This window comes from Chelonia mydas, chromosome 19 (genome assembly GCF_015237465.2).
Source record: "Chelonia mydas isolate rCheMyd1 chromosome 19, rCheMyd1.pri.v2, whole genome shotgun sequence".
Classification (NCBI taxonomy): Eukaryota; Metazoa; Chordata; order Testudines; family Cheloniidae; genus Chelonia; species Chelonia mydas.
In genome coordinates this window covers 5,712,544-5,834,439 of record NC_051259.2, presented here as the reverse complement: position 1 = coordinate 5,834,439, position 121,896 = coordinate 5,712,544, and the positions used below count along the sequence as shown (strand labels likewise).

The 121,896-nt window shown below is 58.2% G+C and overlaps 2 protein-coding genes across 7 annotated transcripts; both read left to right on the top strand.

Annotated features, from left to right (window-relative positions):
* Positions 1-1,650: 1,650 nt before the first annotated feature.
* COL16A1 (collagen type XVI alpha 1 chain) lies at positions 1,651-92,700 on the top strand. 6 transcript variants are annotated; one of them, XM_037881611.2, is made up of 73 exons: positions 1,651-1,850; positions 2,852-3,250; positions 5,944-6,066; positions 16,860-16,934; positions 17,084-17,201; positions 25,512-25,635; positions 26,359-26,634; positions 27,484-27,564; positions 28,277-28,402; positions 35,305-35,355; positions 36,767-36,811; positions 38,797-38,832; positions 40,779-40,805; positions 41,052-41,114; positions 41,745-41,786; positions 41,942-41,986; positions 42,884-42,919; positions 43,326-43,388; positions 44,301-44,345; positions 44,444-44,539; positions 44,890-44,928; positions 48,335-48,379; positions 49,204-49,239; positions 49,862-49,978; positions 50,892-50,927; positions 52,096-52,131; positions 52,331-52,459; positions 53,506-53,550; positions 54,030-54,065; positions 54,625-54,678; positions 55,674-55,805; positions 56,283-56,318; positions 56,724-56,831; positions 57,525-57,647; positions 57,758-57,811; positions 57,899-57,940; positions 58,810-58,845; positions 60,200-60,253; positions 61,621-61,689; positions 62,535-62,588; positions 64,816-64,842; positions 66,654-66,719; positions 66,929-66,982; positions 67,099-67,152; positions 68,620-68,673; positions 68,928-68,972; positions 69,439-69,555; positions 70,332-70,367; positions 70,789-70,875; positions 71,500-71,544; positions 72,241-72,285; positions 74,690-74,743; positions 75,216-75,269; positions 77,079-77,132; positions 77,823-77,867; positions 78,124-78,177; positions 78,854-78,889; positions 79,851-79,913; positions 81,439-81,510; positions 82,898-82,951; positions 83,276-83,320; positions 83,953-83,997; positions 85,118-85,171; positions 85,722-85,775; positions 86,370-86,420; positions 87,017-87,106; positions 87,639-87,674; positions 88,907-88,951; positions 89,234-89,422; positions 89,653-89,719; positions 90,172-90,348; positions 90,696-90,773; positions 91,459-92,700. In XM_037881611.2, the coding sequence occupies exons 3-73, from the start codon at positions 5,982-5,984 to the stop codon at positions 91,659-91,661; spliced, it is 4,965 nt and encodes a 1,654-aa protein (XP_037737539.1). In that variant the 5' UTR covers positions 1,651-1,850; positions 2,852-3,250; positions 5,944-5,981; the 3' UTR covers positions 91,662-92,700. The 6 variants fall into 6 exon arrangements, 5 of the variants coding, with proteins under 5 accessions (XP_037737539.1, XP_037737537.1, XP_037737542.1 ...); XM_037881609.2 differs by lacking the exon at positions 1,651-1,850 and adding an exon at positions 2,241-2,405; XM_037881614.2 differs by lacking the exons at positions 1,651-1,850; positions 35,305-35,355 and having other exon boundaries at positions 2,619-3,250.
* Positions 92,701-95,765: 3,065 nt separating this feature from the next.
* Positions 95,766-105,271, top strand: PEF1 (penta-EF-hand domain containing 1). Its single transcript, XM_037881929.2, has 5 exons — positions 95,766-95,948; positions 99,877-100,177; positions 101,424-101,579; positions 102,838-102,981; positions 103,873-105,271. Exons 1-5 carry the CDS (start codon positions 95,925-95,927, stop codon positions 104,100-104,102), a joined length of 855 nt encoding a protein of 284 aa, XP_037737857.1. The 5' UTR covers positions 95,766-95,924; the 3' UTR covers positions 104,103-105,271.
* Positions 105,272-121,896: the final 16,625 nt, after the last annotated feature.

The window sequence follows — 121,896 nt, the reverse complement described above, 5'->3', positions numbered from 1 at the left end:
ATTCCCACTTCCCAACCCCCATGCAGCACTGCACGGTTGGCAATGATAGGGTTTTCTGTCACCTTCTGAGGGTTCAGCTGTAGCTGGAGGCAGGATGCAGGACTGGCTCGTCAATGGTCTGATCTGATATGGCACCTGTGGGCTGGATTCCCAGTGGCGCGAGGCCAGTTGACACTAGTTGAGCATCGGGAGGTTGAAAAGTGCTGCAGGTGAACAGACGCAGGTGATGCGAGCTGCTTTGTGGATTCCCCAGCCCCGCGTTTCAAAGGAGCAGCCTGATGTATCCGTCGGGTCAGTGTCCCATCTCCCAGCCTTGGGAAATTCCCTTTGAAGTTTTAATCCCCAATCCGGTATTTCTTTCAACCGGTTTCTGCTGCCCAGGTGCGACGGCTCGGTACCCGCCTGCGGAAGCCGCACGCGGCACCCCTCTGCGGAGCAGCTACGAGCACCAGCGGGGCGACCTGGGAGCGGAATCCTGCCCTCGCTGCTTCGGCGCGTGGAACCGGTATCGTGTGTGAACGCACTCCTGTGCGACGGCGGCGTCAGTGACAGGGCCGCTGACACAGCTGCCTCTACCACGCTGACGGCTCCCTTCCCTGCCTTGGCTAAGTGATTTCCCACTCAGCCCCGCCAGGGATAATAGCTGCTGCTGGTGGTGGAAAATCAATTCCTGCAAGTTCTAAGTGGCGGCCTTGGTTTCAACTGGGAATCCTTGTGATTGGAACGAGGCTGCGATTTTTGCCTGACTCAGCGGGCCTTGCAGAACGTGGCAGGGGCTCGCTAAGCGCTTGCTGTCTGTGGTTTTGTGTCATTAATGTGGGGCTGGAGGCCTCTCCCCGCACCTCGCACTTCTTTTCCATCCTCGACGGGAAGCCGTGGAGGGGGCGAGCGGCGGAGAGAGCTGGCTCCATCAGCGATGGGTGCTCAGCAGGGGAGGCAGCCCTTGGCAATGGGCAGCGAGAGGCGATCCAGAGGAGGACCTAGTGCCCGGGTCAGTGGTTGGGGAAGGACAGATGGAGGCTGAGCTCTGCTGACCTTGGTGCCAGCTCCCTGCAGCTGTTTGCATTTCGCCATATTTACCCCCATACCCCCACAACCGCTTTCTGCTTGTTGCCAGCTTCTTGTGTCCTTCCGGGGCCCGACGCTGCCCCGGATCCTGCAGGGGAAAGGCTGGCTCATTCCATGTGTGTATTGTAGAGCTTTGCAGGGGCCTGCTTGGAACCTGGTGTCAGGTAGAGCAGCCACAAGGCTGTTCTAACTCACACGCTAACCTCCACGGACCCGTCTGGGTCATGGGGGGCAGAGAAGAGCTGTCATCCAGGGTGCTCCAGCCAAGCCCCGAATCTGCCCCCTGCACCAGGGACTGGGTGCAGGGCAGGTGTAGATCCTGCACCAGCATCTACCTGAGCTGGGGTGATGCTCAAGGGTCTGTTTCCTACAGGGGACTTAGTGTAACTGAGAATCAGGCCCCGTGGATGCAGCTGTCCTGATTATAACTGCATTGCCAAGCGTTGTTTTACTCCGGCAATTGGAGTGTGAGGTTCTGTGTTTGTTCCCTTCCCAGTGCAGATGTCGGAGCTGCGAGATCCTATTGGTGCCGGCACCACAAACCCCGCCTAGGCATTGGGAACCGAGCCCCGATCTTCCTGGCTCATGCCTGCCGCCCCCTAGGAGTTGAGGCTGCATCTGGAAGCCATGCTGCTGATGTGTGAGCCAGAATCAAACCAAGCTCCCACTTCGGAGCCCTGTTGGCTTGGCGGGGCTGGCCGCACCAAGGAGTTTTAGAAAAGCTATTTTAGTCCGGAAAGCCGGCAGCTCGGCCTCGCGGCACATGGAGAAACGAACGCCAGGTTTGGACATGATCGCTTTCCAGCCCCATCAGTGAGGCTGAGCCCCATACAGAGAGGAGGAAATGCAGCATTATGGTGCTGAAAGGAAGGCAGCCGTGTTCTAAATGTCAGACCCCGCACTGCAGCCGTTCTGGCAGGGTGGTCATGGGGCCGGGGGCAAAAGCCCAAGGAAACGGCCCCTCTGGCGTTGTAGAAGAGACAGCGTGCTTCTGTGGCTAAGGTCTAGGTGGCTAGTACTTATCTGCCCCCCCATTAGTGTAATATCTGAGAGGACCTCCCGGTTTGTAATGTATCTGTCCTCACCACACCCCTGGGAGGCAGGGCAGAGCCCTTATCACCATTGTACAGATGGGAAAGTGAGGCACAGGGGGGAGGTGACTTGCCCAAGTCACAGCGAGTTTGCGGCAGAGCAGGAACTTCACTAGCCTTGGATTCAGACTTGAATTCCCTGCCCATTGGGCCATCCTTCCTCTGAGCTGTGGCCCTCACTCTGCCTCAGTTTCCCTCTCTGTAAAATGGGGATTCACATGTGCAAAGCACTGTGAGACATGCCAGGTATTATTACAGTGCCCAGCATTTCAGATGCCCTGGGCTGACTCCTGTGTCCAAGGGGGCGGGGGGGGGGAACAGGGTGGAGCAAGGGGGCTAGGTAGGGAGAAGGCTAGAGCATAACTGTCCCACCCAAGATTCTTAAAAGGGCCAGCAAGGAGCCTCCAGGTGTCCCATTAAACACCCCAAGGCAGGATTGTTCTTATCCTCAGTGGCCGGGAGGTGTGTGTGTGGGGGGGGGATAGCTGTTCTAGGGGATAACGGGCCCAAGTAGTGTGTTCGAATTCCGCCAGCCGCGAGATGGGCCCAGCGAGCCTCGGGGCCATGTGTCAAACGGGGCGTCCGCGGAGCTGGAAGCGGCTTTCCCTGCCTCGCGGCGCTGTGCCTGTCCCAGCTGGGCTTGATTAAGCTGCTCCGGCATTCCAACACGTTGAAGGGCTTGTCGTTTCCAGCTCGGGGGCCTGGCAACGCAGCAAGTTCTCTGCACACAGTCAGTGCTCGCTCTCGGGAGGGAAAGGCAGAGCAGGAGAGAGGGCTGAGAGGAGGCCAGGGCGCAGCCAGCAGGGCCAGAAGATGTCAGTGGCGCTCTGAGGAGATCTGCTTCACTCCCTCCGCCGCAAGGATTCGAAATCCTCCCCCTGCTCCGGAATAAATCTTCCCCGACGATCGAGAAGTTGGAGCGAACGCCAGCCAGGAACAGCTCCGTGGGACTGCTGGCGTGTCCTGCTGACGCGTGCGTCCTCTCGCGGCATCCCCCGCCCGGGGCCTCCCGCTCCCCAACTTGCAGACATGGTCCCGAAGCCGGTGCCCCGTCTGAACTGCAACTAACGAGCACCTCAGTTCTTTGGCAGGTAAGCTGGCAACTAGCCCCTCGCTCGGGCCGGGGCCTGACGTAGCTGCTTGGAATCCCCAGGACTTTTCGTCCCGCGTGAGTCCTTCTCCGGCAGGGAGGTTTGCTTGGGGGCGGGGGGGGGGGGGGCAGGTACGGGAACGTATCTCCGTTCCCGACAGGCAGGGGCAGTGAGCCACCACGGCCAGAGGGCAGTGTGTAGCTGGGGTACGCTCTAAAGCTCCGGACGGGTTGCGTTTCCCCACTGTGGAGGCTTCTGTTTTCTTGATTACCTACTCCAGCATCCAGCAATGCCTGTGATTTCCAGCCTGCACAGGGGGGCCTGGAAGCTGATCAGTCCAAGCCCTTGGACTGCGTCGACCCAGCGTGCCACAGTGGAAACTATCCGGAGATGGGAAACATTCAAGGGAACAAAGATCTCACTGTGCAGCGAGCCGCGCTGTGTGCATGTGTCTCGCCTTGCGTGCCTCTTTACTCTCAATTCCCAACCTGCACCTACATGTTTTACAGACAGTGAAACCTGGCTGAGCGGCTACCGAAGGGACCATGGAGAATCAGCTGCTTAGTAGATGTTAGTTTTTAACCTAAGGGTCAAACAAAATTGCTCGGGAAACAGGGAGATCTTTCAAAGTTCGTTGCGGGTGCTGGGTGGGGGTTGGTGGCTGTGTTACACAGGAGGTCAGTTTGGTGATCTGGTGCTTCCCCCACCCCACCCCTGCATGGAGTGAATAAAGGACGTTATGGCATGTGGTTTATGGGGCAAGCTCTGATTTATTCCGGGTTCGCAGGCTGGAGAAGACTTCTTTACCTGCCCCTTTACCTTCCGCGTCAACCACGGTTTAATGCCACGATGTGAACACATCACCCGGCTTAGGGTTAATGGCTGGTTTTCTTTTTATCTGTGCTCTGCCGCCTGGTGGAACCCTCTCGAAGTGCGTGGGGTTAAGACAGGCGGTTTTCACACCACGAAGGTCAAGGTGGGGGGGTGGGGGAGGGAAATTCCACCTGGGATGAAGTTTAAAGCGTGGGCTGCCAGATTTTCATCTTTGAAGTGCGGCAGCACCAGGGCTCTTGCATGACTTCAGAGGCAAGAATCAGGCATGAGGTGCCGGGGAGAAAGCTAGGAGGTTAACCCCAAACTTGGCAGTAACGTTTCTCTCCCCTCCTTTTTTTATTTTGCAAATTGTTGGTAAGTTTCCACCGCGCTCTTTTACAGCATTCGCTGCAGGAAAATTGTCATCAAAATAGCATTTCCCTTTCTTCTTGGAAAGGTTGAGCAACAAAAAAATCCTTTCCCACACATCGGTTTCTTATTAGGGGCAAGATTTTTGCCTTGTTAGGGCCCTGTGGCCAAAGCAAGCAATAGAGTAAGTTCAGTGCAACTGTCTGAGGAGTTAAAAACAGCCCCAGAAAACCCCAGCAAAAAGCCACCCAGATGGTCGGTCTTTTCAGAGGGCAGTTTTAGTGCCATTGTTGCTCGGTTTCACTGGGGGAACGTAAAGAATCTAGATGGGGGTTATTTAGTGCATGTTAAAAAAATTAACCTAAACCATGTCTTGCTGGGATCAGCTGGTCAAATCCTGGTGGATTTAGCGAAGTCTGAGGAGGCTTCCGGATAAAGGGGCTCCGATGAACATCTCCTCTCTGAAGGTTTCTCCAAGCTCGGGACCTTTGAGTTTTCTCCATCCCGTATCTTGTTCCTGGAGTGGTTTCGTGGGTGTGGGGGCAGCGGCGGTGCTTGTGAAGGGATTTGCTTTAACACCCTGTGTTCAGAGCACACGTGGACTAGTCTAGTCAGGCTGCGTCAGGGTTGCTTTGGGGCAGCAGCTGCAGCAGAAGGGGACTGAATTCTCCTTTCCTGTGCACTGGCTTTGCTCGCGGTTCTGCTACAAGACAGAGTCATCCGTGCCACCCTCATCGTCCCTTTTCACCTTCCCTTCTCCCCGCCCTGTCCCTGTCAGCCCTGCTGCCCTTTCCAGTTAGCTGATCTGCCCCCCACCCCAACTAAATTAACCCCCTCCAAATTGTGGAATCAGAGTGATATTTGCTGCCTTCACACTGATCGCTCAGCTGATGTGTTCTACCCTTTGCCCCACCTGGTGTCTGTCTTGTCTCGGTGTTTCCTTGAAGCCCCTGCTGACTCCCCCGTCTCTCTCTAGCCAGTGCTTGTCTCTTGGGCTGCTCTTTGGGGCAGCCATTCGTAGACCCATGTGCAAACGGCGACAGGCATGCTTGATACCCTGGATATGATACACACCCAGGTGTTTACAGCTGGGGTGGGTGAAAGAGCGGGTTCTGATGCTGAGCTTGGGCACAGACATCTCTGCCATTCCCCCCTTCACTACGGGGCTGGCTGGGTCAGAGCAGCAAATCCTGGATCTGGATATCCCAGAGATCTGGGGTTTTGGTTTGGGCCCATCCCTACTGAGCTGGGGTCTTTATGAATGGCCCTGTTAGCAAGGGATCATTCCCGTGCGTTATGCCTTGGGCCTGAACGTACCCATAGCACCCGCTCTGTAGACCATGCGTGGGCCACCTACTGTGCCCGTTAAGTCCCCTGACACCCCTGCCCACTGCTCTGGACCTGAATGGATCCTTGCTGGGACAGTAAGGCCAGGCTCACGGGCGCTAAGGAGAGGATTGTGCCCATCTTCATTGGGCATATTACTTATGACTGGTTTCTTCCACTTCCAGAGGCAGCAGCGTTGGTCCCTGACCCGCCTGGGGGCACCATGTTGGGAGCCTGGCTCTCTGCTCTCTGCCTAGCTGGCCTCCTTGGCACCTGTACAGGAGGGAAGCTCCTTGCATCCAAAGCAGGTAAGAGAGTGGCACTCAGAACGGACTAGCTGGGGGCTGGGTCTGCAGGGCACTGGCTGAGCTGTGTCTGGGGGACTCACCACTGGGATGGGGAGGGGAGATTGGCAGGGAGTCCAGGGCGGGACTAGCAATGGGGGCTGGGATTGAGGGGCATTGAGGGGCATTGGGTTTGGGGAGCCCAGGGCTGGGATAACATGGGGGGCTGCAGGGCAGGAATGAGATGCACTGGCAGAGCCATGTGTAGGAAGGGAGGGGTCAGGTCTCTCTGTGCCTGTGCCAGGGGGTGATGGGTTCAAATCCCAGTGCCAGCGTGTTGCAGTAGGGCAGCTGTCAGAGACTTGGGGTGTTTCATACTCGGAGCTGGCACCCAACCCTGCAGAGTGCGGGAGCCAAGCACAGCCCGACGGCTCGTTCCTGCAGGGCGTGCTGTCCTTGGCACATCAGCGCTGGCCTGGGTATCACGCAGCATTTCTCAAATGGGGCCACGTGCGGCCACTGGTGGATTTTTTTGTGGCCACGACAGCCTCCAAAGCATGGGCGAGGATTGGGACGGGGCAAAGCAGCGGCCCCTCCCTGCAGTGCCCAGCTGTTGTTCCTGACTACCTGTTACCAGGGGCAGTGAGATGCGCCGCCTTGGGGTTTGCACTGGCAGGGATAGCAGGGATTGGGGCCCTGCACCGCGCAGCCTCCTCGGGGGCTCCGGGCAGCGCCTCTGGACGCACGGGGGCCGGTGTGCGTGGCGTTGGAGGCGGCTCTTGTCAGCGGAGGTGGCTGCCTTGTTTGGTCAGCGGGGCATTCCCCTGGGCAGCTCCTGCCCGGCTGGTGAGCTCCCGCCCCACCTTCCCCGGGGCGGGCTCTGGCTGGAGGGCCGCGGGAAGCAGGGACAGATACGGCTGTGTCAGAGTGGCCATTTGTTGCGAGAACCCCTGGAAGGCACATGCTCTACACCTCCCAGCTCTCCCGCCGGCAGAGTATCCGAGCACCTCCCAGTCCTGCCCACGTTTACCCTCGCAATGCCCCGAGAGCCAGGGCAGGGCTATATCCCCATTGCACAGATGGGGAACTGGGGCCCAGAGAGACTCAAACTGATCTCAATGGGCGCTCGGTGCCCAAATAGCCCCGAGGATCTGGGGCTAAGTGAGATGGCAAGACCAGTGCTCTAACCCCTGGGCCACCCTGCCTCCTGGGGGGAATTCCCTGAGATGTGTAGGGCTCCAGTGATGGGGACAGTCTGTATGTACACCTAGGGAGAGTGGTCCCGGGGGCTGCTGGTTAAGGTAGGACAGTGCTTTCCGCGTTGGCTCGGGAATAAAGCCGGGTCTGGCCGGCTCAGCCTGGTGCAACATGGTGAGTAAAGCGCAAAGCTGTTCATCGATTGTTTCTGCCTCTGACCCAAGTCTGTCTAACCTGTTGGAGAGCAGAAGGCTCCTTCCGAGCCCCACGTGGCCTGTGAAGCAGTAACAAAATGCCACTCACCCGTGAAACCCGTCTGCGCTGGTGTCACAGAGTCCCCGGGCGATGCTCTGGAACTGCTCCCTACAAAGCCAGGCAGGACCCTGGTGAGGTCTCCTCCTCTCTGGGAGCAGCCTGTCTGCAGGGCAAACAGCTCACACGGCTGCCACCTTCCTGGGTCTGACCTGGGAGCATTTAGCATCCTCTTCCCCTCCGTGCGCTTCCCCCAGCGAGTCCGCCCAGGCGGGGTCCTGGGGAAGCCAGAGGGTCCAGAGGTTTATTAGACGACAGGAACATGGTCTAAAACAGCTTGTAGGTGCAGAGAACAGGACCCCTCAGCCGGGTCCATTTTGAGGGGGCAGTGAGCCAGACAACCACATCTGCCCTTCACTCCATGTCCCCAGTGTCACGGAGTGTGGGGGAGTCCAGGCCCTGCACCCCTCTTCCTGGGATTCACTGAGACTCTCAGCCAGCCAGTAAAACAGAAGGTTTATTGGACATCAGGGACACAGTCTAAAACAGAGCTTGTGGGTACAACCAGGACCCCTCAGTCAAGTCCTTCTGGGGGAGCAGGGAGCTTAGACCCCAGCCCTGGGGTTCCCTGCGTTCCTCCACCCAGCCCCAAACTGAAACTAAACCCACCCAGCCGGTTCCCTGCTGCAGCCTCCGTCCACGTTCCCGGGCAGAGGTGTTACCTCCCCCTCCCCCTCCTGGCTCAGGTAACAGGCTCTCAGGTCTCCCATCCCCAGGGCACATTCCCAGGTCAACACTCCCCCCGCCCTGCTGCGTCACATCGTCACACCCAGCCAGCCCCAAACTGACTCACCCTCCAGCCCCTCCTCCTCTGGGCTTTGTCCCTTTCCCGGGCCAGGAGGTCACCAGATTCCTTTGTTCTCCAACCCTTTAGCTCTCACCTTGCAGGGGGAAAGGCCCAGGCCAACAGTTGCCAGGAGACAGAGTGTTGGCCATTTATGTACACTGGCCCTTTGCTCTGCAACAATTACACCCCCTTATCCCACCACCTAGAGACTTAAGAACTGCATAGGGGAAACTGAGGCACCCCCACACTATTCAGAGGAAACATTAAGAACAATCCCACTTCGTCACAGCTGGGATTTGCCGTTGGTGCTTCGCTGCCCACGCCGGCCACCCCTTCTCCTTCCCCGCACACAGGCAATCTCTGTGCAGAGCTGGGATGCTTTCCTGCTTCGGGAGCGGGCCAGCACTGGGGGCTGGCTGGGCCATCCCATGGGGCTTAAGCCTGTGTGCCAGGCCCTGGCAAGTTCACAAAGCGTCGGTGGGTCCCCGTGTCTCACAAGTGCTCCGGAGGGGGGATGGAGGCAGGCTGTAGCAGGATACTGAGGAAGGGCTGCTGGGGGTCACGCGTGCTGCTATTCAGTGGTGGAGTTTGTCTTTAAGGTCTGGCTCCCGGGCTGGCTGTCCAGCCCACGCCTTGGCCATATGATCCCGGTGGGCCTGGTTTCCTCCTCCGTAGATGGTCAAAGGCTCATCGGGGCCTGGGCAGTTGGAAAATTCTTCTCCCTGCCTGGAGCCGTCGCTGAGTGCCAGTCTGGCACTTCCCTTTCCTGCCTCTCTGTCCATGAGGAGAGGGGGCTGGGGCTGATGGATAATACAACCCGTGAGCAATACTGTGAAACCTGTGCACACTTTGGCATCAACACAGTTTGACCCTCCATGGGCTCTAATGCACTTTGCCAGTGTTAATTAATATAGCCTCCGGGCTGGGCGGCATCATCCCTGAGTTGTGGACGGGGAAACTGAGGCACAGAGGGGGGGAAGCAGTTTGATCAGGTTCACACTGAGAGCCAGCGTCCGAACTGCAAATGGCACCCAGGAGTCCTGGCTCCGAGTTTCCTCGCTTCCCCACAACCTTCATGCCCTCCCGAAGCCTGACTCTCCATGGCCTGCCCCAGCGCTGCTGCTCGCCCACGTGCAGAGTGAGTGCGGAGCACTGCCCATCAGAAGGGTGACGGAGAGAGGCCGGGCAATGGAGATTCAGGCCCTCGGTCTCCACAGGGCAGATGCCAGGCAGGAGTAGTGGCAAGGTTCCTGCCTGCGAATCAGCAGAGCCAGGAGATTCGCATTCAGGATACAGGGGAGGGTAGGGAGGGGGCCAAGCCAGGCTATGTGGGAACCTTGGAATCAGCCATTTGGAGAGAGACTTGGGGGTTCTGGAGACTGGGATGAGCCGTGGAGGTGAACTAGCTGAGGAGGCCTGCAGGTTAAAGTGCTGTAGCCCCTCTGCGTGGATTCCCTTCTCCTCTGGCCCCTGGGGGTCGGGGCGGCTCAGTTGAGCATCCCATAAACTGCTGACCTGGCCCCAAGTCCTTGCTAGCATGGACAGGCCGAGGATGCAGCCCCCCACCCCAGTAGGGCTCCCACACTGTCCTCCCTGCTCCTTCTCCTTTCCCACCCCGGACCCCGGCTTGCTTCGGAGCTGGCTCTGCTGACGGATGCCAGGAGAAGTCGGAGCCCAGCAGGCTGCTGAGCCGAGTGAGGCTCAGGAGCCTGGCTCTGCAGCCGGGGCCCTGCTTTCCCAAAGCCCCCTTGGGGTGGGGACTCCTTGAATCGTCACAGGCAGCGAGGGCCGGGGAGTTTGCTGCCCTGCTGGGCGGGGCCGCAGCCTGCACTGAGGTCACTAACAGGGCCTCCTGCTTGGCACAGATCCCTCTTGCTATTAGCGGGGCTCTTGCTGCCAGCTGGACACCAGCAGCCTCCTTCACCCATGAGCACGTGCCAGAGCTCGGATCTTAGGCTCATTAGATCATCGCGCGCCTGCCCCTGGCCAAGTCAGGCTGCTCCCCATGGGTGTGTGTGAGGACTTGGCACCAGCTGCGTTCAGTTGTGTTCTCTGTTACTGCAGGTCTCGGGCCTGGGATCAAAGGGAGACACGGGGAAATACAGTGGGGAGACCCCAGGGAATAGCCCAGCATTTATCGCCTATTAAGCACTCGGCAGATATCAACTGATTTAGCCTTGGCACACACCTGAGGGCTGGAGGAATCGATGCCTTCACCTTGCAGATGGGGAGGCTAATGTGGAGAGGTGACTCAGCCCACGCCACAGAGAGAGCTGCTGTCCCAGTGGGGATCTGACCCCTGGACTTGCTGGGCTCCTTCGGCCGGGTCACACCTCTCCGTCAGCCCCCGGCTTGCAGCGTGCATGTGCCAAGCTGGGCACGTGGACAAGCACGCAACCCCATGCACGCAAAAGCCATTGAAACGTTTGCAGCAGTGGTGGGCTCTGCGCCTGGCCAGCCGAACGAGGCTTGCAGGAGTAAACTCGGTAGCTAGCTGGGAAGGCCAAGTGGCGTCACTTGGTCGGCCAGCTGGGATCTGGGAGCTGCTCAGGGAGCTGGGATCTGAAAACAGGAGCCCTGGTGCTCTGACCAGGCAGGCTCGCACGCTATTAAACTGGCCGCTTTGTAGACGAGCTGGCTCAGCCAGAGGCAGCCAGCTGGGAGGAGGCGCGTGCAGTGGCAAGTCACTTCGAATATTCCCCGACTCCCCGGGGAAGCCAGCCGGCACAGCCCCGCCACCTGCGGCTGCTCAGTAGAGGGGCTCCAGGAATAATAATACACCTGCAACCCCAGAGCAAACAGCTCTCGCTCTGAAATAGAAGGAACCGGGAAAGCATCCCCCATGGGGCCCCGCTGCTCACTGTCACACACAATGATCACGAGACTCCTTTCCGTTTACAGCCCGTCTTGCATGCCCCTTTTCCCGCCCCGGGTTCTCCCCTTTTCTCCTCCCGTCGGTACCAGCACCCCAGGGGAATGTGGAAACAGGAGAAGCTGTTTCAGGTCGTCCCATTCGAAGTGTTTGTTCTCTCCGTTGTTAGTCAGCAATCCGCACCGTACCTGGGAGGGGAACGGCATTTAGCAGATCAAAGGGTTTTGCCCATGAACTTTCCCTTCCTCTCTTTGCCAACTGCCTGGGAGCTGGTGTGATCGTTGCCAGTTCGTTTGTAGAACAGCTTTTCTCCTGCTGGCGAGAATTCGTTCCCTGATATCTGAGCTGCGTTGATTGGACCCGTGCAGCCGGTTTGCAGGACCGCTCAGAGGCATCGAAGGGCCCCAGATTGGTACGGAGGCGCTTCTTAAAATCCAGCCCAAGGGCCATGTGTTACTGTTTCTGTTCCCTGGCTGGATAATTATTTGAACTATGGTAACACCTTGAGGTCCCCTGCCAACAAGCCCCCATCACACCACATGGTGAGAGACAGGCCCTGCCTGAAAGAGCTCACACTCTTAACAGGACGGGTGAGGAAACAGAGGCATGGAGAAAGGTCACCCAGCTGCTTACCGTCTGAGCTGGAATAGAATCCAGGTGTCCTGGCACAAGGTAAGTGGCCTAGGCCCTGGGCCATCCTGCCTCAAGTGCGCCTGTGGTTACAAATTCCCAATCAGCCTCTGGGGGACAGTCTCACTTAACACTCCCTGTTACCACAAACAATCCTGCCAAGTCAAATTGCTGGAGCTCCGAAGAGAGACAGACGTGGGCAAAGCGGACTGAACTTTGCCAGACTGCTTTCCATGGCTCTGCCTGTTCGTATAAAGGAGGATTCTTCTTTGGACAGACTCTCCATTCTGGACTAAGACAGGCCTGGCATATCCTCTCCCCCCACGCATGCTTTCTCCGGGCTCAGGCCGGAAGGATATTTTGAGATTCAACTCTGCTCTTGCGTCTGAGAGCAGGCAGAGGAAAGCAGCCAGGAAGATGGCACCATGGCAGAAACTTCTCCCTCAACTCACACAAGCAATTTCTCTGCAGCCTTCGCTCATGTGCCCTGCCCAAATCTGTTTTTTGTGATACCATCCCCCACACAGCAGATTCAGCTGGATGCAGTATTCTCCTCTTCCTCTCCTCAGCGGATGGGCGGTATTGCTGTGAGCTGTTAAACAGCTGCCACCCCAGAAGAAGCTGCATATCTAATGATCCCCTGTTTGCATAGCTGGTAAAGGATCAGAGTAGCGTTCACGCTGGCCAAGTGTAGCTTTGCCTCCCTCTGTAGCTGCCTGCTACTGATCCTAGCTGAGGAGCTTAGTCCTTTAGCTCAAGGGGGAGAGGGCTGTGCTTTGCAGCAGGAGGCAAAGGGCCTGGTTTTTAGAGACGCCGGGCGCTCCCTGCGTCCAGGGACTTTGGCTGGAATTGTGAGCGCTCCACGCTTCTGAAACTCGGGCCCTGGAGTCCTGACCCAAAGGCCGCTGAAGTCAGTCAGACTCTTTCCTTTGGCCTCAATGGACTCTGGATCAGAACGGCCGCGTCTGACTCTTCTTCACACTACGGCCGCTCCGCCCCGCTCTGGCACGGGGCCTTACAGGGACTGCAAACGGCCCATGTGCCCGGAGCAGCATGAGATGAGAATCAGGCTCCCTGCACACCTTGCCCCAGGCTGCCCGGGAGTCAGTGGCAGAACCCAGGAGCCCTGTGCTGTCACGTGCCCCTCACGGGGGAGTCCTGAGCTACCCGTTACCCCTCTGTCCTGGCTGGGGGGCGCCGTGCTAACCCAGCCTTGGGGACAGATCCGTTCGCTCCCAGCCAGCGCTCCTGTTACTTCTGCTTTTTGCCCTGGGGCTTGTGTGAATTTCTTCCCGCAGCGCTGGGGGATCTGCAGGAGGCAGCGGAGAAGCCGATGTTCTGGGTTGTGGCTTCGGGCAAAGCGCTGTTTGGCTCCAGCTAGCGCAGAGTCTTTCCTCCCGGCCAGCAAGTTCCCCCTTGTCTTCTTCTGCTCAGCTCCCCTGCTGCCTTCTCCGCGCAGCCCTGCCCCGGGGGCCGCGACAGCGAGCTCTGTGCAGGGATGTTCAGATGCGGGCTGCGGCCTGGTATCCCCGGGGCTGGTCCGCTCAACGCACCGGGGTGCTGCCGGAGCTTCGGGAAATGCTTCCAGCAGAACCGGGCATTGGAAAGCAACGAGCCTCACGGTGTCTGGGCTGGCTAGGGAGGGGAGCGGAGATGCTTGTCCCATCCCTCTTCGGGGACCTGGAGCTCTGGATCCTCCCAGGCCTGTCTGAGGACTCCCTGCTGCAGGTGTCTCTTCCCCTCAGTCTCCTCTTCCGCAGAATCATAGAACCGTAGGGTTAGAAGGGACAGTGAGGGTCGGGTCATCTAGCCTAACCCCTGCCAAGATGCAGGATGTGTTGTGTCTAAACCCTCCAAGACAGATGCTCCAGCCTCCTTTTGAAAATCTCCAGCGAAGGAGTTTCCACCACCTCCCCAGGTGTCTGTTCCACTGTCCTACTGTTCTTACCATGAGGAAGTTTTCCTGAGATTTAATCTAAATCTGCTCTGCTGTAGTTTGAACCCACTGCCTCTTGTCCTGCCCTCTGTGTCAAGAGAGGACAACTTTCCTCCATCTTTCTTACAGCAGCCTTTCAAGTATTTGAAGCCCGCTATCAAGTCCCCCTTAATCTCCTCTTTTCCCAACTAAACATACCCATTTCCTTCCACCTTTGCTCTTACGGCTTGTATTCCGTCCCTCTGATCATCTTTGTCACTCGCCTCTGGATCCTTTCCAGTTTCTCTGCGTCCTTACTACACATCGGTGACCAAAACTGGACACGGTCCTCCAGCTGAGGCTGAACCAGCACTGAGCAGAGCCTGTGACTTGCATGCCACGGCTTTGTTAATGCAACCTAAAATTGCATCTGCCTTTTTTGCAACAGCAGACTCATGTTGAGGTTGTGATCCACCACAACGCCCAGCTCCTTCTCAGCAGTGCTGCTGCCAAGCCACTTCCCCCCCACCCTGTATTTGTGCATTTGGTTTTTCTTCCCTAAGTGAAGCACCTCACATTTGTCGTCGTTGAATTTCATTTGGTCCCATCCTCTCCAATTCCCTTTCTCTGTCTCTCTCTGGCCCCGTTTGGCAGTTACTCTGTCCCCGCACTCGACTCTGGAAGGGAGCAGGGCAGAAAGGTGCCTCTGAGCTACCTTTCTGCTCCTGGTACTCCCTGGGTCTGCCTGGCCCCCAGTGAGCATTAGAGCAGCCCCTGGGTGGCTCTGATGTACACACTGCTTCCCCCAGGTCCCCTGTGGGCCCTGAGAAGCAAAGAATCCTAATGCACGGCTGGTACCACATGCATCCAACTGCTAACGCTGACTGCGGGGGTAGATCCCCGATGCCAGCTCTGCCCGTCCAAGGAGGCCCCTTGCCCAGTGGGTTTCCAGGGGGCTGTTTCCCCCCCATTAAGGTCAGAGCAGCACCAAGGGGCTAGTTTGTAGCACCGTGGCTCTGCCCACCTCTCATGGTCCCTGCAATGCTCCCCAGTTTGTGCCCTGGGCAGTAGGCTGGTATCTCTCCCTTTTGCTGGGAGAGCTCCTGGGACGCCCGCCCTGCCTCGGTCGGTCGGTCACCGTGAGACACCCCCCTTGCCCTGCTCTGCCCCAGCAACTCTCTCTTTGGTTATGGTGCCGGTGCAGCCACTGGGATGGGGAGCAGTTCTGAATCCACCAAGGAAGACGGTCAACTCCCCATCAGAGCGGATCCCCCAGAGGCTCAGGCACTGGCTCAGGGGCTGAAGGGCCGGAGCCCCTCAACAACCCCTGGGGAATGGCAGAAAGACCCCCCCCCCCCCCGCCATGCAGCGTGTGCTGCCCTGTCTCTGGCTATCTGCGATCCTGCCTGCCGCCAAGCAGGGATCACATTCCAGCGCCTTGACTTGGAGATGGTTTGTTTTTCCCAGGAGTTGGCCCAGGATGCCGTAAACAGCGGGCGACTCGCATTTCCCAGCTGACTTAATCCCCATCCTCCCACTTGCCTCTCAGCTTCCTGGCAGCAGCCATGGCCAGGTCGCAGAAAGGGGGGCGTTTGGGGGTAGACGCATGCTAGGAAGTGACATCAGGCAACAGGGGAAGGTGGGTTGGGGGTAAGGAATGTAATTAACCCATGAGCCCTAAAGGAATCTGACTTTTGGGGGGTGTTCGAAATTCAGAATCGCAGCTCAGACCCATCTCTGGGTTCCTGACATCAAGAGGCTTAAAGGGGCAGAAAGGGTGTGGTGTGGGAGAGAGTTAGCCCCCAGGAGCAGGGAAAACCTCTTTGCAAAGGCTTGCGACTTCGGCTGCCCTTAGCCAGCAGCTCTGTGGTTCTCCAGGCTGGGGACACCACAAGCCCTGCTGGTTAGCAGAGGTCCCCACACGAGTGACCAGCGGCACCAGAAGTGTGCGTTCTGCCCCTTGCAGCCCCACAGCTCGTGGCTTTCTTCAGCCACTCGAGTGCGCACGGTGCGTGCGCGGTGGGGCGAGATAGAACATCGACTCCGAGAGCAGGAACGGGGCCGGGGGGACCCTGGGACAAAGGGATTTCTAGGGGAGCTGGGATCTGCCCTTTGCTGGATGTTTTTTTTTTGCATTAAATCCGCTCTGGCCTGGCAGGATGAGCATGTGAAACCGAACAAGACCCTTTGGCGTGGGTTCGTTCCAATAGTTTGAGGGGGGAAATGATCTCAGACCTGTCAGCCACCAGCGTGATTGATGAGGGGGAATACGATCAGTCCCCAGACCCCAGTGGCCCTGCTGGATCCGAAGCGGAGAGGCTGAGGGAAGATGCGGTGGGGGCCTGCAATGCTGTTGCATAATTCGGTGGAGTGGGGAGAATCTCACCCTACTCTACTGAGGCTGGAGCAAATTAATCACCTTCCCAGCATGGCAGAGTAGGGGGAAAATATGAGTCAGTAAACTGGTGCAAAGAGCCTGTTCAAAACACGCCAGCAAAAAGTGCCAGTGGAGGAGCCCTGGAGATTTGAGGTTCCTGGTTATCACCAGAACAGAGACAGCACAGACAGTTGGGGCGCAGTGTCCCCCGCACTGCCCTGCCAATGCACCTCCACCCTACGCAGAAGGGGCCCCTGCTAGGACAGGGGCTGCATTAGTGTCCCGTGGGTTGCTCGATCCTTAATGTCTATGCTGCAGGACTCTCTCCGCTCTGAGCTGTGTGTGGACCCTCCAGACTGGTTTTACCCAGGCTGCCCGGCAGCTGCCAGGTGGGGACAATATCGGGCCCTTTGGTACAAATCTGATCTAACAACCTAGCAGCGGATGGGGCTTCATAACCTGTCACCCCGACGCCCAGACCAAGCCACCTTCACGCGGCTCAGTGAGAAGCTGGGGGCTTGTTTTTATTAGTCAGTCCTGGCACCCACACCTTGGGGACACTCGCATTCAGGGGCCTGCTGACTGGGGTCTGCGTGCGAGCATGGTGCCAGTGTGGGGGAAGCCCTGGGGCCACGCCCGACCCCTGGGTTTCCATTCCGCCTCTTACGGCTCGCTGGCAGTCTGAGCGCTGCGGGCCTGTTGTCGCTGACAGCGGTCTCTCTTCCAGGCGAGCGATGTCCACGTCTGCAGCGGGAGGGGCTGAAGCTAGACCAGGCCAGTGACAAGCATGTCAATATAACCGGTGAGTGTGCGGGCCAAAAGGCCTGGCTGGGCTGGCCGCTCTCCTGGCTCGGCAGGACCATCCATCCTGCAGCAGGCCGGGAGGTTTGCGGCCTGAGTCTCACCTGTGTTCCGCTCCCCCCCCCCCCGGCCCCCGCCCCTCTCCTGCAGGTTTTAATCTTATTAAGCGGTTTGCTCTTCTGAAGACCTCATCTGTAAAGAAAATCCGCAATCCCAAAGGGCCCCTGATCCTCCGGCTGGGCAGCACGCCCCTGGTCCAACCCACGCAGTAAGTACCCAGCTGATCCGCCTGTTACCGTTGGGTGGTGAAGGGTTAACTGAGAAAGGCACAGGGGGGAGTTCCTTTCCAACAGGGGGCTGCCAGACCCCCAGACTTGAAGCCACTGATTGCAGGAAGTGGCTGGACGTCCCAATTGAGAACGTGGCCTTTAAGTGCTAGGGGCTGTACAGACACACGGTGCAAAACAGCCCTGCCCTGAAGAGACCAGGCAGAAGCTCCCACCCTGTGCGTCTGAGCCTGCTCCCGGGCTGCGCAGTGCAGACTAAAGGAGGGCTTCTGTGGGCCGGGGCTGCTTCTGTGGGCCATGTGCTGTCACCGGGGCCCAGGTGAGCCAGGGCTGCACTGCGGATTCCACTTGTTTGGTTAGCAGAACGCTCCGGCCCGGTGCCCTGCTCTTCCTGCTGCATGCTGATGTGTTGTGACTTGCCTCCTCTCACAACCAAGCTCTTGGCTGGCAGGCAGCCAGGCCTGGAAATCCCAGGGCAGCAGCTGCTGACTGTCCCTCTCAGGAGCTGAAAGGCACTCTGCGCCTCTCCGGGATAGCTGGGCCACTACCTCGTGTGCAGGGAGAGAAGCCCTGATTCAGTGGGCCGTGATGCTGCGGGATGGATTAGGGGTAGGGGCAGAGCCTGGGGAAGTCACCTGACTTCACTCCTCTCTCCCCAGTTGCTGAGGTGGGTGGCTTTCCCTGGAGGTGGATTTGGCTTGCCTCTGCCATCCGCCTGTGTTTCTGGTCTCCTTTGTCTCAGCCCTGCTGGGAAAACAGCTCTGGCAGGCCAACACCCTAGCCCCTGCTACAGCCCTCTCCTGCAGTCGCGGTCCAAACCACGGCAGCCACCCGGCTGCTGCCGTGGTATTTTAGTGCATGACTATACAGTGCTGTGTACTGGTAAGAGATGCCTTCCTCTGCTGTCTTGAACCCTTACTCTGGAATGTTGCTGTGTGTGTTTTGGGGTTACCAGGTGTCACTCCAGTGTATCTGAACCATTAATGCAGAGCACCGCAGTCTTATTACGGGCCCAGAGTGTTGTCCAGTGGGATGGCTCCATTCCTGGAGAATACTGTACCATTCGTGAGAACTCTGCACCAGCCTTAGCTATGGCCTGACGACCCACTCCACTGTCATTGATCCTTGGGCAGGGTGTTGCTCCGGTCTGTCTGAGGGTGTGCGGCTCTGGAATACGGCTGTAGTATTTTAGCTGTAGGTTTCCCAGCTCACTGCCCCCCTTGCTCTAAGCCCCAAGCGTTAGGGAGGAGAAAGCAACGTCTGGGTCTCCGAGGCTGGCAAGACACAGCAGTCGGAATTTCTTCCCCACTCGCTTTGTTTAAAGGGGCAAGGTCAGACTCATTAGACCCCGCAAATCACTTCTCTCAGCAGCAGCTCCTCCGTGCAGGTACGAAGGGTCAGGCTCTTCGCTGCGCTCTGCTTTCAGCAACTGCTTGGCAAATGATGCTGGGCTGGGAGCTTTGCTGCCCTCCTCGCCCCCCGGTGTTGAGCAGGGAGCTGCTTATTCAGGAATAATAACACCACCCATGTCTGGAGCATGCATCTTCTGCCCAGAGCATTGCCTGGCACCTTGCAGATTACAGCTCTCGCAGCTGCCTCTGGGGTGGAGGGTAGCAGCTGGCGGGTTCATAGCGCAGGTGGCGAGGGGACATCCTCACCAACAGCACCCGGGCAAACCCCTGCTCTTATGAAAAGCGTCCTGGGGTCTTTTAGGTCACACAAGGCAGGGAAGGGACCCTGCCCGGCATTGAGCCTTTGCGTCTATGGTGATTTCAGACCTGAATTATGTGGCTGCTGCAGAGCCTGGGGGAGCCTGGAAGGGAGTGTTTGTGAGAGGAGGGGAAATCTCGTCCTTGGGGCCTCCAGCTGCTGCATGGGGAGCCCTGCGCAGCCAGTGAGGAGAAGACTCTGGGAGGACCCCTCGGACCTCAGCACCTTGGGAGGCTGCTGCTCAGTCTGGAACCCAAATCGACTCCCCTCTTTCCTTCCCATCTAATGGGCTTGTCACCATCTCCGGCTGCCCTGCCCAATGGTCAGACATGGAGCCCACCCTGCACCATGGCTCCCACAGCTCCTTCTCCTGCCTGCCGCCCGGGGCAGGAGCCCTGATCTGAATCCAGAGAGGCTGGCTCTGTGCTATGGAAAGCAGAGTTGGCAGAGAGCCGGGGCAAGGTTATGGTCACAGGGCCAAGCCCAGCACCCTCCTGGGGCTGGGTGGGATGTTGAGGATCGGGCTGTGGAGGGCCCCCTCTCCAGTGTGGGAGCTGGCAGCTGGGTCAGTTGTGCGCGCCGTGCTGGGGTGGCAGAGCAGGTCTGGCTGCTGACCCAGCACAGGTAGGTGGGTCGGAGGCTCCCAGGGCAGGGGGTGCGCGGGTGTCCCAGCTGCAGGCTGTGTGCAGCGAGGACCGTCTTAATCCTCGAAAGTAAATCATGTAGTGAAGCAATTCAGCCGGGACGCTGGCCAGGGCCTTATGCAATAGCCACTCTGTGCGTGTGTTTTCTATCCCCGTCTTGGCAAGCAGCGGGATGGGTCTAGACTGGCGGGTTGAAATGCTTAGCAGTGACTAGCCAGGCTGTTCCTTTCAGCAGGGGCTGGCCGCTTGGAGACTGCCCCGCTGGGCCCTCTCCCGTCATCCTGTGCAACCCGGGCTTCTTTCCCACGCACGCTCCTTTGCGCAGTGGCTCCCCCACGGCCCGTGTAAACGTGCATGGCGCCGGGGAAGGACTGAGTGTGAGCGTGAGGATCAGGGCTGCAGCATCAGTTGCCCAGTGGGTAGCTGTGGATGGGACGGGCATAGCTCTTTTCTCAGTGACTGGAAGCTCCCACCGGCTTGGCTAGTCCAGGTGCAGGTGTGCGTGGGGGGAGCCAGGAGCGAGTCCGTCTCCTTCCAGCTACCTGTCGCCTTGGGAAGCCGGTTGCTAGGCCCCGCACCCCAAAGGGCATGTGGTATAAACAGCTCCCACGTCCAGCTGGCTCACCCTGTCCCTGACCCAGCTCTAGCAAGCTCCAGCTCACAGTGCAGGTTAGAGGGTACCCGGCCCTGAGGAAAGATGACCCGGTCGTTAGGGCCCCTGCTGGGGACTCAGGAGACCTGGGCTGAATTCCTGGCTTTGCCACTGACTCCCTGTGTGACCTTGGATGAGTTACTTAATCACTTCAAGCCTTTCCTGCTGATTTCTCTCGCACCCCTCTATAAAGAACCCCACACGAAAAAACAGTGGGGAATAGAGGAGGGTCCTGGACAGCCACCAGTAATCACCTGCTCCTGCCCGGGGGAGAGCTTTGGGGTCCTGTCTGCACTCAGCAGGGCTTCCTCACAGCTTCAGCCCTGGCAGAGACTCTGCCCGTCCAAAGCATTAATCCCACTCTCAAGCAGAAGCTGGGTAAAGAGTTGGCACAGCAGAGAGGAAGCCAAGAGCTGCCTAGATCCTGTTGGCAAGGTTGGCATCCAAAACAAATATTTCAGAATGTTTAATGAAGCCCTGCTCGCTTGCTCGCTCGCTCTCGAGTGCACTGGAGCTCAGCATTCGGGAGGGGACTTTCTGCTGGGGACGAGCAAACTGGGTCAGGTGAAATAGGAGTTTTCTGCCCTTGAATTTTCCACCCTCCGCCCCATTCAGCTGCTGGAACATCAGGACTGTGGTGTTGTCCATGGCTTGTGTTTGCCTGGTTTCCAGCTAGAAGTGGAGGTGCTGGAATGAGAGACAGAGAGAGAGGCTAGCTTGTGGAAATGTCTCAGAGTGGAAACCTCTGCTCCCAGGTGATCCCAGCCTGGACCCAGGGGGTTCAGAGAGCAGCAGGAGACTTGTGGCTGCTTCTCCAAGCTGAGCGTGGAGCTGCTTGGCTTGTCCCTCATCGTCTTGCTTGGTTAAGGCACTGGACTGGGGCTCAGGAGACCAGGATTCAGTTCCCAGCTGTGCCACACCCTGCCTGCGTGACCGTGGGCCAGTCACTTAACCTCTCTGTGCCTCCATTCTGTAAAGTGAGGTCACACTTCGGCCTTGTCTGTCTTGTGAGCTCTTCAGAGCTGGGGCCATCTCTTACCATGTGTATGAGCAGCGCCTAGCACTGCTACTGTCATACAAACAACACGGATCCCTGTCCCCCTCAATCCCAAATGGTCACAAGACACGGAATGGCTCCCACGAAATCCTGGGCTCCCCGGGCCACAGCCAAGCGGAGAGGCAATGCTCTGTTGTGCAAGGAGGAATTGGATTCTGCCAGGCTGTGGTGGGTCAGTCGAGTTGTAATTGCTTTTAACTGGCCCTCGCTCAGGTCTCCTGCTGCAGCTGAGTTCCCTCATGCCTTTGAAAAAGTGCCTTCCCCAAGGCTGTGGAATGGGCCCCAGCAAGGGCCAGTGGCTGGGTACAAAGGGATCCACATGGCGATGGGCAAAACCTGTCTTCTAGGGATAGACTCAGGGAGCTCTCAGTTTATTTAGCTTCACAAAGGGGAGGTTCAGGGGTGACCCGGTTATAGGCTGTAAGTACTGACAGGGGGCACAAATATTTGATGATACGCTCTAGCTAATAATCTAACACGATCTAGTGGCCGGAAGCTGAAGCTGGACAAATTCAGAGTGGCAATAAGGTGTACGTGTTAACAGCGAGAGTACCGAACCATTGGAGCAGCTGACGAGGGTGATGGTGGATTCTCTGTCACTGGCGATGTTTGTCTCAGGATTGGGTGTTCGGAAAGCTCTGCTCTAGGGATTCTGGGGGGGATGTTCTCTGACCTGGGCTGTACAGGAGGTTTGACTGGAGGATCACAATGGTCCTTTGGAATTGTTCTGAAATTGTCAAAACGTCCTAGCTGCCTGGTCTGTCTCCAGAGCCATCTGGGGCTGGATGGGACCTTGACTAAGCCACTCATTAGGTTGGTGGGGTTTGCCTGGAACTCCCCAGCCTGTTAATAGGTGTCAGTCCTGCTGCAAAAGGGTTAAGTAGGTTGTTACTTTGCTTGGATGTAATGGACGTGGGAGAGGTGTTCTGGAGAGAAAGGACCTAGGGGGTGGGCTGAACTGTCCCGAGGGAGGAGCTGTAGAGGCAGCCCAGCCTGGGGAGAAGGGTAGAGTGGATGTTTCTCTCTGTTAATGAAGCTGAGCCCTGGGAAGGGGGGTAGGTGACTTTCCTGGTTTGGCTGTGGGTTTCCTATCTGTGGTGCTACACGCGAGCAGCCATGGCCTGGCGGTCGGTGCTGTGTGGAAGGCAGGAGGTGTTGAGGCCACGGCCTCTGGCTGAGCTGCTGGAGGGTGATTGGCTCACAAAGCACTCCCGCCATCTCCTCTTTCAGTGGCTGCTTTCAGTCCCCTTGGTTTCCCCTCCTCTCTCTTTTTCCAGTCACGCCTTGAGCTGGCTGCTAAAGTGATCACAGCTGGGGGGGTGGGTCCGGGCCTGCAGTGGCTGTTTGGGGTGGGGGGTGTTGAGTTCATCTGTATCTCGGGGTGCACCGTCGCCAGCCCCTCCTCTTGGTGCTCGCTTGCTGGGCTGGGTCACGCACCAGACATGCAGTGGGAAAGCAAATGAGGAGCCCGGACAGGCAGGCAACCTGGAGCTTGTCTCTGTGGCGAGGACGGGAGCAGGCCAGATAGTTGATGCCTAAGGAGCGATTGCACCATGCCGGAAATGTTCGCGTCTCTCACTCCTTGGGCGGGAAGTGTCTCCCTTCACCTCCGGCTTTTGTACCCAGCCGCACAGGGATTGGCAAGAGAACCATCTGAACAGGGTTAGCACCTGCCCGGGCTCCTCCCCACAACCCCTTGCGTATCTGCTGCACCCTCTGTCATGTGCAGATAGGAATCGTGTCACCCACTGTCAAAAGGCAGCCCCCTCTAGGGTGGAACGTGGCAGCAGCTTAGGACAGCCAGTGAAGAATTCTGTGACCTAATGTGAAACTGCAGGGGAACTTCAGAAGGCAGAAAGCCATCCCTCCCCACGCCCACCCCCCAGTGCTGGGATGGCTTGGAGGCGTCCTGATGGTTATAAATGAACACTAGAGTCTGCCAGGACAAGTACGCTGAGGCTCATCTCTCTGCCTCCCGTGACTGGGTTCAGTCCATGCCGCCGTGCCAGGGCTGTAAGTGGCGTCATGCCCTCTGTTCTCAGCAGGCTGGTTTCACTCCCCGGCCCCATTAACAGCAGCCAGAGCCCGCTGCTCTCACCCCTCCCACGGGAGTGGGGCAGGGATCCATGGCTCGTCCTGCTGCCCTTCACCCAGCTCCTGCAGCGCACTGGATGGTGGAAGGGGGGTTATTCTCACCAGGCAGCATTTGAGGCAGGCAGCTCAGCCTTGTACCTTTCAATAACATGCCCCCCTAAGCGAGCTGAATGGGGCTGGCTCCTCCCCAGCATGAGCCGACTTTGGTCTTTCTAGTGCCCACTCCAAACTGGCACCCCCGGGGAGTGCTTTCTGGGCTCTGGGGGGCTTGCTCTGCTCTGGATGTTGTTCTCCTGATTGAAGTGACACAAAGAGAGACCAGAGGCAATGGTGATGGGCGCTTTTATAAACGTGGGTGACGACCATCTGCCTTTCCCAGCTGCCCAGCAGAGGTGGCTGCATCTTTGTGGTTGGTAACGGGTAGGGGAAAATGTTGGGCTGAGGTCAGGCACCAGTTGCCGAAAAGAGGGGTCGTAGGGAGAGCTGAGAGAGGACACTGTGGTGAAGGTGCTGGACTGGGATTCTGGAGATCTGGGGCCGAGCCTCAGCACTGCCACTGACTCCCTCTGTGACCCTGGGCAAGTCCCTCCACCTTTCTGTGGCTCAGCTCCCAATCTGTCAAGTGGGGTTGAGAATCCTTCCTTTGTCGGCCTTGCCTGTTTAGGCAGGGATGGTATGTGCGGCGCCCAGCGCGATGGGACCTTATCCCCAGGCCTTCCCCCGTGGATAGATAACAGGGACCGTCCCATCCACACCTCTGAGAGAGCTACTGGCAGGATCCGGACAGCATGGAAACCAAGAATAACCTGGGCGATATCCTTTGTAAAGACGTGACTCACTGCCGGGCAATGTTCTTGTGACAGTGGGAACAATTCGGCAGCTGGAACTGGCCAGCGCTCGAGTTAGTCCGTCCGGTGGAAGCTCCACACATACGTGCACTGTCTGCTCTGACTCTGACAGATGTTGGCAGCTGCTGCAGTGAAAGAGGAAGAGGTTTCAGATTTGGGGCCTCTGCACTCTTCGCTTTCATTTTTCTTTGCTTAGGAAAAAGAGGGAACTTTTGGGCCATTTTTCTGTTGTTTTGGTTGGAGCTGGGTCAAGGGGAGCAGAAAATGGCAAGTGCCTGGCCTTTTGGCCAGGGAAGGAATCCACGGGAAGGAGTGGGAATTCATTTATCATCCACCCTGGGTCAGGGCTGGCCTGGGTACAAAGAGCTTCCTCCGCTTTGGGCATTGCTTTAGAATTTGGCTTGAGGCCCGTGTGTGTGTGTGTGTGCGCGTGTGTGTGGGGGAGGGGGTTGTGCTACTGGGTTGGGGGGTTCATGGTGGTGTGGGTGTTTCGGTGTCTAGGAGTGTGTGTGTTGGGAGATGTTTGGGGGGGTTGGATGCAGCTGTTTGGGAGTGTGTGTGTGGGGGGGGGTTGTTGGGGTGTCTAGGGGGTGTCAGGGTATTTGGCTGCCTGTCTAGGAGGAGTGTATGTGTGTTGGGGGATGTTTGGGGGTGAGTGTGGGATGCATGTGCTGGGGGTGTTTGTGCATCTGTTTGGTGGGGTCTGGGGGGGGGTGCGTGTCGGGATGTCTGGGGGGGGCGTGTTGGGTGTCTGTTCTCCTGTGTGTTTTGGTGCACTGGGAATCGTTGTGTGGTTTTGGCATGCATTAGCCAACGCTGGCCCAGGCTTTGAGGACAGACAGACCCTTCCACACTCCGTGAGCCTGGCTGCCCCTCGCTGAGCTCCTGTTTCATAAGCGCTGGCACCTCCAGAGCAGCACAGAGCCCTGACACTTCCCTGCTGGAGACACAAACAGCTCCCGCTCCCCCAGCACGCGGGCACTTCCTGTTTTGCTCTGAACTCTTCTGTTTGCGCTTCGTCCGGCTCTGCGGCCCCCGACGCCCCGGGCTGCCGTGTACGGACTGAAGAAGGCGTCTGCACAGACGTAAACAGCAGCCACCAGGCTGCCTTCTCGGGGAGAGCTGAGCTTCCCCCTCGTCTTCACCCTCTCGTAAGGGTCCGGGCTGGGCTGCAGTGACCTTTTCAATGCTAAAGGAGCAGCCAGCTCCCCGGCCATTCCCTGGGGCCCCCAGCGCTGCCTCTCTGCCTCCTCTTATGTCTCTTTCCCTCCTCTCCACCCCCCCAGACAGGTGTTCCCCCACGGCTTGCCTGATGAGTTCACCCTGGTGATCACTTTGCTCCTGAAGAAACAGAGCAGCAAGGAGAACTGGTACCTTTTCCAGGTCACCGACCGGCAGGGCTACCCCCAGGTACCTCTGCTTCCCTTCTCTCCTTCTTTCTCTCTCCTGCTGCCGTGTTTTCCCCAGCACGGTTGCTACACCCCAGGAACAGGAGCTCCCTGGAGCAGCCGGACACACAGGGAAGTAAAGCGCCATGTGGTACAGGAGATACCCCAGCCCGGGTGTCCCCTAGGCGGTGCTAACGCGTGTGGCTGCGATCTTTGCACTGCTGGCTCCTAGAGGCGCCGGGGTCCCACCAGGCCACTTCAGTCAGATCAAAGAGGCTCGCGTCGCCCCGTCCACCCTGCTGCCTCTGGTGCTTCGCAGCTGGCGGATGAAGCCAATTGCGCCCATGCTCTGGCATTGCCGGGGGTGGGACGCACGCCCCCTCTGCCACCCGCATCGGCCTCCAATGCAGCCTGGGAGGCTTCCGACACCCTGCTGGTGCCAGAAGACGTGGGCGGGCCTGGGCCCCCGAGGAGGAGGGATGGCTCTACCCGCATTGCCCCAGGCAGGGGTGGGGTTAGCCGAGCGGATAGCCAGTGGGTGTGAGGGCAGCCCTGTACCCTTATTGCCAGGATGGGTCTCTCCAAACCCAACGGGCAAGGAGCCCCCGGGATCCAGCTCTGCCTGGAGGCCACAGCGGCTGGCATTAGCTCGGCCCAGTCCCTGCGCCCGCCTGTACGTCTGTCTGTCTCCTCCCTCGCTCTCCGCTGAAAGCGTCCTAAGCCAGAGCGTCTCCTTTGTGCCTAGCTCTCCCTGGGGGTCAACGGCCAAGAGAGGAGCCTGGAGTTCAAGGCCCGGGCCCAGGAGAAGGAGTTTGTGAGCAACGTCTTCACCGGGAAGGGGGTTTCCTCCCTCTTTGACCAGAAGTGGCACAAGATGGCCCTGAGCGTGCAGAGCCGGCTGGTCTCCGTCCACGTGGACTGCAACTACATCTCCTCCAAGCCCCTGGAGCCCCGGCGGGGCGTGGCGAGCGAGGGCAATACCTTCATCGGCCTGGACGCCGTGCGTGGCACGCCTGTCCCGGTGAGCCGCCCCGGGCCTCTCCGCGCACGCACCGGCAACGTGGAGCGCGCGGGCCCGGGCCCGTTTGCAGCGGGGGCGGGGGGCACCGCTTGCTTCCTTCAGCACGGGGAGGGAGGGAGGTGCTGAGAGCTGAGCCCGCGGCTGAAGGGCCCTGCCCTGCCTGGCCCGGGGAGGAATTCTGGGTCCCGGGCGCCTGGCAGGTGGGTGCAGCTGCCACCTGGCATTGCTCAGCAGCGACCTCTCCTGGTCAGTTGAGGAGTAGCATCGAGGACTGAATGGGACAGGAGGCCCAGGTGTGGGAGTGTTATAAATGCTCCCGCCTTGAGGAGCCGGTGGGAGAAGTGAGGCTCTAGGAGGGGGCTGGATGAGGAGAGGGCAGGTGGGATCTCTGAGAACTGGCTCGGGCAGGACAGTATTAAGGGTGGGTCAGCATGGCAAGGGAAGGGCGGAATGGCAGAGGGAGAGGGATAGCCTGGGTGCGCTGGTGTGGGTGCGCGGGTGTGGGCGGGCGAGGCCACCCCTGCCCCTTCCTTGCTCCTCCCTGAGCCAGCACTCAGGAAAAACCCAGACTCCTCCCTCGCTGGTGACAGGAGCCCCTGCCTGGGCTGGGGGCTGTGCCGTCCTGGCCGAGAAAAGGGACTCCAGAGCCTGTCCTACCCCCACTCCCCCTCTGATTTCTGTACAGGCCCGGGGGCTAGGTTCACTGCACCTGCAAGGTGATTCTTTCCCAAGCCCCCAGGGGTCCTGGTGCCGTGCTAACTGGCTGCCCCCCTGACCCCAGGAGGCCCAGGGTGACCCTTTGTGATCTGATTGTGTCTGCCTGTCTGCCTTCCCCCCCACCCCCTGCAGTTTGACATCCAGCAGGCCCACATCTACTGCGACCCGGAGATGGTGATGCAGGAAGGCTGCTGTGAGATCTCGGCTGGTGGGGTGAGTTAGGCACGTGCTCTCCATAGTACGGCGGGGAGCACCTGCCCCAGGAGGCATACACAGGATCTTGGGGATTTGCTCTGCTCCTCTGCAGCCTGACTCTGTCCACACACAGCGGGGCAGGCCCCTGGCTAATATCCCTCTTGCCCCAGGAACCAGGCCGTGTTCTCCAGAGCTGCCTTCCTGGGGCTGTGCAGGGTGGGGAGAGCAGATTGAGGAGCTCTGCTGGCCACAGTGCCAGTGACATTCACAAACGCAGCAAACAGCCTGGTTAATGTCGGGGGTCAGACGTCACCTCCTCAGTGACCCAGGAAGGGTGAAACCCAGCAGGGCTGCAAACCCCTCTGTGGTGGGGAAAGGGCCACAGCTGGCTGAGTCAGGGAAACCCCGCAGTGCCTAGGGGGCAAATTGCCACAAAAGCTGCAGCAGAGGAGGGGGGTTACTCTCTCCTTTGAAGCATCCATTGGCCGGACATCGGCTGTCACACTAGGTGGCCCATGGGTTTGATCGGCCACTGGCACCAAGATCTGGAGGGGGGCAGAGCCGGCAGGTGCCCTGAATCGGCCGCACTGCCGGAAATGCCCTGAGCACTTTGTCTGGCGCTAGCCAGGAGCTGGGGCTGTGCCTGTGACTGTCTTCAGCTCCCCGCCTCGGAGGGATGGTGTCTGCCCAGGCCCCGGGGTGAAACCAGCCCCCGCTTTCCTTTGAGCAGTGCCTTTCCGAAGCCTCCAAAACCCGGCGGCAGGCAGAGGGCACGCAGAGCAACAACCTGATTGAGATCAACCCGCGGACGGAGGGCAAGGTCTACACCCGTTGCTTCTGCCTGGAGGAGACTCAGGTGAGACCAGGGCATCGCCCAGGGGGGCACATCCTGGACAGGGCCGGTCAGTGCCCCAGAATGCCTGATCCTCTCTGCAGAGGGGGAGCTAGGAATCAGAGGCGCTGACAGCCAGCTAGACAAGAGTGTGCTGTGCCCCATGGCAGCAGGGAAAGCCAGTGCCGCTTGGGGCAGCCGGCGCAGAGCAGGGAGGCAGCTGGGAGGTGATGGTCCCTCTCTCTGGGGTGCCCTACCTGGAATATTGCATTAATTTCTGGGCACCATAGGGTGACCATATTTCCCAAAGGGAAAATGGGACACCACGTGGGGCTAGCTTGAGCCCCCCTCCCTGCATGTGGCTGGCCCAAGCTGCTCGCCTGAGCCCTACCCCCCCTTCTCCCCCCCGCGTAGGGCTGGTGTTGCACTTGCTACTTGCTCAAGCCCTGCCTGCCCCCCACCTGAGTCCTGCCTTCCCCTCTGCAGGAGGCTGGTATCGCTGCTCTCCCCTGCCCCGCACATTCCTCCGCACTGCACTTTCTTTTGACACAAATGGGCATTTGTCCCGTTTGCTTCTGCCAACTCAAGTTGAAAGAACAAACAGGACAAACGCCCACTTTTGCCAAAAAAAAGTCGGGACGGCCAGGACAGGGCTTAAAAAGGGGACTGCCCCTGCCAAAACAGGATGTATGGTCACCGGCTCCTGGCCAACTGGACGGAGTCTGGAGAAGAGCCGGGAAAAGGATCAGGGTGCAGGAAGGGATGATGAGGGTGGGTTGAAATAGCTGTAAGAAGAGTGTGAAGCCAGGCTAAGCGGTGACAACAGATGGTGTGTGTGTAGATGAGATTAGGGAACCGGAGCGGGTGTCTTTGGCTTCTCTTACTGGGGAACACGAGCAGGTCAAACCTGCTTCTGCCTGCAGGAGACATGGGGACGTGAGCTGAGCATCCCAAGTAGGGATGTGCTGGGGTGGGGGGGCAGATACAGACGTTTTAGGTGAGCAAGCAGGGTTGGCCGAGTGGGGATGCACTGGGTACGGAGGGGCATGGTCAGTTACCCCCTGCAATGGAGCCTAGAGGTCTTTCTTTCTTTCTGTGAATCTCTTTGATTTTCTGTCCTTCCTTTCTTCACCCCCCTCCCTCCGCCAAGTGCAATAATGCTCTTACCAGCTTGATTCTGGCACATAACGCTGTCTGATCCCTTATCCCACCATTTTCCATCCTCCCTCTAATCCCCCGGAGCGGAGCAGAGCAGCCAGCGCACTCTCTGATGGCTAACGCAGCAGGTGCAGCCGGAGAGACCCAGCAGGGTGTGAGTTAAAAGGCTCAGTGAAACAATGCAGCTCTGCTGGTTGCTTTCGCTAATGTTGCCCTGATAGACAGTGCGGTGTGCGGGGGCACACGCTCACCGGCCCTGCTACATCCCCGGCAGAGCGCGAGGGCTGCGCTCCAAACATCTCAATGGCAACTGGACAGGATCCAAGAAAGGGCCAGTTTCCTTTTTCCTTTGTCACTTTTTGCCCCATCTCTTTCCTGGTCTCCCTTCTGTCTCACCCTCTTGCCTCCTCGACCCTGAAAACCACCGCCCCCTACGCCCTGCTGTGTGTATCTCTCCACTTTGCTCCTGGAAAGCTCTGCACTCTGGATCCTCAGAGGTTGTGGCCAGCCATTTATTTTTCATCTTCCCTAGGCCAGCGTGGGGCTGTGAGACCAGGGAGCCCGTGCCTCCCACCCTCCTTTGCAGACAGGCCAGCCTGGGTCTCTGTGCCTTTAACCATGACCAGCTGGGACCGGGCGTGTGGCAAAGCAGCTCTGCCTCCCCACGCCAGAGGGGCCTCCCCTGACGTGCAGGGTGGAGGCCCGTCCCTCCTGCCCTGTAGCGTTCACTGTGTCATTAGGTGACATGAGTCTGCCCAGCCCCAGCTGGCCCCGAGTCTCTCTGCACTTGTAGAGGTGGAGACGGAAGTGGTATTAAGAAATGGGCCCATTTGGGGGCCAATGCAGCCCCTCAGTGTCAATTAGAGCCACCCCAGGGCTGCTGTAACTCGTTCTCTGGGCCTGGGAAGTGGAAACTAGCTGTAGAGCAGTCTGCCGCAGATGCTGGCACTCCCTAGCCCCACCCCACCTGCTCCCTTCCATCCACACCCCCCAATACACTCCCTCTGCCAGCCAGCTCTAGACAGGCTTGAGGGACCCTCCTGTGCTGCAGGGAGTGTTCTGAGGGTCTCGCTCAGGGCTACATCCCAGAGCAGCACAAAACTGAAGAATCAGGTCCAGGATCTTGGTTTGCCAAGAGCTCCCAAGCTCCTGCTGCTCCGAGCCTTGCCAGCAGTGTGGCAGAGAGAAACGAGGGATGGTTTTGGTGTTGAAATCAAGGGGCGCGTCACCAGATTGGGGCTGATGTAAACCACAGCACGGGATAAAGTTTCTCCTGGCCCAGCAGTGGAAGGGGGGAGATGGGACAGGCCCAGCGGCGCGTGCGGGATGGGCTCCTCCAGTGTTCTCGCGTCTACGAAAGGGGTCTGGCTTGGATGAGGGGCCTTGTGGTGTACGTCCTGTCTCAGGAAGAGCTGTTGGCGGAAACAATCCCTAAATTGGTAGCAAATGTGTTGGGAACATTGGCAGGCACGGGACATGGCCTTGGCGCTCACCGTGCCGGCCTCCTGACCCACTTACGGAGCTGCAGCCCCGGCGCCAATAGAAAACCTGCCCTTGTCAGTGGAGCTGTAATCATCTCAGCCTCTCCCAGCAGGGGGCGCTGTAGGGAGCAGGGCAGGAGTCCTGGCTGTGGGGTAGCTCACACCTATTCCAGTGAGGGGGTGCTGCAGGGAGCGGGGCAGGAGCGCTGGCTGTGTGAGGAGCTCAGAGCTACTCCATTCCCAGCGGGGGTGAGTGGAGGAAACAGGGTAAGAGTACTGGGGTGGGGAGGGGGGGCATCCTTAGCTGCTCCAGTCACTTCTTATTTCTTTGCATTGCCGTAGCACTAGGAGCCCTCCCCACGGCCCAGGCGCCCACGGCGCCAGGCGCTGTGCAAAGAGAACAAAGAGACAGTTCCTGCCCCAAACAGCTGCCAAGGGCAATAGGAAACTGCACTGCAGCCACCATGTAAGATGGGCGTGGAGCCCAGCTCACGCAGCCGGGAGCATGAGCTCTGTCCCCAGGGGCGATGTGGCCAGCTGCGGGGTTCGTATCCTTCCCTGGCGCCAGCGCTGTATGGCGTGGGCCGGGGGAGCAGGTGCTCGGGGGGCTTGAAGCTCTCAGAAACCCTGCAGGAGCCTTTTGTGTAGGTCACCGGCTAACGCCGACAGACCCCCCCGCAGTCGTTGGCGACTGGGATCGAACCAGGGACTTCAGGAGCTTAGTGCATGAGCCTCTACCGCATGAGCTAAAAGCCGACTGGCTGATTGCTAAGGCTGTAGAGCATTGAACTCTCTTGAAGTGGTCTCGGTGCCACTAGATGGGACAGAACACAACACCCAGAAGGTGTGTGGGTTACAACTGCTCGCTGGGCAGGCAGCTGTGCTGGAGCGGTTGGGACGGCTGGAGTTCGCTCTGGTTGCCTGGTCTCTAACGAGGTGCATTTTTCCAGCATTTGGCTTTTCTGGTCAAATCTTGCCAAGCTGCTTTCCAGCCCAGCTCTGCTGCTGGTTTGCCTGGATCTGAGTGCAACACACCTGCCCTGCCCCCCAGCCTTGCCTTGGCAAGGGAGAAGCAGGCCTGGTTCCTCCTTTTTTCACCCAGAATCCAGATTGGCACCCGCGCAAAGCAGTGTCGGAGGGCGTTAGGACCGGGTGCTGCTTGGAGTCGGGATGGCTCGGGGAGCCAGGGGCTAGCGCTGCGGAGACTGAAAATAAAAAGAAATGAGAATCTCAGACCCCGGGTCCCGGCCTCGCCCCCCACCATCACCCCATCGCACTGGTGTGGGCTGGGAGGCAGAGGGCTGAATGGGCCACAGCTGACGTGCTTTGTGGAAGGGTGTGTGCGCGTTGCAGGGGAAATTTCCACTGTTCGAACCTGAGACCCCAGCCAGGCTGGAGGCAGGACATCGGCCTGGGTGGACCAATCGCCTGATCCAGAGCCGCGACTCCTGCAAGTCTAACTGGCCAAATCCCCAGCTGGTGCAAATCGGTGTCACTTCCTTGCAGTCTCTGGAGCTGGGCTGATTTACACCAGGTGAGGGGCCGGCCCTGAGTTTCAGCCCGTGCGGCCAGTATGTGTCAGGAACAAACCTGTCCCTGACCCCAGAGCCTCCCGCAGCCCCTTGAATCGCCTCCAAGCGCCCAGCCTGTCCACAGCTGTGCGGGCGTCACAGGCCATGGCTCCCAACCGCCTCCACTGCTCCCTGCGCTCTGGGAAGGCGCCCTGCCCCACCTGTTAGGCGGAGGAAGGACAGAGGCGTCTGACTTGGTGCTTTTTGTAACGCTGGCTTCAAGGCCTGACTTACCGAGACAGCCGAAAAAGGGTATTCCCCCCCGCCCCAGCTCAGGGAAGCAATTATGGAATTAGCGCCAGGAGGCTGAGCAGCAGGGAGGATATACAAATGGACACGTCTGGGCCTGGGGACACTCCCAGACAGGGCACCTCCGTCCCACGGCGGAGCGGCACGCAGTGCACGGAGCACCAGGCCCTGGCTGGGTCGCTGCCAACGAGGGTTGAACCTGAGAACTCTAGGCCTTAAAGCACGAGCCCCTGTTGTGTGAGCTTACACGAGCCCCTGGCTGGAGCAGGCTCATGGGAACGTAGGGCTGGACGGGGCCTCGAAAAGTCCCCCTGAGGGAGGACCAACTTCCATATGTGGCCCTGCCTCCGCTGGGGGGCTCCAGAGTGCCACATACACCTGCTCTGGGTGGGAGCAGGGGAGTTGGCCAGGGGTTCTGGCATGTCGCTCGTGGGGCAGAGATTTGGCTATAGGGCATGAATCTCTGCGCCTGGGGTATTTGGGTGTGAAGCAGGAATGGGCAGAGAGTGGGGAAAAGGGCTGGCGGAGTGACTGGCCTGTTCAGGTATGGGGCATATTGCACCCCTCAGCCATTAATACCCTGACAAATGTCCCCTGACACGGACCCAAATGCCCCCCCACCCATTGCGGCCTGCTGTGGGCTCCGAAATACAAACGGCCCGAGCAGTAAATTCCAGCCCCGCCGTCCCTATCGCTTGAGACACGCCTCTCCCCGCACCGGGGCCTCCCTGGCTTTCCACAGACGGCGCCCACGCTCCCCTTGAGCAAAACACAGCCGCATTGATTCGCCCCCTGAAAACCCCACATCGCATTTTCCACCGTCCAGAAGACTTAGCAGCGAGGGGGCCACCAGCTTCGGGGAGGGCGACTCGGACAGAGGGAAGAGGAGGGGGCTGGTGCAGGCGGAGCAGCGTAACTGCTGGCAGGGTGAGCAGTGGCCAAAGCCAGGGAGGGAGCGATGGAAAGGCAGAGGGGGGAAAACATCCCTCTGCAGACAAGTGGAGAGTCTGTTCCTGCCGAGGAGCATGTTCTGGGCCTTGGCCGTTTCCTGCGGAGCCGGTGGAGACAGACGGACTGGCAGGGAAACAAAGGGGATGTCTGCCCACGCGAGGGTCTGTCCAAGCATCTGGCCCTGCTTTCTCCAGCCGGACATGGGGATGGCTGAATTCTGGTGGCAAAGCCCAACGTGAGGGGAGGAGCAGCTGGGGTATGGCTCTGGATGGAGCTGACCGTAACCTGCGCTCAGTACAAAGGTGCAAATGAAATAATACCCAGGTCCATCCGGCACTGACCCCGCGTGGCCCCCGTGCCATGTTGCCTGGCATCCATTTCCAGGAGTGCCATTGCCTGGAGAGGACCCCTGCTGCGGGGATGGGGTTACAGTCCAGAGGCTGGAGGCAGGGCATGGGGTGCTGGTATTTTCCTCTACCCCCTGCTGTCTGCACAGGTAAACACTGGGGCATGGTGTGCAAGCGAGCAATTCCCTGTCAGTGCCTCGTTGTGGGGGTAGGTGTCAGCTGGAGCTGGGGCGGGGGGAGGCGGGGGGCAGCCAGAGCCGGGGATGCAGAGTCAAAGAATCTGCATTGCCGAGACATGGCTTTGGACTGCAAAAGCGAACAGACGTTGCCGGAGCTTCTCTCTTGCTGCATCTCTTGAGCCTCCATCCCCTCCTGGATGGAAGCAGGGCTCAGGGCCTGTCCCCATACCCTAGCAGCCTGGGGCCAGGTTTTGTTAGCATCCTCCAAGATGTGAGCAAGGAGCCCCCCTGCCCCCACCCCATTCTCCTTCCATGTCTGCAGGACCAGCAGGAGGTTGAGTTACCTGGCAAGAAGAACAGGAGTACTTGTGGCACCTTAGAGACGAACAAATTTATTTGAGCATAAGCTTTCGTGGGCTACAGCCCACTTCATCGGATGTATAGAATGGAACATATAGTAAGAAGATATTTATATATACATACAGAGAACATGAAAAGGTGGAAGTAGCCATACCAACTGTAAGAGGCTAATTAATTAAGATGGGCTGTTATCAGCAGGAAAAAAAAACTTTTGTAGTGCTAATCAAGATGGCCCATTTAGACAGTTGACAAGAAGGTGGGAGGATACTTAACATGGGGAAATAGACTCAATACGGGTAATGACCCAGCCACGCCCAGTCTCTATTCAAACCCAAGTTAATGGGATCTAGTTTGCATATTAATTCAAGCTCAGTCGTTTCTCATTGGAGTCTGTTTTTGAAACTTTTCTGTTGCAAAATTGCCACCTTGAAGTCTGTTAGGTGGCCGACCTCAGGTTGTGGCCAAAGCTGGCCATTTCCTCTGTGCCAGACGGGGCCTCGCTCTTGTGCCACGAATCCCAGCAGCTGCCCCTGAGTGCGGGGCTTGATCCTGGATCCCCACCAGCGGGAGGCAGGGAGTGTGGGAGGAAGGAGGCTCTATAATGCGCCCATTGCTTTGCTCTCTCCCCAGGAAGCGAAGGCATCTGGGCAGGTCGGTGTGGAGGGCCAGCCAGGAGGAAAGGTGAGGTGCTGGGGGCACTCAGGGCTGGGCGGGTCCTGCTGCCTGGCTGGGGCGGGCTGAGGTGAAACCCTGCTGGGATCCATCCAGTTCTGCAGCCCTTGGGCAGCTGCTCCCAGACTGACCCCCCACCAGCTCCCTAATAGGTTTCAGAGTAACAGCCGTGTTAGTCTGTATTCGCAAAAAGAAAAGGAGTACTTGTGGCACCTTAGAGACTAACCAATTTATTTGAGCATAAGCTTTCGTGAGCTACAGCTCACTTCATCGGATGCATACTGTGTAAAGTGTAGATGATCTTATTATATACACACAAAGCATGAAAAAATACCTCCTCCCACCCCACTCTCCTGCTGGTAATAGCTTATCTAAAGTGATCACTCTCCTTACAATGTGTATGATAATCAAGTTGGGCCATTTCCAGCACAAATCCAGCTCCCTAATAGTCACCCTCCCAGACGGTCTCCTGCACACCGAACACCTTGATCTCCAAGGCTAGACAGGTGGTTGCCAGCCCCACAGTGGGGCTCTGCATCACTGCCAAGCAGGGCTCCTCCTAGCCATGAGGCCTGGGCCACCGCCTGGCATCAGGGGCTGCCTCACCTCCCTGCCTTTTCTTGGCACCCAAGGGCTCGTTTCCTCGTGCTGGATTCCTCGGCCAGGCCTGGACGGAGGGAAGTCCTGAATGCTCTGGACGGGGGGGTGGAGGCGTCTTGCTCCATTGCCCTCCCGCTGCCCTCTGGCCTCATCTCTCGCTGCCAAGGCTACAGGCTGAATCAACCCCCAGTTTGTCTGGATTCAGCGCGCTTGGTCTAAGCTCCTCTTGGAGGGAGCCCAGCAGCATCTCAGTGCCTCCTTGTTCCAGCATTCCCTGGGCATTGGCTGGAACTAGCAAGCGCATCCAAAACGGCAGGCAAGAGGGGATACTGGCCCCTCCGGTGTCCGACGCGCCCATCCCCAGTGTGCCAGCCCAACTCCCTGTCTCGCCGTTCCTGCTGCTGGGGCCAATGGCTGGGAGTCCCAGGCAGGTGGTCCCAAGGGTCCCCCTCGCTGGGCGTTCCCAGCTGAGCTTTAGTAACGGGGAGAGCGTGACCTGGTCTCCTTGCGGCCGATTCTTCTCTCGCTTAGGACAGGAGTAACTGCCCTGGGGCCACGCCGAGGTGAGCGGGAGGAGCGTGGGGGACCAGGAGTGGGCCCCAGGCGTGTTACTCCAGCCCCTCAGGCCTTGGACACGCTGGTGGAGAAGCAGCTCAAATACACCTGTGCTAGAGACACGGCTGCAGCCGGCAGAACTGGTGCATCTTCCCCCCCCCCCGCCTGGCATTAGTCCCCCCACCCACCCCCAGCTGGAGAGAAGGGGAACAGGCAGCCTGCTTTATTGTCACACCTCTTTGCTCTCTGGGTTGCTCCTCTGCAGGGCTACCGAGACCCACGGGGCCAGCCACACAAGCCAGCCAGTGAGGTAGGTTGAGGCTTTTCAGGGCTGGGCAATGCTCCAGCTGGGTGCAGGATGCAGGGGACGTCTGTGGTGAGCTCTGGCCCGTTCTCCTCTCTGCCTGCCCACCGGAGCCTGGCCGAGTGAGAACTGAGAAGGAGACTCCGGCTGGGCCCAGCAAGGGATGGGGCTCTGAGCGGGCTGGGCCCAGGGACCTCTGTGGCTGGTGTCTGCCTGGCTCAGAACCAGCTGCATCCCGGCAGGAGCTGGCCAGCCCAGAGGAAGCATTTCGCAGCCACTGATTTGGCTGAAGGAACATGTGGGGAGCCACAAACCCACACGTACAATCCCCCCATGAGGCCTGGGCTGGCAGCTCCCGAAACCTCGCCAGCCGGGAGAGGAGATAGGAGGTGGAAGCCGTGGCTGTCGAAACGTCCGAATTCTCCGTCCTCTTGCTGCTCCACGGTGCTGGTTTTCCTGAGCCCCCATGGCGGGCAGCCATGGCAAGATCCCAGCGCCGCGTTCGGGGAGTGGGAGCGTTCATGCTTTCATGGAAAAGCAGGGGAAGTGGGGGGGGGGGGGGGGAGAACTGCAAACTGTGCTTTTACCAGGGAAGCAGAGAGCATGTTTCTGCCAACCCCAGCCCTTCGTCTTAACTCACCCCCTTAAAAAATAAACCAGCAGCAGGGCTGGAGGCAAAGGCTCAGGAAATGAGATGTTTGTACATCTCTGCCATGCAGGGGGCATGTGCCTGGGAAGGCGTGTTAACATACATGGTGCTGTCACACCAGCACAAGCCGGCAGGTAGACATACCTGATACTGCCCAACTGGCAGGGGCAGGAACATGGGCATCTGTGGCACAGTCACACAGGCAGGTGTGGACACGCATGGCATCCGTGGGGGTGGATGCGTTCACACTGAGTTGCTCAGGTTAGCGCAGGGCAGAATTCAGGCTCCAGAATCTTTCCCAGTGGGTCCTGTGTAGGAGGTAGGAATAACCCAGCTTGACTCTCAGATCCCTGGCTGGGTTTGGGGCCTTTCATTTGCAAGCTGCTCACATCTGACACCACAGCTGCAGAGACACAGGACCTGCGCAGCCTGGCTCCGAGTCCCTTCTCAGAGCAGCCCTGCACATTGAGGATAAATCCTGCCCCATAATGCTTGGTGCGAGCAGTTACCATGGTGCCCCAGGTTTCCTCCTGCCCTGCTGGCTTGGCGCACCCTGCTACATGCTGAGTGTCGACTCCTTGGGCGGTCCCCAATTCGCTGATTGCTATGGTAACGCCTCACGCACCGGGCCACAGCTAACCTGCCTGTCCTCTATCTGGGGGAGCCACTGACTGGTTAATTCCACCATCCTGAGCATGGAGGAAGCAGCAGATAATGCGCTTCCTGGATAAGTGCCAGGCAGCAGCCGGGAGGTGGCTGTGGGGGGCGGGGGGTGGTGGGCCATGCAGCACCCACCTGGAGATTTGCAGGGTTGGTGCCATGCCATTCAAAAGCAAATTCCTGCCAATTTCTGCCTTCTAGGCCACACAGCAGATCACCTGGGACTTACTTTTGGGGGCCCAGTTTCCAACGGAGCCTGCGGGATTTGCAGGGCCTCAGTTTTGCACATGCACCAGCCTGCCTTACTGGCGTGGGGTCAGCCACGCAAAGGGTTCAATCCTGGAGGCTCGAAGCCCCACTGATGGCCCTTGCTCAGCCTCGCGTGGGATCATGGCCGGGGGCCTGTTTGGCCCGGTCGCCCACAACAGCCCTGTGGGGAGCGGTCTGGATGCCAGTCTCCAAACAGATCCAGGGCGGGAAGGTTTTAGACCCGCTGATGCCACGGAGAGTGCAGCTAAGTGCGGCAAGGGGGCGGGACGTGAGCCCTTGGTGAGAGGCGGTTTTGCAGGATGCCCTTCCAGGGCGGCCAACCTCAACCCCCCTCCCGTAAAAATCCCCATCGCGGTTCAGAACGGTTTCTCCTGCTTCCTGACTGCCGGTGTCATCTCCTCTTCTCTTGCAGTGCCCGCCCTGTCCCCAGAGAGCCCCGCACGCCAACGTAAGTCAAGGGGCTGCTGCTTCTTGGAGCTTCCGGTGGGCTTTGGGTGGGGGCGTTTCAGTGGCAGCTGTCTCATGACAGTGTCTAGTGGCAAGAGGAGTGCGTGCTCGCTCTCCCTCTCTCTCTCTCGTGCTGTCACCCACACTATAGTTTTGGAGATGGGAAGCATGTCCCAGGGAGTAGAACACAAGCCTAGGACTTAAGAGACCCCGGTTCAGTTCCCTGTTCTGCCACAGACTCCCTGTATGACCTTGGGCAAGTCACGTAGCCTCTCCATGCCTCAGGTGCCCATCTGCATATTGCAGCTCTCCTGCCCTGTGGAAGCCACAAGAGCTATCCCAAGCAGAGTCTGCCTTGAGGGCTGGGTCTGTCCCGGTGCCAGGTGCTCCTTGTGGTGGAGATCACAGAGCTGCAACTCTGGTGGCGTTTTGCCGCTCTAGGGACTGGTGAGACGGCAGCGCGCCAGCCACTGGATTCGGTATATTTCCAAGTAGCACAGAAAATCTGCCCCAGCCAAGGCAGAGCTGCCCTGAATGCTGAGAGCCGAAGGGACGGATACCCCCCTACAGCGCTGCTCTGGGCTGCGTTACAGCTCTGCTCCTCAGCGTGAGAGCCCTGGTGCCACACGCCCAGCACCCAGCAGGATTCGTGTGTGCGCAAAGCTCCTTCCACGGGACATCCCAGCCTGCCGGGCCTCCACAGCAGAGAAAAACAGTCCGCGCATTGTAGCCGATCCAGCCCCACCCAGACCCCCTCAGCGTGGGGTGGGAGTTCCATGGAAGGGAACGCCCAGCCCCAGCCGCTCATCCCCAGGCTGGTAGCCGCAGGGCTGGCGTTGCTTCCGAGGGGTTTATGTCTCTAGGACAGCGGCCAGAGAACAGGGCCCTGGAAGGACCCTCCGAGGAGTGACCTGAGGTTTGCACGGAGGCAGGGCTTGGAGCAGGCCCGTCTCGTTCGTCGTGCTCAGGCCGGCCTGCCAAAGGAGTGAGGGTGGGGTTGGAGGCCCCAGGCTAGGTTGGAGGCCCCAGGCTAGGCGGGTTACTGATCCTGGCTCTGGCCCGTCTCCCACCAGCGGGGCTGTGGCGAGGCAGGGCTAGCTCCTCAGATCCCTCCCTCCCCGTTGGCTCCCAGCCCCTTCGGAGTCACAGCTTCACTTTGGGAGATGCAGCCCCAAAACCGGACTGAATTTCAGTCTTCCCGGCAGCATCTGGCTTCATTGGGACCCAGCCTTCCAGAGCTCCCCCAGGACCTGACCTTACCTTCCTCAGGTGGCTGGAGCTTCACCTTGCTCTGGCCCCTTTGCCTTCTCCAAAGAACCCACCCACCTCTCTCTGGCCGATATCCCCTGGAACAGCTGGATGGCCGGGGGAGAGCGCTGATGGCTTCCAGACGTCTGCAAGGTTTCTGTAGCAGCTGCGTGGGCACAAGGAGCTCTGATGGAGGGAAAGAAGGGATCAGAGCTCACAGCTGTTTGCTATTCACCCTCCATGCCTGTATGACAGGCCAGTGTGGGCGCTGTCAGCCAGCTGGAGGAATTTATGGAGGACACTGGGATGATAAAACCCAGAGCAGTTTTGTGTCTTTCCTTAGTCCCCTTTATCTGCTGTGCCCAGCTCCCCCCAGCGTGGCAGCCGGAGTCCAGTGGAGTGGGGATTTGAACTGGGGCTGATGGGGGCATTTGACAGATACCACAAGCCTTTCCGTGGGCAGGCAGGGTGGCGTGGGGCACCTTGGGGTCACCTGTGCTTCCGGGACAGGAGGTTGGAGCCAGAGCTTCATCTGAACTGTCGCCCTGAATGATTTTAAAAGGACACGGGACTTATCCCTCTCCTTCCACCCATCCCTTGCTCCCACCCCGCTTCCTCTCCCCCTCCTCCTCCTCACTGGGGTGGCTCAGCTGAGAGACAACTAGGTTGCACTGATGAGTTTCATTTTGGTTTGTGCAGGTCACGCTTGGTCCCCCCGGCCCCAAGGTAAGTTTGTCCTCGCCCTGACTGACAGACAGAGCCCAGCTCCGTCCCCCTTGTGCATGACCCACTTGCAGTTGGTAGTGAGTGCACGAGCGTGCAGAGGTATTCACGTGTGTTTGTCCGTGTGTGTCCATACATGCTGCATCCGTGTTCGTCCGTGTGCGTCTGGGGCTGTGTGCACTTGCAGGGGGCATGTATTCCCCTGTGCAACACAGATGCCTCTCATGGGACTGCCCCTCTCTCCTGCAGGGGGGCAAAGGAGAACGCGGACTCCCTGGGACATCCGGCTCGAAGGGGGAGAGAGGCGAGCGCGTGAGTGGTGTCGATGCGCCCGGCGCGAGGAGACACAGCCGCCCAGCTTGGGGGGCGACAGGCCCATCTGGGGAGACGGCTGCCATGTGCACACTGGGAATCCCCTCTAGCAGCTGCTGTGTCATGGCCCCGCCGGGAGCTTCCCCGGGCGCCTCATGTGCGGGCTGGCTGAGCCCAGTGCCTTGTGACGCTCTCCTGTGCAGGGCGGCCGGGCGGGATGGCTCTGGGTCCCCAACCTGTGCCCCACCCGGCCCTTACTCCCGTGGCCCCCGGTTCCCATCTCTCTACCCACTAATCCCCCTGGGTGGCCCAGGGGGATGGTGACATGAGCAGCCTGAGGCCGGTCTGTATCGGACTCCTCCACGGGGCCTGGGCCTGCTCCAGAGATTGGGGGTCTCTCCCGGTGCAGGGGAGGGAAAGCCTAGCCTCCAGCTATGACCGGCCAAGAGGGGCTGCAGCCAGGGGTGGGCCTAGGCCGCAAAGCCTGGGAGCTTGGCCCGTTATCATGCTGGTGGCGAAGGAACTTCCTGGCCGTGCAGGGCCCATTTCTGCCTTCCGCGCCCCTCCCGAGCCCGGCCCCAGGCAGCCCCGTCTCCTTCCTCCCTCTGAGCATCTCCCTTCCTCCCGCAGGGCTTGGACTGCGTCCAGAGCTCCCCCGACGGCCCCTTGCAGGTGAGGCACCTCTCTCCTTTCCGGGCAGTCCCCTGGGGGAGGCATCTCCCGGGGGGCTTGGCTGCCCCCACCGGGGGGCTTGGCCGCCCCTGGCACCGCACGCTGCCTTGCACCACCCTCTTCTAACCCGCCCCTTGTTTCTTTTCTCTTCAAAGTGCATGGAGGGGCCGAAGGGAGAGAAGGGGGAGCAAGGAGACCTGGTGAGTAAAGCTTATCTGCATGGTTGGCCCCTTAAACTCCCCCCCCTCTTCTCCCAGTGCCATCTCTGCTCCCTCTTGGCGACAGAGGATCAGCGTTGTCCCCGTCGGCCTCTCTCTGCCGTGCTGCCCAGGGGCTCCCTGCAGCAGTACCCACCACTTGGCCCTACCAGGGGTGCAGCGCCTCCGGCTTGGCCACCGTTTCGGGGAGCCTGTTTCCACCAGGGGCTTGACTGGGGCCACCTAGGCCTAGATGAGGTCTTGAAAGCCAGTGGTAGACCCAGCGGGTGTAAATGGGCAAAGTGTCAAAGGAGTGACACCAGTTTACACCAGCTGAGGATCTGGCCCTGCTCCTAGAAACGGCTCTGGAATATACTGGGCCAAATGCTGCTTGCAGCTTCATTGGAGTCAATAAGCCAACTCCAGCCAGGGTGTTACAGCCAGCGCCACTCCCACTGACTTGTGCAGAGCTGTGCCATTACCCCAGCTCAGGATCTGGCCCTGAACGTCACAACCAGCGGTGTCTGGCGCCCCCTTTACCTTCTCCAAGGGCTCAGCTCTGACCCCCAGTTCCTTGTGACTCTCCCTCTCTTTGCAGCAGGAGAGATCCGCCTCCCCTCTCCCCCCTGTCTCTCAGCCCTGCCAAGGCTTAATATCCTCCCGTATCCTAATAAATGCCGCTCAGATGTTGTGCTCTGTGGTGGCCAAGTTTATCTTGTGGGAGATAAATATTTATTAGCCAGATCCTGGGGGGGGGGGGGCGCGTAGTGACACTCTCTGTGCATCCAGGGGGCGCATCACTGAGTGCGTTGCTGCAAAGTGAATCCTGAACGGGGCTGGGCGTTAATGGCCAAGCGGAGGCAGAGGCCCGGTTAACCACCTTGTTTCTATTGCAAACAGGGCCTAGCAGGAGCGACCGGAGCTGATGGGCAGAAGGTAACTCGCTCTCCCACTCGGCAGGGCAAGGGCCCAGGAGGGGAAGGTCCCGGTGGAGGCTTCTCCCCGCTTTGCAGCGGGTGGCTCTTCTGCAGGAAGGCATCTCCTCCTGCTTGGGAGAGGAGCCCAGGAGGCGAAAAGGGGTTGGGAAAAGCAAGGTCTGGAACTGGGGGAGAGGGGCAGGGAGGGCGCCAGGGGCTGACGTGCGGGAGGGAACAGGGATGCTCAATGTGCTAACGGTGCTTGCCGTGAGCTGGGGGGCATGGAGGCTGCCGTCTCCCAGTGTGGATGAGAAGAGGCAATACAGGAGGTTGTGGGGCAGAGGCAGCTCCGGGGTCCGAGGAGTGGGGACAACCAGGGCACTGGATTCTCCTTTGATGGGCAGTTTTCTGGATTGCTTCTCAAGGGGCAGAAAGGCGAGAAGGGAGATGGAGGCGTCCAAGGGAATCCCGGGATGCCGGGGCGCGACGTAAGTTGTTCATTGCACCGTGTGCCCCCTCTCCCCTTTTATTCAATCTGCCCTGGGGCTGCGAGATCCAGCACATGCTGGCGCTTTCCCAGGAGTTTCCTTGTGGTCTCCCAGTTCCTTGCTAGCCTTGGAGAGACGTTCAGATTCCTACCGTCTCTGCTGCATCCACTCCCTGTTCTAGCTGGTGAAGATGTCCCAACCCAGCGATGCCGCAGGGCTCTGAGAGCACCCAGCGGCTCTAATGGGTCGCTGAGTCATTACTGAGCTCAGGCACAAGAGGGCTTTCCCTGCAGAGGAGACGTAAATCTGCAGCCCTGAGGGCCTGTGTTCAATCAAGATCCCACAAATTCCCAGCTGCCTAGTCATATTCCACCTCCCTAAATTCCCTGTTGTCTCAGCTGGGGGAGGGATTCTTCACATCCTGTGCTACACTGCTGAGTGGTGTTGCTGGGTGCTGCAAAACAGCTCCCACAGTCCACCCCAGAGGTGGCCGCATTCCACGAGTGGCCGAGTGATCCTTATGAAATATGGTAAAGAGGTTTGAGATCCCTCAGGATAGAGGGTGCTGTGTATACGTGAGAGGATACAATGGCTCCTTCCTTTTAGGATCAGTTTGATGCATTTCTCTGGGAGCCCCAGAAGCCCTAGAAAACGGATCAACCCGTATTTTTTAACGGCAAAGGACAAAGACAGTTTCATGCTGTGATCTGTGCCAGGGGCCGTGCACTGCTCGGTGCCTGTGGGACACCTTCTGGGAGCTCGTTGTTGTGATTATTGATGAGGTGTATTATGGTAGCACCTAGGAGTCCCAGTCACAGCCCCACTGTGCAAGGTGCTGTACAAACACAGCAGAGAAAGATGGTGCCCAAAGCGCTTACAATGTTCTAACCCCTGCTTTCCTTCTCCTGCTAGGGCCGGCCTGGAGAGATCTGTGTGGTGGGGCCGAAGGGGCAGAAGGTACCGTGCTGCGGGCTCGGGGTGGGGGGAATTGTGACTGGGGATTTGAAGGCTGTGCCGATGGAGAGGCCAGGCTCACAGCTATGTTTGTGTTTTAGGGCGATCCGGGGTTCGTTGGACCTGAGGGGCTAGCCGGTGAGCCAGGCCCCCCGGGGTTACCAGGTCCTCCAGGGAGAGGACTTCCAGGGAAAACAGTAAGGATTTGGTTCCATTGCTCTTCCTCGCTCCCCTGAACTCCACATTGCCCGGTCTGCAGAAGCTTCCCTCCTGGGGCGTCTGCTGTTCACGGCTGCTGGCCTCTGCAAGAGTGAGCTAGGCCTCAACAATCCTGTCGGTCAACGGGCCGCATGGAATTTCAGGCCGTTCTGTCGCTGTATGGGCGAGCTGAGGGCATATCACCGCCTTGCTGACACACTGCTCAGCAGGTTGCGGAGAGGCCTGGCTGCTCCTTTGGGGTGTGCCAGCTCCATCTGGAAGGGAACCCGCTGACCTCTCTCTCTCTCTCTCTCTCTCTCTCTCTCTCTCTCTCTCTCGTTAATTTCAGGGTGACCCCGGTGGCCCCCCAGGTCCTAAAGGAGAAAAAGTAAGTGCAGCCGCATCTAGTGACCCAGCGTGCCCGTGGGGTCAGGTCTGACCTGGGCATGAGCTTGAACTTCAGACAGCCACAGCTGCTAAGTCTGGAGCCACCTCTGACCTTCTCCCGAGCTCAGGAGAGTTGTCCTGAATGGGGCCCATCTCTGGTTTAAACCCTTGACCTTGCTGCCTGTTTCCCCCCCAGTCTCGTGTCTCTGCGGAGGCCAGTCGGACTTTTCTTCCCTCACCTCGCGGTGGCCAGACTTGTACCGGCCCAGATTCGACCCCTCCCGTGTCAGGGCGGCAGTGAGCACAAGGGACCCGTGAGGATGCCCCCGTGTTCGCTGCTAGAGCAGGGACCCACTTACTACTGGGACGCAGCAAAGTGCTGTGTGGCCCCCACCTTGGATGCTTTGCTTCCCTTGCTCTCCGGCCCAGCCTGCGCCCCAAGCGTCTCCTCTACTGCGCGCTGCCCCCTCGCACCCCGGAGGGAAATAAGGAATAATCCAGGAGGCGTTACTGAGACTCGGGTGCGTCGGCAGAGCAGGGGAAGGAGCCTAGGGTTGGAATGGCAGGGGCAGGGGGGCTACAGGCCAGGGTTAGGGTGCATTGGCAGAGCCGGGGGTGGAGCCCAGGGTTGGAGCCCAGGAGCAGGGGGGCTGCAGGCTAGGGTTAAGGTGCATTGGCAGAGCGGGCGGTGGAGCCCAGGGTTGGAATGGCAGGGGCAGGGGGGCTGCAGGCCAGGGTTAAGGTGCATTGGCAGAGCGGGCGGTGGAGCCCAGGGTTGGAGCCCAGGAGCAGGGGGGCTGCAGGCCAGGGTTAAGGTGCATTGGCAGAGCGGGCGGTGGAGCCCAGGGTTGGAATGGCAGGGGCAGGGGGGCTGCAGACCAGGGTTAAGATGTGCTGGCATCAGTCTCTCAGGTAATTCTAGGCGCATCTCACCGTAGTGCACATGGGTTGCACTGGCCCCTTCTGTCCAGTCCGTGGGCTGTCATGTGCCTGGGCCCAGGACCTGGGAAGAGCTTGCCCAGCTCTGGGCCTGACTCTCTCCCCTGACTTCCATGGGCTGTAAGCTCCCTCCCCTGCTCCTGCCCCATGGGCTGGGAACTCACAGAGGGTAGACACCTAGCAGCCCCCACCTGGTAGGAGCAGCATCCCACGCTCCAGGCTGGAGAGAGCTTCGTACGTGCTGATGTGGCACCATGCCCCTCCCTTCCCTGGCGTGCGGGGCAGCGAGCTGGAGCAGGGCCCCAGGCTCCAATTGCTCCAGCTGGTGGAGTGTCACCGCGACTCCGGGACCCTCCCTGCGGGGCGGTGCAGCGAGCACCACTGGGCATTCGTGCCCTTGGCCGGGCGGCACAGCAGAGGGCCGAGCGCTGCCCCGTGCCGCTCCGCCAGGGCACCGTGAGCCTGAGCCGCGGCGGAAGGGGGCTGGGTATTTGCACTGGCGGTTGCTTCCCCCACTTGTGCGATGAAAAGGTTCCCAGCTGCCGTGCGATGTTTGGGTGAAAGGTGCGGGAGGCTGGAGCAGGGAGCTCAGAAGGGCAATGGGGGGATGGCGGGCTGCTGTTTCTTACAGGGATTTTTGTCTGTCTGAGAGGCCCAGCAGAGGCAGGTTTATCGCTCAAGCCGCGCCTCTTCTCGCTGTCCCTGTGCACGGGCCTGGCTGGGCAGGACGTTCCCCGCGGGCTGGAGGCTCAGACCTTTGCCTGCGTTCGGAGGAGGGGAGTCTCCTGGCAGTGCGTGTGATGCTGCCCATTGCATCCATCCCCATCCTGCCACGGGGGAAAGGGCCATTTCCGGAGTAACTGGGCGGCTGGTCTGGCCGATGCTCTGGGATGCCCCCCTGGGGGTTAGGCAGGGCTTCTGGGGTCCTGGGGGGATTGCTGATGGGGTGGAAATTGGATTCTGGCTCCTCTCCAGGGAACCTTGCTGCCCATTGCTGTTCCCTGTCCCCAAATGAGCCTGAGGCCCCTGCTCCATCGCCAGGCTGTGATTGGCAAGTCTCCATGGTGACGCCAGAAGGCATGTGGGGGGCTTGGTGATTTATGTAGTGTAATGAGCTCGTTCTTCACTTTGATCAAAAACCAGGGCTTTCTAATGTGCACAGGGCAGGGCTGTGGGCAGGGGGCCTGGGGCATCGGCAGGGCTGTGGGCAGGGGGCCCAGGACATCGGCAGGGCTGTGGGCAGGGGGCCCGGGGCATCGGCAGGGCAGTGGGCAGGAGGCCCAGGGCAGGGCTGAGGAGCATTGGCAAGGCTGTGGGCAGGGGGCCCGGGACAGGGCTGAGGAGCATTGGCAAGGCTGTGGGCAGGGGGCCCGGGGCAGGACTGAGGGGCATCGGCAGGGCTATGGGTAGGGGACCTGGGGCAGGACTGAGGGGCATCGGCAGGGCGGTGGGCAGGGGGCCTGGGGCAGGGCTGAGGGGCATCGGCGGGGCTGTGGGCAGGGGGCCCGGGGCAGGACTGAGGGGCATCGGCGGGGCTGTGGGCAGGGGGCCCGGGGCAGGGCTGAGGGGCATCGGCAGGGCTATGGGTAGGGGGCCCGGGACAGGGCTGAGGGGCATCGGCGGGGCTGTGGCAGGGGACCTGGGGCAGGACTGAGGGGCATCGGCGGGGCTGTGGGCAGGGGGCCCGGGGCAGGGCTGAGGGGCATCGGCAGGGCTGTGGGCAGGGGGCCTGGGGCAGGGCTGAGGGGCATCGGCAGGGCTGTGGGTAGGGGACCTGGGGCAGGACTGAGGGACATCGGCGGGGCTGTGGGCAGGGGGCCCGGGGCAGGACTGAGGGGCATCGGCGGGGCTGTGGGCAGGGGGGCAGGACTGAGGGACATCAGCGGGACTGTGGGTAGGGGGCCCGGGACAGGGCTGAGGGGCATCGGCGGGGCTGTGGGCAGGGGGCCCGGGGCAGGACTGAGGGACATCAGCGGGACTGTGGGTAGGGGGCCCGGGGCAGGACTGAGGGGCATCGGCAGGGCGGTGGGCAGGGGCCCGGGGCAGGGCTGAGGGGCATCGGTGGGGCTGTGGGCAGGGGGCCCGGGGCAGGACTGAGGGGCATCGGTGGGGCTGTGGGCAGGGGGCCCGGGGCAGGACTGAGGGGCATCGGCAGGGCGGTGGGCAGGGGCCCGGGGCAGGGCTGAGGGGCATCGGCGGGGCGGTGGGCAGGGGCCCGGGGCAGGGCTGAGGGGCATCGGCAGGGCGGTGCGCAGGGGGCCCGGGGCAGGGCTGAGGGGCATCGGCAGGGCGGTGGGCAGGGGGCCTGGGGCAGGACTGAGGGGCATCGGCAGCGCGGTGGGCAGGGGCCCGGGGCAGGACGAGCAGGGGACAGGGTAGGATCCAGGGGTATCGACACTGCTGTTGGGCAGAGCCCAGGCCCCTGGCCCCGCTCAGTTTGTTTGTGTTTCTCTGGCCTCTGTTTCTAGGGTAACTCTGGATCTCCTGGACCCGGAGGCTCAACGGGGAAGCCCGTAAGTAGCATGGAGGCGGGGCGGGCGTTGGAGGGCCGGGGGCGGCGTGTGGCTGCCTGCCCGGGCTGGGTGGGGAAGGCAGAAATGGGCCGTGAGCCCAGCCCAAGGGCGGGGGCTGGGACAGCCTGTATCTCGGTGCAGAGGCCCCCCGGCTGTGACCCTCCCTGGCCGTGAGACACGTGGCTTGTTGCTCACACCCTGGCCTCTCCTCTGGAGAGTTGGGTTCAAGTTTAGCTCTTGGGCCTGGAAGGCCAGAACGTCTGAGCCCAGCCCGCTCCCCGTTGGGGGGCCACCTGCTCCACACACGTTCCTGCGTGTCATGGGGGGGCTCTGCTCGGGGCTGGCCCAGCACCGCCGTGGCAAGGAGAGGGGGCGCAGGTCAGGAGTGAGGGGCATCAGCAGCGCCGTGTGGACAGGACGCAGGCCTGCGGCATAGGAGGGAAGTGCATTGGGAGTGGGTTGGGGGGCCCGGGGCTGAAACAACAGAGTGCTGCCGGTCAGGAGCGAGGGGCACTGGCAGAGCTGGTTGGGGAGAGCCCAGGGCTGTGGGTCAGGACTGAGGGGCATTGGCTGGGGTAGCAGGGAGCTGTGGGTCAGGACTGAGGGGCACTGGCAGAGTTGTGTGGAGGCTTTGCACACCTAGTCGTTCCTTTGGTTGCACAACACTAGACTGGATTTGGTGACGCTCAGCCCAAAGCTCTGCCGGGCTGATCCGGGGCAGGGTCCGGCTGCTGCCCTCTATCCCATTGCAGCCCAGGCCTTGGGACTGGGTTTGCTCAGCAGCTCGGCCTAAGCTAACCAGCATCTTCCCTCCCTTCACACAGGGCAAGCCAGGGGTCCCAGGCCTGAAGGGAGACAAGGTGGGTACCACACAGGGGCCTGGCGCTGGGCAGGGGGGCTGGTTTCTGTTCTGTGCACCATGGGGCTCTGCAGATGAGGCAGCTGCCTCTGGGGTCAAGGTGGGGTCTTCCCCCATCTGCCTGCTAGGGGAAGCTTAGAAGCCGGAGACCTTCCACGGAGCTGCCTCCCTACTCCAGGCCCCTTTCTGGGGAAAGGAGGGTGAGATGAAGTGGATCCAGGCAGCACCAAGGACCAGGAACTCAAGAGCCAGCTTCTCTGAGCCCTACCTGGGTTCTCCATCCCATTCAGTCCTGAGTGTTTGGATGCTGCCCAGAAAGACCCCTCAGAGCCTGAACCTCTGGCCAGAACCTGCCCCATTCTCTGACCCTGCTCTGGCCTACGTTCGGTTTTCCCCTGCCCTGGGGCTATTGAGGGATCCTGATTGGCTCTCCTGGTGCTGGTCCAAGGTTGGGATCTGGGTCCAAAGCTCAGGGTGGTTTGGGCCAGGTCCACTGTTACATCAGTTGTGCTGTGGGATCGCGGGGTCAACACCCCGCGTGGACGCAATGTCGGCTCCCAAAAACAAAACTCGAGGGCCCCCGGGGCCATGGCCCATGTCTCAGCATCTCCTCTCTCCCACAGGGGGATCCATGCGAAGTTTGCCCCACCATCCCTGAGGGGATGACCCATGCTGTCGGCCTCCCAGGAAAGCCGGGACCCAAAGGAGAGCCTGGGGTGCCGGGGAAAGCGGGGCTCTCGGTGAGTCTGAACGCGCTGCCGTGCCCCTGAGCGGAGAACCCACGCGCCCTCTCTGCCGGGAGCCGGGTGGCCGTCCCCACATCCATGCGGGTTGAAACGAGGGCGGGGGCAAGGAGAGGGGTGGTGGAAGGAGGTGGTGTTTGCTCATGCACTGAGTTGCCAGGGGCGTTACCTCCTCCTGTTTGGCTGCCTAACTAGAGCACGGCCTCATGCAAACCAGGGTCCCCTGCACGACCCCCAGATGACCCCGGGCACACCCGTCTCCCCGCCCCACACTGTCACCTAGGACTATGGATAGGCCTTGCGCCCAGCCTTCCCCCAACCTTGCTCTCCCTGGTAATGGGGTCAAGGAGGAGGTTGTGCTGGGGTCTGGGTTAGAGGCAGGATCGGGCCCGAACTTTCCTGCCTGTTCTCAGCTCTTGGACCCCCAAGTCAGCAGGAGCCAGGGAATCAGCCCTCCTGGCTTGCAACCCAGCCCAGAGCTGATACCACAAAGGCAGACTCAGGGGGAGGACCTGGGATCCCACTTCTTAATCTTCCCATCCCCCAACTCTAGCCATCCCATTATCCATCCAGGTTCCGTCCGAAGGGTCCTTCCCGATCCTGCTCATGAGTCGCCATCCAGCTCCTGCGATGGGCCCCTGGGGCGTCCCCTTGGCTCCCCTCCAGGAGAGAGGCCAGCAGATGCAATGGGAGTGAGGGGCCGGTGGGACATTCAGGGGGCAGAGAGCACTGATGGGGGGGAGGGTCTTAGTGCAGCCTCGAGCGGGAAGCACCGTACCAGGTGGAGCAATGTACACGCGTCCCGGCGACCGCTCGGAGTGTAGGGCAGCCGGCATGAGCCTGGAGTCCTGGCCGAGGTGCAGCCGCAGGGCGTTTCTGTTTGTCTCACCTGTTTGTTTTCCCCCTGCAGGACAAGGCACGGCTCCCCGGACCCAAAGGCAACAGGGTGGGTGCCTCAGAGAGTTGACGCCTCGGTTCTAGCCATTTCCTGTCTGCCCATGGAGAGCAGCGAGGGCCGTGCTGGGGGTCCCTCTGGCCCAGCAGGGCTCTGACCCCCAGGGCGGTGTCTGTCGCTCAGAGACTTTAAGGCCAGAGGGACCCTCGTGATGATCTCCTCTGACTTCCTGCAGGTGGCAGGCCGCAGAACCTCCTCCACCCATTCCTGTAACAGACCCAGACCCTCTGGCTGAGTCACTGTCATCCTCCAGTCAGGATTTAAAGACTTCAAGTTACGGAGAATCCGCCCCTCCGAGTGACCCATGCCCCATGCTGCAGAGGAGGGCGGAAAAAAAAAACCCCAGGGTCTGCGGGAAGATTCCTTCCCAACCCCAGATCTGGCGGTCAGCGGGACCCTGAGCATTTCGTCCCTCTGGCTCTATTCTCAGAAGGATAGGAGCAGGGAACTGGGGCACTGCTGGGTTTCCCCCAAGAGGAGGGCAATGGATGGGGGAGCGGGATTCAGAATGGTCTTTCTCCACCCCTCCCACAGTGAAGGGGAGGGTCTGAAACTAATGTTCCCTCTATACTGGAGGGGTTTTGCACTGATGTGGCTCCACCAATGCACCCCTGGCAAATTACGGGGGAAAGTCATTCTGATGCCAACCCTCTTCTTGCACCAGGGCAGCACATCTGCCCCAGCAACTTAGCCATGTCACTATAGTTACCCTGGGCACATTTCCCTAGTCTGGGGAAGCCTTCGATTTGTCTGTAATAGTCGATGGTGAGTCCATGGCCGTGCTGGTCTGGGAGAAGGGCAGAGATCTGTTATGCTGGGACTGACCCAGGCTTCCGCACCAGCTGCAGGACAGCTGTCAAGTCAGCAGCTGCTGCCCTGCTGTCGTTGGCAAAGGCAGATCTTCCTGCTTCCCTACCGTGTGAGCTACAGGAGAGTCGCCCATATCTGTTAGCACTATAGGGCCTATGACACACACTGCTGAACACTTCGTATTCTGTCCAGTAGAGGGGAGCAGTGTTTGCACATCCCAACCCTCCAGCAGCAGCTTCCTCTCTCCCAGTGTCCCGCTGGGAACGCTGGCTGAAGAGTGTTTTGAAGGCAGTAAGCGTCGAGCTTTGCATCCTGCCTCTGACACCCTGTGTGTGTCTGCTTCTTTCAGGGAGACCCTGGCATCAATGGAATAAAAGGAGAGAAGGTGAGTGCCCGGGTCCCTCAAATCTCCTGCCCATCCTTAGTGTCCTTGGCCCCCTTCTCCTCTCGGATCGCAGGCCCTGTCGATGGTCACCACCCCTCCGAAGAGGAGCGCCGAGTCTGGCCTGCAGCCGTTACCCTGTTATGGCTCGCAGAGGCACTGGGAGCCTGTCTGACCCGGCGCCGTTTGGTTCCTTCCCTAGGGTGCCCCCTGCGTGTCATGCAATCCCGTCGCTCTCGCCTCCATGCTGCAGAGCTCCGACCAGCTCCCGGGGAAGGAGGGGCCCAAAGGGGAGCCAGGGTTCCCAGGGATTGGGCTGCCCGGGCTGCCGGTGAGTACGCACCCTGCTCCTTGGGTCTCGAGTGTGAGGCGGGGCAGGCTAGAGGCTGTGCCGGGCAGACTCCCCGGGGTGTGCGCATGTCCCCACACAGGCCTGATCCCAGCCAAAGAGGGGCTGAGACACTGCTGGGGACAGCCTGAGTGGGGCATGGAAGGCGGATCTGGATCCCCATCCTGTGGGAGGCAGAGGAGGCTGCAGGCCCCTGGTGTGTAGTGAGAGAGGGGAGAAAGGGAGTGGAGCCAGACGGTAAAAGCTGCCAGACCCCACCTGCCCGGAGGGAGGAAATGGGCCCAGCGCCCCAGCCTTCAAACAGCCAAAGGGGCCCTGCCCACACAGCTCTGCAGAGGTTATTAGAAGGCTCCTCTCAGCCCAGATCTCCTGTCCTCCCCAGGGACATTCAGCATACTAGGCCAAGAGCTTCCCCAGCTCTCCCTACCTGCACTAACCCACTGGAGCTGAGTCCCTGGGGGTCCATGTGTAGCCAGCCTCCTGGCTGGCCTCCCAGTGGGGTCAGATCCCGCCGAGCATCTGTGCTCAGATCTCGGGCCTCTGACTGCTGGAGCCAAAGGAGGGAGTCCCCTGGCAAGCAGCTGTAGAAAACATGGACCAGTCACTAGAGCGGGGGACGCAGGCCGGTCCTGCAGGGCGGGTCACGCCCATGAGGGGTCTCAGCTCAGGGGAAAGCTCTTGAGCTTCCTCCCTTGCAAAGATGGGCCTAAATCCAACCCCAGAGAGCCTCGTATCCAAACCTGGCTGCTACCCTCATCTCTGCTCCAACCCCCTAGGGCCTGTGCCCCCATCCCCATGGGTGTTTTAGCCTTTCCTCTTCCCCCCACCACCTTAAGAAGCCTGGCACCTGGTGCCCCGTTTCTCCCCTTCCCACCCTGTTGCCTTGGCCCAGCTGGGGATGAACTCTTTGCTCCCTCCCTGGCTCATTCCTAGGGGCTCCCCACTCTCCAGGTTTGCAAAAGGCTCTGCTGGGCTCCTTGGGATCCTCCTGCTGGATGGGTAACTTGGTTTCTTTGCTTGGATTGCAGGGTAAAGCCGGGGCCCCTGGGCTGGCCGGAGCCAAGGGGCAGCAGGTGAGTCCCCTCATCCTTCTGCCTGCGGCTTCCCCTGGGGGTGGAGGGTTTCTGAATGCGAAGGGTTAAACCCTGGAGGTGGGAGGTTGGATCCATTACAGCAAACCCTGCCTGGCCCTACCCCGTAGCTCTCTCTGCACTGGGGATAACAATGTTGCCTTCACTGCTGCCCCAAACTTCTCAGGCCCTACCCTGGCTCCCTGCCCTGCTCCCTTTGCCCCACGCGGGCAGCACCGAGGGGCCACATCTCCCTGCTGGGGAGGGGACTCTGCCATCTGGGCCTCCCCGACCTAGCTTTGGCAACCGGCGGCTTTCTGGTGGCGCCCTGAACCAGGCTGAGGACGCACCGAACCTAAACTCCTGGCATTGTGAACCTCTTCGCCCTGCGCTCGTTTGCAGCGCTGGGTCTGTGTGGTCACTGTCTTCCTCCCTCCCTTCCTCTGGGCCTGACCACCCGCGCTCTCTGCTTTGCTTCCTAGGGGGAGGTCGGAAAGACGGGACCGGCCGGCAAACCTGTGAGTACAGGAGCTGGATGCACTAGGGCTGGGTGGGGCCTCCTCTTGTGGGGAGCTAGTCGTTGCCCCACTGGCAACCACAGCAGAGGTTCCCGAGGCACCTGAGAGCAGCGTCAGTAACGTGTTGTGAATGCAGCGAATCCGGGCAGAGCGCGGGTTGACAGAGACATGGATCGGATCACCAGGAGGTCCCGAGTGCATACACAGAGAATGTGTGTGTATGGGATTGCAGGGGCCTGTCGCATGCGCGTATAGGGGTGTGTCTACATGTGTGGGTTTGCAAGCGTCTGTTGTGTGTGCGCATAGGTGTGTGTACTTTTGGGATTGCAAGAGCCTCTCGTGTGTGTGTGTAGGTGTGTGTGTACATGTGTGGGTTTGCAGGGGCCTGTTCTGTATGCACGTAGGGGTGTGTGTACATGTGTGGGTTTGCAGGGGCCTGTTCTGTATGCACGTAGGGGTGTGTGTTCATGTGTGGGTTTGCAGGGGCCTGTTGTGTATGCATGTAGGTGTGTGTACGCGTATGAGCAGAGCTTTATAGGCACCTGTCTCACCTCTGCAGGGGATTCCAGGTGACAGAGGGAACACTGGGCCTGCAGGACTGAAAGGAGAGAAGGTGAGATCCTGGAAACCCTTGTTCCAGAAGGAGAAGGCCAGGGATGCTCTCCCACCCAGCTCACCCCTAGAGCTGTGCCCTTGTTGAGCCTCTTATGGAAACTCCCTCCCAGCAGCTGTTTTGGGACTCCCAAGAGTCCCCTTCCTCATCCGAGTGCCCCCCCCCAGCTCCTCCATGGTGGTGCATCCCCAGCGCAGGCGTTACAGTCACTTGATGTGGCTCAAAAACCTCCCAGCTGGTGCGTGAGACGGGTGCCTTGGCCAGAACATAAAGCCAGGCTGGCCTGGCTCACCTTCCCCACCAGCAAAACCAGGGGCCTCCAGGGGCCAGGGCCCTGCCACCCACCCCCATCTCCACCTGTGCACGGCGTGGTCACCGGCGTGAGCGGACAGCTCTGCTTGGGTGGCCAGGCACCCCCCGCCCAGGCATGGGTAGCCCCATTTTGTATAAGGCAGGGTGGGATCTCCAGCCCACAGGCTGGCCCAGCTCCTGGGTGACAGCAGTGAAGCGAGGATGAAATCCCTCTGCCCTGTGAGCTCCGTGGAGCTCTGAGCCAGCTGGTACCTCCTGGACTCCCTCCAGCCACAGAGCAGGGCCCGCAGGGAGGAGCGTCCCCCACGACCCCTTAGCTGGAGGGCTGAGCCAGGAGCTCCGGTTCCGGGGCACTGTTCCGGAGGCAGCCGCTTACCACGGTGGCGCTTGCGAGCCGTCCCACTAGGACCCGGCCTGAGACCCTCTAAACTTGTCTTGCTGAAGAGCCATAGCATGGCTGCTGCTGATCAGGGCCCAAAGCAGTGTTCCCCTCCGGGCTGAAGGGTGCCGGGCGCCGTGCCCATCCCCCTTCCCAGGGGCTGCACAAGGACCCACAGGGCTGAAATGGCCCATATGGAGTTTGCTGAAGTGCCCGCTGTCAGTAAGGAGCCAGGGAACATAGCTAAGGGACCAGGGAGGTCACGCTGGCCCCCCGCTCTGACCCTGGTGCCTGCCCCTCGCAGGGAGAGCCGTGTGGCCAGTGCCTTGCTCCTCCAGAGGCACTCGAAGGGGAGGCGATCGCGGTGTCCATGCCTGGTGCTCCGGGGGAGAAGGGTGAGCCAGGCCTGCCCGGCACTGGGGCGCCCGGCAGAAAGGTGAGTCAGTAGGGCGTATCCGGGGGGAGAGCAGGGAGGGCCGGGGAAGGGGTGAAGGTAAGAGAGAAGAGGAGGGATAGGAAAGGGAGGGCATGGCCTGGGGGGGGAGGGGATTGCAATGCTGCCTGATGTGCTGGGGCGGGGGGGCGGAGAGGGGCAGTGAAGGTGCTGAATGAACCAGCAATGAAATGGTTAATCCAAACTGGCAGGCCCCACCGAGCGCCAGCATCTGTCCACCTGGCTCTTTGCTCCTACAGCCGGTGCGCAGGGGGCACGGGCTGGCAGTGGCGTTGGGGGTTGTGGGCATGTTCCCACCCCTGACTCCCTCCTGGGCTTCATCCTTGGGGCCTCTCTGTTAAGGGGTGCTGTCACTGCCCTGGGAATGGGGCAGAGGGGCTCTGGTGGGGGGAACCTGGCTCCATTCCTTCCGGTCTGATTGTCTTGTTTCTTCCTCCCTTGTGTGTTTTGTTCCCCCAGGGCAAAGCTGGGGAGCCTGGACTGAAAGGACAGAAGGTGAGAGGGAGGGAAGGGGTGTCGCTGAGCAATGCTCCCTGCCCCTCCTGCTTTCCACGGCCCCTAGCTGCGGGAATCCCCCCGCCCTGCCCCCATAGCAGCAGAGCTGCTTCTGTGGGGGCTTCCCTTGTCGTGGGCTGGGCTGAGCACGCTGCTCCTAGGGGAATCGGAGTCCCTGGGGCTGCTGGGTCCGACTCAGTCCTGCCTGCTGGGAACGTGCGGACGAGCACTGTCGCCCTGCCCCAACTCATCACACGAGTGGCGCTGCCAGGCTGTTAGCACTTGCTCTGTTGCTGCTGGCACCCAGCTCTCCAAGGAGAGTGGGGCAGAGACCCAGGGGAGGCAGGGGGCCAGGATTCTTGTGATCCTCTGGGTCACATCCTCTTTGTCTGCTCTCCTGTCTAGGGCGATGCAGGAAATCCAGGGGACCCTGGCACACCGGGCTCAGTGGGGCTGCCAGGGCTTTCGGGTGACCCCGGCACCAGGGGTCCGACAGGGCCCAAAGGTGAAAAGGTGAGTGCCCCCCTCCTGCAGAGCTAGCTCTGCCAGTCAGTGCAGCCAGGGCCCAGGTCTCTAAGGGGCAGACCTGGGATGAAGCTACGGGCGAGTATTGGCCCCCACTCTCAAGATCCACCCGCCCCCCTGCACCCTGCTCCCAATTTTTGCCTTCTCAAAAGCTGACACTGCCACTTGGAGCCAGTGTCTCTGCTCCCGGCAGTCCCCTTTGTGAGCTGGTCAAGTAACCCTCTGTTCTGGGCCACCCCCAACAGGGAGACCCTCCCATGTTGGGAGCAGCTTTCCTGTTCCCCCTGTTCCCAACCTCCCCCCACCCCGTGTCCTTCCATACAGGGGCATCTTTGCTCTCCGCAAATCGTCCACTGTGCGGATCAAACAGCTGGTTACCATCCCCCCCAGACACGCGTCTCCCTAGCCCTCCTCAGCCATTGCTGGGGGTGCTGCGTGCCACCCTCTCGTGGTCCCTGGCAGTCCTGCCCCTGTGGAGCCATTGCCTCTATCCCAGTTAGCAAGGCATGCGCTTTCAGAAGCAGAGGGTGGCAAGTTCAAATCCCCCTTGGGCTCAACCTGGATGTGACTTGCGGAGGAGGGAAAGTGCGGGGTTTCTGCTTCCCTCGGTCCCCAGCCGCCGCGCTGGTATCCATTTCCTGTGTACTGACCCAGGCCCCTTTCTCCATCCCCCCGGCGCAGGGAGATGCCTGCGACATCTGCCCCACCCTCCAGGGGGAGTTCTCGGACGTGGTTGGGGTGCCAGGAAAACCCGGAGCCAAAGGGGACCGTGGCCCGCTGGGTGTTGGACAGCCTGGGAAACCCGTGAGTGCCCCTCGTTCACCCCCCACACCGGCGATGTCCCTGATCAAAGAGACGTCCGCTGCCTGCTGAATGACCTGGTCTAACAGTTCTATGGGGCGGGTGTTTTTTAGGGTAAACCTGGACTCCCTGGGATTCAGGGGCCCCCCGGTCTGAAGGGGCTGCAGGTGAGTGAGGGCAGAAGCGGGCTTTGTCATATGGGGATTGCCGAAGGCTGGGACTGTTCCATTCACCGGTGTCTGTGGTCTCTCTAGGGCGAGCCAGGCCCCCCCGGGATCGGCGCCCAGGGTCCGCAGGTGAGTCTCAGCACCGCCGGTAGCCCAGGTCGGCACCATCCCCCAAAGAACAGCATGTCACCGCCCCTTCCCCCACAGCCCCTGTTCTCTCCAGCCCTGCCTTTCGCCTTATTTCTGGCATTGCCCGGCGGTGCCACTGTTTCCACGCCACCTCTCACGCCGGCTGCCGCAGCATCCCTGAGCCCCGGGGCTCCAGCACCCCCCGAGCGAGTGCGACTGCTCATCTCCCATGGCCCAGCAAAGCTCGGCTGGTATTACTTTCCTCTTCGGGCAGTGCCCCGGTCTCCCCATGCATGGCAGGATCCGCTTCTAATCTGCCTGCTTGGTTCGAAACACACTCACCTCCCTGCGGCTCATGCTGGCCGGGCTCCTCTGTGTCTCTCTCCTTCTGAAGTGCAGTACATAGGCAGCGCAGGTCCCTGCTCGGCTGCCCCCTCTCGATCTATGGGCACAAGACCCTTCTCTGCAGCCCCCCTCCCCCTTGCAGAAGAGCCTCATCCCGTCCCACGTGTTTTCTGGGAAGGTCGCCTGGAGCTGTGGGTTTCCCTCTGCTTCTGCTGCTGCGCCACATCATTGAACCTGGGGAAGCATTTGGGGGTGAGGTGGGCAGAGGAGATGCCAACACAGCTGAGGCCAGTGGTCCGAATCAGGGATAACCCTGAGTGGAAGGAAAAGAGCTGAGAGTCAAGTATCAGGCTCGGCTTGATCCCTGACGTGCTGAATAACGTCTGCCCTGCGAAGGGAGAGGGGAGGGTGGCATCCTACCACCCCCTCCCCATTTTCTGGTGGGCCCCCCCCATCAGCACCCCTATCTTCATACTGGAACCAACTGCTAGAGTGAGACTCAACCAATTCTCTCTGTCTTTTAGGGGGAGCCCGGGGAGACAGGCCCACCCGGGACTATTGTGAGTATGCCTTCATTCCTCCCCCTCCAATGTCCTGACAAGACAAATAGGCCCCTGCCAGTCCCTCCATGGGTGGGGGGCATGGAGAGTGGAGACTTCTCTTCCATCAAGTATCCCTTTCAAAGGACCAGCCCCCGTTGCAAAGGGAGAGGAGTCCGGGGCCAGTTGGGTGGCTGGGAAGAGGATTTGTTACGTGCAGCATAAACCGTATTGTGCAGACACTTAAAAATATGACCAAGGCTGAGAGTTTTGCTGCTGTTTCGGGTCCCTGGAGTGGCCCCGTATATCCTGCCTGGCATGTCATATAATTGAGATATGCTTTGTCACTGCTGAGTGTTTATATGTCCTGAAAAGGGGCCAATTTCCCAGTATGCCCCATATATTATCAAACCTTCTCCCTGCCACGCTGGGGCGCGGTGTGCCAATGGGCGGTGAGGCTGCGTGGTGTCACACAACATTGGCACGCAGTGTTGTGCCGTGCAAGGTTCCACGATGCCAGACACAGCCCTGCATTGCATAGTGTCACGCCAGGCTGTGTGACCTGACGTTGTACCGTCAGATAGGACGGTGTGGTCGCCAAGGTTACATAACCCTACTCTGGGTAACGTCACAACGCTGCTACAGGTTACATTGCGCAACACCTGCAGTGGTGTGGAAGCGTCGCACGGTGCTGTATTACTCTGCATGCCACTCCACTGCACAATGCCAGTCTGGACCACGCGTGCGATGCACAACAGTGTCTCCCAGCATTGTGCTGCACTGGTGCACATGGGGCCACACAAGTCGCTACACGACACGATGTTCTCAGAGTCGTGCTCGCTTGGAGACATGCTGGGTCGCTGGAGGAACCCTGAGCTGTGAAACATGCTGCCGCTCGAGAGGGGAGCGGGCCTGAGGGTCCCATGTGCGGGGCCAAGTCCTGAGCTCCTCCCTCAGCCCCGACAGACGTCTGCCTGGGGAAGCTTAAACTCACCCTGCTTGGGCCATTAGCAAGGTCTGAACCAGGACCCTTCACATCTAACAGCGTGAGCCTCTCCTGCACGAAGTAAGAACTGAGTCTGGGCCAGGTACTCTGTTAACGAGTCTACCACTGCTGCCTGTGATGATGCGCGTGGGTGTCCATGTCTCATCAAATTCCAGCGGGAGTTGGCAGCTGAACTCCCGTCGTCGTCTGTGCAAATACCTGTTAGCGGGCAGCAGTAGTAGACTCCTTAACCTATGACACGGACCAACCACTAGAGGGAGGCAAAGACTCTCCTCCTCCTAAAGCGGGTGGCGTCAGGCGCTCTGGAGCCTGGCTCAAGCAGGGAAAGCAAAGGGAGTTGCTGATTCTCGTCTTTCGCCCCCCCCCCAGGGACACCCTGGACCTCGAGGGCCAGTAGGAGCCGTGGGAGAGAAAGGCGCCAAGGTGAGCGCCCCCAGCCTGGCACTGAGCCCTCCCCTAGCGCCTGTGGGTGGCTGAGGGGCAGCGGTGCTGTCCTGGATTTGTTCTACAGTCTGGCAGTGACAGATCCCCGGCCAGGAGCTGTTGTCTGTCCGGCCGGGTGACGGGGCTCCGGCCAGGGGTTCCCTGCCTGTGGAGCCCATCCTGCCTGCAGTGCTGCCTGATGGTGATTTGGCCCCCAGCCAGCCCCGCTCAGGCTATTAGCCATGCAGGTTCCAGCCGTTAGCACCAATATCCTCCACGCATGCGCAGGCAGGTGGCTACTGAATGGCGCTGGGCAAAGCCATGGGGCAGGAGGCTCCAGCGGGCGGCAGCGTGGCCAGACACAATGGTGTAGCCGGGGTTTAGCATGCAGGATAAGCCAGGGCTGCTGGAGTCCAGCTCCCGGCCCTGTTGGGAATGGGGTGTGGGCGGGGGGGACTGAGGCCGTGTCCTTATTATTCACCCCCTGCTGCCCCCAGCCCGAAGGCCCTGGTGCTACAACTCTGCTGCGGCCCCCCTACCAGCTCGGCCAATGCTCTGCAGTCCAGCCCTGCTGCACCACCCTGCTGGGCTAGCCCTGGGCCTGCGCAGGACACGGGGCATTGTGCATCTCACCGGCTAGTGCTGGCCAGCCATCGATGCCCTGCAGTGCCAGCCGTGCTGCCTGTGGATTCCCCCGCGGTATTAGGCACTCGAGGCACTCAGGAACACAATGATCTCAGATCAAGGGAATGAAGCTCCTTCCCAGCAGGGAGCCAGCGGGGACTGTTGTGTGGATGGAAGTGGGCGGGCAACAGTGACACAGAAGCAGGGGGACAATCTAACTCCTACTGGGGTGAAAGCATCCCCTGGCATGACGTGTCCCCCAGAGCTCTGTGCATGGCACGCTCAGACCCCTGAGCCAGGCACTTGGCATCTGACCCTGGCGTCCTGCGGCACCATGGGCCATCTCCGGCGGTGAGGGTTGTTGCTGGTGGCTGTCCAGGCCAGCTTGCGCCTTTACAGCCCTGCGCTCTGTTCCAGGAATGATCCCTCCTCTCGCCATGGGCCGGAAGCCTTCCTAGCATGGCAGGTTTAACAACTGCACCAGGTGCCAAGTCAGCTGCGGTGGCTGAGTGCTTCCCCTGCAGTGGAGACGTTCCTGCAGGGAAAGGGGAGGGGGCTGTCTGGCTTAGTGGTCAAAGCCAGGAGACCCCAGAGGGCTGAGCCACGCCTTCACTCTGTGGTCTTGAGCCACGTCCGCTTGTGCCATGGGCCCATGAGGACTCCACCCCACCCCTGCAGTAGGAGCAGATTCCCCCCAACCCTGGGGCTGGCCTAGATGTGACTCTCTTTTTTTTTCCCTGCAGGGATCCCCTGGCCTTAAAGGGGCGGTGGGTCCTCCCGGACCTCTGGGGATGAGCATCACTGGGCCACCGGTAAGTACCCCGTACCTGCCACAGCACTGGACCCTGTTAACTCTGCAGCTTCAGGGATGTTACAGTCGCTTCCTGGGGGTGCCCGGACCTCGCCCTCCTCAGCGTGTTACCCGGAGCAATCACCCCCTTGCACACAGCCCCCCGCCTCGCCCCGGGCTCTGGCACATTCCCTGATGCTGGGTACCAGCCAGCGAGCCTCAGATGTCGTGGTGCCTGCTGACCACTGAGTCTGGCTGCTTGGGTGGAGGGTGGGAGAGGAAAGGGAGCAGCCTGTCATAATCCACTCCAGGCCCCTAGCTCAGTGGGGGGCTGAGATCCTCCCGCTGGACTGTGCTACCACCTTAGGCCTCTCAGTGCGGGGCGAGAAGAGACCAGACCTGGCTGTAAGCATTAGAAAGGGGATCCACTCTTGGGGCTGCTGGACACAGATAGATGCCATGGCTGTCCCTGGGCCTCCAGACCCCAAACCAACTGGCCCTGCCTGAGCTGGTGTCACGGCCTGGGGGCTTCCTAAGTCCTAGCCTGGATGGAAGAGTCACAGCTGGGGCAGCTGCTGACCCTACAGAGCAGTCCGTGCAGTGCCCGTACACAGGCAGGATCAATGCCACTCAGTTCTGCACCTGGTTATGGACCCTCGGTGCCTTCTATTAAGGAGCTTCCTTAACCGGAATGCATCTGTTAGTCAGAGCAGGGGCAGGGAGGCCAGACTCCTGGGTTCTGTTCCCCGATCGGTCGAGCAATACTGGGAAGGTGGCCAAGTTGCTCCATGCCTCGGTTTCCCTATCTGTAAAGCCGGGGTGATGCTTCGCCTGCCTCACATCTCTGCTGTTTTGCTCTCCCCCTAGGGCCGTGAAGGGCAGCAGGGAATGCCAGGGGCGCCCGGATCCAATGGGCTGATGGTACGTAAGATACAGCCCCGCGTCTGCTGGAGGGTGTTCTCCAGCTGGTGGGAGACCCTCCGAAACCACCAGGCTAGAATCGGGCTGCGCCGGGTGTTCGCTCCCTTGAGACCAGGCAGTGCAGCAGCCACAGCAGACTGACACTGCTCCCGCTCCCCCGCGGACAGGCCTCACCCCACGCGACCTTCCCCCCGGCCACGCTGCGACACGGCGTCCCCCGTGCCCCGGTGATGTCGTGGCGCGACGGTGCCGCCCCGGAACGTCGGGCCTGGTGACGCCGCTAGGGGCCGCCGGGCCAGATCCTGGGCTGGCGCGAGTGGTCCAGGCTCCGCTGGCCGTGCTGGAGATGTGCCGATTCATGCCAGCCGAGGATCCGGCCCGTTGGGAAGGGCCGCGTCTTTGACAGTGTTTTGCGCTTTGATGCAGGCGGCCTCCATGTCGGGAGAGGCGGGAGCAAGCTCCTCCCCTCACCCTGAGGGCTCCCTGTCTCTGATTCGACCCCGGTGACAGAGAAGTGGACGGATACCTTGTTAAACGAGGTAATGGCGTTAGCCCATTCTCTCTCCATGTCACCTCCATCACCTTGGTGTCCATCACCCTCACCCATCACTTTGCCCACAGCCCACCGGGGCTTTATTTGCTGAAAGAGAAGGATTTTTTGATGCGGGGGAGGGATGGGTCCATCCCTGCATTTCCCTGCTGGACCAGCTCTCCTCCCTGGGAACTGATGCCCTGGCAATCCTGCTCCTCTACTGGCTCTGTGCCTCAGTTTCCCATCTTTGCAGAGGGGATAACAGCACTCCCTACCTCATGGGGCTGTTGTGAGGGTAAATACGGTAAAGATGGTGAGGTGCTCAGATGCTGCGCTTGGGGGATCAGATAAGGACCTAAGTCAGATAGAAAGAAGATTGGTCCGGAGAACTGCCCTTCAGCAACCCCCCACCCTCTGCGGAAGTGACAAAAGAGGGTCCCCAGGAAAGCTCAACCCCCGGTGCCATGCATCTCTGGATTTCACTGGGAACTGATCCATCATTGCCTTGGGGGCTGTGAAAGGGACACTGTCGATTTATTCTTGTTAGGCCCCCAAAATCTAGATTTAAGTAGAAGGGGGAGAAAAATAACCTTTGGATATGAATAGCAATGTTCATTCAGCCGGTGAAACCAGGTGTTTTCCCTCTTGTTTTACCCCTCCTCCTCCGCGGTGCTGGAATCCCACACGTAGCGGAACCAGGAAGGGAAACTGACCAGGAGAAAGTGAAGCAGACCGCACTAGCTTTGCAGCTTGGGCGTTAGTGACGCGGCCCATTGAGGGGGCAGGGGACATGGGGCTGGGAGGCAGGGGGACCGGGGTTCTGTTCTTCACTTGTCCACGGGAACCTTTCCATTGATGTCCATGAGCTTTGGCTCAGGCCCACGGTATGCAATCTTTGCCTCCCTGCCTATAGGATGGGGATGACAGTACGTTACTGTCCCTTGTAAAGTGGTTTGAGGTACTTGGCTGGCAGGTGCCCTAGGTTGAAGCCCAGAAGGAGACAAGCTGGAAGTAGCGCCAAGGGGATATGGGGGTTAGAGGCTTTCCCTCTGAGTCCTCTCCGGCGTGGTTAGTAACAGAGGTGGAATTTTTGGGAGATGATTCCTGCCTTGGCTGTGGTCCTTTCCGCTATTGAAGTCCAACAGCTGTTACACTCATTCCCTCCAGCTGTCTGGGTTCTGCTCAGAGCCGGGTGAGCTATCCATTGTGAGTAATCTAGGAGATGAATGGAGGCCTTTCTCCGGCCCGCAAGCAGAGCTGGACTGGACCAAAGGCTATTCCCAGTGGTTGGTTCCTTTGTCACTGTCTCATGCCACTTGTTCGCGGTGCGTTAGGGCTGGTGTGTGAATGGTCGCCTAAGCCCCATGGTGTTGTTTCTGATTGGATGACTGGAAGTTTTGGAACAGGAGACAGGCCAATAGCAGATGCTTTTGTGAATTTGGGTATTTGTCCAAAGAGCAGCCGCTCACACCAACACAGACTTGTTTGCACGATTGCTGGTGAACAGTGGATGTTGGGGCACAAGCATGGCAGAAGTGAACAGCTGTTCCCAGGCTGAATGGGCGTATGCTGCCCCTGCCCAGCGCTTCTCCGGTTCTGGTTCCGGGACCCAGACAGAACCTGCGACACAATCTCTTGCTCTTGACCCATTTGACGTTGGCCTCTAACATGTTTCTCTCGGCTTCTTCCCTGCAGGGAGAGAAGGGGGCGCGGGGTGAGAAGGTGAGCTGGTTTCCTTTCCATCCCTGATTGCTGTCTGGGCCCCGTCACCTCCCTTGTGGCTGAGCCTGTGCCGACAGCCTGCAGTGGATTGCTGTCTGGGCCCTAGCCGGGGGCTCCCAGCTCTGACCGCCCCGCCCCCTGCTGGGCCCTAGCCGGGGGCTCCCAGCTCTGACCGCCCCACCCCCCGCTGGGCCCTAGCCAGGGGGCTCCCAGCTCTGACCGTCCCACCCCATGCTGGGCCCTAGCCGGGGGCTCCCAGCTCTGACCGCCCCACCCCCCACTGGGCCCTAGCCAGGGGGCTCCCAGCTCTGACCGCCCCGCCCCCTGCTGGGCCCTACCCAGGGGGCTCCCAGCTCTGACCGCCCCACCCCCTGCTGGGCCCTACCCAGGGGGCTCCAAGCTCTGACCGCCCCGCCCCCCGCTGGGCCCTACCCAGGGGGCTCCCAGCTCTGACCGCCCCGCCCCCCGCTGGGCCCTAGCCAGGGGCTCCCAGCTCTCACCGCCCCGCCCCCTGCTGGGCCCTATCCAGGGGGCTCCCAGCTCTGACCGCCCCGCCCCCCACTGGGCCCTAGCCAGGGGCTCCCAGCTCTGACCGCCCCGCCCCCTGCTGGGCCCTACCCAGGGGGCTCCCAGCTCTGACCGCCCCGCCCCCCGCTGGGCCCTAGCCAGGGGCTCCCAGCTCTGACCGCCCCGCCCCCCGCTGGGCCCTAGCCAGGGGCTCCCAGCTCTGACTGCCCCGCCCCCTGCTGGGCCCTAGCCGGGGGCTCCCAGCTCTGACCGCCCCACCCCCCACTGGGCCCTAGCCAGGGGCTCCCAGCTCTCACCGCCCCACCCCATGCTGGGCCCTAGCCGGGGGCTCCCAGCTCTGACCGCCCCACCCCCCGCTGGGCCCTAGCCAGGGGCTCCCAGCTCTGACCGCCCCGCCCCCCGCTGGGCCCTAGCCAGGGGCTCCCAGCTCTGACCGCCCCACCCCATGCTGGGCCCTAGCCGGGGGCTCCCAGCTCTGACCGCCCCACCCCCCGCTGGGCCCTAGCCAGGGGGCTCCCAGCTCTGACCGCCCCGCCCCCTGCTGGGCCCTAGCCGGGGGCTCCAAGCTCTGACCGCCCCGCCCCCCGCTGGGCCCTAGCCAGGGGCTCCCAGCTCTGACCGCCCCGCCCCCCGCTGGGCCCTAGCCAGGGGCTCCCAGCTCTGACCGCCCCGCCCCCCGCTGGGCCCTACCCAGGGGGCTCCCAGCTCTGACCGCCCCACCCCCCGCTGGGCCCTAGCCAGGGGCTCCCAGCTCTGACCGCCCCGCCCCCCGCTGGGCCCTAGCCGGGGGCTCCCAGCTCTGACCGCCCCACCCCCCGCTGGGCCCTAGCCAGGGGGCTCCCAGCTCTGACCGCCCCGCCCCCTGCTGGGCCCTAGCCGGGGGCTCCCAGCTCTGACCGCCCCGCCCCCCACTGGGCCCTATCCAGGGGGCTCCCAGCTCTGACCGCCCCGCCCCCCGCTGGGCCCTAGCCAGGGGCTCCCAGCTCTGACCGCCCCGCCCCCCGCTGGGCCCTAGCCAGGGGCTCCCAGCTCTGACCGCCCCGCCCCCTGCTGGGCCCTAGCCGGGGGCTCCCAGCTCTGACCGCCCCACCCCCCACTGGGCCCTAGCCAGGGGCTCCCAGCTCTGACCGCCCCGCCCCCCGCTGGGCCCTAGCCGGGGGCTCCCAGCTCTGACCGCCCCGCCCCCTGCTGGGCCCTACCCAGGGGGCTCCCAGCTCTGACCGCCCCGCCCCCTGCTGGGCCCTAGCCAGGGCTCCCAGTGCTGATTGTTCTTGTGTTTTCAGGGGGACCCCGGCGAATGCACCTGCCAGCCTGGCCCCCGCGTGGACCCCAACTACTCAGGGATGCCGGTAAGCCCTGAGTCTGCCTATTCCTGGTCTCCTTCTCCAGCTGGGCGATGGTCTAGGGCAGGCCACCTGCCCCCGCATCCTGCGCTGCCCTCCCCCTGCTGCCCAGCTGCTTTCCTGCCGTGGTGGCTGGGCCAGTGGAGCCGTGACACCTGCGCCCTGGGCACTGCTTCGCCTTCGCTAAATGCTCTCCCCTTCTCTTGGACCCGCAGGGAGCCCCAGGATTGTGGATCGGGACCTCCTGGCAGCCTCAGCCTGGCCCGCAGGTGTGTGCGCTTCCCTCTCTGTCTGCGCGGCAGCCTGCGTCCTCCTGCGCCCACCCCTGGCCGCTCGCCCAGCACTGCCCTAATGGCCCCTCTCTCTTTGTTTTGGGGTGTTGCAGGGTCCACCAGGTGCCCCAGGACCGCCAGGCCCCCCAGGAGCTCCGGGGAGACAGGTGAGTGAGGGAGAAGGGACTGGGGTGGGCTCTCTATTGCAGGACACAGCCGTGAGCAAGTTGAGGCCCCGATCCTGCTCCCTTGGGGGCCGATGGTGAAACTTGAGTTGCCTGTGGCGGGAGCAGGCATGGCCGTGTGTGCACTTATGCACGTGTGTGTGCCTATGATCTCCAGTCACCCCTAGACTCTCGGGGAGCCCAGCTCTGGGTCTGAACTGCCAGGCTTCAACTCATCACCCCACGAGCAGCTGCTCTGATCAGGGCATGAGCAGCCAGCAGGGCGTCCCGTAACCCTCCCGCCAGCCCCTTTGGGCTATTCCTAACCCCCGGGTCTCTCTCTGGGACCCTTGCCTTGGCAGGTGCCAGGGAACACTAACGACCCCCTGCCCACACCGAGGCTCGTTAGCCAATCTGGCTGAGCGCTCTCCAGCTAGAGCTGCTCGCCGCACCTTTACGGGACGTTTCATTGTCAGCGGTTAAAAGTAATGCCGTGTGCTGGGCTGCCTGGCTGAGCCAACCCCGAGAGGCCCAAGATAGCCTCCACCCAACTCAGAGGGGAGCTGAGTCTCTGTAACCGTCCGGCGACTGGTATTTCGCAGCCTCCCAGCCCAAGGGAGACCTTGCCCTCTTCCGTGTAAACATCTTCAGCGTTAAAGAGACTATTCCCTGTCCCTTGGATTGGAGCTGCAATCGACGAGGGATCCCCAGCCGTGGATGTAGCACCGTGGTCTTGCCTAAACGTTTTTCTTGGTGCTACAGGCATGAGTCCAGCTCAGGGAACAGCATCTTAGTGCAGTGCTGTGGCCTAGCCAGCGGGCGGGGGAAGCACCAAACAATTTTGTAGGTCCCACAGAAAAAGAGTATTATTTCTTGACCGTGAAATGGTACGTTTTAAAAACCGCCCCCAGTCCTGCAGCTTTCAGTCCCTACTCAGGCACCGATCCCTTTAAAGTCAGTGAGGGTTTTGCCTCAGAAGGGCGCTGAGGCTTCAGGGATGGGCCTTTTAGAACTGTGTGTAATAAGAATAAAGCCCTACAGTATTTGTCCCAGAATGGTTAGTTTCTGAAAAACTCCCCCCTCCGCAGTGAGGTCTAGAGGCTACAGTCCTGGGTGGGGAGTTAGGAGACCTGGGTTCTATTCCCAGCCCTGCTGCTGAGCAGCTGTGTGACCTTGGCCACATCACTGTCCCTTTTCTGTGCCTCAGCTTCCCCATCTGTAAAAACAAGGAGAATGACACCACCCTTCCTTGGTAAAGCTTTTGAGATCTACAGATGCAAAGAGCTGAGTGTTAGTGGTATCAGATCAGAGCGCCTTTAAGGCGGAACCAAGTTTGGGCCCCAGAACCTTACAAGAGCAGCGCTAGGTGGAGAGGAAAGAAGAGAGAATGCGAGTGGGAGAAGGCAGCAGGGTGTCAGGAGAAGGCTGTGCAGAAGGATTTGAATATTCAAGCTCTCTCCTTGGCTTTAGGGCTTCCCAGGACACAATGGTTTGCCAGGACTGCCTGGGCCAGCAGGAGATGTGGTAGGTATAGGAGCTGATGTGTCCGTGTCGCCGCCTGCCCTAGGTGTGTGCTTAGCTCTCTTCCGCCGGTAGCTCTTGCCGAGTTATTTCCCAAGTGCCTAAGTCCTCCCGGGCAAAGCACATGTTAACGTACAGCCTGTTACCCATCATGCTTTCCATTGCTTTGGCGGTCGCCCTGAGCAAGACGAGCCTCCGGTGATAAAGGGGCCGGTTTCCAGGGGTTTGCCCTCTCTTTCTGTGTGTGTCTGTTGCAGGGGCCGCTCTCTGTCGTAGCCGAGAGGAACATCGAGGTGCTCAAGGTAAGCGCGCTAAGGAGCAAAGGCAACTCTAGCTGCGGGGGCGGGGGGCATGTCTGGGCCTGAGCCAGCCTCTGGCTGACAGGGGCTAGGCAGCAGGTTACCGCACCATTGGCCCCTGGACAGGTGGTTGGACCTCCTCCTGTGGCATCTGACGCCGGGCCCTCTCGGAGCCCGAGGGAGCCTGCTCTGATCCAGAGACTGCATCTGCTGAGTAGGAGGCTGTTGTAGTCACACGGGCTGGCCACTAGAGGGTGACACAATCCCATCTTCATAAGCTCCACGGGGCGGGGCTGCTGGTTCGCTCTGCCTGTGCAGCGCCTAGCACCGTGGGGCCCCGATCTCCGGCTGGGCCCTGTTGGCCCCATCGTGTTGCAAACAATAGACAATGCACTGAGCCAGCGTGTCCCAGGTGGCCGCTGAGCAGATCCCGCCTCGTGCAATCCCTGCTCTCCCCCTCTCTTGCTAGAACATCTGCGGGGATTGTGCCCAGGTGCAGACTGGCTCCCACACGCCCAGCGGAGTCAAAGGGGAGAAGGGTGACCAGGGCATGCCTGGCGCCCCCGGCGTAGACAACTGCGCGCGGGTGAGTCCCCAACCCCCACCTCCTGCGGCAGGTACTTGGCAATTAGCCACCGTCCGGGGGGGACTCAAACACAGGGGAAGCTCCATGCCTCGATGGCAGCCATGTCCTGGTGTGCAGTACACCCCCGAGCACTCACACATCCACTAGCATAATGGCCCTACCCCGTGGATGCCCAGCTCCGCACATCCAGCAGCATGGCCCCACTCACACGTGTGCACACGTGTCTCCTGGCCACACTGGCACATCTGTCCTTAAGCTCCCCCTTGCGCAGATAAACACCTGCCCAACGCAGGGACATGCCCGGGTGCATAATCCCTGCCTGCACCCAGTACCACCTCGCCTACTCCCTGCCTTGTGCAGCTGCTGGTTCAGGCCCCCTTGCACACCCCGTTCTCCCTGGGGCTGCCCATTGTGCCATCCTCAGTGCAACACGGGCACGCAATCCGAATGGTGGTCGCTGATGCCAACCCTTGGCTTGCTGGGGGCACAAGGCAATGGAGTCTCTGAAGGAGTGTGGGTGTTGGGGGTGGGGGTTACCCTGCACTGTGGAAACTGGGTCTGTGCTGTATGGGCCCAATCCTCCAAGGTGGGGCAGGCTGGGAGTCCCCAACACTTGGCAAGGCCCCCCCCCCCAGGTGATTGGAAGATGCTGATCCCTTTTCTCCACGCCTCCACCGGGGACACGGCCAGCCCCACAGCTCCTCTTCCCCAGCTGAGGCAGGAACATGGAGCAAAACCCAGCAGGGATAAACTCTCTGCGTCTCTTCCTCTTTCAGTGCTTCGCTCAGTTCCCGAGAGCAGAGGAGCCCCGGGTGAGTAGAGCCCCGCGAACTCAGAGCTGGTCATGGGAGGGGTGAGGGGGCCTGGGCAGGAGACTCTGCTCTGCTCCCCGGTGACCTGAGAGCCCCGCTGGATGAATCCACACCTGGGCTGTCTAACGACAGGGCGTTGGGACTGGTGGGCACTCAGCATGGGGGACTCACCTGCCCAGAGCACACGCAGGGCAGCCACGTTCCTCAGACAGCGGTTCCCCGAGCACGGCGGGGCTCCAGGGCAGTTTTACAGCCCGCTGGGGCAGACAGGGTTTTCTAGGTGCCAGCCTCCACTCTCTGCATGTGACAGGCAGGAACATGTTGGCTTGGTTCTGCTGGGTGGCTGGCTGAGTTTCACAGCCTGGGAAGGGGGGGATTGATCAGAAGCGTCTCCTGAAATGGGTCTCGTCTTCCCCGCCAGGGTGACCAAGCGGAGAGCGACGGTGACTGTGTTGGAGACCCTGGGCTGCCGGGGATCCCGGGCTTACCTGGAGAGAGGGGGGAACAGGTACGTTCAGCATTTGGGCCAGGCCCACCGGCTGGCAGGTTTCCAACTCCCCGTCTTTGGCCCCCTGAGAACTGCAGTTCATGGGTGACATTTCTAGCGACTGACTGACATTTCCATCCCCACGGCATGGCCCTTAGATACCCTCCCCCACCAGCATCGCCTCCCTCCCGCCCCTTGCCGCCTCCCCCCAGGGAGAGCCTGGGGCACAGGGCAAGTCTTGCAGCATGGCCTGAAAACCCCCAGGCCAGAGCCAGCCCCAGCCCACTGAACTCCAGGTCCTGGAGGCGAACTGTGCTGAAGTCAGCGGGAACCAGCTCCGTTCAGCCTACCTCTTTGCTCCGTTCTGTATTTCCCGTCTCATGACGGCAGTCGCAGGGGTCTCCACCTGCTCCTTCTGTGAATTTGTGACGGGGATTGAACTGGGGAAGCTCCCGACCTACCAGCATGAGCTGGTGGCTGTAGTAGACTCCCAATCTCTGAGGCTCAGGCACAGAAGGGAGTTGTCGTACACGCTCCCCAGTGGGCTCCGTCTTGACCTCACGCACCCATTGCAATGGCCAGGCGTGATGCTCTGCTTTACGGCTCCTGTCTCAAGCATCACACTCTGTGCCGGTCTCTTTGCAGGGCCCACCAGGGATGAGAGGATCTCCAGGGCCCCCCGGACCGTCTGTAAGTAACCCTTGCAAAGAGAATACTCTGTAGACTTGGAGTTGTCCTGCTCATTGTATGTAGGGCGGGGTGCTGCCCCTTCCTGGCACCGTCCTGCTCTGGATGGGACAGTTGTTTGCTGAACGTGCTGTAAGCACTCCCCAGGGAAGTGTTATCTGTCGCTCCCTTGGGGTTGCCATCGCCTGTGTTGGGGCGGTGAGCCCTAGGATGACAGATCGCTGTGCAATGGGGTCTCCCTACCATGCTACAGCCCCTCAGAAAATCCCAGGCTGAAATCCTGGCCCCACGGCAGTCAATGGCCGAGCAAGCCTAGATTTTCCCCCGAGAGCCTGGGCTGGGAATGGCTGAGCGCGGCAGAGTGGCCATGCGTTCTGCCAACCCAGCGGCAAATCCCAGGCCAGCCGTAAGGCCACGGTGAGGGATGGAGGCGGGTAAGTGCTTCTGGACTGAGCTGCCTTCTCTAGATGGGAGCAAAGATGCCATTGGCGGTGAAGGATGGGTAAGTCTGCAGAGCTGTTCTGGAGACCAGAAGAGGAGAGATCCTGCTCGGAACCAGAGTCTGAAACAGGCCGGTGTCGGAAAACCCAGCCCCTCAGCTTCCCTGCCGAGCGTCCTGTCCCCACCAGCCCCAGGCCCAGCCCCGTCAGCCTCCTGAATGTGATTTCCAAGGTGTGATCTTACTGTTTCTTCCCTTAGGGCCCTCCAGGTTTTCCTGGAACGCCTGGCGCACCCGGATTGCCTGTAAGAATCCAGCACTGCACGTGCTCTGTGCGGTCCTTTGTCGCTGACGCTTGTTTGGCTTTGTCCCCCTCCATTCCTCTCCTCCGGGCTCTATGCCTGACCACCCAGCCAGGCCCCACGCACACCGGTTCCCCGAGGTTGAGACTTCTCCAGACCCCAGGAGGAAGAGCCTCACACTGGTTAATCTCCTGCCCTGCCGCAGTGGCCTCTTATCCCCTCTGCATCCTTCCTGTCCCCATCTCTCCTTTCCTTGCCTCTCATCTCCCTCTCAGTGGGCCTGATTCTCCTCCCGTTTACATGGGAGTAAATCAGGAGTAACTCCTTTGAACTCAGTGGAGCCAGCTTCTCAGCCGGTGTAAATCTGGCCTTGTGGCTAAGGCAACTGGCTTGGGACTTGGGAGCCCTGTGTTCCTTTCCTGGCTCTGCCCCAGACCCCCTGGGTGACCTTGGAATCTCTCTGAGCCTCAGTTCCCCATCTGTAAAATGGGCGTGATTCTTCCTTTCTGTCCCCCCGCCCCCCTTTGGCTGCTTCAGTTGTGAGCTCCTTGGGGCTGGGACTGTCCCTCGCTGTGTGTCTGTGCAGCACCCAGTACAATGGGGCCTTTGAGCTCTGCTGGGGCTTGGAGCTGCTTCTGCAATCCACATGAAAACCTGGCGTCACTCCAACGGAGCTGCTCTGACCCAGGGCTTGTCCGCACAGAGATGGTGCACGGTAAGCCAGGGTGTGAACGTGCAGCCTAAGTGGCTGGGTGGAGCCTGCTGCCACACGCTGGCCAGTCTGGTCCAGGGCCCCACTGTGCTAAAGTCAGACTCAGTCGAGAAAAAAATTGAATCAATTCCACTTTTCCCCTCCTTTCTCTTCATTCTCTCTCTCGTCTCCTCTTCCTCCCGCCTCAGCGCCCAGCTGAGCGCGCAGGGTCTTTGTCAGCAGAGCCCCAGTCCTGCCCTCTGCCCCACGCCCCAAACCCCTGCAGAGATTCAGTTACCAGGCAAGGGAGATGGTGCCTGCGTTGTGGTTTTTCTCACAGGACTCATCCCCACGTCATTAATGTCCTAATCTCATATCTGGCATCTTCCACTAATGTCACAGTAACCCCACGGTCTGTTTGTGTGATTGCTATGCAGTGTTCACGTCCTCACCGGTGTGTCCTACGAAACAGCATCACTTTCCACCACGCAGGTGCCATGTAACCGAAACTAACCCCCATCCTAGTCGCTCCTTGTTGCTATGTCGATCCCCGCCCAGGTTCATTTGGAAATTGTAGGGACCAGGGGCGGGGCCTGGGTGTTACCTCCTTAGCCCCTCCCACTCTGTAGCTTCACCTGTCAGTCATGCCTCGGCACGCCCAGCGAGAACTCATGTGTGTTTCGTGTCTGTTTCCCGCGCGCTGGGGGTGGCGCATCCCGTCCTGTGCGCACGCTCGTGTGCTTCACTTGGGGACGCGGCGGGAGGGGAAAGGAGACTGGGAGCCCTTGGGTGTGAACGAGGTCCCAGGGAGTGGGCAGCTTTAGCTTCCGCTCCTGGGCTACACGCAACGATGAGCCATCCGTGGGGCAAGACTTTCCCTGCCCAGCTTAGTGCCCCCTGCTAGCCCCAAGTCCCTGCCTTCTGAAGGGATGTGCAGCACCCGTCCATCATGGTCCAAAGCACCCTCTCCAGAAAGCAGGGCTGCTGAGGATCTGCCTTCCAGCGTGTCGGCCAGTCAGTGCCGGCCTGTGCTGGGAGGTCACGTTTGGGAGGAGCGTTTGGGGTGAGGGGCCAGCGGGGGGTTTCAGGAACCGCAGCATCCAAGACGGTTGCCTCTCTTCCTTTGGAGATGGGCCAGGTAAGCCCCTCTCTCCCAGCCAGGGTGTGTCTACCCAGCCATGCGCGCGGACGTCGCTAGGACCAGGTCCCCAGTTGCTGCAAATCGACAGGGTTCTCCTGAAGGTGACGGAGCTGGGCTGATCCACCCCGACTGGGGATCCGACCCTTTGAGCCCCACGGACGAGATGCCTGCTGAGGTGCAGGGTGGGGCTCATCTTCAACCCGGCTTTCTCTAGGCTCCTCTGGCCTTTGTGCCTTCAGACAAATGCAGGCGCCGCCCCTTGGCCTACCAAGTGCTGGAGCAAGGTAGCGGGGTGGCAATATTCCGAGGCTCCCTGGCAGAGGGGCCAGCTCTGGAAAAGCCAGGCCTGCGGCTAGGTGGCAGGACAAGTTTTCACAGTGCCGATAGCCCTGCGAGCCTCCGGTGGCAATGGAGGGAGCGTGAACTGAAGCGCCCGGCTCCGCGGGCGGGAGCTGTGCTCGTGTCTGATGGCACCATCCCACCCTCTTCGGCCCTGCCCCGCTGCGTGCAGCGGCCCTGCCGCCGGCAGGGTGGGAACAGGGCTCAGGGTAGAACCTCGTGTTTTCTCTCCAAAGGGTCTCCAGGGCGAGCGTGGATCACCTGGGCTCACTGGCGCGAAAGGGGAACTGGTGAGTGATAGACCTGGCTGTTGCCTCCCCAGTGGGTTTTGCCGCCCCGTGGGGGAGAGGGGCTAGCAGGATGCTAGTTTCCTGCGGGAGAAGCCCCCCTGTCACTGTGTGAGGGGGAGATGACGCCTCGGTTCAGAGGGGCTGCGACATGGACAGAGGTGGAAGCTCAAGTCCTGCAGCCCCAGGTTCTGGGCATACTAATGATCCCAGCTCTGCCCCAGAGGGACCTGCCTTGGCTGGCTGTCCCCAGCTCGGTGGGCCAGGTGCCCCTCAGCAGTGGGGGCCGGGCACATTTACTTGCCAGACCAACCCATTAGCAGGTGGTTTACATCCGTGCGCACTAGGCTGGCCCAGCAGAAAGAGGCACTGGTGCATACCATGGGGTGCAGGAACCCAGCAGCTGGGAGAAGCCGTCAGCACGGGTGCTTAACCCTTGAGCCTGGCATGCCTGATCCCATGTTGTTCTCTTCAGGGCCCTCCCGGTCAACCCGGATACCCTGGTGCAATGGGCCCCCCCGGGCTGCACGTGAGTACCGTTGTATTTAGATACACGGGGATTAAGGTAGCCCACTCACTGTCCACCAGAGTTGAACACGGCTCGGGGTTTGGTACACAGAGTCCTTAGCCTGCGAGCACCTTGCCTTAAAGATACAGCAAAGGAGGAAGGCGAGTTACTTGTTCCCTTTAGCTGGAGCGAGTGTTTAGAAGGAGAATCCCCTGTGTCTCTTAGATAGCGTAGGAGCTACGAACTCTGCTCTGGGGGAGACGACAAGCTGGAGTGGTTGGGTTGCTGCTCCTATTAAAGCCTGAGCCCGTTTCCTAGACGACAAAACAAAAGACACACACGAGGGGAGAGAGAAAACCACCGATAGAAAATCCAGCTTCGGGCTCCGCTGTTGACTCTCGCTTGCAACCTCCCTGCTGGAAACTCACAGGCATGTGACACGGTCTATCAGCCACGCCGAGCCCTGGCGAGCGTGTCCCAGCATCGGGCTGTTTAGGGCGTCGCTTTGAGCTGCCTCTTCCTGGCTGCAGGCTTATAGCCGTGTTGCAAAATATACAGTCTTGGCCAGCTAAGCCCGACGCTGATTAGACAGAAGGCAAAGGGAGAGGGATAGGAAAGAGAAGGTGGGATTTAGGTGGGGAAGGCAAAGGACACACTGGTGGTGGGTGACTTAGCACTGGTCTACACTACAGAATGACTTCGGTCGCTCAGGGTGTGAATAATCCGAACCCCCCCGAGCAACATAGTTCTCCCGTCCTGATCGCTGGCGCAGACAGAGCTATGTCGACGGGAGGCTCCTCTTGTCAGCTGGGAGCATCTTCAGAAACACTGCACTGGCATAGCTTTGCCAACGCAAGTTTCCACTGTAGACAAGCCCAAAGTGTCACACCCCACGTGGTGTTCAGGAGCGAGCCGGTGGAGGTGGCGATGTCGGCTGGGTCCCTCTCTGGCCCGGTCTGGTCAGGACATCTGTCAGGATTGCAGTGCCCAAGGTCCAGGGTCCCAGGATGGGGGGCGGGTGCAGCTTGCTCCCGGATCCAATTTTTCTTCCCAAAATCTCTCTGTAAGGACCCAGAAGGGGTGGCTGGAATAGCCCGTCCCTTCGTTATTTTGTCCACCAGTTAGACCTTGCTTTTGACACCAATTTTAGTCCATTGATTTCCAGACCCACACTTGTCTTGTTTACCAGGAGTGATTATAACACAGTCCTTGAGTTCTCTTTGTTTGGACCAGTTCAGTCTGTCTAGCTTTTGCACTTTCTTCCTGTCAGCATTTGTTGTTATTGGGGATTGTGACATTTGACGCACTTTCACTGGCTTTCTCCAGCCGAGCTCACCAACAGGGTAAATTCGTAGGCCCAGTGATCCCAATGATGCTGAGAGCGGGGGGGCCTGGGCGGTACATGCAGCTGGGAGTGGAGACCCCAGGCGGGGTGGCAAGATAGCAGAGCACAGTCAAGCACGGCCTGCCAGGCGAAGCACGGCCTGCCAGGCCAAGCCGGTCTGCCATGTTGGGAAGGAGGGTAGGATCAAACGTGCAGAGGGGAGGGACTCTGCTGTGCTGATCTGGAAGGTGAGCCTGGGGGTCACGGTCCCTGGGGGTCATTAGAACTTGCCACACCCTTGCCAAGAAAGAGGCACGGGTGAGGTGCAGTTAGCAGAGGAAGTTCCCACAGGCCCACCCATTAGCCACCTCCAAGATGGCTCCCATCTTCCACCATCAGCTATCTCCCCACCAGTTCCCAGCCCCTGCCGAGCTCAGTGGGTTTCCCCCGCCCCAGCAGTTGCTGTGCAAAGCTCATCTCATTTCCCCCACCCCCTTCTTACCCAGGGCATCAAAGGAGAACGAGGCTACTTGGGACCACCCGGAGAGAAAGGGGAATCAGTAAGTGCCACGGACCTGACCCTGTGCCAGCTCGATGCCCCGGGGCCATTTGCCACTCGCCATTCGCTGGGGGTGAAGGGAATCCATCCCCCAAGCTAGGAGAGGAGCCTGGTGGCTGGGCTTGGGGGTGCTGCTGGGTTGTATTTGCTTCCATGGGGCATCTAACCCCGTCACGATAAGGCTATGTCTGAGAACATGCAGCAGGGAGACTGGGCACACACAGCCCCTTGGATTGGGGTGGGCGGGTGGGTGGCAGCCCAAGACACAATGGGCTATGTGGCCCTGTCGAGCCACAGGCCTGCACAACGTAAGTTCATCGCTCATCTCCAGCAAATACCTCCCGGGATGGGTCCCCGGCTTTCCCTGGGGGGAAGCAAGGCAGCAGCAGGGGGTGGGAGCACTGGGGCCTGGATCCTGACTGGGGCATCTGGGTGCTACCCCGATAGAAATAATCCAGGTTAATGGCGCCGACACCACATCTCACCATGCAGCCTCATGGCTGCACCTGCAGGAGCTCACAGGATGCTGGGTCACTGAGACCTGTCAAAGGGGCCAGAGCTGAGCCGAGCCGCCCTCCGGACCCTCAGCTAAAGCCAGGGCTGCTGCCAGCAGGCTCGCCGGTGATGCAGTAAGTATCCCCCTTCCCCCCGGGCAGCACAGCTGATTCCTGTTCCCTTGGTGTCTCCCCAGGGCCCCCCTGGTTCCAGTGGCGTCCCAGGTCCTGCGGGGCCAGCGGTGAGTTCACAGCTAAGATCTGTCTGTTAAAACTGCTTTAAAGGGCCCTGTCCCACCCCCATTGGAGCCTCTGGATTGCGCCCATGCTGGATCGGCCCTTGGCTGAAGGGCAGGGAGGGAAGAGGGTGCTCGGGCATGTTGCGAAGGAAGAGGCACTGGATGTCTGGTTGGGCTGATCCCAGCTCTCCTGTCTGTCTCGGGAGTGCCAGCGGCACAGAAATTACAGCCCTTCTGTTCTGTTCTGTCCCTGCACCAGGGTCCAAGAGGAGAGCGCGGAGCCCAGGGCAACTCTGGGGAGAAAGGAGATCAGGTGAGACCCTCCGGCTTCTTCCGCCCCTTCCCCTCCCTGGAGAGAGGAATCGTTGGCACTGTCCGCTCCAAAGCTTCTGGGAGGGAGATGGTGGCACAGCTGCCCCTGCCTTGTGGGCACTGCCCCTTGGAGTAGACCGGGGCTCCTCATTCCCCACCCCTCCTCAGCCCAGTTGGTTTCCTTGCCCTGTGACCTGGCTGTGGCTGAAGAAGCCCTGCACCAAAGCAAGTGGAGGAACCCCATGAGATGACCCCAAGGTGCCCAAATGGCGGCTAGGTTCCTAGGCCTGCAGCCTCGCTAAGCCACCAGGGACTTTGCGACCATGCCGCTGCACGGAGCCTTGTTCCCAGGGCTCCCTGCACTAGCAGATCTCTGCTTTGGGGGAAGGCTGCAAGGCACCAGCTTGGCTGCCCACCCTGCCTGTCCAACAGCATGCACGGTGCTGCGGGCTCTGCTGTGCAGCAATGCAGGATCCATTCCAAGAGGGAGTTAGATGGATGCTGCAAACGCTGCCCTGTGGACCCCAGATCCCACAGGGAATCAACCCCTCTACTCTGGAGGATCTCACACGGCAGCTGCCTCGGCCAGGGGGCTGACTTTAGCTAGCCCCTTGGCTGGTCCCTTGAGCAAAGGCGCGCTGTAAACCAATGACTGTGATCTTTTGCTGTATTCACAGGGATTTCAGGGGCAACCAGGCTTCCCAGGGCCAGCCGTAAGTACATCCTGAGGGAAGTTTCAAGCACTGGGGGACACAGTTCCTACATGTTTAGCCTGGCAGAGGAGACGGAGGAGAGGAGAGGTGTTCCCTTAAGGGGGGTGCACTTGCCACCCACCTGGGCAAAGGTGCTGACGAGCTCAGGGAGCCGGAATGGAGCATTATGGGGGAGTGGTATGCAAATCATAAGGGTTGGAAAGCGGAGTGCGCTGAGCAGCGCTGGCTTTGCAGAGGCCGAGCGAGCGAGCAGGGGGATCAATGGGGATTATTTCCTGGGCATACTTTATGAGACAATAAAGGCACCAAACTTTCTTTGTCTGATTATCAGGGGGATTGCCCGAGTGCAGGGATCTGCAGGTTGCAGCCAGGAATCAAGCGGGGGTGGGGGGAGCTTTGTCTGTACATTTGCTATGGGATGGAGCCTTGTTATCGGAGCTGAGAACGGGCAGGGCGGAAGCCCAGGGAGAGAGGCTCTTGGGCCAAAGGAGTTTTCTTCTGTCTTAAATTTCAGTCATCACTAGCGCCGTCCACGGCAGGAGCAGAACTGCACTAGCTGCCAGCGTGTTCAGTGACAGCTGCCAAGCAGAGTTAGCACAGACCGCGCCCGGGGCTAGCCGGGCTCAGCACGGCCGGCAGACACCGCGCCTGCGTGGCATCAGTAGTCTGCACTTGCAGAAGTGGTGCAATCTGCCTTGTCTGAGCAGGACTCCTGTTCCTAAAATAGCCCCCTGTGGCCCCCACCCTGGGGCTCTGGGAGCTGTGTCAGCCCCCTCCCCCACACCCACTTACAGGGCCGTAGTAGGAATAGCGCCTGAGTGCACCAGAGGGGTCTGTAACAGACAGCTGGGGCTGGAGGCTCTTTCTGAGTCAGCCTCCCGCCTGGCTCATTTCATTACAGACCCTGCTGCAGGGCGACTTGATTAGCCCTTCAAAGAGTGCAAAACTCTTGTCGTTTTAGGGCCCTCCTGGTTTCCCAGGGAAAGCCGGACCGGCCGGGCTGCCAGGGCCCGCAGCAGAGAAGGTGAGTGCTGCAAGGCGGGCAGGCTGTGGTGCTGGACGTCCCAAGAGCGAGGGGCTTCTCTTTGCCTCGTGATTGAAGGAGATCCTTGCCAGTGGGGGCATCGCAGGCCTGGAGAGAGGTGCCTGCCGCTGGCAGGGTTCGGGGCTCCGGGCTCTGCTCAGGGCGGCGCTCGGGGCATGTTCTCAGACCGGAGGAGCTTTCCCTGCATTGCTGTGTCAGCGCGGGAGCTTTTGAGGAGTGCAGGCCAGTGTTTCCAAACCGGCTGCGCTCCCACGGCTGGGCTGGTCCTCCAGGGCCTATACCGAGTGGATCCCATCCAGGGCCAGCGCTGGGCCCTCACCAGGGGCCTGTTTCTAGATCCCTGTAATGAGCCCACCACTTCCAAAGAGGCACAAGCAGCTAGCGCCCACCCCCTCCCCGCAGCCTAGGCTGGGGGGAGAGAGCCCCTTTGTCATTCTCAGGGCTCTGTTGACACCTGCTGGCCACCGTGAGGAAGGCAGGCTCTCAAGGAGCCCAGGATGGAGCTGGGGATAGGCCAGATTCCATCTTCAGCGAGCCACTTGGTTTCAGATACACAGTTTGGATCCAGGTGGCTGAGGTCATGGGATTGTGATTTTTGGCACAGCCCAGGAACAGCTCGGCGAGAAGCTCGTGTGAACTGCGAACCCCTCCAGGGCCAGGGGGCTTGGGATGGGGAAGGACGGTGTTTGGAGCAAAGGGAGTCCGAGCCGAGCACTGCTCGGCAGCCAGGCATGTGCTGGGAGGAGACTGGGGCCCTGCATTGTGTGATCTGGGCCATGCACTCTTGCCAAAGGGCTGCCTGGCAACTCCTCCCTGTGGTGCTGACCAGAAGCAGTGCTTGGCCACACTGGTTAGCGGGCCTCCCCCACCCCCCCGCGAATGTTAGGTCTGCTCTCCGTACGCAATCTACCCCCTTTCTGGCTGATTGCCAGTGGTGGATCCATCATGGAAACATCCCCTGGGGACTGGGTGATGACTGAGTGTCCTGTGAGTGCTGACAGGTCCCAGCGACCTGGAGATCAGGAGCTGCCTGCCCAGCAGCACTGCTCCTTCCCCTATAGGGCCCAGGGAGGGGAGGAAGGAGAAATGGGAGCCTTTTAGCACACGGGTAAAATGCAGTGCATGGAGCGTGCAAAGGTGGGGCACATCTGCAGCATGCCTGGGGCACAGCTGGTGCCCTGCTGGTGCCCTGCTGGCACACTCCAGGCACGCCTAGCTCATGCACCCATTCCTTAGCAAGAGGCAAGTGTTCCTCCTCGTGGGAACTGGCCTCGCCCAGCCGGCTAGTGCCACTCCCAGGAGATTTGCCACTCAGCTTCCTTCACCCCTTGGATCACAGGGGGCAGAAACGTGTGGAGAGGGCAAGTGGAGAAGCTGAGAGCTAAGGGAAGTCTCTGGAGTACCCCTGGCGGTGACTATGGGGTCCTCTTCCATGGCTCTCTGTTCCAGTGCACTAGCATGGCAGAGGGCAGTGGGTTCATTGCTCCCCATATGACTTTTGCAGGGCAGTGAAGGGATGCGTGGCCCCACGGGGATGCCAGGGCCACTGGGGCCCCCAGGGCCTCCTGGAATACAGGTGAGTTTCCCAGCTCAATTCCTGACTGCATGGAAGGAGCAGGGAGGTCTCTGTGTGGAGGGGTGGGAACAAGAGCTCAGGGGGTTCCAAGCCGTGGGGACACGGACTGCACGGGAAAGGAGGCCCCAGTATCATGGTGGCAGGAGCTGGTCAGTACAGTCCTTTGTGAGTGTGGACAAGATGCTCCATACAGAACCTGGCATGTTGGTGGGTACCAGCAGATGGGACTTCCTCCCCCTCCATGGGAGACGAGGATCCAAGACTGACCCCACTGAGCTACGATGCCGCCCTTAGGCCCAAACTGAGGGCTTCTCACCTCTCTGCATTTGTGCCTCGGGCCAGAGGGATCCTGACCTGACGCCATGACGTAGCATCACCGACGCTATGTGACGGCACACACAGGCAATGCCGCGTGGCTGCTTGAATGTCTCGTTCCAAATGATCATCGGGGAAAGTCTCTTCAACACATTTTATTTCATCCCATGGCCTGCTGCGTTGTCCTGGGCCATAGACTGGGAGAGGCGCCAGCAGCTTCCTGTTGAATCCAAAAGCGTGGGACCAGAATCTTGGTGCTGGGTCTGAATAAGGCACGGGAGCCCCGGAGCCTATATTTCAAACACACGGATGCGTGCTCGCGCAGGCAGAAGTTACTGGGTTAGATGCAGGACCGCTGGGTGAAATTCTCTGCCTTGTGCTATGCAGGCGATCAGACGAGATGGGTGTAATAGTCTCTTCTAGCCTTAAAATCTGTGAATCTGAAAATGGATTGGCCTTGGTTGGAACCAGGGAGATAAGTGCCTGGGTGGGGGTGGAATAGATATTGGATCACCACTATCTGCCCAATGGTTCCCCTTCCTGTTCACTGCCCATCCTGTTCCCACACTTGCTGTGTGTAATGCACCGATTAGCGGGCCCATGTACTGCTGCTCGTTGCTGGCTGGGATGTCCAGCCTACTCCAGGGGTGGCTGTGCTGCCCTCTTGCATCTGGATATAAGCACGAACGCAACTGCAGCTCCCGGAGGTTGGTGGAAGTCTGGTTAGGGCTCAGACGGTCGTGAGTTCCATCCCTGCCCATGTGGTCGTGGTGGGTGGAACAGCTAGTGACTGAAGTCCTGGGTGGTCAATGGGACTCTGACAGCTGAAAGGTCATTGCTTGGATGTTCCAGGGTTACAGTCCAGATGGCGAGGGAAGGATACAGCTGCCATGCTGAGCACCAATTCCCAGCCCCTCGGGGAGCTGACGTGTTCCCATATAGCGGCATTGTCTTAGTAGTAGTGTCCCACACCTGAGATCAGCCAGTCAGGGCATGGAGGAGGGTGGTGTGAGTGAACAGGCCTCTCATGACTTCTCTCGTTCTCGGTCTTGCTTTCCCTGTGATGCCCCAGGGCCCAGCCGGCTTGGAAGGACTGGATGGGAAGGACGGGAAGCCAGGGATGCGGGTAAGAAACGGGACGGGGTTTCGTACCTATTTTCTCACAGTTCTGCTCAGAACTGGGCCCCGGCTGGCGTGAAGGGTTCGCTGACCTTCTGCTGAGCATGGGCCGAGGCTCGTACCAGAAGCCCAAACGGGGTGAGCTTGGCCTGCATCCCAAACTGTTGGCCAGCTCGGAGGGGGAGTAGAGGTAGAGGCTATTCTCCCCCTTCTCAGAAAGGAGGGGGCTGTGTCCCATTCCTGGGGTTCCTCTCCCAGGCAGGACGTCAAATACACCTGAAACTTCTTGCCACAGCGACCCTAATTCTGTGTCCATTGCCTCCTTCCTTAGGGCGACCCGGGTCCTTCAGGGCCCCCAGGGATGATGGGGATTCCGGTAAGTCATGGCTGGATTCCTGAATAGCTCCCTGGTGCATGGCACCAGGCGTCCCCAGTCAGGGGATATTCGGGTCTTTCTTTGCCAGACTCTCACCCTTACCCCATGCCCCTATCCCACCACCACCTCCCGCGCAGCTGACTGCCGGGCAATGGGCCTGCTAAGAGTCCTGACAAAGATTCAGACGGCGAGTGCTTAACTGGTAGCTGGGCTTTCCTTGAGTTCCTCCCAAAATGCAGCTCTGGCCCTCTCCCTGGGAGACAGCACCCCCACTGCTGGGAGGGCGGGGGAGCCAGGCCTTGTCAGTGGGGGTTGCATTGAATTTCAGAGGGAGGGGAGATAGATGATTGTTGAAGAGGAAGGAGAAGCGCTGGACTCCAGAGCTGGCGAAAGTGTCCCCATCTCCACTGGCGGCCAGAGGTAATTCGTCAGGAGCTTGAGAGCTGCCTGCCCTTGGCCTGCTCTGGGGGCTCCCGGTGGGTTTGTTGTGGCATGGAGAGCTCCTTGGCTGCTGGCGTGGGTGGGTGTCGCCGTGCCCGAGGGAGGGAGGCCGGGGGGCTGCACAGAGCCTGCCGGGAAGGCCCTGCTCACCTGATGCTAGAGAATAATTTTTCTCTTCTTTTCCCCGCCAGGGCTTCAAGGGGAAACCTGGCCACCCGGGTCTCCCAGGCCAGAAGGTGAGCTGGTTTGCTGCCATTGTTACAGCCTCAGGGAATCTGCAGAGGGCACCCGGCTGCTGCTGCTTTGTGGAACCTCCCCTTTGAGATCACTGCGGGCGGGGGCTCGCTGGATGTGACATTCACCAGGCCCAGGCCCTGTGCAAACCCTTTGGGGGAAATTCTAGCCCCACTGGAGCCAGTTGCCAACTCTCACTGAGTTCACTAGGGCCAGCTTTCCCCCTTAGGGGGGATGTGGTACATCACCTCGTGCTGGCCCCACCGCATGGGGTGAATGTCACCCTGTGTAGAGCCAGAGGCTTTATCTGCCTGGTTAGGATCTGGGGGGACTTGAGGAGCTGTGGGAGGGCCGTGCAGTGTTTTTGCTGTTTGAAACTCCCTGCTCTGGTTGGCTGCCATGGCTCCACCCCCAGGGCCCCTCGGCATATTCAGCACCCCATCATTCTCCGACACTGTCATTCAGAGCTAGGGCACCCCAGGAGTCTCTCACCCACCCCGACTGGTTCAGAGAGCAGGCCACAGCGCCCACCAGCACTCAGCATTCATCCGCTGCAAGCCCACTCCAAAGGGACCGAGCCAACCTAAGGGCAGCCCGGCGGTTCCAGGGACAGAGACGAACCAGCCTGACTTGTAGCACTGCCAGGGCTGGGAGTGATGTATTTGTGACATACAGTCGTAGCAGTGGCTTCCTCTTATGGTCAAGCCAGGCCATTCCCCACCAAGGTGGAACCTTTTCATCACTGGGTGCCTACGTGGGATTGTTCAGTCAGATGGCGGCAGAGGCTGGGTACCTCCTGGGCTGCCTGTTTTTAAAGGGGCTGGAAAATGTTATGATCCCAGTGGGCCACGTCCCCAGCTGGAATAAGCTGGTGTAGATCCATTGAAGTCACTGTTGGCAGTGACGCAAGCTAAGAGGATGTGATGGTCATTGACCATGGCACTGCCCGTGTGGCTGGCATGTGTAACGGGAGGCTGTCGCGTTCCTCTGCACAGTGGGAGGCAGGATGCCAGCTTGGCTGGCCCAGTGACCGGATCTGGTGTGACAAACCCCATGTAGCCCAGACTCCCTGCTCCCTAGCTCTCTGCCTACACGCTCCATGCTGTGTGTTCTTCTTTCCAGGGTGACTGTGGCAAACCCGGACCCCCCGGAAGCACGGGCCGGCCAGGGGCAGAGGTGAGTCAGTGCAGCGCAGAAGGATGAGATGTTTAATGCTCAGTGCGCCGTGTGCGGCTCCCGGCAGTGACCCACAACCAGCAACACTGGATGTGAGGTCCAGCCACGAGTGTGCTTCTGCTCCCTGACCCCTTGTCCCAAGTCCCTTCCCCCTTGTGGGGTCCTAGAGCTCAAGCTCCAGCCCTAGCCCAATTCAGCAGCCCCAGAGCCCGAGTTAGCTGACACGAGCCAGCCGCGGGGGTTTAACCGCAGTAGACACACCCTGAGCGACTCACAGGGGAACTTCAGCAGCCCTGTTGCCATAGGGCCAGGCTCTCAATGGGGCAAATGAGTGCAGCTCTGGTGAAATCAATGGCGCTACCTTGGGTTACAGCCGCTGAGGATCTGGCCTGGAACGCTGAAGTACAGCGCATGCAAACACACTCCCAGATTCTCGGGAAGGGGCCCAGTTCCCACTGGCGGTTCTCATGCTCTTGCGTACAGGTCAGCTGTGGGGGGAGGGTGTACGGGCTGCGACTGCATCAGGATATAATGGCTCTGTCTTTTGCAGGGGGAACCTGGTCCGATGGGACCCCAAGGCAGACAGGGGCCTCCGGGCCATTTAGTAAGTTGAATTTTTGCTCTGGTTGAGAAGAGGTGAAAACATCCCAATTGTACTGTTTTAATCCGGCACCGATGGGGGAAAACACAGCGCTGTGTGAGCTCACTCCAGCCCCAGCCTTTCCCAGCAGGAGGCGCTGTAGGGGCTGCTGTAGGGGAACTCTCACCAATGCCAGTCCCAGCAGCAAGCACTTCAAGGGGGTTGGCTGGGGGAAGTCTCAGCTACTGCAGCCCCAGCCTCTCCCAGCAGGAGGCGCTGTAAGGGATGATGCTATTTTACTTGCTCCTAAATGAAATGACTAGCGGGCGAGGCTGCTCGATGGGACAGTGTCCAGAAGTCTGGTGGGAGGTGCCATGGCTGTTCTGGCCCCGGCGCTCTTACCCCCTGTCCTGTTCAATCGCCCATTGCTTTCTCCAGTTTAAAGAAGCGAGCTGACGGGTGTAGTGGACACTGCACGGGGCCCTGCCATGGCAGCACTGCCCCTGGCTCCCTGGGCGGGTAGGAGCCCATCGGCCTTTTCCTAGGGCTGGCTTCGGCTCCTGCCTCCAGGGTAATTGCTACTCTGTTAAATGTCCTAAATTTCTTCTCGCTCGTTAGGGTCCCCCAGGAAGCCCAGGCCAGCCGGGCCCAGCCGGAATCACAGGAATGGTAAGCGCTGCCCCAGGGGCCTCTCCACTGGCACAGATCTGTAGCAGCATGTTTAGTCTCCTGCAGCCTCGTTCTTCCCAGAGTTGGTCAGACGGGGAGAGCAGACCCCACCCTGAGGTTCTCGCCCTGGCCTTGTTAGTAGCTTCGTTCTGCCAACATCATAAGAAATGTTCCCAAATGCCACCGTCACCCAGTCAGAGGCTGTGCATGTCCAGCCTTGCAGCACCAGCTGAACTGCCTTTGCCAAGCAACGTTGGCGGCCTGGTGGCACGCGAAGCCGTGCCATGCCAGGGCCATGCTCGGAAGTGAACATGGCTGATGGGGCTTGGGAGGTCGGCTGGGATCTGATTCAGGATCCAATTCTCCAGCCTTGGTTGGATCAGGGGCCAGGCGAGGTGATGTAGGGCCCAGTTTCCAATTAGGGCATCCACATTTGAGAACCGGCTCAGCGGTCGAGCTCCCGTACCTTGCCCGTTCTTATCACGAATGCAAGTTTGAGTGCCCAGGTCCACACCTGGGCACCTATTGATGGCTTCGTTCTCACTCTCGAAATAACGTCTGAAACCAGCGCTCTCTCCTTTTTCCCCATTCTCCAGGGACTGAAGGGCGAGAGGGGATCTCCAGGGGAAAGAGGTCTCGCAGGGATGCCCGGGCAACCTGGGACCCCAGGCCACCCTGGACCACCCGTGAGTGCTGCATGTCGGCGGAGATGTGACACGGAATAGGGCAATGCCAGAGCCTGGAGCGCACAATGTCCGTGGGGGTAGGGGAGAGGCGGGGGAGAGCCCCCGTTGGAACTGCACTGTGGGCAGGGACGGAGAACAAAGCACACCAGCAGGTTCTGAGGTTGCCAAGTTCCTCTCTATGGTGCCAGGTTTGCCAATTATGGCATGCCAGTCTGGGCTCTGCCAGGCTTCGCCCATCCATCCTTCGCTGGGTGCAGTGTGGATTCGGCAAAATCCATCCATCCATACGACAGCACGTGTGTGCTTGGTACACGCTGGGCACTGCCTCTGCAGGGGCTGCCCTGGTGACCTCCCTTTTGGGTGTTGTGAAGTCTTTACTCCCGAGGTGTGGTGCGAACCCTCAGAGAGTGCTGACGGGGTCTGAGCCCGAGATGCGTTCTCAGCCTCCCTTTCCTTGGGAGCGTGGGCGTGCGCGTGGGGTGGAGCATGGAGGGCTCTGGGACGTTTCATGTTTCCGTCTTTGATTTGCCAGGGCGAGATGGGCGCGGACGGAGCAGCTGGGAAAGAGGTATTGTGATGCTGGCCACGATGGCTCCCCCCCTTGGGCGCTTTCTGTCCCACAGCAGTGAGTGCGGCAGGTCCACGCTGCGCTCTCTGCCCCGTACTTCTCCCGGCCCGTTATTGCAACAGGATCGTGTTTGCAGTCAGTGCCGCTGCTGAGCCAAGACCGCCGGCACTTACTCCGGCAAAATTCCCCTGGGCACCAGCGACGTCTTGCCCAGCAGTGCTGAGTGCGCCATAGATGCCCAGCTGAGGATAAATAACTACAGCCTAGGAGGCAATGCTCAGGCCCGGCTTTCCCTCAACCCCGGACTGCACCAACACGACATCTCGAGCTGCTTTTGTGATCTAGAGCTGGACCCCTAGCGGGAAGTGGCTCCCCAACCCACAAAGCTTCCTACCCTGCCCACTCCCTGCCACAAGGGCAGCATCCCATCCCAGGTTTCCTGGAAGGTGGGACTTCCTGGTTTGCACTCAGAGTGGAGGAAGTGACAGTTCCCTAGTGTCACCCCGCGCGGCGGTACCTTAGGAGGGGTATACCAGCGACATAAGTAAGCGGGGGCCTGAGCATGCCTGTCTTACTCCGTGAGCTCTGGCAGAATCTCCAGACTAGAGGCCAGTGCCTGGAGGATAGCAGGCAATGTAGGAACAAGCATGTGTTCGTATCCCACAAGGTGATGGCAGGGGCTAAACTCCCTGCTTCCACGTTCCTGCTTCCTGCACCGAGGCAGGGTTGCTCTAACGAGGCAGGGATCCAGACAGGGCCTCAGCCAGTTTCAGAAAGGAGGCTCTTTGGCATGAGAGGAGGAGAGAGCTGAAAGCTGAGCACGAGCTCAACCACAAGATATGGGCTTGATGCTGGAGTGACTGGGTGGGATCTGTGGCCTGTGCTATGCAGGAGGTCAGACTAGAGGATCACAATGGTCACTTCTGGCCCTAACATCTTGGACTCAGACATGGCATCCAGCTGCCCAAAAGGCGGCAAAGCTCCCGACCCGAATGGATGGGCCAGATCGGCTGCAGCCATTCGGAACCCTCTTTGTTTAGCTTTAAGCTTCCTGATCCTCAGAGCCCGTGAGAGAGAGAGCCCTCCCCAGCCATTGCTGTCTCTCCGGTATACCACCTTCCCACAGGCTGAGACCCTGGCACCAAGACGGCCAGGGGCCACCAGCCCTAGGTCTAGAAATCATTTCAGAGCAGAACTTCCCGTGACCACTGCTCCATTCTGCCTCCTCCTAGGGCCCACCAGGAAATCCTGGACCGTCAGGACCAGCTGGCCAGAAGGTAAGAGCAGGTCGGCTTTGCTCCGTGACGCTGAGTCTAGTGCTCTGGACAGCTGCTACGCTGGGGCCATGTTCCTGAGCAGAGGGGGCTGTGGAGGCGGAGGTTCCCCCAGCTGCAGGCCTGCTACCGGGGATCCCCAGAGGGGCCAGCCCATGTTCAGATTGCCCGGAGAGCTGCTGTGCTGTAGAGAGAAGCCGTCTCTTATCCGGGTGGGGAAAGGTGACGAGGAACTGGAGAGATTTCTGCCTCTGACAGTATCTGGCTTCTTTCTGTGTATTCCAGGGTGAAGCTGGCACTGCAGGGGAGAGAGGGCATCCTGGTGAGAAAGGGAGAGCTGGCATGCCTGGAGGACCAGGGAAAAGTGGCTCCATGGGCCCTGTGGGACCACGTGGCTCTCCAGGAGAGAGAGGCCACCCGGGCTCCCCAGGACCTGCCGGCAGCCCGGGGACGCCAGGACTCCCAGGCACAATGGTAAGGGGGGAGAAGGGGTAAGTGCCTGCTGCTTGGGAGGGGGGGGGGTTCTCCCAGAACAAAGCAGCCTGAACAAGGGTTCACAATCTGGCTCTGAGCATCAGGACTCCTGGGTTCTATTCCTAGCTCCGCTACTGACTCACTGTGTGGCCACGGGCAAGGCATGTCATCCTGCTGCCTTTTCCCAGGTTGAGTTTTGCTTTGTGGTTTTTCCCATCCCCTCTCTCTAGGGAGACATGGTGAATTACGATGAAATCAAGCGGTTCATCCGGCAAGAGCTGAACAAAATGTTTGACGGTAAGCGGGGTGGTGGGAACTGGAGGATGGAGGGCTGGACCAAGCTGCAAGTGACGGCTTAGTGCTTGGCGCATCCAGTCTGAAAGAGCTACACCAGTCTCTGGATCCACGTGTCCAAATCCTGGAAGGGTTAGCGCTGTCCTTCATCCAAGGAGATCAACGTACCACTACCTAGTGTAGGGTGTGCCAAGTTAAGAGCCGAGGATCTGTGTTTGCATTACATCGCAGAGCCCTGTTTGGCCCGGGCTCCTGGACATCCCTCCAGCAACGTGCTGTGTCCTCTGAGCCAGTTGTCACTTCCTGAGCTGGCGTTTCCTGTGCACTTCTAGACCCCGCAGGGTCTTCAGATAAGCCCCCACCATGGTGGGCTTCCTACACCCCTGGTAGCAAGAGTTTGGGGTCGATAACCCCTGACTGGCACAGTCATTGGCTCCCCGTGTGTCTCTCTGCAGAGAGGATGGCATACTATGCCTCCAGGATGCAGTTCCCAGTGGAGATGGCTGCCTCCCCAGGACGACCAGGTCACCCTGGTAAAGATGGAGCGCCAGGGCGGCCAGGGCCTCCTGGGTCCCCTGGGTTACCGGGACAGATCGGGAGAGAAGGGCGGCAAGGTGTGCCAGGCATGAGAGGTAGGTCATTCTTCTGGAAGCTCTTTATTTGCATCTCCTCTTCCCTGATGTTTCTGCGGAGTTTCAGAAATGGCCCCCAGGGTCAGGAGATGTTTAGTGGCGTGGTGGCCGCAGCTGGAATTCACTGCTGCGGGACTGCAAAGCAGGTTAAGGGAACTCCAGAGCCACTGGCCTAAGGGGGCTCCTGCCAGCCCATGGGTGTGAGTCACGCCTTCTCTTTCCACTGGTGGCCTTGCAAGTGCTCACTGTCTTGCTCAGCCCCGTGGAATCATCCTTTCCTCCCTCTCTGTTGCTCACGCGCATTGGGCTCCGTGAGTGGGGTTTCTTACTGTGCTCTCGCATTCCAGGTGAGCCAGGCACCAAAGGAGAAAAGGGAGAGAAAGGCATTGGCCTTGCGGGAGAAAGCGGCCCACCGGGGGCGCCTGGTAAGACCCCTGCACTCGTCACAACCAGGACCCAATTTGTTCTGCATTTTTAAGGTCAACTCGTTAGCCCTTCCTGCTTCAGGGACCCAGAGGGCGATAGGTGCCTGGTGCTTCAGGGTGAAATCTCCTCCTGGTTCAGCTTCTCCCAACAATGTGAGACAGACTGAGGGTCTCAGACCAAAGCCTTTCCATCCAAACCCTCTGAACTGTGGTGGGTCAGCTTTAACGGAGTCATAGAGTTTAGGGCCAGAAGGGATCACCAGATCCTCTAGTCTGACCTGGATCTCACAGGCCACCAGCACTGAACCCAACAACTGAAATCAGACCAACGTGTCACCGCCCACAGGAGACGTAGCTGTTATGTGCCACGGGCAGAGAATGGGAGGGACCAAGGTGCCCCGGTGCCCGAGGCCCCCACAATGGCAGGGAAATGAGTAAGTGAGATAGACCCAGATAATCCTGGCCAGTAACCCACACCCACATACTGCAAAGGAGGGCAAAATAAACCCCCAAGGTCACTGCCAGTCTGACCTGGAGAAAAGTCCTTCCTGACCTCGCATATAGCGATCAGTTAGACCCTGAGCACGTGAGCAAGAACCAGCCGGTCAAGCATCGGGGTTTGGCTTTGCACAAACAGTCTTCTCAGCTCCTCTCTTCCCTCCCCTTTCTTGTTTCTCCTCTTCAGGTCCACAAGGGCCACCAGGATATGGCAAGTTGGGTCCGCCTGGACCTATGGGACAGCAAGGCATCCCAGGTGTTCCTGGACCACCAGGAGCTACAGGGCAGCCTGGAAAGACCGGGCATTGTAACCCTTCAGATTGCTTCAGCATGATGCCCCTTGAGCAGCCTATGTACGAGCCCAAAAACATGAAAGGACCCTTAGGCTGAGCGGACCTGTAGGGCATTTTCACAAAGGACTCCATTGGGAATGACCAAAGCTCAGCCCTCGCGACTGGTCGTGAATGATGTTTTTATTGCTGTTAATATTTTTTTCTTTCAATTTCCAGTGGGGTTAAGTCTCTCATGACGGCATTTGTGTGTGTGTGTGTGTGTGTGTGTGTGAGCGTCTCTTCTTGTGTTTGTAAAGGGAATTGGACACTGCCAGCTGTGGTCAGCCAAAATCCATTTCATGATGGTGTCTCCGCTTATCATTGCCTTGGCCAAGTCCACACCTTCCTGTGTCTTCTCCAGCTTCTTCTGTCTTTTTAATGATTAGTCTTTCAATACCTGGTCATCGCCAGCACTTTGGGCACTGGGGCCGAAAAAGGCGGCAAGGCGAGGGAAGGAAGGGTATTTTTAACTATCACACTTCTGAGCAGCCTCAGGTGTTACGGGGTGGGAACTTCAGGCAAGATTCCAGATCCCACCTCCATCGTTTGTGAAATACATATCCCCGTTCACACGACTGAGACAACTCTCTCTCCGTCCCCACGTGCCTTTCGTGTGTGTTGCAGCGCATGCTCTGCTGCTCCTTTCATTTGTAACATGCCAGCATCACATGTGCCATCAGCCATCTCCTTGTCCTGGTGCCAATGTAGCTCTTGAATTAGAGAGAGCTCCTGCACAAAATCTTGGCCCTCAGCATAGAGCCATTATAGGGAAAAACAAGACCAAGCAAGCTGGATCACCAAGACGTTTTTCAGCATCTGCAGCAGGTCTGTGTGCATCTTCGCATAGACATAAAGCAGAGCACTCTGCACTCGTGCTGGCCTTTTCATTTTTGTTTGGTGGGAAAACAAGTGTCTAACCTACACATCAAGCCTGGGTTGCTAAGTGCTAGACCGGTTTCCAAATATTAAAATACAACGTCTGAGCATTCAGTTACCACTTTTCGGCTCTGTATGCAAAAAGGAGGGCTGCTTTCCTCCCTGAAGCAGTTGAATCTGGTGAGCAAACAAACAGAAAATAATAAAACATTCCTGCCCAAGCTCTGTCTGCATCTTTTTAAGCAAATATATATATAAATCTTGAGCACTTTTGTCTATCACCCTTGGGACAGTAACAGCTGAACTTCTACCGGTTTGTCCTTCCCCCAGCCATAGATGAAACGAGCCCCAGAGTATGTTCTAAAAATGGATGGAGCTCAAAAGGTTGGAAGACAGCCCAACAGTTTGTACTCTCAATGGAATATCTGGCATGTGGACCAGAAACCCGTGTACTGATATATTCCCTTCCTTTTAGTATTTGTCATCTCTTAAGGATGTAAGAAAATCATTTGTACCATCCGTCAGCTGTTCTGTCTGTCATGAATAAGAAGTCAGGCCCAGATCCTCAAAAGTACGTAGGCTCCTAACAGCCATTGATTTCACCAACAGAGCTAAATGCTGTTTCATATAGCAACATACCATGGTTTCAAGAAGCAACGGCTTTTCCCCTAAGAACCGGGCTATAACCTAACCCCAGCAGAGTTGTCGAGGATAGTTTTATAAACTAGTAACAATGGGGAACACAAGAGTCCCAGGACCCCCTGGTCAGGAAGACTGGGGGAGCCAAACCGGTCCCAGCAGCAGCTGTGTGTATAAGTTTGCAACCATAGTGTGGGCAAGACCGTAAGGGGAAGTTCCTCCAACTCCTCATGAAGGATACACGGTTACAGTTGGTCCTTGCTGTCATTTGTTAGTATCCATCCCCCAGAATAGCCCAAACTTCTGCCCAGCAGCATTCATTGAGCTGCTAAACCAGAATACAAACAGGTAACAAGCACATCGGAACAGTGGGTCTTAGGAACTCCATTAGCCAGACTGCTGTCCCCAGTGGAAAGAGCTCAGAGCCTGCATATTTACTGTTCCATAAGGTGGGGTGAAAAAAACAAGGTTAAGTATTGATGTGCTTGAGTAAATGAGCAGCCTCGAGCCCAGCAGAATTCCCATCACTCGCGTTCGCAGGAACAGGAGCAATTTCCTGAGGCAGAGTATTTAAAATTGAACCCAGCGTGTCTCTCTCAGCCGCTGCCTTCCAAATGTCAACTGCTCATTTCTTATGTGTCCGGGAAACCGTGTCTTCGTGTCACTAATGGGCTTGATAAACAGCGCGTAAATTGGCTCCTCGCACCACTTCAAATAGGGAAGGCCAGAGCTGCAAAATAACGGTCTCTTTGCGTTTCCCTTAGTTGAAGCTGCAGCCTGCGCTCAGCTCCTCAGCTCAAATGTAGATTTCTGGGTTTGATCTAGTTCTAATAGGCATTCATCATTTCTAAGCAACCAGCTTGGAAGCAGTGGTGCCCTTTGGCATAAGTCAGCGGGCATGGCTGGAACAGGGAGGGGGGTTAGTGCGGAAGCTTACACATCTCTCTAGGTATCTCAGAGCAGTGAGTGACAGCCCGTGGGGTATTGCCCTATCACTGAGCTAGGAGTGAGTGCCAGCAACTTATTTCATCAAAACAGTATCTATCGCAGTCTGCCGAGGGCTGGCAGCCTGCTGAAAGACGCTCATCCTTCCCCGCTGGAGGAGGGAAATGGCTTTAAGGCCAACCCTCAAAATCACAGCTGTTAGAAATGGAGATGGTCCCTCAGATCCTCCAGTCTCTGCTTGAGGCTAACGGGATGGTTTGTTCCCTGCAGTACACTGGCTCTCGGGCCTTAGTCCTCTCCTCAGCCTGCGACTGGGATTATTTAGCACCCCGCTAAGGAGCTCTGCCCAGCCGCAGGCCAGTCCCAGAATGAGGAGGAGAAGCTGGGATCGGCTGCTGCCAGAGGGAGCGAGGGTGTAAGAGCAGCAGAGCCCGGAGTGGGGCGGGGGGGAACTGGAGAGGAGGGAACACACGGAATGGAGATGCCCTCCCAGCTTGAGCCATCCTTGCCCCCCACCCTTCTGACCCAGCACTAGGCCCCTTGCCCCCATTAACTCAGAGAGGAGGGAGGATCCCTGCAGTAACCCATGGGTTTGGGGGCAAGGGCCTGGGCCAGGCAGGACAGAGCGTGGGGCAAACACTAAGGGGCAGGGGTTGGGGAAGAGGAGACAGGGGGCGGGGCAGACAGGCACAGGGTCAGGGCCATGGCGCCAAAGACGGGGGGGGGGGGGGGGGGGCAGAGGGGCACCCAGAGGCAGGGCCATGGGGCCAGAGACAGGGGGTGGGGCACAGGGGCAGGGGGTGGAGCCATGGGGGCCAGAGACAGGGGACGGGTCAGAGGGGCACAGGGGCAGGACCATGGGGCCAGAGACAGGGGACGGGGCACAGGGGCGGAGCCATGGGGGCCAGAGACAGGGGACGGGTCAGAGGGGCACAGGGGCAGGACCATGGGGCCAGAGACAGGGGACGGGGCACAGGAGCACAAGGGCAGAGCCATGGGGCCAGAGACAGGGGACGGGGCAGAGGGGCACAGGGGCGGGGCCATGGGGCCAGAGACAGGGGAGGGGACACAGGGGCACAGGGTCAGGGCCATGGGGCCAGAGACAGGGGAGGGGGCACAGGGGCAGGGGGTGGAGCCAAGGGGGCCAGAGACAGGGGACGGGGCAGAGGGGCACCGGGGCAGGGCCATGGGGCCAGAGACAGGGGACGGGGCAGAGGGGCACAGGGGCGGGGCCATGGGGCCAGAGACGGGGGACGGGGCAGAGGGGCACAGGGGCAGGGGGTGGGGCAGGGGGCACAAGGGCAGGGCTATGGGGCCAGAGACAGGGGAGGGGCAGAGGGGCACAGGGGCAGGGGGTGGGGCAGGGGGCACAAGGGCAGAGCCACGGGGCAGAGGGGCACAGGGTGGGCCATGGGGCCAGAGACAGGGGACGGGGCAGAGGGGCACAGGGTCAAGGCCATGGGGCCAGAGACAGGGGACGGGGCAGAGGGGCACAGGGTCAGGGCCATGGGGCCAGAGACAGGGGGCGGGGCACAGGGGCGGGGCCATGGGGCCAGAGACGGGGGCGGAGCACAGGGGCGGGGTTAGAGGGGGCAGGCAGTTCAGGGGTGGGGAGGGGAGCCCCCCTCTCTCTCTCTAGGCCTAAGGGCGCACTCTCTGCTGGCCCTTTAAGAGCCCCTCTCACGCCCCCGTCACATGATCGCCCTCTGGGCGGAGCTACCTGACTGAAATCCAGTAGAAGCCAGTCAACGCTCGCCTAAGAGACCGGCAACCAATCAGCGAAGCCGCGGGGCGTGGCGGGAAGCTGCGCTCACAGCGCGGGCGGGGCAGAGGCGGCGAGCTCCGCCGGTCACAAAGCGCCATGGCCGGCTACCCGTACGGGCAGGTGAGCGCGCGCGGGGCGGCCTGGCCAACGCCGGGGCCTCTGCCGCTAGGCCCGGCCCTGGGGGTGGGGGAGCTTCCGGCCGCCCGGCCCCTGCGAGCCCCCCCTGCCGCGGGGGCCTCTGGGAGAGCTGGGGGTGGGGCTGGGGAGAGTGCGGGGGGCGGTGCAGGAGGAGCGGTGTGGAAGGGGGCTGGGGGCAGTGCAGGAGTGGGGCGGTGTGGAAGGGGGCTGGGGGCAGTGGGGCTGGGGGAGTTCAGGAGGGGCGGTGTGGAAGGGGGGTGGGGCAGTTCAGGAGGGGCGGTGTGGAAGGGGGGTGGGGCAGTTCAGGAGGGGCGGTGTGGAAGGGGGGTGGGGCAGTGCAGGAGTGGGGCGGTGTGGAAGGGGGGTGGGGCAGTGCAGGAGTGGGGCGGTGTGGAAGGGGGGTGGGGCAGTGGGGCTGGGGTCAGTGCAGGAGGGGTGGTGGGGCTGGGGGCAGTGCAGGGTGGGTGGTGTGGAAGGGGGCTGGGGGCAGTGCGGGTGGGTGGTGTGGAAGGGGGCTGGGGGCAGTGCGGGTGGGTGGTGTGGAAGGGGGCTGGGGGCAGTGGGGCTGGGGCAGTGCAGGAGGGGTGGTGTGGAAGGGGGCTGGGGGCAGTGCAGGAGTGGGGCGGTGTGGAAGGGGGCTGGGGGAGCTCAGGAGGGGCGGTGTGGAGTGGGGGTGGGGCAGTGGGGCTGGGGGCAGTGCAGGAGTGGCGCGGTGTGGAAGGGGGTGGGGCAGTTCAGGAGGGGCGGTGTGGAGTGGGGGTGGGGCTGGGGGCAGTGCAGGAAGGGGGTGGGGCTGGGGGCGGTGCGGGTGGGTGGTGTGGAAGGGGGCTGGGGGCAGTGCAGGAGTGGGGCTGTGTGGAAGGGGGCTGGGGGCAGTGGGGCTGGGGGCAGTGCAGGAGCGGGGTGGTGGTAGAGGTGCCATTGGTGGGGCTGTGGGGCGCTGATGGCACGTGGGGTGGTTCTGGGGGGTGGCTGTGGCATTGGGCCAGTCGTGGATGCCTAGGCAGAAGGGGGGGCTGGTGCTGGGGAGGGGGGGTGGCAGCCTGGGGTACAGTGGAGCCCCAATGGCAGGGTGTCACCCAGGTGGCCGGGTGGCTCCAGGCTGGTGTCAAGGGGGTGCCATCAGCAGAGGCAGAGTGGGGACTGATCGGGTGGCTCTGGGGTGACATCACAGGGTGTGTTGGCACCAAGGCGCTTGGGGAGGCGGGTGGAGGGGGTATGATTCAGATGTCAGCACTGTTTAACATGTCTGCTCCCCTGCCTCTCCCCCAACTGGATCTGTCCCGGACCCCAACAGGCCCCCAAGTGGCCCTGGACAGTCCCCTGTCAGAATGACACAACACAGCACTACAATGTTGTTTCACAGGCCCCCAAACTGATTGGGCTTCCCCGTTAAAGGTCCCTCTCAGTGTAAATGGTGCGACAGCTGGCAGCCCTGGTGCCTTCCACTGAAATTCTCAATTGCTGTTTGTCCCCAAAAGATCCCAAGGGCTTTACACACTCCAGCAGAGCCACTAAAATGCAACCACCTTTGGCATGGACAACAGCACCTAGTTGGTGCCTAGTGCAGTAGCAGGAGGGAACAGAGTATAAAAGGGCAAGATTTTCAAAAGCGACTAGTGATTTTCGCTGCTTCAATTTTGTGGGGCTCAGGTTGAGACACTTTAAAGGGACCCACCTTTCAGAGAGTAACTGACCACCTGCCCTCTGAAAGCAGGCTCCTTCCACGATTTTCAGAAGACATGAAACTGTGTAGCGCTAAAGTGTACAAAGTTTCCTGTCATCTCAGTTGTGAGTTGCCTTTTCTGATGTCAGCAGTTTACAGCCCTAACCAGTGAATTCACAAGGATGTGGGTGGGGTGGGGATAAAGCTTGGCTCTGTTGTGTCTTGTTCCTCTTCCCTTATTGGCTAGGGTTGCTTCTCTTGGGAATAGGCTGAACGCACCCACCTCAGGCTGCCTAGGGTTTGTATCCTTCCGTTGTCTCAGCTGCCCTTCACTGGGGAGGCAGTGCGATCTGAGGAATAATGCTCTGAACTGGGAGTCAGGCGACTGTGCTTGACTTACGGGTATGTCTTCACTGGAGACTAGCCTGGCTGTGAGCATCCACACTCGGGTCGTACCCACGTAGCTGCATTCACACTGGCAAAGCTCTAACTCAGGTGAAGAGCTCGGACTTCCAGGGGCGATAGTCTATGTTGTTTGTCAGCACAGCGATGTGGGCCTGTGGCCGGCTAATAGCGCATTGAGATGAGGCTCTCCAGGATCGCACTTCTCCAAGTGCCACGTAGAAATGTAGCAGGGTGTGGAGGATGTGGCGTTTAAATGTTGAACTGGTGTATTTAAAGACTCATAGGTGGCTTCTGATGCAGGAGGAAGTAGGTAGAAGGGCAGGAAAAGATGGCCCTGAGGGAATTCTGGGAAGGCATTGGAGAACCGTAGAGGGTGGGTTACAGCCTGAGTTAAAGCAGAACCTGGGCTCTAACCTATGCCCCCAGCCAGGCAAGCTAGTCCACATTCAAAGCACCCCCAAGCCCGGGTCAAGGGTTTTTTTGTGTGGACAAAACCGGGTAAGAGTCTGGTTTAACTCTGCAGTGAAGACTCATTGCTGAAAGGAAGGGGGTTTGCTTTTGGCTGCTTTAAAAGGATTCACCTTTCCCATGAAGGTGCAGGGTCCTTGCTGTTTACATAACTGCGAGGGCATTTGTTCTGTGACTTTCTCAGATAGGATGACAGGCACAAACCCTTCTGTTGTGGTCTCTGCCCAGTGCCTGATGGGGAGGTGGCTGCATCACAAAAACAGCCCTGATTGGCTCCACAGGTGGCAGAGAAACCAAAGACTGAATTAGACCGTGGAGACTAAATTCAGCTCTCCTCCCGAGAGGAGACTCCTGCAGGTCCCAGCTACAGCCCGCTGGTGGAAGAAAAGGGTGTGTTAGGCTTGCTGTACCAGTTCTGTGGGTTCGGTGGCCATGGCTGTCAGGCCACCAACTGTCACAAACATGAAAGCTGGGATTTGAAAAGGCTCTGAAGGGTGTTGGGAACATCAGTGGGAGCATGGCATCTTGCTGTTTTAGGAGCTTCTGAAAATCCAAAGGTAAACTCTCTCACGCTGTGCAGTACTCTTACTAACTGGCCTCCGGCAGTGTTCTAGTATAACCCACTGTGCGATGTTCTTAATGCTACTGCATCCCTGTTGGTGTCGTACGGAGTATTTGTCAGATGAGGCTCTGAGAAGGCCGATTTACAGTCCTGGTAGCTACCTGTTGCTGGGTTGTGCAGGGAACCTAGGATGGCAGGACTCATGGGTAGCTGGGTTCCCAGGAGTGCAGTGCCTTGTTCTGAGTGGGACAAGCAGCTACGGTTTGTTACAGAGAACTTCATGCCAGTGCAGAACATTAAATCTGGCATTTCTGGGTGTAAAGCCAGGGCAGGAACAGCTGCTGGGCTGGTTCAGTCTATGCTTTACGCTCCCCAAATGCCCTAAAATAATGCCCAGTGGGAGCGTAGGCTCATCATCCAATTTAACCCTAAATTACCGTACCCTGGGTCTTCAGAGTCCCTTCTGCTGGCTTAACTGATTGCTTGTTGTTTGCCAAGCGCTCTCGCTCCCTCCCTACCCTGCTGAACAGGGTTTGTTTCAAAAACTTCCCTTTGGGCTAAGCTGAAGCTGGGTCAGGGGAGTCCGTCTTGGAGGGTTTTAGTTATAAACTCTGGTCATCCAGAATGACTGGCACACTGTGTAGCCACGAGGATGGGGTACTGCGAGTAGTCTGGAGGGCTGCTGGTTGGTTGTGCAGCTGTGCTGCAGACTCCGGGGTGTTGGCCCCTGCAGCAGCTTTGTGCTTTCTAGTGTGTTTTGCTCTCTGTGGGCTGTCAACGTGTCCTTTATTTCCCCCCTTCTCCCACAGGGTTATCCCGGATCAGCAGGGCCAGCCCCAGGCGCCCCGCAGGGCGGTTACTATTCCGGAGGCCAGTATGGAGGTGGGCTGCCTCCTGGTGGTTCCTATGGCGGCCCAGCACCTGGAGGCCCCTATGGACCACCAACTGGCGGAGGGGCTTATGGGCAGCCCACCCCAGGGGGAGCACCATCTGGAGCTCCTGGGGGACCTTATTCAGGAGGCCCAGCCCCAGGAGGGCCTTATGGGCAGCCATCTACCAATCCCTATGGTGCCCCTCAGCCAGGACCCTATGGAGCCGGGGCTCCTGCTGGTGAGTAGAAAAATGTGTGATGGAATGATCCCGCCTCCCTGCACATGTTCTCCATTGCTGGTTCCTTTGCACAAACTTGCTTATGGAGCTTCTCACGACACCTGCTAATTGGCTGCCCTCAGTGCCAGAGGAAGGCCATGTGCACGTGGGAGGCACGGGGAAGAGCCCTGCCTTTGGTGCAGTCGTAACTAGCAAGCTGCCGTCCTTTGGGTTCTAGAGAGGTTTCCAAGATGGCTATTCCTTTCCCTTTGGCCAGGTGGCCGTTTGCTTGGCTGAATCTGGTGCCAGGATTCCCAAGTGCTAGCTGCAGTGCTATTGTCTTTAAGCAAACACTCGAGGCCGTTTTTAAATTAAGATATTGGCTCCTGCACTGACATGGCACTTTCCTTTAGCTGAGCGTTATGATCTGAGCACAGGACAGAGATCCAGAGACTCCTGACTCCAAATACCGGCTCAGATCCTGGCATCCACTGTGGCCAAGGGAATAGCCTTTCACCACTATGTACCTCAGTTTCCCCACCTTTAAAATGAGGGTAATGACTAAACTCCCAGGGCTTGTTCTTTATTATTTGTAAAGAACCTTTCAGACGACAAGGCCTAGACCTGTGCTAACTGTCATTCAAAGGTCTGGGGAATATGTCTGGGGCCCACTTGAACAATATGCCTTACCCAGAAGAATCGGAGCTGTGGCATTTAATTGAATCGTTCATTTCAATTAAACTGCTGTTCAGAAAAACATTCCCGTTCATTATTTAAGGCTCCAACATGGAGGAAAAATGCTGAAGAAGCTGCAACCCCAAATGGTAGAAATAAAACTTTATAGTCGCACACCTGTCTCCCCTGAACTGGTTGCGTTTAGTCTGCTGAAAGGACCCAGCTTCCACTTGTTTGCACTCCACTTACAAACCATCTGAGGAGGTCTAATTTGCTTCTCTCTACTTTTACAAGACCTTGTGTGCGCCAAGTTCCGGCCATTATGAACCTGCTTCCGCAGGCTAGATCACATAGCCATAAAAACACATTTAGACTGGAAAAGCTGACTCAGCCTCTCCTTGTGGCTGATCAGCTGTAACCAGTCCCTCGGCACTTGCTGTCTGGTGTTTTGCAGGGTTCCTGTGCTGACTCCCAGCTGTTAGTGGTGAAGAGGATCTAGCTAGGTCCTAACAAAGGCTGCTTTGCTTCGTGACTAGCAGACTCTCATTTCTCTAGTGGATTGTGTGAGCCTTTATCCTGTTCCTCCTGACAGGTAACATGCCACCCGGCGTGGACCTGGAGGCCTTTTCTTGGTTCCAGACAGTGGATGCTGATCGCAGTGGCTACATCTCCATCAAAGAACTCAAGCAGGCCCTGGTCAACTCCAACTGGTCTGCATTTAATGATGAGACCTGCCTCATGATGATAAGTGAGTCCAGATGTTTTTTCCCTTTAAACTGCTTATGAGCTGCAATCTGTATTAGAACAGACATTGCGTATTGGGCTGAACTCTGCAGGGGTTGTTTTGTAATACTGGAAAAAATCCAGCTCTTTGTGCGTTGAATTTGGATCTAATAGGGTGAATCCTAGGTCAAGTGTACAGCAGCCATGTATTTCCCCCTTGGCAAAGCATTTACTTCGCAAAAGGGATGTGAATGGCAGGCTGGCTGATTCCTTCAGATTAGGGATGGCGGCTGTGAGGGACTGGGCAAACCTTCATGCCCCACTTGGTAGTGGCTGGAAGAGCAGAGGAGGAATAAGATGCTGGAGCCGAAGCTCACAGTGCAACAACTTGTGCTGTCTTGGAAGCTGGAACTTCCCCAGCAGGTTTTTGTCGTGCCCTTGGCTAGCTGATTGTTTAGCACTTATACAAGTTCAGTGCTGCATGACAGCCGAGGATAGTCCCAGCCTACTTCCCTGTGTGTCTAGCTCATCTTTCTAAGGACGGGTTGACTGTTAAGGAGGGCAACGGATAGACAGAAAAATCCAAACCACTTGCTATGGCAAACTCCTTGAATTCCTAACAGGTTCCACGCTTGCTGCAATACCCTGAGGGTGAAGGTTTTGATGCCATTGCCTGAAGGCCCCTGTGACATAAATGCCAACGTTTTGATCAGGATAGTGCTTTCCCATTATGAATTCTGTTCCTGTGTTTAGGTTTGCTCCACAGCTCCTAAGGGGGAGAGCTTTCTGAAGTGGCAGCGTGGTCTCATGGCTAGAGCAAGGGACTAGGAGTCGGGATACCTGGGTTCTGTATCTAAGGGCATGTCTGCACTTACCGGGGATCGATTTCGTGGGTCTAGTGAAGACCTGCTAAATTGACCACAGATCACTCTCCTGTCGACTCTGGTACTGCTCCAAAATGAGAAGGTATAAGGTAAGTCGACAGGAGAGTTTCTTCTGTTGACCCAGTGTGGTGTAGACGCCGCAAAAGGTTGACCTAAACCACATTAACTCTAGCTACGTTATCCACATAGCTGGAGTTGCGTAACTTAAGTCGATTAAGCCCCGTAGTGTAGGCAAGTTGCCAAACACCATCTGAACAGTGCGGAATGACACACTTCCCTGGGATGTAGCATGTTTGCAAAGCTCTTTGAGAGATTCTGATGGGAGGCGCTGTAGACGTGCATGGCGCTGTTTTTGGATCACCCCTCATGGCCCTGCTCTTGCTGTTGGTTCCTCGGCAGACATGTTCGATAAAACGAAGTCGGGACGGATCGATATCTTTGCGTTCTCGGCCTTGTGGCGCTTCATCCAGCAGTGGAAGAACCTCTTTCAGCAGTATGACAGAGACCGGTCAGGCTCCATCAGCTTCAGCGAGCTGCAGCAAGGTGAGACGAGAGGGGATGTGGCAGATTGTAGAGAGCAAGCAGGTGGCAGCATCCTCAGGCATGACAGCACAGTACCCATTGTGGTTCCTGTCCCTACTAGTTGCTCTCTGGTCTGGGGGCTCTCCCCAAACCTGCATGACAACTGCTTCAGGGGCGTCAGTTCAAGGCAAAGGTGGACGAATCAACAGTTCGGTGCTGGCTTGGTTGCCTCCCACTTTAAATAATTACATCTGTCCCCTCCTGCAGTGTAACAGCTACATTCTAAACTCGTGGAACCGCTGTGTTATGAATGCACTGTGCTCGTTGAGCTTTAAGCGGGCTCCATGGAAGTGGTGCAGTTAAACCTTCTGTGGCTAACGCTTCTCCTGCTTTCCAAGCATGGGGTTGTTACAGCAGATCCCTGTGCTCCTGCCTCTGATACGTGGAGAGGCTCCCACTCTAAAGTCGTGGCTACAGAAGCTGTGTGCTGATGCTGTGCGGCCAGTCACCTTTTGCCGTGACTCTGACCTGTAGGGTGTGTGCGTTGGTCCGAAGGCTGTAGGTGTCAGAGCAAACTAGCTTCTCTTTTTCCAGGAGACACTCTGCCCCCTTCCGCCTCCCCAAAATAACTCAGCTCTGCCTGGATCGCACATAGCTAAAGGCCTACTTTATCTGATGAACTGCTAAGATTTAACTGTCTATGGGAGGCAAGGGGAGTATCGGGAACTTGCACCTCAATTTATGTTCCTACAGCTCCATCCTGGGTTGTGATCAGCTGTGCTTTTACATAGCACTCTGGCATCAGAGCGGGGAAATGCCTCTGCATATTCTGAGAGAGGAAGATGGACTGATCTCCCCAGGGGAAGGGGTCTTTCGCCCAAGGGATTTATTCGATCTTTGTTTTACTCCCAGCTCTGTCCCAGATGGGATACAACCTGAGCCCCCAGTTCACCCAGCTGCTGCTGTCCCGTTACTCTCAGAGGGCTTCCAACTCCACCATCCAGCTGGATAGCTTCATTCAGCTCTGCACCCAGCTCCAGAGCACGACCGAAGCTTTCCAAGAGAAGGATACCGGCAGGGTAGGCAGCGTGCGGCTCAGCTATGAAGACTTCCTCACTATGGCTGCAACTCGCATGTTGTGACGCCTTGGGACGTTTCTTTGCCTGAGGGTAGAGTCACCGGGCGCGATCGATCAGCCCCTCTCGCCTGGATATGTATGTCCTCTGACAGGAAGGGTAAATCCATTCCATTTCCTCTCCCACCTGTGTAACAAAAGTGAAGTGCCTGAGAACGAGGGAGCGACATGGACAGGTGGAATCAGGCTGTGAACATGTGTGGCAGAAGCCCAGCTGTCAGCCGCTTTGATTTCAGTCTCCAGTCCGCAAAACAATTTAGATGTCCCTGCCAAAAACATTGGTTACATTATATTGCCACCAGGGGGCACACACCACATAAAAGGAAGGCCAGCATTGTAAATTACACTGTTTAGTAATGACAGGTTTCAAGTGTCCTCTGCCCCCCACCTCCTGCCAAGGTCAGGGCCAGTTCTAGGGGTGGGTGACAAGAACGGTTACCTAGGCACCAACTTTTGTGGCGGGGTTGCCCTGCTGCGCTGTTCAGCTCTGATTGGCCACCTTTTTTTCCTCTGTCACTCAGGAGGCCCCAAAAATGTTTTCTGCCCTTGCCAGCAAAAGAGCTAGGGCAGCTCCTGTCTCCGGTAGGTGAAACTGTACTTCAGTCCCCAAATTCTGCTCTCCTGCCACCCTGGGAGGGTGCTGTCCTAGTTGTCAGGCATTTGAAAATGTTTATTCCCCCTCAGCCGGCCTTATGGGGCTTGCTTCCTTGTTTCCCCACAGTAATTTAGGGGAACATCGACATCTTCCCTCGTACGATCCTTAATATCCAAAGTGGCAAGTGATGCCAAGGAGGGGCGATCATGCATTGCAGCATTTGTATTGACAGCTGTTCCGATTCCTGTGCCCGAGTACTGGCGTTTCAAACCTGACTCCCTTACCAAAGATTAAGCATTTATCAAAACCATTGTTCACACTTCCTTTCTCTCGCTGTGGGGTCCTCTTCTTTTGTGACGTGTAGCTTGACATCTGAGTCATACACAGTGCACAGTTCCTGCGCAGTGTGAAATGGGGCCTCTTGACTTGAGTGACAGAGGATAATTAGCTCCCTTTTTCTTGCCAATGTGTATTTGAGGTTTTTGTTTTCATTTGTAGGGGCCAAAATCATGAAGGGCTTTAAGCTTCAGTAAACAGTTTATACTTAGAAAGATCACTGCAATAAAATACCATGTGCATTATCGTTGTTGTTTGTTGCAGTAGTGCCTAGAGGCCGGGACCTGTTGTGTCAGGCACTGTACTAACACAGAACAAAGAGCTTTTCAACGCCAATCCTGCCATTTATTGTGTGTGGCGGCTCCTGGGGCCCAGAACTACCCCCAGAGCAGAAGTGTTGAGCACCAGCTGTGAAAGTCTGAGTACCTTCACCTCCCAAAGATGTCAAGAGAACTTGCAGGACTGGGACTGCCTTTTCCAGTGGGAGAGCCTGCTCTACACAATTTGTGTACTGGTCTTACCAGGTCTCTTAGGGGTGTGATTTTATTTTTTTTAACGGATACAGTTTTACCAGGACAACCCCTAGTGTGGGTGCAGTTATACCGGTGGAAAGGTGCCTTATATCAGTGTCACTTATTCCCCTTCCCGAGTCCTATGAAGGTTCTTATACTGGTATAGCTTGCACCAGTATGACTGTCTCTTACTATAAATGCAACCACACTCGTGGGGCTGTACTCCTTTAACTATACCAGTACAATTAGTGGTCCAACTTGGATGTGTAGACTAGGCCCTAGACTAAGGGCTTATCTATGCATGGAATTGTTCCTGATTCACTGTTCTGATTAACTCCACGTCTGGATGCTCTCACATTGGTATAAAAAATGCCCACATAGGGAGCTATACACAGGGAGTTATTGCGCTTTACACCCTACCTTAATCCGGCTTAATTTTCAAGTGTAGATAGGCCTTGAGATCTATATGGTGGCAGCGTTCAAATTGATGGGGATTGGTGTGTGCCATTTATTCTCCTCTGGATGCTGTTGCTGTCTCTGGCTTTCCTGCCTCTTAGCCCTGGAACATACAAATACTTCGGAGGAGCAATTATTTTTCCTTAGGAATGCCCCAAATTGCACAAATTATAGCGAGGAGGGGCAAAAATGTCTGGGAGAAGAGACCATTAGATTTTGTAAAGACTTTCTATACCTCTGCTACTCCCTGCCCAAAACCTCCCTCCCTCCTCCCTGGTCTCCTTGCAGTCCAGCACAATTCTCTCATCCTGCATGTGGTTCTGCTACCAGGATGCTACTTAAAATGCTCTCCCAGCACTGATTTAAAATGAAATTGACGAGAGTTGGTAATGTACCTAGTGAGCTCACACTGGGTTGTGTGTCTGCAAAGGGAGCTTTTTTCCATGCCACTCAGATGTCTGATTGCTTTTATATGGTGCTGTAAATGTGTGCTGTAGGGTTGCTGAGCCAAACCGATAACACAGTCCCTGCCTTAATGGGCCAATGAACTGCCAATGGCTGCGTCTGCTTTATTTCCTGCGTTGGGGGAAGGACTGCAAGGCAGAGGACAAAAATACTTGCCATTTATAAAGTGCTTTTCATCTTCAACGAAGAAATGAGTCCTAACAATCATCTGAGGTGGGTATTATCCCTGTTCCACAGAGAGGTAAACTAAGGCACAGGCAGGGGACGGGACGTGCTCAAGGTGGCACAGTGAGCCAGCAGCAGTGCTGGGATCAGCACTGTGAGGGTCCTGTCTTCACGTTTATGCTGCTGCTTCTCTGAAGCACCAACACTGCGCTGTAGAGCATTGCAGGCAGGGGTACCCATTGCCTGCGTCCCCGCTCCCTTTGAGTGTCCTTCAGCTGGGGCCTTCTGCCAGCCACGCTTCCACACTGGTGGCTGCCTATGTGCGTGAAGGGTATTATGCTGGCCATATGACAGCTGCCTTGCAATGGAGTGGCAGAGGGCCCAGCCTGCTGTGTTGGATCTGGATTGAGCCACCATCATGTGTTCGACATCATGGCTACAGCAACACGTCCCAATTATAGGAGAATACTCAATGTGTGTTTGTTTTATACCACCGCCCCTCCTCAAGTGTGGGATGAGGGCACCCTCTAGTGGCTGTAGCCTGTGTATGACACCAGCTCCACTAATTTACAAGCATGACCATTTCCGAAGCAGCCATGCTGCGGTTGGTTAGCAGTTTCCTGAGGTTTAGAGATGGGGGGTGAGTCCTAGGAGCATTGCAATGGATGGAGGGAGGGGCTATCTTACTGGGCTTCCCAAGACAGCCTTAAAACAAATAGGGCCTGCGGATAAGCTGATGCTGAGAAATAGCACAGCTGAGTTCCCACCGCCAATGCCGGGGGAGGGAGGCTCTTGTTAGACTTGCTGTGAAACCTGCTTGGGTTTTACAAGATACATGTGGTGTGTGAAGGAGCTGCCAAAGTACCCTAAGGAGAGTGGATGGGAAAAGCATCTCTCACTTCCTGGGGATAGCTAGTCTGCTGTGGGGCGGAGAGGAACGTTAACGCTTGAAGAGGTGGGGAAGAGGGAAATTGCACTTGGATCTTTGAGCTCTCCTTAGCATCCCCTGTTAGTCGAAAGACCAGATCATCTATCTGAAAGAGAGAGTTTCATTGCGCAGGTCGCTTCCTGCGGCCCTGGCTTAGGCACACCTGTGAGATGGCATCAAGCAGATCAATGTGCCTGCAGGAGCAGACAGCATCTGGGATCCAAAGGTCCCAGGCAGGCTTAGTCCCGGTTTTAAGCTGCAATTTGATTCAAGCCAACAAGGCTTGGGCATGGATATGACTTCCCTCCAGTCTGTTCAAAGGAAAGCTAGTTTGCAAGTGGCTGATAGCTTGCATCTAACACAGAGACTGTGGGGGGCTGTAAGCCAGCTCCGTTTATCCTGCTTTTGGCCTCGGAACTCTGTGGTGTCCGCACAAGCCCTGTCCGTGTTCAGCAGTGGGTGAGGAGTTGGTGGAAGTCTCTCCCACTTACCGTTGTCTGAGATGTCCCCTCTGCCTTGACGTCTAACTGAGGTAAAGAGCTTCTGAGGGTTTAGCCAGTATCAGAGGATGATGGAGACTAGCATATGGTCTGAATTTAGATTCTCCACCCTTCCCCCATCTGCCCTTAACACAAATGTTGCTCTTTTTTTTTTTAATGGCCACCAGCAGGAAACTTAGAATCTTAATGAAACTCTTTAGTGCCAGCTGGTGGGTCTGATGCAGGCCATGAAGTGCTTGCTCAGCACAGCAGCTGAAGGATGCCAAGCGGAGTGCCCCCAGCTCTCTTTCAGCTGCAGGAGTGAGTGTGGGTCAGGGCTTCTTAGCCTTGGAAACCTGAACACTGGTCCACTTCCATTGTACGTGTGGAGTCCTCTAGCACAACAGCCCAGCCACATCCTGAAAACTCTGCTGTCTCCAACCTCAGAGGAGAGAGGTTCAAGGGTTTGCAGCAGAGAGGTGTTTGACCACTGCAGTCTGAGGGCAGTGGCCATCCCTTTTAAAAAGGGAGTCTTCTCCTCCCCTCTGGTATTCACAGCAAGGCCGTGGTGACCCTAGGTAGCACCACGTGCTATGAGATCTTCGGATGTGATGCCTTTGCTCTGCAGGGTTGCATACTTTTGACTGGGGTCTCCTTGCTGTGCCTGAAGGAGGCTCTGAACCCGTGGAAGCATCAGGCGAAAGCGGCCTTTGACTGTCCCTGGCATTTACCTTCCAAAAGCGGGGGCTGTGGGGGAAGCCACACAAATTATGAGATGAACTTTTAGCTTTGGAGGAAAATGGGCTGTTAATTACCCTCATTGCTCCTGGCGAAATGCTGCTCCAGATGAGCTGCTTCCCCATTAGACATGGAGCATGACTCCAGCAACAAAAGTCGGGCTCGTGAGGCTGCTGGCTTTTGATTTGCCTCTCGTTCCAGAGAGCGCTTTTAGCATAAAATCTCAGCCTACGCGGAGGAGTAAATCACTCCTGCCAGCCTCTCTCGGCGAACTTGTGGGTATTTACATTTTGTTTGGCCAGCTGTGGCTTGTTTATCTCCACTTTCCCTCTCAGCATATTGGAGATACTCTTGTCATCTGTGCCACTGCCTCGTTCCCTCTCCGCCTTTTCCTTGGCAAACCGCCGGTAGCAGGAAGAGCAGCAGCAGGAGCCAGATAACGAACAGCTCCTCTCCCGTAGCACTCGAGTTGCACGTTTTACAGATGGGGAAACTGACGCATGGGGAGGTGAAGTGCCTCTCGCTGTGGGAATTTGGTAGCAGAGATGGGAATAGAACGCAGGAGTCCTGATTCCCAGTCTCTGGGATTCTGTCCTCCTGAAATCTCAAGCTGCTCAGTCCCCAGAACCCTTGGCGATATCCCAGTTCCTGTAAAGGTTAAAAACAGGAGTAAAATCTGGTGCAATGTAGTTTGTCCCGTGCTCATGGGAAGCTGCTGGAAGCTCATGGGAAGTCTTTAATGGTGGCCGCTCAGCTTAGTAGCCTCTGCTTGAGAGAGAGGTGACCGCAGAAGAGGCTGTGGGACAGGACCCAGGTGTATTGGTGGAGCTGTGTGCCTATCCCAGCAGGACTGGCATATCCGGGCACAGGGCAGGCCTGAGGAGCTTTGGCAGAGGGCTGGAGGAGGGTGCTGCTGGTAGGAATTGAGGTGTTGTGGCAGAATCCTGTATAGGCTTGGGACTGGCAGCACCTTGGCTTCTGAAAGTTGTTGGCGGAGCTGTGTGGAAGTCCAGGACAAGAGCTCCATGGGGAGCTGTGGGTCAGGACTGAGCTGCATTGGCAAACTGCGGGGGGTTTCCTGCCCTGGAGTAGCAGGTGAAGTGGCTGCAGGTCGAGAGGAGTGCTTAGCCAGAGCCCGCCTGATGCCTGGCTCACTGCTCAGAGCGACAGCTCTAGTCAGGCTCTGCCCCCAGTTTCTTTCCCCCCTTCTAACATCTGCATTCATTTTGGAGAACTTTTTTTCCCCACAATTAGCTGTAAATTGCCGAGTCCCCGGTGGCACCTGTACAGGGTGCCCTGTCCCATCGCCCCAATGCTGGCCCTCACCTGTCTGTGCCAGGCCACGACCATCAGGCACAGTGGAGCCAGGTAGGAGATGCCAAGGAAGCAGCTCTGATATATTTTGGGGTGGGCGTCATCTGAAAGAGCGAGACTGCATGCTGCTCAGCAAGGGACGAGAGATCAACTAGGCTTCTGAAGTTATCGGAGGTAGCAGGAGCCCACTGTATCTTCAGTCTGGGGATCTGCTGAGACTCTATAAAGACTGGAAAGAAATTGGGGTTGTCGGGGGAGAGATCTGTGAACCACTCAGCACCGATGCTGACATCATGCGGGATGTAGCGGGTGGAACCAAGCGAGTGCTGCAGGAGGGGTGGGGGGCATGAACAGCACCCTCAGCAGTGTTGTTGGTTAGAGCAGGGAAACAGGAGTCAGCACTTGTAGGAGTTGAGGTCCTCTTGGGCTGAGAGCAGTGTTTTGTTTGGAGTGGTGGTCTGCGGGCCAGGACCCCTGGGTCCCATTCCCAGCTCTGCCACTCCTTTGCTGTGTGGCCTCAACCAAGACACTCAACCACTAGATGACACAGTGAGCAAAATGTTGGTGGCTGCTGACACTCGGTCTACGCTAGAGCTCCCACTGACCTGCTGGTGGAAGAGTGGGAAACTTGACCCCCAAAAAACCCCTTAGTTTTAAGAGCCATGTTTTATGTTGCTCTTGCTAGGAGAGACTGTGGGGTGGAGACACCGGTGGCTGTGGTATATTGCACTAGGAGTGGGTGTATTGCTGCAGAGAGTGGGCTGCCGCAGAGTGAATCTACGCGGCATGTTCCCAGTGAATGCTGCAATGAACACAACGGCATAGCCAGCGATCATCACTCATTGATAGAGCTTGGGGTACAAGGAGCCTGTCCAGAGGTCATGGAGGAGTGTGCCTAAGGGCGCTGGAACAATTTTTATAGTGGGGGTGCTGTGAGCCATTGAACCAAACTAAATCCTGTATATAATGGAAACCACTTCAAGCCAGGGGGTGCGACAGCATCCTCCACACCTGTGGGTGTGCCATCATAATCCATGGACGGAGCCAGCTGTCTCATCAGATCTGGGGTGCTGGCATTAGGAATAGCTCTCTGGCACTGAGCAGGTGCTGTTTGACCCAGAGAGATCCACTGAAACCTCACCTATATCCCAGATCCTCCTGTGCATCTCAGACAGCTGGACTCAGAGACCGAGGTCACTGGAAACAAAGGTAGGGTTAACCCTGTAAACAACCAGGTCCAGGTAAGTACTTTACATTTGGGCTTAGATCTAAGTGGGGCTGGTGGTGGGCTGTGGAACTGTCTGGCTCAAGTCCAGTTACTGTAACGTTAAAGAATCAGTTCATCTCTCCTTGCATGTGGAGCAGCTACAGGTTTGAATGAATTTTAATGGGGTTCAGAGCTTGGATTCAGGGATCCCAGAATCATTCTCAAGGCTTAATGGAGGCGCTGATGGAGGATGTCCTTGATATATATATTTTTTTAACCTTTAACAAGATGGCTTTAGGTGAGCAAAGGAGAGTCCTTGGTACTAGTTAACTCCCCCGCCCCCCCGCTATTCAGAGGGCATTTATATCTGGGGGGGAGACACGGTTCAGTGAAAAGGCATTAGCTACTTCTGCCAGAGGGCTTTCCGATTCCCCTCCCCCTCCCCAGCCTTGGCCTTGATGGCAAAGCAAGCCAGGAAGCCAAAGGGTCTCTAACTAATCATTCCTTTATGTCCTTCGTGCCCAGTGGATTGGCAGCAGCAACCCGGGTCATCAGTGGAGATTTATCGACATTTCTGTCACACGCACACGGCTTTTGCCTTGGGCTGTTTAATAATGGATAGAAAAGTAATTTGGATGTCTCTGCCAGGGGAAAGAGTCATTCCTGATAAAGAGTGTCGGACAGCTGTCGCCTGGAGACCGTTTTGGAAAAAAAGAGTTTTCCTCGCCGCAAAAAGGGGGGGAAAAATTAACTCCTGGTTCCAAACCTGTAAACCCACTTAAAACCACTGAGCCGCATGCTTCTCTCCCTGGCACGCGTGTGACTCCCTTGGCTTTAACGGAGGTACTCCAGATTTACACACAGCAGGAGCATGCACATCTGCAATGACTCTTTGGCTGGCTTGAATCTGTGTTGCTTCCTCATTCTTCTAGAGAGTCCTTGATGGCGAACACTGACCTCGCACCATCTGATTAAATCCCTGGGCCAGGTTTAAAGGGTAGACTGGGGAGATACGTAGCCCCACAGAGTACCCTTTAAGCTAGGGGAAGGTGCACTGTGCTGGAAGCCAGGTTATCGGGGTTCTGGTCGTATTACTTCTACTGGGTGTTGGTAATGTTTCTGGGCAGTTCATGGCCCTTAGAGGAAGAATAGTCTTGTGGGTAAGTGGCTCTGTGGCTGTCCAGAAGAGTGCATGCCAGCATGTGTGGAAGGCCTGGCTGAAGCAAAGAAGCAAGTGAATGTGGATTTGCACTAAAGAATTGTAGCTGCTGTGGAATGGGGTGGAGCAGACACCCAATGGTTACTGAATCAAAACACTTCTTAGTTAGCCTCCTCCTAGCAAAGCAATGTGCTCTGGTGCCCCAGACTGCCTGTGCTCAGATGGGCTCCATCAGCATCCGCCCGGTCTAAATTATTTCCACTCTAAATTCCCACTCTAAATTATTCCCAAGTTTTTGAGTACAACAGTGTGTGATCCTTCAGCCCAGCCTCTGCTGCAAAAGTCACTTTCTCCAGAAGCAGGGTGAGGGGTCAAGTTAAGAACCAGGCTGGAATCGTTTCTGGTAGGTCGGCCTAGTTTACCCTAGGGAAGGTTTGCTGGGAGAGCTACGCCAGCGATATTGGACTGCAGCTGGCCTAGTGGAGCAAAGAGCTGTGCAGAAAATGCTTTTCCCAGTCCATTTTTTGAGATATTGGCCCGGGGGGGGGACACACATTTTTCCCTGTCCTAAATTGGGATGAAAAGATGCAATCTCCAGAGCTGTCCACAAACCAAAAATCCTCCCCCCCCTCCAAAACTTCAGTTCGGGTCCATCAAAAAAGTGGCATTTTCATTTTGATCATTTTTATTTTAAATTTCAAAAAGCAAAGCTGTTTTTCAAAACCGAAAACCTGGCATTTTTCTGGTTTCAAAACCAGGGAAAAGTCTTGGCAATGTCCAGACTGGTTTTCAAAAGAATTTTGAGTTTTATTTTCGACGAATCGGCATTTTCCAGCGGAAAAGCAGGTGGTTGAAAAATTCCCCACTAGCTCTAATGGAGACCCAGCGTATCTGATGAATGCTTTTGCCATTCTAGCTTCTACTGCTTTCCCCGCACGCAGTCCGCTGCACTGCTTCTGGTCTAGGGCTTTTGCCAGTAGAAAAATGTCATAAAAAGAAAATCGCACCCTCTCGCAAATGACATTGCTACACTTGCAACAGTTTCTTATGCAGACCTGGCCTCGGACTATCACCCTGACTGGGAGGAGAGTCGATCCCTGTTGCTGACAACCCGCCCAGGGTGTCATGTGATATAGACGCAGCCACACAGAGCGGAATTCAGCCTCGGTCTAGTGCGGATAATCCCTAGCTCTCATCTACTGCTTTTTATCCATCGATCTTAAAGCACTTTACAAAGGGGGGGAAGGGGCTGTCAGTATCATTAACCCTCCATTGTACAGATGAGGAAACTGAGGCAGGGGGAACCCTAGGTCCCCCAGCAGGCCAGTGGCAAAGCCAGGAATGAACCCAGTTCTCCCACGTCCCAGTTCACTGCCTTGCCCGGTTGGGTCCATAGAGTTCCAGTTTAGCTGAATGAAGCAAATGATTTTCCCTGCTTACACCCTGGCTGAATTTGGCCTACCATCCCCAAGATGCCTTTCCCCTGTACAGTAAATATCTTGGTGAGGTAAATGTCTTCCCGGCTACGGACACAGCTCCATTATGACTTTAAATGAGGCTACCCTGTCTGACCCAACTGAGCAGAGTCCTTGCTGAGTCAACGGGCAACTGATTCGATCGCCATGTCAAGATGAATGCAGCACGGAAGACTCAATGCAACCCAAACGAGTATAGATTTTTGTTTCGGATTAGCGGTTGTGTCATGTTTAACCAGGCTGCGCTGAGGATCTGTACTTTCCCCAGCACGGGGCACTCTGCCAAATGCTGCATCAGAGAGAAGGGAACGGCTTTGCTTATCTCCTGTTTCAGGTAGGATGTTAGCAGCAGGTGGCTCACTTTGATGCAATCTGTTGCAATTAATTTCATGCCCATATTCCATTTACAGCGCTGGCTGAATTGCATATTTATCGAGGGGCTCGTGCTTTGCGATTGTGCAAATGTGTCATAGCAGAGTATAAAATATTCAGGTGACATCTGTAGGACATGATGCACAATGGAGATATTTAGGCTAGATATGATTTTAATTTAAACCTAGCCTAATAGTCTCTCTAATTGATTTAATCTTTCAAAAATAGCTGTTCTTGGTTATGAAAACAGCCGGTCCTGGAAATAAAATATTTAGCTCCTAAGCTGGGTAAATCACCTAGCCTGTATTTGACGCTGTGAATCTGAAGGCCTAATGTTTTGCTTAGGCTCCGATCCAGCAAAGCATGCGCTCCGCTTTAGGTGCATTGTGCATGGTCCAAAGACAGATGAAATTAATGGCAGGCTTCTCATGGACTTCACTGGGCAGAGGATCAGTCCCAAATGTGGTTCCATTGACTTCGGGGGAACTACTCCCATACTTCACTTTAAGCATGTGCTTTGCTGGATTGCGGGCTTAGATACTGGTGATGGGCACTGTAGCAAATGCTTAGACGCAAGACACTAATACTTAACAGTGGCTGGCCCCAGCTGCTTGCAGACACCTGATCTTTGTCACCTTTGCTGCATCTTGGGAGCGGATGTCTCAATCCTGCTAATCCATTTGTCACTTTCTCCAACCCAACCTCCCCACACTCTCAAACCCTCCTCCAACCCCTTAGCATGGTGGTAGAGAGCTGTGATGCTGGATGGTCCGACTGCTGACTGGGGTGCACAGAGGTCTTGACCCCTTGTGGTTAATAAGATCTTGATCCAAAGTGCTGAGCGCCCTTGATTCCAGCAGCTGAGGTTGCAGTTTGCAGAGTTCCCTGCACCTGTCAGGATTGGGCCCTCAATACCTGAGTTCCCCATCGGTGTGGGTAATGGTGCTAACCCCAATGCCCTAAGCAAATTCTATCATAGGTCATTGCACTCTGCCTACCTGTATTCTGCCATGTTCTTCAGCTCTTGCAGATTGTTCCATAGTGCTGCTGTAGCTGATGGGTTCCACCAAGAGATGGCTGCATTTTAGTGGTGGGTAAGGTGAGCATCCTGGATATGCCCTATTGCTATATCGCTTTCTACCTGACGGGGTTTAATTACTTAGGGCCTGGTGGAGCACTGCCAGGGTGGGGGTGGTGCTGAGCATCCTTAGCTCCCTTTGAAGTCAGTGTGAGTTGAGGATCCCTATCATAAGACTGGGTCCCTAAACGCCTGGAGATCCAGAGATGAAAGAGGGGTCTAGAAATACAAATTACTGATAGTTCATATGCCAGTGTTGCCAAGAGGCCCTGAATGAGATTGGAGCGTGATTGTACCAGGCACGGTACATACATAGGAAATACCAAACTGGGCCAGACCCGAGGTCCATCTAATCCAGTATCCTGTCTCGGACGCTAGCTAGCAGCAGATGCATGAGAGGCAAACGCAAGAACCCTGCAGTAGCAGATGGAGGATAATACCTGAGCCATTCTTTTTAGGTGACAAATCTCAGAACTGTCCCCTATTGAGGTGTCGGCAGATGAAGGTTTGGAACACATTGATCAATTAAACAGTAATAAGTCACCAGGACCAGATGGGATTCACCTAAGAGTTCTGAAGGAACTCAGATATGAAACTGCAGAAGTACTAACTCTGGTATGTAACCTACCACTGAAGGTCACCAAATGAAATTAATAGGCAGCAGGTTTAAAGCAAACAAAAGGAAGTATTTCTTCACACAATGCACAGTCAACCTGTGGAACTCCTTGTCAGAGTATGTTGTGAAGGCCAAGACTATGACAGGGTTCAAAGAAGAACTAGATAGGGGTGTTTGCCAGAAGCTGGGAATGGGCGACGGGATGGGTCACCTGATGATTCCCTGTTCTGTTCATTCACTCTGGGGCACCTGGCATTGGCCACTGTCAGAAGACAGGAGACGGGACTGGATGGACTTTTGGTCTGAACCCAATATGGCTGTTCATATGTTCTATTCCCCCCACCCACAGCTCTCATCCTGGCCTATAACCGTTAGCAATCCACTTAAGCTCTGAAGCACAAGGTTTAAAATCCCATCCAAAATGTTTGTTAGCATCAATTATTCCAACTCTGGATATTCTTGCTAGCTGTAGAAATGTCCACTCCTTTCCCAAATCTTTGCAAGAGCTTACGATGAAAATAGACAAGACCCCCAGTAATAATGAAGGCAAAGGGACCGGTCTACCTGCCCACTCCCTGAGCAGAGAGAGTTCGCAATGGAAGCGCCTTCTGCGCCTGTTGAAACTGTGAGAGCACGAAGTTTGGAAAGCCCCAGGACATGACTGTCTGCTCTCGGTCGGGTGCAGTGTCGTTGGTCCCCAGGTATTCGAGGGAAGGTGGATAATTCCGTAGCAGTTTCCTTCCGAGGGGCACAGATGGTTCTAGCTCTCTGTAAAATGAGGCAGCGGGATTTCTGCCATTGACTGCAAAGGGGGCCTCACGCTGTCAAACACTACACCAGAGGGTTTTTAAGTCTACCCAGAACACCATGTTTGTAACCAGCTCTCAAATGGGTCTCTTGTCCCAGCCAGCGCTGTTGCTATGGGGCTTCCCGTCCATCCCAACAGCCTGGGTTGTCTTATTATTGAGCATAATTAAAAAAAAAAAAAAAAGTCTTTGGGGAGAGTTTATTCATCTAATGTTTTGTCTCTGCCTGGAGATTGAAATCGTACCATTTTATTGTCAGCAGTGACGCTAAAGAGCTGTCCTGGTTAGTCAGGATTCCTGGGTGCTATTTGTTGCTGTGTGACCTTGGGTGCAAAGCAGTTTGAGTGCCAAACAATACCGGTCACCTTTTATAGGGAAGCTGCATTTCTAAAGGGTTAACAAATGATTGACAGCTGTCTTCATGCATAGCTAGTCAACTGCGAGAGTCCAACAGGTTGCTTATAACCATCCAGAACAACATCTGCTGACGTTCTAATAGCCATCTGTGCCGCATTTAACTCCTGAATGTCACATTCTTATGGAATCTATTAACATTTATAAGTAGCTTATAAAAAGTTCCCTTTAATATACAGTATATCCATGATGTTAACATTTTATAGTCTCCAGAGAACTAGTGGAGGTGATGCAAGGTCAAAAAAAACAAAAACCCAACACTTTATTTTCTTCAGAAACATTTTGTAAGATCAATTCAAAGCATCTAGTAATGAGGCGAGCCACAGTCAGGAAAACAGACCCCCCAACCCTGTCAGGCTCCTTGTCTTACTGGTTTAAATTAAAATCCAATTGCTTAACACCTTTTTATATTTAACAGAAGGAATAATAAACTCTCTGCTGGAATCAGGTAAACGACCTGAAAGGGTATTGGGCCTAACTCCACTTTCACACCGGTGTGACTACAGTCACGCCTGATTCACACTGTTGTGTGATCGGAGCAGAGCATGCTGATGCTCTTAATGGTCTGCATCATGCTAAGGCCAGGTCCACACAACAGACCTATGTCAGTACAACTGTGTCACTTGGGGTGTGAAAGATACACACCCCTGAGTGACATCATTATGCCAACCTAACTCCCTGTGTAGACAGAACTAAGTCGATGGGAAAGCGTCTCAGGGAGGTGGATTAACTATGCTGATGGGAGAATCTCTCCCGTCGGCGTAGTAGCGTCTTCATTGGAGCACAACAGGGGTGCAGCACTGTAGGGGAAGACAAACCCTTAGATTCAAAGGAGATTTCCCAGCTAATGCCGGGTACAAGAGGATCTCAGGTTCTGGTTCTAATCTCAGTTACATCTGTTCAAGACCCGGGAGTCCCTCTGGATTTAAATAGGTGTAACCAATCGGAATATACCGCAGGGTGCTTGTGCCTGGTGCTACCTTTGTAACTGGTGTAATCTCTCCCGACGCTGCGTTTGCCACAGTTCAAAGGTGAATTTGCATATCACTCTTTGCAAAAAGAAAAGGAGGACTTGTGGCACCTTAGAGACTAACCAATTTATTTGAGCATAAGCTTTCGTGAGCTACAGCTCGCTTCATCGGATGCATACTGTGGAAAGTGTAGAAGATCTTTTTATATACACACAAAGCATGAAAAAATGGGTGATTATCACTACAAAAGGTTTTCTCTCCCCCCACCCCACTCTCCTGCTGGTAATAGCTTATGTAAAGTGATGACTCTCCTTACAATGTGTATGATAATCAAGGTGGGCTATTTCCAGCACAAATCCAGGGTTTAACAAGAACGTCTGGGGGGTGGGGGGGGTAGGAAAAAACAAGGGGAAATAGGTTACCTTGCATAATGACTTAGCCACTCCCAGTCTCTATTCAAGCCTAAGTTAATTGTATCCAATATGCAAATGAATTCCAATTCAGCAGTCTCTTGCTGGAGTCTGGATTTGAAGTTTTTCTGTTGTAATATCGCAACTTTCATGTCTGTAATCGCCTGACCAGAGAGATTGAAGTGTTCTCCGACTGGTTTATGAATGTTATAATTCTTGACATCTGATTTGTGTCCATTTATTCTTTTACGTAGAGACTGTCCAGTTTGACAGTGTCTCTCCTCCTTTTCATCCTCCTGCATTAACACCGCCCCCAGTCCCGTGTCTGAGGCATCAGTGAACACCACAAAGGGCTTGTCAAAGTCTGGGTTTGCCAGAACTGGGCCACTGACCAGAGCCTTCTTCAGGGCCCAGAAAGCCTCCTGGCACTGCTCGGTCCAGACCACCTTGTCTGGCTTCCCCTTCTTGCATAGCTCAGTGATGGGGGTGGCTATGGCCCTAAAGTGGGGCACAAATCTTCGGTAGTATCCTGCCAGCCTAATAAAGGCTTGGACCTGCTTTTTGGTGTGGGGAGCGGGCCAATCTCTGATCACCTCCACCTTGGCTGGTTCTGGCTTTAGGCGGCCGCTCCCCACCCGATGGCCCAGGTAAGATACTTCAGCCATCCCCACCTTGCACTTCTCTGCTTTTACAGTCAGCCCAGCCCCCTGGAGTCAGTCCAGCACTTGTCTAACCTGGGACACATGGTCCTCCCAGGTCTGGCTAAAGACACAGATGTCATCAATATACGCCCCGGCAAAACTCTCCATCCCCCTCAGGAGCTGGTCCACTAGGCGCTGGAAGGTGGCCGGCGCTCCCTTGAGGCCGAAAGGCAGGGTCAGGAACTCATAGAGCCCCAGAGGGGTGATAAAGGCTGATTTCAGCCAGGCATCTGCATCCAGCGGCACTTGCCAGTAGCCCTTTGTAAGGTCCATGGTGGTAAGGTACCGAGCTCCTCCCAGCTTGTCTAGGAGCTCGTCAGGCCTGGGCATGGGGTAGGCATCAGATACAGTGATGGCACTGAGCTTCCGATAGTCCACACAGAACCGGACCGACCCGTCCTTTTTGGGGACCAGCACCACCGGCGAGGCCCAAGGGCTGGCAGATGGCTGGATCACCCCCAAAGCCAGCATGTCCCGGACCTCTCTTTCCAGGTCCTGAGCAGTTTTCCCTATGACTCGGAAGGGGGAGCATCTTACCGGCGGGTGCGACCCTGTCTGCACCCGGTGGACAGTCAGATTAGTGCGTCCAGGCTGGTTGGAAAACAGCTGTCGGTACGGATGCAGCACCCCCATGACCTCAGCTTGCTGGGCAGGGGTTAGCTGATCCGAGAGGGGAATTGTTTCCAGGGGGGAACCAGCTCTGGTCCCAGGGAATAGGTCTACTAAAGGGTCATCTCCCTGCTCCTCCCACTGTCCACACACGGCCAACACCACATTCCCCCTGGCATAATATGGCTTCATCATATTCACATGGTACACCCGGCGGTGGTGCGCCCAGTTCGACAGCTCCACCACATAGTTTACTTCGTTTAGCTGCTTGATGACCTTGAAAGGGCCCTCCCAGGCGGCCTGTAGTTTGTTCTTTCTCACGGGGATGAGAACCATCACCTGATCCCCAGTGGCGCAGGCACGGGCCCGCGCCGTGCGGTCATACCAGACCTTCTGCTTCTTCTGGGCTCTGGCCAGATTCTCCCTGGCCAGGCCCATGAGTTCAGCCAGTCTCTCTCGGAAGATCAGGACATACTCCACCACTGACTCTCCATCGGGAGTGGCCTTCCCCTCCCACTCGTCTCTCGTCAGGTCCAGGGGGCCCCTCACCCTCCTTCCATATAACGGTTCGAAAGGCGAAAATCCGGTAGACTCCTGGGGCACCTCCCTGTACGCGAACAGCAGGTGAGGTAAGTTCTTGTCCCAAACCTGCGGGTGCTGGTTCATAAAGGTTTTCATCTTTAGCATCCCATTGAACCTCTCCACCAGCCCATTGGACTGGGGGTGATACGCTGAGGCCCAGTCGTGCCGGACCCCACATTTCTCCCACAAGCACCGGAGCAGGGCCGACATGAAGTTGGACCCTTGGCCTGTCAAGACTTCCTTGGGGAACCCCACTCAGCTGAAAATGGTCAGGAGCGCATCCGCCACGGTGTCTGCTTCAATGGAAGCTAAGGGCACTGCCTCGGGGTAGCGGGTGGTGAAATCTACCACCACCAGAATGTATTTCTTCCCCGACCGGGTCGTCTTGCTGAGAGGCCCCACGATGTCCATGGCCACCTTCTGGAAAGGCTCCTCTATGATGGGCAAAGGTCTCAAAGCCGCTTTCCCCTTGTCCCGGGCCTTCCCCACCCTCTGACAGGGGTCACAGGATCAGCAATACTGCCAGACGGTGGTAAAGACCCCGGGCCAGTAAAAGTTCTGTAGCAACCTCTGCCGGGTGCGCCGGATTCCCTGGTGCCCTGCGAGGGGGATGTCATGGGCCTGGTACAGTAGCTTGCGGCGATACTTCCGGGGGACCCCCAGCTGCCTCCTGATCCCACAGGACGCTACTTCCCTTGTGGGAGCCCATTCTCGGTACAGGAACCCCTTCTCCCACAGGAACCTCTCCTGGCAACCTCTCCTCATGGTCTGTACCACCCTGAGGTCGGCCAGGTCCCTGAGCTTCCGCAAGGAGGGATCTTTCCTCAACTCGGCCTGGAACTCAGCGGCTGGGGAAGGGATGGGGCCTGGTTCCCTCTCATTGGCCGGGTCTGAGGCCACAGCCTCTCTGAGCCGTGCCCCTCGGCGCTCCCTCCCCACCAGGGTAGGGTCCTGCGCCTCCGGTGTGGTACCCTCCCCAAGGTCAGGGTGCAGTGCCCCTCGCTGGCTCTGGCTACGGGTCACAACCAGGGCGTCTGGGGCTTGCTTGGCCAGTCCTCTAGGTCTCCCCCCATCAAAACCTCAGTGGGCAAATGGTGGTGTACCCCCACATCCTTGGGGCCCTCCTTGGCCCCCCATTTCAGGTGTACCCTTGCCACGGGCACCTTAAATGGGTCCCGCCCACCCCCCTCAGGGTCAGGTAGGTGTTGGGCACCACCCGATCTGGGGCCACCACCTCGGGCCGGGCCAGCGTCACCTCCGCGCCCGTATCCCAGTATCCATTGACCTTCCTCCCATCCACCTCCAGGGGAACAAGGTACTCTCTCCGGAGGGACAGCCCCGCACCCACCCTGTAAATCGAGCACCCTGAGTCCAGAGCCTCCAGCCCTCTGGCGGAGCTGGCCTGGGGTACTC

Excerpts from the sequence above, each read along its gene's own strand:
- PEF1 (XM_037881929.2), top strand. The coding sequence starts at position 95,925 with ATGGCCGGCTACCCGTACGGGCAG. Across the intron at positions 95,949-99,876 it reads CCGGCTACCCGTACGGGCAG|GGTTATCCCGGATCAGCAGG; the intron begins GTGAGCGCGCGC and ends CTTCTCCCACAG. Across the intron at positions 100,178-101,423 it reads TGGAGCCGGGGCTCCTGCTG|GTAACATGCCACCCGGCGTG; the intron begins GTGAGTAGAAAA and ends TCCTCCTGACAG.
- COL16A1 (XM_037881611.2), top strand. The coding sequence starts at position 5,982 with ATGTTGGGAGCCTGGCTCTCTGCTCTCTGCCTAGCTGGCCTCCTTGGC. Across the intron at positions 44,346-44,443 it reads TGGGGCCGAAGGGGCAGAAG|GGCGATCCGGGGTTCGTTGG; the intron begins GTACCGTGCTGC and ends TTTGTGTTTTAG. Across the intron at positions 54,066-54,624 it reads CGGGACCGGCCGGCAAACCT|GGGATTCCAGGTGACAGAGG; the intron begins GTGAGTACAGGA and ends TCACCTCTGCAG.